Source organism: Dermacentor albipictus, chromosome 2, assembly GCF_038994185.2.
Source record: "Dermacentor albipictus isolate Rhodes 1998 colony chromosome 2, USDA_Dalb.pri_finalv2, whole genome shotgun sequence".
Lineage (NCBI taxonomy): Eukaryota > Metazoa > Arthropoda > Arachnida > Ixodida > Ixodidae > Dermacentor > Dermacentor albipictus.
In genome coordinates, this window is record NC_091822.1 from 105,126,854 (window position 1) to 105,245,250 (window position 118,397).

Sequence of the window (118,397 nt, forward strand, 5' to 3'; positions counted from 1 at the left end):
CACGCTCGTCCGCAGCTTTCACTCTCTCCTCAGCTGCCTTGGCTCTCACCTCATCTTCCTTCGCAGCCTCTTGCGCCTCTGCGCGTTCTTCTCTTAATCGCTTCTGCTCCTCGTGACACAGTGCCATTATGGCCTTGGCCGACGTGCCCGCGGCACTCCCAGCACTCATCAAACGTTCAAGGTCCATTCCGCTGCTCAAGACATCCAGAGACACGTGACGAATTAAAGGGATCCTGGCAGGCTCGCAAATGTTGTCGCGCATACGTTAACGCCTGGTACGCTTGCTTGAGCCGGCAGAATGGACACATGAACGCAAGGTGCAGTACACACACAACATTCATTCAATATGGACTTTCAACAACAGCAGCACAGGGTAACGTTCACCGCTAATTGAACACGGACTGCGTCCTCCCTTGCTATGCTTTACTCTCGCACTACCGCGTTAACCAACGTCTGTGCCGGTTCTGTTCGGGGCGTATATCGGCGTCCCCCGGTTTGTGGTCCGTCGTTGCAATCCGGTCGTCTTCAGTCGTCGCTGGTGTCCGGCGTCACCGATGCCCCGGCCGACGTGACGAAGGCACAGCCGCTGAGGAGCTGTCGCGCTCCGGCAGAGCGGGACACGTGCCGGCTGGCGCTCCTGGTGCACGCCGGCCCAGCTTAGTTCCCTAGACGGGACGGTGACTGGCTGCAGCCAGCCTTCGCGCGTCTACGTTCAGCGGCGTGAATGCTGACGTGTCCTGGTAGGTAGGTCCGCGCAAGCGGTAGTTCCAGAGGTGTCGGTCATCTGCTCGCCGAGCCTGGTACTCGGGCGGGACGTCGCTGCATCGCCTAGGTACTGGGGTAGAACCCAGAGTGGCGATTTCCGGCCGACTTCTCTTGGAACGCTGCGCCCCGGCCACCACGTCCTTCTATGCGCGCGGCCCTTCTCCAAGATAGCCGCTCCACGCGCTCGCTTCACTCCCTCTTCCTTATTTTTCTTTGCAATCTCTTATTGCGTGCCTTCGATCGTAGTATCACTTTCTCGTCTTGTTTCTTGGTTTGCGCTTGTCACTCCTGACACCATCCTTAGCCATACAGGCGGCACAGTGAAGCTGTATCGCCGTGGGAAAAAAGGCGAGGACATTTGCAGCTTCAGCGAAGGGTCAAGTCTGTGGAGAAAACAGTTAGAGAGACTTGCGTGGTTCAATAAGCTTGCGTCCCGGTGTGAACAAGCAAACGAACACCTCTTGATGCTGTCCGGGCTCCTTGCTTGATGAGCTGATGGGTCATCGTCATCAGCAAGGTAGTTACCGACTATCGCGGTAGTAATTTCTAGATAGTAAGAATGCGCCTGGAGCACACTGACCTGAATCTTTGCAGATAGTAAGTAGACCAGCGGGCTATATAAGAGCGATGCCTTCGAAGAGTAATTCGGTAATATCTTAAAGAGGTCAATTCATTACCGACTTGCAAGGAGCCCTTGGTTAACTTGTGTCCATAGGAGTTCGCTCTCCACTCAGACCGTTTTTCATGCATGCCTATCGATAGTTGACATGTAGTAAATCTGCTGAAGGACTACTTTATTTTTTTACCGAGCATTTACTATAGATGAGATTGCTATTGTGATATTTTTTTTCAGTTGTAACTCCCCGCTCTAGTGTACTGTGCGCAGATGCATACTACAGTCCAGTCAATGCAGTGTGCATACGAAAATGGCCACTGACTTGCTGCCCAAGAGAGAACACTAAGTGAACTGCGCTTAATATTATTAATGTTAATATCAATAACTATTAAGTGAACGCTACTTTCGACAGCCCTTTGCGTGCGTACTCTCAGTCCAGCTGCCTTCACCAAACATGCCGCCCATACATGCGGAGACTTCGTCTCCGCGTCGCCAATAAAATTGCACGCGATGCCCATGCGACAAACGTAAGGATGTCGTTCCAGTGGGTTTAAACCCGCGCTCGCCTTTCGCGCTTCAGTTCGCTGGCGTGTGAGCACGTGTGGACCGCCGGCACGCGTAATATTCGAGTGAAGATCGAGTCCACTTCAGCGGTGGACAAGGATTTCGCGTGTCCTAAGGTCGCCTACACGTCACGCGCCTCACACGCGATGCCGTAGTCTCGACGCTGACGTATGGGGCACTGCTCTTAAACAAAAAACAGTTGCGTGCAGCGCAAGCGAAGGTTAAGCGAAAGCCGCGAGCTGCCCAACGGGGTATGCGAGCCACCGAGAATCTCCTGCAGTGGCTCACTCGTCGGGCGTGACAACTTTCACACCTCGACTGATGCGTAGTAGCACGTGCAAGTACTTGGTGCACGGACGCCGAGCTGCACGCGAGCAGAGTGGAAGCAAGTGTGAAGCTTCTCGTCTTGCGGTTTCTACAGAAAAAAGCACACTGCACGGCATTTCGAGGCAACGGTTCAGCGGTAGTATGCTGCCGAAATGAGTGACCGGCACTTTGTCAAAGCTGTTCGTGTCAAGCTTTCGTGACTGCTCTGACGGAACGTGCTTTTCGCGGCTCGTCGAAAGCCTGGTGTGAGGAGTAAACAGAAAGCCAGCTAAGCAATCTGGTCTCCCTGCTTGCTGTGGAAGAGTACCATAAAAAGCCCGTAGCCCAACGCATTAGAGGCGCAGACACGATCACATTTAGCTGGTGCCAACTTCACTTACCGCGCCGCGTCCGTGGTAGTTTCTACGCAGCCCTGTAAAGCAAGAAAGAAATGCGCGCTATGTTGGTATTCGTGGGTCTCTGCGCCCTGGTTCTCGTATGGGGTGTTGCCGAATCTGATGCCCAGAGTGAGCAAGGTGAGTACTGGCGACGATGGCTGGTATCGATAATAGAAAATATTTAACGTTAAGTTTTTTTTTCTTTTTTCCCCCATATTACTTCAGATATGCCGCTGTAGCGGAACCTTTCTTTTTTATTGATGGTCATGTATTTTTTAAAGTTTCTTGTTTTTTGCAATGTTGCACGTTTTGGGTGAAATTTCTTCTATTATTTTTTTCCTGTCCGTTACTGTCGATTTCATTTAGTTCATTTAGTTTTACTGCATTTGTTCATTGCGATTGTATAATTTCCTGCGTTAGATTTATTGTAACTCCCAAATGCACACGTATATACGCTCCATTATACTTAGTTTCTTCAATGTTTCCTTGTATATGATTACAGGGGCAAACACACATACTGCCCTCCAAGCTCCGGAAAATGGAGCTCCATAGATTTGTCTCTTACATCGCCTTCTGTTTTTAATGCTTTTAAATGGGATGTCTTGGACAACCCGTATGGTAGCGATCATTTACCTGTTCTTATCAACCTAACATCATCTCCGCAAATCATTCCTACAAAACCACGACGTTGGAAGCTCCATTTGGCCGACTGGGCGCTGTTTCAACAAATGCCAGCTTATAAAAAATAGATCCACATAATTTAGGTATAGATGAACTTAATGAAATTGTCACAAACTACATTATTTCTGCCGCGCTCCTGGCCATACCTCAATCGTCGGGAGTGGTGAAACAAAACCACAAAACCTGGTATACAAAAGAATGTAGATTAGCAAAAAAAGAAACAAAACAAAGCATGGGGAAGCTTTAGAAGGTACCCCATGCAGAAAAATCTCATAGACTTGAAAAAGGCAAGAGCACAAGCTCGATATATCCGCCGTAGAACCGAAAAGAACTCGTGGCAAAATTACGTGACTTCCATAAATAGCTCAACCACATCAATAGAAATGTGGGAGAAGGTACGAAAGCTAGATGGTAAATACTCCCCTTTCACACTTCTCCTTCTAACAGCCCCTGGTATATAAACAAACATCGAAGAACAGGCAGACATTTTAGGTGAACATTTTTCGGCAGTTCCCAGCTCATCAAACTACACAGAATCATTTCTTACATACAAAAACACAGCCGAGAAACAAAGACTCCCTACAAGTGCATATACAAATGAACCATATAATAAATTATTCACAGTTCAAGAAATAAACACAGTCTTGTCCGCTGGTAAACAGAGTGCACCCGGCGCTGACCGAATACACTATCAAATGCTGTCCCACCTCTCTGAACCTGCCGTAGAGGCACTCTTAAGTTCTTTTAATAAGGTGTGGGTATCGGGTAAACTACCCGAAGCCTGGAAAAAGGCCATCACCGTTCCATTTTTAAAGCCTGAAAAACCACCAACCTCTCCGAGTAGTTACAGGCCCATAGCGCTCACCAGCTGCCTCGCAAAATCCTTTGAAAGTATCGTGAATATGAGATTAACCTTCGTGCTAGAAGCCCGTGAGCTTCTCGATGTCCATCAGTGCGGTTTCAAAAAGGCATGCTCCACAACCGACCACCTGGTTCGCCTTGAAAATAGTGTCCGTGAAGCCTTTATACACAAACAACAATGTCTTGCTGTTTTTTTTTCGATTTAGAGAAAGCTTATGACACAACCTGGAAGTACAGAATTCTTCACGATTTGGCTGAACTTGGTATTCGTGGCAGGATGCTCAACTGCCAAAAGGACTTCCTGTCAAACCGTTCATTCCATGTACGCCTCGGTTCAACCCTGTCGAGAATTTTCATTCAAGAAAATGGAGTGCCCCAAGGGAGTGTTTTAAGCACGACCGTCTTTGTTGTTAAAATGAATTCAATCAGTAAAATAATTCCAAGGTCAATTATGTATTCAATCTATGTTGACGATCTTAAGATAGCTTGCACGTCCTCAAACATAGCAACATTCGAAAGACAAGTGCAGTTAACAATAAATAAACTTTCAACGTGGGCTGACTGAAATGGTTTCCGGTTCTCCCCACAAAAAACAGTGGCCATCCTTTTCTCACTCAAACGTGGCCTACAGACAGATCCTAGACTATGCCTGAACGAAGCGGAATTGCCGGTAAAAAGTGAACACAAATTTCTGGGCATAACTTCTGACAGAAAACTGACCTTCCTGCCACACATAAAGAACCTGAAGAAGAAAACTTCCCAATCATTAAACATATTAAAGGTGCTTTCACATAAACGCTGGGGGGCTGATAGGACCTGCCTTTTACACATATACCGCAGTATAGTTCGCTCTTGCCTCGATTATGGGTGCATAGTATACAACTCAGCTCGACCGTCCTACCTGAAGCAATTAGATCCAGTTCATAAATCAGGTCTGCGGCTTGCAAGTGGGGCATACAGGACATTACCCATAAACAGCCTATATGTCGAATGTAACGAACCAGCCTTCGCAGATAGAAGAGTCATGCTCACATGTGCATACGTCCTAAAAACCCGTTCACTACCAAAACATCTCTGCTACTCCATAGTTACGAAGTGCCCGTCTAAGCAGCTTTTTAACAACAAACCGAATGCGATGAGACCCCTTATTCTCCGATTTGAAGAAATTTGCCAGGAATTAGGTATTCTAGACACACTTCCTGATGTTGCCTAGAGACCCGAACCACTGCCACCTTTTTGCACACCTTTCCCTGTGTAGGTGACTACACACTGACACAATTTCATAAAAAGCAAACTCCACGTGAACATATAATACAAGAATTTTTGGCGCTAGACGAAAAGTACAAAGAACACACAGCATTTTATACTGACGGTTCTAAAACATCACTTTGCGTCGGAAGTATTGTAGTGCAAGATAAATGGGAAAAGGTAGTCAGGTTGCTTCAGTGCGCGTCAATTTTCTCTGCCGAATGTCATGCCATTTCGGTGGCTGTATCAAAAATAGTCGAGATGAACACTCAAAACAGCATTATCTACATGGACTCGCTGAGTGCAATCACAGCACTGAAAGCCAGAAACGTAAGGGAACCTTTAATAGGAAATATAATCCATAACATAATAACTGCTCAAACACAAGGACACGAAATTAAGCTTTGTTGGATGCTAAGCCATCATGGAATTAGAGGCAACGAGAGAACTGACGCGTGCGTCGCTCAAGCCTGTCATAAGGATGTCAGTACTGTAAATACACCCTATGCAGATTGCATGAAGTTAGTAAAAAACAAGCTTAAAAAAATGGCACTGTACATGGAATAGCGAAGAAAATAATAAACTACATTTATTAAAACCTATTCTAGGAGAATGGAGATCATGCAGACATCAGGAACGTTTTATAGAAGTAATTTTGTGCCACCTGCGCATCGGACACACACACCTAACACGTAACTTTCTACTGACAAAACAAGACAAACCCTTATGTGAGAAATATGGAGATGAACTCACTGTAAATCACATTTTATTCTCGTGCACACAAGTCGAACGGCTAAAAAAATATTTTACTGTATTTTACAATGAACGCATTCCCTTCCATTCCAGTCTACTTTTAGGAGATAAACCACTTGTAGGAACTTCATCTGTTTTTAGTTTTTTGAAAGACGCAGCGATCTTAAACGAAATATAATATATCACAGAACTACTAATTCTAAAAATTCTTACCCAGTTTTTTTCACGCATCTTATGATGCACCTCACCCATTTTCTCAGTCCTGAGAAGAAGGTTGAGGTCTTCGTTTGATTTGTTGGGCTCCTCAGAGTCCTTGTCCGGACAAGGACCTTCGCTGAGGATACCCAATTTTTGAAATAAATTATACCATGTGTTTGGCGCATGGTAGCCTGAGTTGCTTATGCGCCATAAAACCCAATACAATACAATACAATACAATTTCAATGTGGTGCTCCTCGTTGCTTTAGAAGAAGCATATTTATAAACTGCAGGGGGTCCCGATACAGTCATCGACTACGGAACCTTCTGTATATATTCTTTATAACCTGTAATCTATTATGAATAAATCCGTTTCAATAACCTAGCGTTGATTACGAGCCGACCTTTCCAGCGTGACGTGAAAATTTTGAGAGCACTGAGCATGTGCCTGCGTTGTGTAAACTATATTCTATAGCGTTAGGATCAGTGGTAGTTAACAAAGTTTGGTCAGAGCACTGGCCGTAGATATTAAAGGAGTACGCATTGGTCTTTAGTTATAGGGGAGTTTTTATGCGAATAAAACCAAATAACGGTTTTTTTTGTAATATTGAGAATAACACTCTACAGAGTGATAGCTATCAATGAAACATTTCAGAGCATAAGCTTGATAAGCGAGACAGTTGGTTGACATTCGTCATAAAACACAGGAACCACAGGACCAGGCATTACAGGGCATAACCTTAATGTTAAACGCAATACACTGTAAAAATGTTTGCACCCTTAATGATGTTTTCTTGTCGCACTGGTAACACCGTTAGCGTGAAGGCCTTACAAAAATGTATTGAGGCCGACAACGGAGCTCTAACTAAACGTGCGATGACAAAAGACGTAGTTGAAAACTATGTTGTCATTCGGCCAGTCTTGGGCACATAGAAATATCCGACAAAACAATTTCATAGGGAGATATGTGAAACTCTCCTGCTTTTTCCAGTACGTATCACCCATATCCAGCCCAATAGTCATATATAGCTTAGGGTCTATAACGTTACTGGTAAACACGTGAGCAATCTTGCACAATTCGCATCTTCTAGTGAGTGGTCTGCGATACGGACACTTGATATCCCCGGCTTGTATACATGGGCTTCACAGGTACTGAGGTGTCTTTCGCAGCATCTGCAGGCTAAACCCCCGGATCTTTTAAAGTACCGTGAACTGCCGACGGAGCCTCCTGTTTGTGCCGGGAAGAAAAAAAAAACATTGATTTGCGCGAGCCCTGCGAACCACCTTACATGAAGCGGCTGTGCGAAATTTGGCCGCCAATCCGGGAATTCAGCGTCTCTCTCAGAGCCGTTGGCTCCTTTCTGCTTCCCTTAGCGCTAACAAACGGAGAAGAATGCGGCGGCTGCGAAAGCAGTTATCGTCATATCAAAGCCACGCCATATTAAAGGACACGTGTGGGTGCAAACGTGCGCGCCGGTTGAGAGTGGAAAACGCTGCGCGCCGCGCTTGTGTCGTCTGCTAGCTACTCCTGGCACAATCCAGGGGGCGTTCTGAAGTTATCTTCCATCTTCATCAGCAGCAGCCTGTTTTATGTCCACAGCAAAACGTGGGCCTCTCCCTGCGATCTCCAATTACCCCTGTCCTGCGCCAACCGATTCCAACTAGCGCCCGCGAATTCCTTAATTTTATTGCTCCACCAAGTCTTCTGTCGTCCTCGATTGCGTTTCCCTTCTCTTGGTGCCCATTCTGTAACCCTAATGGTCCAACGGGTATGTAACCGGCGCATCACATGACCTGCCTAGCGCCATTTTTCTCTCTTGATATCTATTAGAATATCGTTTATGCCCGTTTGCTCTCTCATCCAAACCGCTATCTTTCTGTCTCTTAAAGTTATGCCTAGCATTCTTCGTTCGATCACTCTTTGCGTGGTCCTTAACTTGTTCTCAAGCTTCTTTGTCAGTCTCCAAGTCTCTGTCTCATATGTCAGCAGTGGTAAAATGCACTGATTATGCTTATGATTATAAATTATGATTATGATTATGATTAGCTGGCAATGTCTGCCGTATGCGATTCAACTCATTTTTTATTCTGTGAATTTTCTTCTCATGATCAGGGTTCCCTGTGGTTAGCTGACCTAGGTAAACGTACTCCTTCACAGACTCTAGAGGCTGAGTGGCGATCCTGAACTCTTGTTCATTTGCCCCGCTGTTCATCCTTAGCTTTGTCTTCTGCATATTATTCTTCAACCCCACCCTTACACTCTCTCTGTTAAGGTCCTCAATCATTTGTTGTAACTCGTCTGCATTTTTGCTGAACAGAACAATGTCATCGGCAAACGGAAGGTTGCTGAGATATTCGCCGTCGATCATTACTCCTAAGCCTTCCCAGTTTAATAGCATGAATACTCCTTCCAAGCACGCAGTAAATAGCATTGGAAAGTGTGCCTCCCTGTCTGACCCCTTTCTTTATAGGTACCTTCTTGCTTTTTTTGTGTAGAATTAAGGTAACTGTAGAACATCTGTAGATATTTTTCAAGATATTTATGCGTTGTGTACTCCTTGATTACGTAATGCCGTATGACTGTTGGTATCTCTACTGAACCAAATGCCTTTACGTAATCTATGAAAGCCTTATAGAGAGGCTTATTATACTCTGCGGATTTCTCGATAACCTGATTAATGACATGGATGTGATCCATTCTAGAGTATTCCTTCCTGAAGCATATTCCCTTGGTTGACTAAAGTCCAGTGTTGCCCTCATTATATTGGACATTATTTTGGTAAATATCTTATATAATACTGGGAGTAAGCTAATGGGCCTATAATATTTCAATTCTCTAACGTCTCCCTTTCTGTGGATTAGTATAATATTTGCATTCTTCCAGTTTTCTGGGACCCTTGCAGTCTATAGACACTTCGTATAAAGAGCCGCCAGTTTTCCAAGCATTATGTCTTCTCCATCTTTGATTAAATCGACTGTTATTCCATCTTCTCCTGCCGCTCTTCCTCGTTTCATGTCTTGCAAGGCCCTTCTGATCTCATCGCTAGTTATAGGAGGAGTTTCTGTATCCTGTTCCTTAATATTTCTAATTGAGGTACCGCGACTCCTCTGGGTACTGTGCAGATCAATATAGAATTCTTCCGCTGCTTTTACTATATCTGATGATTTTATCCTGCTTATGTTTCAGTGCATACATCTTGTTTTGTCCTATGCCAAGTTTCTTTCTCACTGATTTCAGGCTGCGTCCATTATTTACGGCTTCTTCAGTCTTTCTCACGTTATAGTTTCGAATGTCACTTATGTTCGTCTTATTGATCAGTTTTGATCTTCCATAAAACCCCTTAAAGCTCGTCAAGTAGCGACACTCTCCTCCTCTGCCTTCGCTCCTCCTCGTTTTTCCTCTCTTTCACGCTCCCTCCTCGACCGTGGCGCCGCCTACACCGCTCGAGCGCAGCAGACGACCTTTCGCAGAGTGAATGCACGCATGGGAACGCGGTGCGCTTTAAGCGTTCGCGTTGGCTTTCTAGCTCCGAGTAACTTCGTGTACAGCACAGAATTTCTAAACGGACAGTTATGCAAATTCAGTGACAATGCTTTCTTTCTGTTTTGATCGCTATTCTTTAAAACAGTAACTGAACGAGCCCTAACGCGGTGCCATGACGACTCCGAATGTACCGCGTGCGCTACAATTAAGTACGCAACATTTGCCATGTGCGTATCGCAAGATCATGTTGCGAATGGTTGTAAATAACACATGTACGATCGGATGCCAACATGACCTCCAGCAAGCCCTCAGTAGCCTAAATAGTCCGCGCCGTCCTTACCATGTGAATTCGCGGCGCGTATTAGCTATGACGTACAAAGGACGACAGAGGGCACGAACGAACGCTGCTCTGAAAGTTGCAAAGAATATTCCAAGCTACAATGCCGCCAACGTGCGTGCTTGCCAATGTTCTAATCACGCGCAAAGGCTCAGAGGTGAGCGCTTGTGCTATTATGTAACTCGTGCCTCAAATTCGACTGAAATACGCGCGGTCGATCATCCAGTCGGGATTCCATATACGTATACAGAAAATGAAATAAGTTTTTTTAGTATTCGGTCACGAAGAGAGAATGCGGGAAGAGCGCTTCATTCGGGCTCAAACAAGTGCATTGTTTCTTCAGGTTAGTTACTCATCACGAATAACCTTTCATCGTGCGTTAGCTCGTCCGTTCACTAAGTGACGTGCTTGTGGCGAACAGAGTTGCACTAAGGTGCATGCATTAAGGACGGTCGCGCTCGCTCCGGAATAACATTTGTCAGATATGACTTTAGTGAAGTCATGACCGGCGCAAATAATTTCCGCGCTCTGACGCAGCCGAAATTTCTGTAAGCGAAATGACGCCGTCGTTCATATTGAGGCACCATTTGCTGTCTCATTACGTCTGTCTCAGAGACATTGTGGTCGGACGAGCTAAGAGTTGAACGAACGCGTAAGCAAACGGCTAAATCAACCAGCGAACGACGACTAAATCAGCCAGCGAGCGACCGCACGTTTTCTTTGCGAGTGCTCCACCACCTACACACACTTTAAAGCTGACAATAATTAGCACGTACGTCTCAAAAACTTATGATGCTGTCGTTCGGCAACGAACGCATTTCGGTAGTGCACGCACACTTTTCATTTATATCGCAAATCCACCGAGCAACCGCCAAGGATGAACACGAACAAAAGAGGCGAATAAAGAAGCTATTCGCTCTAAATAAGGCTAGTGAGTAACCACAAAATGCAGTGAGTTGCTTTCCTACGATAAGTTTTTCCGCTCGAGCCTAAAATTTTATGAAAACGAATGCGCTGAATTCTAAAGGTTTCGGAATCGTGTTTTCACACACAGCCTCGCGTGCCCGAGAATCCAAGCCTGCTGGCGTACAATGCGATTAAGCGCACCAAATGCAACCACGTACTGCTTAAATAAACAAAGAACATGTCGCGTAGGAATCGTGATAAAGCGTGTAGACAAATGGCAACCTCCTCAGTGGACTGGGCAATATTTACAACGTCATGGCTCGCAACAAAATACGCAAGCCTTACACATACTATACTATGAGAGACTCGCAGCTACCTCCATAGTCGTGTGGAGAATGTGGGGCTGAAGTTCTCCCTCCCAATTCGATGAATCCATGTCTTTCATCTTATAAGCCGTAGCGCTTACCGGACGGTATCGAGAACAGCTTCTTCTTTTTGCTGAAACTGTTTTGGCATACGAAGGTGCAGCAGGTTATGGTGATATAAAATGCCGTGAAGCGACGTCTCACTTGCCGCAATACTTTGTTCAAGACGTTCGCAAACCAAACAACACGGAACACGCAACGGCGCCATCATGCGCTCCTCGACCCTCCGTGGATGCTTCTCAAGCGAAAATGGCGCTGAAGCGCTACTGTAAACAAACGAAGCCGGCCCGAGGGCCCACGTGATACCATTAGGCCAATAGCGACGCGGCGTTGGCCAGAGCGCGTGAGGAGGCCGCGGCATTCTTGAAAGCGTGGCGCTACTTTACGAAGTTTAAGGGTTTTTAATCTTCCAATCGCGTATGCCTCGGCGGCGAGGATCAAAGCGTTTCGCTCCTTTTCGAATATCCAGGGGCTTTATTGCGGGGATGTGAAAGAAACCTCGAGTCATCTCTGCACGAAATACTGCTTTCGAGTTAACTTTTCATATTAACTCTGTGGAGTCACTGTGTGCAGCACCATTTGCGCCCGCATGTATCAATTACTGCGTTCGTCGGAGCAAAGTAGGGTTGCTCTCGGAGTCTTCTAAGGCTACTTGCAATCTGGTGCTTAAATTTTCTGCCGAGAGCTTTAAGCCTAAGCAGGAGAACAAAGAAAAACAATGAAAGACTTGTAGATCGCAACTGTCAGTGGGAGAACCTGTGTTACGAGCTGGTTTCTTAGGCGACGGTGACTCTTGCTGAACGTATGCTTCACTTTTCATGTAACTTTATGGTGCGTGTTCGTCTCTCTTCTTGGGCAGACATGAAGAAAGTGCAGAAAATCATGTCGTGTATGCGAGGGACCGATGTCAAAGTGAAAATGGAGCGGATCAAGAAGGTAAGTCTCAGTGATGTCACATCGCCATACTGCATTGCTAACGTCGTGAACGTCTTGTACTACCAATAATACCAATGCCCATCCCTTGACGCCAGTTTCAAAGCGGGGGAGCCCCCCTTTTCACTAGAGAGAGGGAATAACATTTGTATAGAAGAGTACTCGAGCGTATGGGTATAGCTCCACCACTCTGCAATGGGTGTTCCCCTCAGTCCAGCAGTCCAGCGGCCTTAGCTGCTTTTCTCGCTCGGTTGACCACTTCGAGCTTGTCCGTCGAGCAGGAGCTGGACAGCGCTGCCTCCCATTGACGTGTGGTGACCGTGTGGTATGGGTGTGAGCTCTGATGCACATACCATGTGCACATACCATGTGGCATAGCGATGCGCATTCATCCCAGTGTAGGCATTTATACGAATACAGTACAGGGTGCATGACCGGGTTCAGACTGCAGTGTTGATATGTGTTCGTCTGGAGTTTCCGCCATGCTACGACATCCTTTCGCGTGAGAACATTATGCGGTGGTGGTATAGCGTTCACCACAGCATGTCGGCGTTGCCACTGCGCAAGTATTATTTGTTGTTCTGGTTTGCCGTTATGCTGCTAACTTCAGCGCAACTGAAAGAATTAAAAGACATCCTTGTGGGTGTTTACTTTCAGCCAGTGCATTCGCTTCGCTCCCAGTCGGCCACAGGCTGAACCAGTCATTTCACAGCGCAGCTGCGTTGGCGCCTAAGTGCACCAGTTGGTGATAACAGACGGTGTGGTACGGACGATAATACCGGTCCACCGTTTTTACAAGTCTAGGTGCACGGCACTAAGCATTGTCGCTCCACTAGCAGTCAGTCAGTAGGCGCGTTCATCGTCAAGTCGGCATTTTAAGCGCCCAATTCAACCTGAGAAAACGGTCTGTTCAACTGAGCATGCACACACACACACACACACACACACACACACTTAAAAAGCGAGGAGACATGGATGTGGTTTTTTTTTCATTTAGTGCTCACATTGACAATTTTTCGTTTCTACATCCTGCGCGGCATCCCGCTCCTTGTGGTCCCGGTAAGTGGCAAGTATGCCAGATTAATTGACAAGAATTCCGAAGACTGAGCGACTTCCGTAGGTCTCGCCTGTCTATACATCGGTCTTTCGAATCCCCGCACACCAGCACGGTTCTCCGGAATTGGGACGCCTGTATTTTATCGCTCCTACAGTCACCGCATTTCATCACAAAATGTATTCGGCGTCTTTCTTTTTTTTTTGCATTAGGATGCATACTAATTGGGAGCTAAGGGCCGTTTTTTTTCCCCGCTTCCGACACGAGTTGCAAAAATCCACGCACCGGTTCTTCCTACCCCACGCGTACGGCTGACGGCACCAAGTCAACTTTGACGAACTTTCTTACGGCCTGCCCTTTTGCGGTCCAAGTATTACAGCGTGGGAAAGCCGACTTGCGGTGAATGCACGGCGCGCGAAAGTCATAACAAGTAGGCCCTATAAGCGAGCTGGGGTGTCTTTCTTTTGTGTGTTCATCCAATGTGAAACAAGCATTACAAGTTTTCCTTGCCGATTCTCCTCTTCTTTCCTTTTCTTTCTTCTATTTTTCTTCTTTTTATTTAATGAAACAGGGAGCAGTCGCATGCAAGGACAAAACCAAAGACTACGAAGTCATGGTACGTACGGAAAGATGGGGATACCCCTTATTTATTTGTTTGTTTGTTTGTTTGTTTGTTTGTTTGTTTGTTTGTTTGTTTGTTTGTTTGTTTGTTTGTTTGTTACGCGTTAAAGCGATGCACAATCTATAGATGCAACCGTAACTTCCAGTCATTCCGAAACAGTGCTTTGCGATACGTGCAGCGGCTGGAACCGCACGTCAGCCGAAGCTGCGCGTGGATCGACTGTTGTGGTTATGCGGAGAAACGGCGCTATTTTTCTTTAACGTAACCGCATTGTGCATGCTTTTCGGATTCGGCTAAAATCACGAAGAAAAAAGCGAGAAAAAAAAAGGAAAAGAAGAAGAACCGCGCAGATCCAACGCACATGTTGTAGTAATCTGTCTGAAGCGAAGCTTTATTGAAGCATTTATTTTCAAATGATGCGCAACTGAATGCGACGTGCGCGATCGAATTCACGTTAATTCAATGCAACGCGCAACGTCGCGCGTTGCAAAGGCCAGAACCGTAATGTAGCGCTACCTTGACGTCTGCGCACTGCACCGTTTTACAAGCAGGCCGAAGGGCGAACAGCCGCAACTCTGCATTTGAGGCTTCCGTTGGCTACGCATTGTCTTGGATAAACGCGCCGCACTGCACACAACTCTAAAACGAGGCAGAACACACATACACGCACCACACAGAGCCCGAACGCGTGGGCCGTGTGTTCCGGCTAGTTTATTATTATTTTTATATTTAAGTAGTGTGCACAGCAGCCGCGCTTGTCCAAGACAAGTCAGACAGCAGCTCGTCACGCTGTGAGACTTCGAAGCAGCGGCGTGTCGCGGGGACAACGGCGATGATAACGTTTGTCGATTGAAGAATACTATTATGAGACACGCAGGGGCAGAGAAGAGCGACGCATGTGCAAAGAAATTTAAGGATTCTATAACACTTGCGTCACTGAAGCGCATAACCATTGTCAAGCATTGGCCAACAGCGGACGCATACCCGCTGGAACGTAGCCAAGCGCCCCTAGCACGGGACAGCCGGAACGTAATGAATTCGAGGAAATTGAAGAAGCCATTCAGTATCGTGCGATATGGCTATAGGCAAAGAAAGCTTCACTTTCAAAGAAATGAAACCTCGAAATTATTTTGATAGAACCTTCTAGAGGAAGTATGGCAGGAGATAGCTGAAGCATAGAAATGCAAGGCACAGGTGTGCGGATGCAAGCGAATTCGGGCCTTGGGCTGCAGAGCCCGTTGCCACGCCAAGTCGTTGAGGGCGTCGAGCATGACCGCCCAACTTTTGTCGTCTCTGCGGTTCCCTCGCGTACTTTTCGCTTAAACCATGGCTGCTGGCCTACCTTTTGTGGTTGTGGATATTCTCGTATACTATTACCTAAGCATTTATTTAGCATAAACGTTACAAAGCCAAGGCGCTCAAACAGGTTGACAGCAGGACAATGGGGCAAACTGCCGCTGACATCCATATGATTGCGGGACTGTCGCTTAGCGATTACGCGACAACCCTTAGCTGTTCCTGAGATGCTCTTCCGTTCCACTGCGCAGAAATAATTTTACCTAGAAAAGCGAATTTTTGCGCGTTGGTGTTTCGGTTATCTGCTACAAAATGGGAGCGCAAATAGAATATTACAAGAGGATAGTTTATAACGTTGCAGCCGCTAGACACAGGAGGTCGTACAATTGAGTTGGTGGCGGCTAATATAATGAACTCTTTAGCATGGTGTTGCTAGCTTATTGACGGAAGGTAGTGGCCATAATTATGATAAATAAATTTTAAAAATGGGGTGAAATTGCCTGTTAAAGTAATTGAAAATTATTTGCGTCATTTTCGTGCACGTAGTAATTCAAAAACATTCTTGCGCTAAAATGCTACGCTTCTAGTGCCACCAAAACAACAGAACACACATACGTGTGTGAAGCCTCGTGGGGATCCTGCCACTGCGCTTTCACTCATGGGACGTAACCTAACTAAATTTATTAAACACATTGTAGTTGACAGAGAATGGAAAAAGAAGTAAAATGCGTGCTAATGTAGGCGGACAAGAGGTGGGAGTAGAATCACAATAACTATCTGTCTTAACTTCACCGTACAGCAACACAGGCATTTTTATAACCAGTGCAAGCATAGCAGAAAGTTGAGTCGCACAGCAGCAGCGCCAACAAAATAGGATGAACGCAAGCTAAACACGAATGAAAAGCACCGTGGATGTACTGCGTGTTGCTCTCCTTTCACATGTAGTAGGAATTTTCACTGCGTTTTGTGCAAAGTTGCGTCGTTGGAAGGCGATATGTCACCTGTGCACTCCATCAAAGCGTTTCATTAGCAAACAATCGGCCCATATTGCTCACGGCGAAGCGCCGCCGTGTATATTTCATTGCTGGCCGCCGACTGCCCAGCCGAACTATATAACGCCGAGATGGGGCTGCCACCTATAGCCTGATCTCACGGCCAATGGACTCCTGATGAGGGAAGAGGTTGGTAGCGACGTCAGGTGTCACGTGGGGTCGGCCAGGGTAAGCTACGCTGACGGAAGCGGTACGGTTGTTGCGGGAGGAACAAGTAGAGAAAAAAAAGTAAATATACGAATAAGAATGAATCAGAAATAGATAGATAGATAGATAGATAGATAGATAGATAGATAGATAGATAGATAGATAGATAGATAGATAGATAGATAGATAGATAGATAGATAGATAGATAGATAGATAGATAGATAGATAGATAGATAGATAGATAGATAGATAGATAGATAGATAGATAGATAGATAGATAGATAGATAGATAGATAGATAGATAGATAGATAGATAGATAGATAGATAGATAGATAGATAGATAGATAGATAGATAGATAGATAGATAGATAGATAGATAGATAGATAGATAGATAGATGAGAATGTTCACAGAAAGTCATAGAAAGGATGAGAAGTCGCTGACGATTGTTGAATGGATAAAGGGCTGCCAATGCTGATGCATCACAGTGGGTTTAATTACGCTGTAACGAAATAATTAATTGGGGCACGTAAAACATCATAATTAATTAATTAACTACAGTATAGTTCAAATTGCGCCCTTGAAGTCTGCGAGAATTCTTTCCCCTTGTTTTGTACTTGCACCCTCCGTGTAACTAGTAGGTAGCACGCTATCTGAAATCAGAACAGCTCATTAAAGATCGCTCCTTCATGTAGGGCTAAGCGTCGCCAGCTTTCCACCAATTGCAACGCGCGCGGGCACCCGGTCTTCCTGCGTGACGCTACGTTCGACGTAGCGCGCGCGTGTGTGTGTGTGTCTGTGTGTGTGTACGTCACAGCTGCAGCTGCCTTCCACTCCTTGTGATCCAGCTATGTTCTACCTTTCTTTTATCTCCTCCATCCAACAGGCGCAGTGCATGAAGAAGGAAATGGTAAGTTTGAGCAAACTCCTTTTCTTCCTTTCTCTCGCTCTCTCTCCTTTAGGTGCTTCCTGTGTGTCCCTTGAGAGCAATATTGTCACGTGCTTTTTTATTTAATATATAAATGCGCCGCCAATGCTACTCGCTCAATTACACTTCGGCAGCTGCATCGTGCAGAAGTCCTTTAGAACTTCAGCTACGCACCGAAACGTAGAAGCGCTTTTCGCTTTGTCTCCAACATACTTTTTGCGAAGATGAACAACACTACCAACGTAGTTGTTGGCATCCCTTTCAATCGTCGGACTATATAGTTGAGGTCAGTTGGCACTGGAAAAGGGCGCACGCGTATAGAATTGGGTACGAATGCGTGAATCTCATATAGCGCTACAGTTCCCCCTCAACATTTTTGCGAGACCAGCTATAGGTACGCTCAATTCTCCTGCACCACCTGAACCAGATCCCACGAGGTACTGCGCCCTCCCGTTTCGTTTCAGACGTGCGGCAATGGCGCCCTATGAACCACGCCGCTCTTTCGAAAACGTGCCGGAACGGTGCGGAGCTGGTTCACGATTTTGCTGCGCCCTCCCTATTCGGTCGGTGCCGACTTGGTGCCGACGTACAGGTGCGAAGCAGACGCGCAGCAGACGACGCAGCAGACGGTCACAAGCTCCGTTGAAACCCCGTTTACGTGCGTCTCTGTCGTGTCTGCGCAGGCGCGGGTGTACTTGTGGCCTCAGAAGCCGACCAGCGGTTCAGGAGCTCTCAAACTCACGCACTCCGTGCACACTAGTCGGACAAAACATAACGGCTGCACCGCGTCTGAACGTTGGCATTCGTTTCGAGTGTCGCGCTTTGCATGCGCCTCAGAAATCGAACTGCGCAGTTTTTGAACTTCTCGTTGAACGACCGTGAACTGGTTCGCAGTGGTGCCGGCAAATCGAACGGACCTTTAAATAGCTCCAGCATCTACGGTGGGCTTTCGCCACTTGTATGGCTCTGCCTCCGAAGGAAGGCTACTCAAATGAGGAGTTTAATAGCTGCCAAGCTGCGGATGGATCCGGCAGAAAGTTATGCGGGCGTCGGCTGATAGACGGCACTTTCGTGAAGTCATTACTGAAATTTCTGCAGGAGGAAGGCCTCCATGCCTTCGTTTAAGTAAGCAACGTTGCCACAAAGCAAGCTTCAAGAAAGGAAACAGCGGAGTAGTTGACCGCTTATTCTTGTGACAATCAAATTACAAGAAAGTTTCCCGCGAATTCTCATCAAGCGCAGAACAACTTCCATGGTTTGCTTGATTCTGACATCAAATAATTTAAATGTTTGTATCCGTGGCTTGCACCGCCGTAAGGTCTACATACCGCTATCTTTACAGAAACTTTCGGAGACATTGAAAGCAATGGGCAATGAATCCAGCGGAAAAAAATGCTGCTAGCGTCAACGCTAAGCGGGTGCGAAATGTAGTGACGACGAAAATGTGCTTTTGGAAAGAAAAATACTTAGAAAAAAACAGGCTGTCTCTTGCCTTTAATTAGCTTTCTTCATTCTTAGGAGGAAGCTTTAGCTCGAGGTCAATTGTGATTTTTCTATTCAAATGCATGCAAAACACGAAAATTTTTTTATTAGGACGACCACTGAACCGATTTGAATGAAATTTTACGTAAATTAAAGATATTAGGGTAGACATTATGGCCTCAAGAAAGCACAATTCCGATTTAAAACCTCGGTTTTTTTACAGATATTTCCACAATTTCGGAACCTTCAACAGAAATTGCATACGAAATTTCCATATATGTAACTCTGCGCGAAACTCAGATATCGCAGGTCTTTAAACTGCATCTGTTAGAGCATCTCAAGCGAACAAACTTGATGTATAAATTTACAGCTTAGGTGAACTTATTAGAATCATTACGAGGGATTCGCAAAAGACCTACTCACATATTAGTGGTTTATATGTCAAAGCGGTGTATAACACATCAATTCTGTTCGCTTTAGGGGCAGTTTAGATAACTGTGATATTGCTTTGTATAGCTGATTTACAAAGTTGGAAACTGTTACTTCAACGTTCTTGAAATTTTGCAGTTTTAACAAATTTTGTAAAAAAAAATCAATGACATAAATTGAAAATTCGCTCCTTGATTTCCTAGATTTTAACTTTCTCCTTTAAATGCAATAGTGTCATCGAAATTGGTGGAGTAGGTACCGAGGGGAAGAAAAGGTGATTTTTCTGTTACCACGCACTCATATAGGAGCTTGATTCCGAGCTAAAGCTGCGTCTTAGGGCTCGTTCACACCAGCGACTGACAGCGGTCGCACGAGCGACGACTGCGACTGGCGACCAAAATGCGATCCGCGGTGACCGACGTTCACACCGTCGCAGAACCGAAGTGTCTCGCCATTTTGTGCCGTCCGCGTTTTCTCGCACCGCTGTCGCAGCCTAAAATAAGCGAAAATAAGCGCACGCGAGTGCAGACGTAGCATCCGTGCGCCTCTGATTGGTTCAGTAGGTTGTAGGCTCGCGACTGCAAAATAGCGCAGCGAACGATTGACCTAAACCGGTCGCTTTTCGCCCAAACGTGGTAATTCGCGAAACTCTGCGATCGGTCGCTTTGTGACCTTGAGTGGACACTAACATGTGGCGACCTCCGCGAGTAGCCGGTGAATGAGCCCTTACGCCCATTTAGTACCTTTGTTGTCAGAGTTTGCCCATGTTTGAAAAATCGCATGATAAGTGTAACACTGCCAACAAAAATGCTGTGCAATATTCGAGAGGTCTTGCAATGACGTTGATGGTACGGCATTGACAAAAACGAAACAAGGATAAAGAGATAGAAGCGGGGGGGTAGTATGGAGGGGTGGAAGCAACATGTAGAATGGTGCGTGCGAACGTTGAAGTGTTCTCATAAAGATCTAATGCTGCTGCTTAGAATCCGGAATTTCGTCTTATCGTGCCTTCAGATATTCCATTACGACCAAATGTATGGGCTGCTGTGAGCGACCTGTCAGGTGTGAGAAGCATTCAAACGGGCTTCCCCACATCAACGAAATTGCCCTCCTCTCCGAAACGACGTCACCCTTTCCCCCGAGCTGACACAAAAGAACGCGCGAAAGAAAAGACAGGCCTCAAGGTCAAGACGACGCCACCCCGTTCTCCACGAACTGACACAAAAGGATAGAAGAAGAAACCGAATGTGATGACGATGTCACCCTTTTCCCCGAGATGAGACCAAGGATGGACAAAGGGAAAGACAGGCTCCGGAAGAAGACGGTGACGACCACGGGATAGCCAGAAGCACGCCAGCATGGCCGTGTTCTAATTAACACGGCCATGCTGGCGCCCGTGTTAATTAGAACCACTCGAGGCTGAAATGAGAGTCACATCCATGTACCAATGAAGTGAATACAATCTTTTCTACTTTTTTTTTCATCATCACGATGGCCGGATTCGTCGTCGTATACTGATTCTTGCGGTGAAGACCCACCTCACCCGGTCGAGATTGTATCAGGGCTTACTACAATAATTGGAGCCTGCGTGCCAAGAACTAAGGCCCACGCGCAAAGTCCGCGGCGGCTTCAAATTCCTGCTGTACGTGCACTGTTGCGAACTTTCATTCATCGTTCAGTTGCAAGAAGCTCAGTAAAGCGCACTTACCTAATGCGTGTCGCATATCGAAGGTAATAACACTTTTTCATAGGTTACATTTAAGATTTTTGCGTTTTTATGATCATTTTTTGGGAAGTAGAAAAATACTTGGTATTCCATTTCATGTTCAAAGCCCGTATCTTTTTATTGTTCATGCGCCATTTCAAAATAGTGCTATCGCAAGACGCCTATATACTTATTTATATGCTGGCTTCTACGCTATATTGTGAGTTAAACACTATTTGTAATCTAAGCATGGACAACATGGCCATAATTAGCGCATGTCAGGGGTAATTGGAGAAGTATGGGAGAGGCCTTTGTCCTGCAGTGGGCGCAACCATGATGATGATGATGATGATGATGAAGGAGAAGCATGGCAATACTCATTCCTATTTTTTGCTGAAAAACAAAGTTAACTCTCACGCGTTCGGACAGGGTTTACCCCGAAGGGATATTCTTCATCACAAATTCTATCAGCAAACAACCCAAAATTAGAAAGCTTGAGCACAATTCGTGTTCAAGACTACTTCCTTGCGTCCTAACAAATCGCTTTAATGCCATGTATTTCTCTTTCTTTTTCTGATACCAGAATATAACTCCAGAAGAAGAGGTAAGGTATCCGTCTTCATTTTCTTATTTGCACTTGCATACAAGCACGAGCATTGTCAGTGGTGCACAGATGCATGTACGGAGTCCGAATACAGTATTGCATAGAGAAGTAAGTGTGCAGTTATTAAACAAGCACAAAACAATTAACGCAAAACACGTTTAGTGCCACGCACAACTCTCCATACCAGTAGGTAGGTGGTCCCAGATCTTAAACGAATCCGCGTTCTTTCGTGCTGCTTTTAAATGGCACCAGCGTGCTACTGATTGAGAAGCTCCGCGAGTTTGTGGCGTTAGCTTTTCTCAGACGGGCACATTTCTATGTCGCCTTCTAGAAGTTCCCCAATGAATTACGTGCCGCTCCGAACTGGTAGAGGCTCATCGAAGTGTCACCTTATTAAAATACTCGTAAAAATGTTCCTGATCGACATATTCTGCTTTAAGAAGTTTGGCTATATATATTGTAGGGGGCCGCCTACTTCTAGTAAAAACAGCGACTGGTGCGAGGTACCGTGCGTTCGTATCCCGTACAACAAGCTGACCGATAAGCAGCCGCGTCGTATGTCGTACGCGTCCCCTTTCATTTAAGCGTCGCGGCAGAAGGGTTTCCTTCGTAACGACTTCCCGCGCCCGCGGCCTGAGGCAGTCGTAAACGTCGCCATATTGTTCCCGGTGCCCGCTTGCCCCGCCCCCATCTCCTAATCTCAAGCCACGAGCTGACCATTACGTCTCCGCTGTAGGGAGCGGCGGAGCGCCTTGCGCAACAGCCTGCAGCTGTGCGCCTCCCACCCCTTCTCCTCCTCTCCCCTCAACTATTCTCTCTTGAGTTCCCCTCTAGCCCCTGCTGCGCTGTCAACTGCTGTCCTAACGTGGAGAACACTTACTCCTCTGGAGCAGTGCGAGAGGCCGTCAGCTAGGCAAACCTTTGCAGCTTCTCAGTCGATCTCAGCATTTGTCTCTGTCCCCTTTTCTACAACGTCGCTTGTATGCAGCTGTTGGGTCTGTGAAATTACTGAGATGCGAGTGTCCCAATCATAAAACACAATCGGTTCAGCATAACTACGTAGCCAAATTTTTTCCGCGTGGCTAGCATAACGAAAGGTGATATTGCGCACTCATAACGTCCGCCGAATGTGCAGGAAAATGTCCATGTCGAGCAGTTCATTGAAGTATGAGCAACTTTCAATTCGCGAATTGTGATGAGTGTTTCGAGGGACTATCTTGTCTTTCCATAGTTCGCGCTATAGGCACGAACGTTCTAGTTTCACGGCCGACAAAAGTACTCGGTGCTGATACACATTTAGGCTCGGTAAGTTAATCCACGTTTTGGAGGCAAACATTTGTAGTTGTTGGGCCAGCCAGCATATCGTTCTTGCGAAAAAATTATTGCTCGTGAAATTCAAGTTTCCTCTCAGCCCCGGAAACATGGCTCAGTAATACATTTTTTTTTTCCTTTCGCAAGAGGAGGATGGTGGGAGTGAGTTGGTTCATAAGTGAGAAGGAAAACGGAAGCGCGAAAGAAACAAGGACGAAGCACCGGGCATGTGCTCGCCTCGTCCTTCTTTCCTTCGCACTTCTGTTTTCCTTCCCGTGAAACAGTTTTCTTTGTGCAATTCAGGAACAAATTCCTGCGGCGGGGACATTTACGTCGACCTTGTTTTCTTGTCCACTCATGCCCAGTTCGTTAATTTTCTTTTTTCTCAGAAATGCATCTTGGGAGCGATGAGCTAGTGCACCGAAAAACCATGGACCATCACACTTTTCAAGACGTGTGAGAAGTTTACGTTTAGTGAATAAATGACTGGCGTGCGGCTATTTTCTGTCTTGTGCTTTCCCGCGTGATTAAATATGTATTCAAAGTCACGCAAGCTGAGAAAAATAAACTAGCTGTCCTACTTAAGGCCCGATTAGCTAGAGCCCTGCAGTGCACTTTTGAAAGTACAGCACATGTTTTCATTTGCAAATAATTGAAACTCAAACGTGCTGTTTTTCTTAGTATGGCAGTTTGCAAAGAAGGGTTTTGCCAAGAGGCGTGCGTTGTAGTTCTTTTTTTTTTTCCTCAGTGCATAACGTCTGTGATATATCACATCCCCAAACTTGGAGAACTGTCGGACCTGACAAGCACTGTTGGGCGCGCGACTTATTTATTTTTTTTCGTACTTAGTATTTGCTTGGTGAAGCTGCTTTTTGTGCATAAATTTAAGAGTGCCGTAAATAAATAATGCTTGGCATTATATTTACAATTTATTTTACAGCGAAGCTGTCAGCCTCTTGTTGGTAAGGATTTATCGCGGTGCGTCCTCACGAAAAAAAAAGTCCTTTGGTGAATAAAAATAAACCTTCAGCGATTGAAATGAGAAGTGCCTACATTCTTTGGTATCACGCATACAACATACGAAACGGCATTCTTTTCAATTAAGAACTAGCACAAAACAAGCATCCAATCCACATCATTGATGATAAGGCGCAACTGATATCAATACGAAGCACGTACACTCTTAAAAAAAAAGGAAGCAAGAAAGGAGGAACTAGCCGCTTTCCTCCTTCAGGCCGGTGAGTTGCTCCCTCACACGCACTTCACATGTCGCGGCCTCTTGCGGCAATGAAAAGGGCATCAGGAAAGTTTCTCCCTTGTACGCGTACCTTGCGTCGCTGCCGCCGGTGACCCGAACATCGGCTACAATACCTTATCGACGCAAACTAATGCTAAGTAGCATAACCTGAGGTTTAAACCTTTTATGACAAGCGGACACCAGGGTCAAACCTCTAGCTCGAACGGGAGCTGAGATACGAGAATAGTTCAACTCAAAGCAGCGCCCGGCTACTGACGCACAGCGGGACAAGCCCGTACTCAGGCATATCGACCGCAGACATCAGTCAGCCTTTCCCGTTTTGATGCATAAAATTAGGATGGGGCAAGGTTAAGCTATATCTCAAATGTATGCATTTGTGGCCGTTTGGAAGCGCCATCCGCGACGGCTTCGAAGCGAAAGCAAGAATCAATGGGCCCTTTGCTGACCGAAACTACGACAGGCGAAATCCTATCTATGACTGCCTCAGTTGCTGTAGTCTGAACTGTTCTGCGAACCGACGCCGCCGTGGCCGCGAGCATGGGATGCAAGCGCAATGTCACCAGCTGTGACTGACCACCGCTTTCCTGCGTCCACCACGGACAGCGCACGGACACTCATGAGCCACTAAAGGCTTACGCTTTAAGATACGTTGGCTGGTGCCGTCGGCACGTAGCTGGGCGGTGTGAGCGCATCACCGCCGCAAGCGACACCGTCAAATCCACAGCTGGAACGCAAACCCTGCCGCAGAGCAAGCATGCAGGCGCTCGAGCGCACCATGCTACCATGATATACATCTGTATATGCAGCGTCACTAGCGTGCCGTTTCGTCTGCGTCTCGGCCCACCAGCGGCGGCTTCTCCGTGGTGCATCGTGTAGCGCGCACTACACTACAGAGACAGGAAGGACCGACCAACAACAGATGTATTTCCTAAAAGGCGGGGTACAAGCAAACGTACAAAAGAAAAGTGTCCAGAAAATAAATTTCAAAAAAGATTTTGCAAATTGCTGACTTCCACGTTGCAGTTTTGCACATACGGCTGTCGGCGTCGGTGAAGAAAAGGAGGCACTCTCACAGATAACATGTTGAGGGACAATTGAAACTACAAGGTACGAAAAGCCTGGTGAAAGGCACAAGGGTACGGGTCAAACGCATATGGCCAGACGTGAACGGGAGACCAAGCTAATTGCTATTTTTCTTATAGCAAATAATTTCTCTATCTATCGCTGCGATCGCATTGGGCGACAAGGAGGAGGCGTACTGCTCGCTATCACGAAAAATCTCGCTTCACAGTGCATCCACGTCAACACCCCTTCAGAAACTGTCTGGGCATGCGTCGCCCTAAATCATAAAAAGTTATTATTAGGGTCTGTTATCGGCCCCCTACCCATACACAGAACTTCGTAAATTACACGATGTTGTTAACATCGTTTCATCCCGTTACCCAAACTGCCCATTACTTTTGCTTGGTGATTTTAATATACCAAACATAACCTGGTCTAACACTGTCCCCACGATACACCCACCTTCCACGCTAGCTAAAGAATTTTTAGAAATGTGCTCAGTTTTTTCTCTCGAACAGCTTGTAACTGAACCGACTAGAACCACAGACTCTGCTGCTAATACCCTTGACCTCGTTCTCGTTTCGCAGCCCAACCTAATTTCCAACATCACTCACGTTCCAGGAATGAGCGACCACTCTTTACTCTTTTTTCACTTAAATCTCGCACAACCTAAACATGCCAAAAGACCCGTAATCATCCGTAATTACAATAAAGCAGACTTTGACGCGATTAATAGATAATTATGTTCATTCCTTGATGTTTTCCTCCAGGACTTTGACAGTCGTATAGTAGAAACTAACTGGGCAATCTTTGTTGAAAAAGTTACTTACCTAACCAACAAGTACATTCCCATTCGCATCGTAACTAGCAAGCCAGATGCTCCCTGGTATAATGTTCATATAAGACGCTTATCAAATAAAAAGAGTCGATTGTACAGGTCGGCAAAGTTTTCCTCGAGTGAAGCTCATTGAAGTGCCTACCGATTGGCTTCAAGCGAATATGTATCAGCGCTAAGAAACGCCAGAAACAATTTTTTATATCACACGCTGCCGTCCATGTTAACAAATGACACCAAGAAATTCTGGCGCGTTATTAACCAAAACGATGATGACAACATAACTCTTGTAGATAACTCTGGGAATGCCATACCCTGTGATCATATCACGTCCGTCCTCAATGAAACATTTATCCAAAACTTTTCTGTAACCTGCAATGCTTTCCCACCCACTGCACCTTGTTCTGATTACCAGGCTATGTTTCCAATTACAATTGAACCATGTGGCGTCGAAACCCTGATTAAATCGTTGCGTCTCTCCTCTGCTCCTGGCCATGACCTAATTTCCGTGAAATTTTTGCACAGCACTGTTGTTTATTCATCTATTTTACTAGCAAAACTTTTTCAACAATCGCTTGACACAGGATACCTGCCCCTTGATTGGAAAGTCGGTAAGGTGATTCCACTTTATAAATCAGGTGAGAAGCATTCTCCTCTCAATTGTCGGCCTATTTCACTAACCAGTATCCCATGCAAAATGTTAGAACATATCCTATATTCACAGCTTGCTAACTTTCTTGACTCAAACTCAATTTTTTCAAGTTCACAGCATGGCTTTCGATAAACATATTCTTGTGAAACGCAGCTGGCTTCCTTCATACATAAGCTACACCTAATTATTGATACTCGTTCAATGGCAGATTGCATTTTCCTAGACTATTCCAAAGCTTTCGATAAAGTGTGTCACAAACTGCTACTTCACAAACTACAGCTCATGAACATTGACCCCAAACTTCTTGCTTGGAGTGAGTGTTTCCTTAAAAACCGTTCGCAATACGTGTCAGCTAATAATCTTGACTCTCACTCAAACCCTGTCCATTCCGGCTTCCCACAAGGCTCCGTCCTCGGGCCTTTTCTTTTTCTAATCTGCATCAACGATTTGCCTTCTTCTGTTTCCTCTCATATCCATTTATTTGCGGATGACTGCTTAATCTTCAGAGAAATAAGCAATGACGATGTAACCGCTCTTCAGTCCGACCTGAACGCTGTTTCATTGTGGTGTAAAACATGGCTAGTAGAACTTAACATCACAAAATGTAAATATCTTCGCGTATCCAGAACTTGCAACAGTATCCCCACTTATTCCTTAGATCATGTCCTCTTAGAATCGGTAGGCTCATACAAGTACCTTGGTGTACACATCACTTCCACTCTCACTTGGTCTGTACACATCACATACATAATTAACAATGCTAATCGTATGCTTGGTTACATCCGCCGCAACTTTTCTAAAGCGCCCTCATCCCTCAAACAGCTGTTGTACAAAACGTTAATACGTCCGAAACTAGAGTACGCCGCATCCATCTGGGACCCTCATCATGAAAACCTAATACATTCACTAGAAATGGCCCAAAATAACTCGGTTCGCTTCATTCTTCCCAACTATAACAGGACCGCTAGCATATCTTCAATGAAATCAAGCCTTAATCTACCATCCCTAGCCGCACGTCGCAAAGCGTTTCGTATCTCTTGCGTTGCGAGTTAATCTCCTCCCCACGTCAGCTATCATCGCGATTAGATCATGCCTACAAGGTCGGTCTCCCATTTTGTAGAACTAACGCTTTCTTTCAGTCATTTATGCCTCGTACAACAGCAGAGTGGAGTCACCTTCCCGCCCTGACAGCGACCATCAAAGATTACCAGCTTTTCAAGAACGCCTTAGCTAATATTGTATGAGTAGACACACCTGTTAACTTTTTATTGCAATACTCCTATTCCTTGTATCACATTTCCTATTTTTTTTTTTCTATGCCTGTAACCACTCCCCTCTCCAATGCCAATGGCCCTAAGGGGACATGAAATTAGTTAATAAATAAACAAATGGGACACACATGGGTACGGCAGCGTAGTGCACTGTTTCGAATGCCGGGATTCTAAAAAGCTGCAGGGCACTGTCGAGCTCCAACGTCGGTACGAAACGAAACCACACTCTCTCTTGCAGAAAGCACGGCTAGCACGGCGCAGTCACAGCTTTGCAGCGGAGGCGCTCGGATAGAGACCACATACTCCGAAGTCGGGGCTATCCTTCCCGGTCACCTGTCGCGACGGTTACGCTTGAGCCACTGTATTTGCTCTATGGTTATTGTATAGTTGTAGCTATAGTAAACTGTATCGCAACAATCGTTGGAGATGGGTGTAACACAACAGACACCGGCAGTTAGCCTCATATCGTCGATGGTGAGCGGGGCCTCACACCAACCGCGGTGAGTAATCTGTGGTTCTCGTATGTAACAGTATCCTGACATCACGGCGACTAACTTGTGTCATAGCCTCCTTGGATGCAATGCTTGTATTTACGTCCGCTCTCCTCCAATATCCTTACCAATCGCACGCAGCTGCTCAGCGTGTAGCAGCGAACGACGGCCTCGACGTAGCCGAATACTTGTAGTCTGTGGACAGCAAGGCAAAACGTGATTTCTAAGGCTTGCACGAAAGCGGTGGCTTCAGCGTCCCTGCAAGTCCGGCCGCCGGATCGCACGTGCCCGCTTTGCAACGGCGCACGGACGCCGCGGATAGCAAATTGTTTGCCATTTCTGTATGATATTAGGCGAGAAAACGTTGAAGCGATCTCAACAGAATGTATTTTGTAAACGTCAGGGCCTCTTGAAGCGCCATCCGCTACGGCTTCGAAATGAAAGGCTTAGGTCGCCTTCGCCATCGTGTTGATAATTGGAAGTCGCTAGTCAAAAACATTCATTATAGTGCGGTTTTCTATTAACAGCTCTGTGTGGATTTACCGTGCCTATCACGTGACCAAATCCAAACAAGTATTCTATCGAAATTTATTGCTGAATTACCTATAACAGAGAGTCACGCACTGGCACTACAATGGTCGAAACATCATGGCTATATAACACGGTACCAAGGGATATAGATGCAGGCAGCTGGAGCAGTGTTTGTGTATGTGTTGTTGTTGCTCTGTCGTGACGCGAGCAGTCTATGCGTTGTGCATAGCATTTATGCGCTGCTCTGTCGTCATTTTGCCGAACGGAAAACGCAAAATGGAACGTCCGCTTTTTTTTTCGCTAGCTTATAGCGTCATCTATCGGGCCGCGTAGTAACATATATGGGGTTTAGTGATTTGAAGCGTCTTTAGGTGGCGCTAAGCACGTTATTTACATAAGTTTGTGTGTGTGTGTGACAGATTGATGTATGGGTACCCCTATGTCTACGCAAGTTCAAACCCGCGATGTTCTAGTGATGCCATTCCTTTTCGCGTTTTGACAGTGGTTAGAGCGACGTTCCGTCCGCGTTATTAACATGTTCAGCCGGTCGTCAATGGTGGGTGATAAGCGGAGCAGTCGAGCGGAAGGCATCGCTACAAGATCGAGTCGTACTTGCACCTGGTTCCTTGTATGCGCCAAAGAAAGCTTATAGCGAGAGTGTTTTTTTTTTCTTGCAAATATCAGTACCGTACCTTATGCTTATGACGCGTACGTTGTTTTCCAGCTGCGAACTATCACAGTTCGTAGGCCTAGTCGCATCCATTGCTTCACTTACCATGTTAGTTTTGGAGCGGGAGGAACCGTTGCTCCCATGCCTGAGGGAGGAAACTTGCTCCATTTAAAGGCGAACATAGGGGACATCACAGTTTCTCTCTTAATGGAGCAAGGGTCACTCCTTTTTTTCTTAGAGTGTAGGGCTCCCTGCATACGTTTCCCTGTAAAGATTACTGCCGCGCAAGCCGCCGCGGCGACGGCAGCTTGCGGCCTGACAAGTGACGTCATTAGTCTTTCGTATATAATATAATCAGCCTAGTAACTGGTTTCATTATGGTTGCAGCACCGCTATGGGAGGCGACGCATACTTAGGAATACCGAGGAGCAGCGTGAGTACGAGGAGCTGCAAAGGGAAAAGAAACGGCAATGCGACCAGCGGCGGCGAGCTTCCACAATTACCATTATTGCCATTACTACAATTACACTAAATTAGGACGTTACAGTGTCACGTGGGGTCGGCCGGGGCAACCTCTGAAGGCGGAAACAGTACGGGAGTGGCGGATAGGGACAAGCAAGGACGTAAGAAAAGGAATTTGAAATAGATAGATAGATAGATAGATAGATAGATAGATAGATAGATAGATAGATAGATAGATAGATAGATAGATAGATAGATAGATAGATAGATAGATAGATAGATAGATAGATAGATAGATAGATAGATAGATAGATAGATAGATAGATAGATATGGCGAAAAAAGCAGGATGGCTCCGTTGGGTGTAGCATCAAAACAGATAACGACACGTGGAAACACGTTCTTTAGTATAAAAGCAGATTATATATATATATATATATATATATATATGCTTTTATGTGAAAAACTGCTGGCCCACTATGTTGGACCCTATGTTATTACGGAGCGCATCAGCGAATTAACCTACCGCATAGCACGTCTCACATCAAATGGCCGACGGTCAGCAAAGACTGCACTTTCGCATGTCGCCCGTTTAAAGCCCTTTATTTCTCGACAGCCTGTATGACTTGCCCGGCGGGTTTCGTCTGCGCGGAGGGAAATGTTACGCTCTTAGGTGCATAGTGGGTTCACGAATGTGACGCTCTTAGGTGCATAGTGGGTTCACGCCTCAACAAACAGTATGCGGGGGCACCGAAGAGTGGTGAACGAAGAAGACGACGTGTGGCTGGCTGGCTGAATCTCGACAGGCGCTCAGCTGATCAAGGCCATCGCTTCGAACTCTACCCGGGCTTCAAAGTAACGCCTTTTGTGGGCGCAATAATATATATATATATATATATATATATATATATATATATATATATATATATATATATATATATATATATATATATATATATATATATATATATATATATATATATATATATATATATATATATTGTTGCGCCCACAAAAGGCGTTACTTTGAAGCCCGGGTAGAGTTCGAAGCGATGGCCTTGATCAGCTGAGCGCCTGTCGAGATTCAGCCAGCCAGCCACACGTCGTCTTCTTCGTTCACCACTCTTCGGTGCCCCCGCATACTGTTTGTTGAGGCGTGAACCCACTATGCACCTAAGAGCGTCACATTCGTGAACCCACTATGCACCTAAGAGCGTAACATTTCCCTCCGCGCAGACGAAACCCACCGGGCAAGTCATACAGGCTGTCGAGAAATAAAGGGCTTTAAACGGGCGACATGCGAAAGTGCAGTCTTTGCTGACCGTCGGCCATTTGATGTGAGACGTGCTATGCGGTAGGTTAATTCGCTGATGCGCTCCGTAATAACATAGGGTCCAACATAGTGGGCCAGCAGTTTTTCACATAGTCCACGCTTCCTGGTTGGTTTCCAGAGCAACACTAATTCACCAGGGTCATATAACACGTGTCGTCGTCGGCGGTCGCAGCGTGCCTTCGAGCGGTCTTGTGAAACAAGAGTGCGTAAAGAAGCAAGTCGACGGGCTTCTGCAGCAAGACAGACTGTCCCTGATATACAAAAATTATCGTGGCTGGAAAACGGGAAGATAGTGTCTAGTGTATAACGAGGCGGACGAGCGTAAAGAAGAAAGAAGGGACTGTAGCCCGTAACTTCATGCTTTGAGGCATTAAATGCGTACGTAATGAACGGTAGCACGCTGTCCCAGTTCTTACGATCTGACTCGACATACATGGACAGCATGTTAGTAAGAGTTCTGTTCGTGCGTTCCGTAAGGCCATTTGTTTGGGGATGATACGGAGTGGAATGTCGAAACCTTGAAGCACATAGACGAAGCATCTCTTCGACCACGTCTGCAGTGAACTGCCGCCCACGATCGCTGATGATGACTCTGGGAGGTCCAAGTCGGAGAATGACAAAACGCAGCAGAAAAATACACACTTCGGTTGCAGTAGCCGATGGTATTGCAGCTGTCTCACAGTAGCGTGTCAAGTGATCGGCACACACGATAATCCAGCGATTCCCATCGGGTGAACGCGGAAAAGGACCGAGGAGGTCGATGCCAACTTGCTCAAAGGGAGTACTGGGGGGTGGCACTGGATGGAGTTGACCAGGAGGAGGACTCGTCGGACGCTTATAACGTTGACACTCGCTGCAGCTGGCCACATACTGGGCGGTCGTCTGGCGCATTTTAGGCCAGTAGAACCTTTCTTGAAGGCGGTAGAGCGTTCGCGCAGAGCCAGTGGCGTAGCAACAGGGGGGGCCGGGGGGCCGTGGGCCCCGGATGCAAGGGGCCAGTGAGGGGGGGGGTTGTCATATACGTCTGAAGGCACCCCTCTTTCCGCCGGCTACACCCGGAGAGGGGGGTGACAGAAGACCTATGGGCCCCGGGTGCCAGACGACCTAGCTACGCCACTGCGCAGAGCCCAAATGTCCAGATGTTGGATCGTCATGCATAGCGCGCAAGACGGATACACGGAGACTCTCCGGGACCACCAGAAGATATCGTGGGCCTGTAGTAGAATAGTTATTTTTGTAAAGAACCCCATCACAAACACAGAAACGAGTGGATGGTGCTGATTGCCTTGCAGTAATGAGCAGTGGTTCTAAAGTTCTGTCTTTTTGTTGCTCGACCTTGAATGTATTTATATCAGGAAATCCCGGCTCCAGTGATGCGGTATAGCAGTCGAAGTTGTCCGCGTCGCAGTCCGTCGTTGGAAGCGGCATGCGCGAGAGGCAGTCAGCGTCGGCGTGTCGGCGGCCGCTTTTATAAGAAACGGTAAAGTTATATTCCTGTAAACGGAGTGTCCAACGCGCAAGCCGGCCCGATGGATCACGGAGATTAACCAGCCAGCAGAGAGAATGATGGTCTGTCACCACAGTGAAGGGGCGCCCGTACAGGTACGACCGGAAGCGCTGTACTGCGAAAATAACTGCAATACATTCTTGCTCTGTAACGGTGTAGTTACGCTCGGACTTACTTAAAGAACGGCTCGCATAGGCAACGACGTGTTCTTTGGTGTCGACGCGTTGAATAAGGACAGCGCCGATGCCAATACCGCTAGCGTCCGTATGAACTTCTGTGGGAGCCGCATGGTCGAAGTGTCGGAGAATGGGGTGAAACGTCAGACGAGACTTCAGGTCACGAAAACTAGCTTCACATTCAGGAGTCCATTCAAAGGGAACGCCCTTCTGGAGGAGGCATGTCAGCGGATACGCGATGTTGGCAAATCCACGAATAAACCGGCGGAAGTACGAGCAAAGCCCTAGGAAACTGCGTAGCTCTTTTACATGGCGAGGTTGCTTGAAGGCTTCCACCGTAGCAGTCTTCGCTGGATCAGGTAGTATACCGTCCTTATCCACTAGGTGTCCCAGAACGAGTGTTTGGCGCTCTCCAAAATGGCACTTCTTCGAGTTGAGGACCAAACCCGCTTTGTCCAAGCAGTCTAGCACAAGATCGAGACGTGCGTTGTGCTCACTGAACGTGCGCCCGAAAATCACTACATCATCTAGATAGCACATGCATACTTCCCACTTCAAACCACGCAGGATGTTGTCCATGAAGCGCTCGAAAGTTGCAGGCGCATTACAGAGCCCGGACGGCATCACATTAAATTCAAAAAGTCCATCTGGTGTTACAAGTGCCGTTTTCTCCTTGTCTGCCTCGTGCATAGGAATCTGCCAGTACCCCGACCTCAAGTCAACAGACGAAAAGTAAGACGCTGATGAGAGGCAGTCGATAGCATCATCAATACGCGGAAGAGGATATACGTCCTTTTTAGTGATGGTGTTGAGGCGGCGGTAGTCAACACAAAATCGCCATGAACCATCTTTCTTTCTGACCAGGATCACTGGCGCTGCCCACGGACTACAGGATTCTTGGATTACATTCTTGTTTAGCATTCAATGTGATCAATTGGTCATTGATCACCTTGCGTTCCGATGGTGAGACTCTGTATGGTTTCTGTCGCAGCGGTTGGGCAGATCCCGTATCTATGCGATGGTGTATACGAGAAGGAGGAAACAATGGTGGTCCCTCTTGCTGGGAGAAGTCAAACAGTCGGGCATGTTTTAGCACAATATTCGCCACTTCGTGACGCTGCTTAGTGCTGAGCGACTTGTTTACCGTAGTCAGAAATGAGGAGTGCGCCGCAGGGCCGACATTAGCGAAATGGCGCTCATCCGCAGAATCAAGGGCCTCTGTAAGAATGGCGAGCGATAGCACGTGATCTTCATGGTAGGCGGCAAGTTTCAGACCCTGTGGTAGTATTGCAGGTTCACTGGAACAGTTTACGGCCCATAAGTTGGTGCGTCCCTGAACGACTGACAGCGTGCAATACGGTATCAGTACATTCCTCTTGATGCAACTCAGGTGAACGGGCTCCACGGTAGCGTCAAACGTTCCGTTGGTGGAGGGGAAACAGGCGACTGAAACACACGTTGTGGATAACGGAGGCACAACGGTATCCCGGGATACACAAAGCACACTTTCACGATACGGTGGTCCTTCCATAAACGCAGCAGAAAAGCTCGTACCTACACTGATTTCACCCGTTTTGCAGTCGACGGTGGCACCACACAGTTTCAAAAAATCAAGGCCCAGGATTACGTCATGCGTAGAATGAGGTAGAACAGCGAACTCCGCGTTAAATATTTGACCACCCAAGGTTACGTCTACATTACACACGCCCACGGGATACAACAACTCCCCACTCACTCCGCGAAACGTATCGGCACGGTCTCAGCGAAACATCACCTTTCGTCCTAGGAGGCTTTTAAACGCCAGACTCATCACTGAAACGGTTGCTCCCGTGTCCACTAATGCCATGGATGAAACCCCGTCAATTAATACAAACACCTTGTTGTTAAACATACAAATGGTTGGAGGTATCTCTGTCGACAGCGAAGATTGTCCAGCGACCTCACCTCCAACGGCCGCGCTGGCTAGTTTTCCGGAGGTGGCGACGGGTATCGACGCTGCGAAGAGGGCGATCGGCTTACACGAGGAGTGGGTGGTGGTGTCAAGCTGCGATCGGATGCTGGAGAACGGTTCCGCAGCGGCTCCGGGTGCTGGTGAGGCAAGCTTCCTAAGTATGTCTGTGAGGGCGAGTATGTTTCGCCCAGAGGAGCGCGGTACCGCCTAGACATCGTCGATCGTTCGAACCTCGGTGGTTGGCGGCGATTGCAGTACCTGGCAATGTGACCCAAGTCGCCACAGCTATAGCACACAGGTAAACGACGATCGATGAACTGCCCTTCGAAGCGCTCAGCCGTGGGGGGTCGTGTAGCAGAGCGAAGCGGCTGAGCCTGCTGCACAGGAGGAACGGTCGGTCTGCGTGCAAACCTGCTGGGGCGAGGGTGTTCTGCAGGTCGGTGTTCGGGCGTAAATGTGTCCTCACGTGGCCATGGAGCACCTCGGCGGTTGACGTCTGTGACACATACCGCCGGTTGCCAGGAAGCGCAGGGTGCGGCAGGCGCCATGTGTTGCGGGTAATAAGCGTCAGGTTGTCGTATGACGTCGCGCGCAAGTTCCTGGTGCCGCAGCAGTTCTTCACGCACGATCTGCCGTATAGTAGACGAAAGATCGGCAGACGGGCTCTCATCGACGCTGGCAATGGTTGTCACATTCGCCAGGCGTCCAAACTTTGGCACAATGCGACGTGTTTTCAACGTCTCAAACGTACGGCAATGACGCACGACATCTGAGACGGAATCAACCTGTTCCCGACTTATGAGGAAATTGTATACATCTTCTGCAATTCCTTTGAGGAGATGTCCGACTCGGTCTTCCTCGGACATCTGCGGATTTACGATTTTGCACAGCTTGAGGATTTCCTCTATGTATATCGTGCATGTTTCTCCAGGAGCTTGAGCTCTTTGAGCAAGTGTTCTCTCGGCGCGTTTCTGTTTGGCGTGGGCAAACTCGACAAAGTGCTCCCACGTTGTTAGAAAGTCTTCGTGGTTTTCATACCACATCAGCGCTGTCTCACTCAGAAAGAGCGCGACATATTCAAGCTGAGTGACAGAATCCCAACGGTTGTAGCGGCTCACCCTTGCGTAGTGCATCAGCCACTCGTCGACGTCTTCGCCCACTTTTCCCGCGAACGAGCGTGGTTCCATGTAGTGCAGGAAAGGTCCAACTGGCGCTGACCTTTGAGAAGGTGAAACTAGAGCTGGCATTTGTCCACCTTCGTCCTGAGCCATAGGGAAGGTCGTTGGCAAGAGACCGGCAAGACGACGGCTCCGGCGAAGTTCTGGATGTTGCGACTCCGTGGTACGTCCTGTCGTACCCAGCACCTCCACCACTCTGTTGCGCCCACAAAAGGCGTTACATTGAAGCCGGGTAGAGTTCGAAGCGATGGCCTTGGTCAGCTGAGCGCCTGTCGAGATTCAGCCAGCCAGCCACACGTCGTCTTCTTCGTTCACCACTCTTCGGTGCCCCCGCATACTGTTTGTTGAGGCGTGAACCCACTATGCACCTAAGAGCGTCACATTCGTGAATCCACTATGCACCTAAGAGCGTAACAATATATATATATATATATATCGCGACTGAGGTGGCCTGCTCTAGACCACCGTCAATTGCACTTCGAGCCTCGAAGAGTCAGGACATGTGTCGAGCGAGCTCCTGAACAACACTTTACAATTTGGGGAGCGCGGCTTAAATCATGGATCCGGAACCTCAAGGAGGTGCGGCGTGACACCAACGCATATCTCACGCGTTCACCGTTAAAGCGCCACTGACGTTTCTCTGAGACCGGATTTGTTATATCCTGTACGATCTAAAGCATTGCCAGTGTTTTCATTCCCCTATCTTGTTCAGTGAAATTTCGGGCATGAAAGGATTGAAGAGAAACCAAGCCAAACTAGTCCGCTGCATCGAAGACGAAGACGGCGAGTGCGAGCACCGGGCGGCAAGCGTGACCCTTTTTTTTTTCTAACATTCCTATCAACGCAAGGCTTACTATAGTATTGATCAATACTTTATCTCATGTATTCATAGTTTATTTTGCATCTTGGATTATTTGTTTTCCTTTCTTCTTTCGTGTTATTTATTTATTAACCAATTTATTTTATTTTATTTATTGAATCATATTACCACCCGATTCATGGCCTATCCCCCTCAGTGGGTTCGTGCCATTAACTGAGGCTTCATCATCATCATCATCATCGTCATCATCATCATCTCTCTGAATTCGTGCGCAAACAGAAGCTTTCTTGACGGGCCACTGCTCGGCTAATTTAAGGCCACCGTCATGGCGAAAGCAGCGTCCAACTTCGTCTCGGAGACCCTGGACAAGAATTCGGTGGTGATATTCTCCAAGAGCTACTGCCCATTCTGCAAGAAGGCCAAGAACATATTCGACGGGCTGGGCGTCGCCTACCTGTCCGTGGAGCTCGACAGCCGCTCGGACGGCAGCGACATCCAGAAGGTGCTCGGCGACATGACCGGCGCCAGCACGGTGCCCAGGGTGTTCGTCAAGAAGCAGTGCCTCGGAGGAGCCTCCGACGTCGAGGACATGAACCGCAACAACAAGCTGCAGCCGCTGCTCAAGTCCCACGGGCTGCTCAAGTGAATACGTGTGGGCCCACCGTCCTCGAACTCGAGCTGCCGCACGGTCGGGTTCAGAGCGACCGGACACACCCGATTCGTTTTTGACAACGTATGTTGGTACACCTGTAACGTCATCGCGCTGAAAGCGAGTATAAGGACGAAAATTACAATTTCTACGTGATTGATTGATTGATTGATTGATTGATTGATTGATTGATTGATTGATTGATTGATTGATTGATTGATTGATTGATTGATTGATTGATTGATTGATTGATTGATTGATATTTCCAAAGCTTAGGGGGAAATGAAGGGCCGCAGTGACCGGCATAGGGCTAAGGGCTACGGAACATGTTCTAATGCTCGGCAAAATCCCGATGAGCGCATTCAATTTTAACGCGATAGCATTAAAAGGAAGGTGAAAGCTATTCCAGAAAATATGAGTTAAGAGCAGTACGTCATGGTTTTCAACACCGTGAATTCGAATATCGCATCGATATTGAGCGAAAGAAAGCGCAAACGGATTTTATTTCGACGAAAAGTGCAGCAGTTACCCCCTGTGATTGGTCGGGCGCCTCGTCACGTCAACAATGGTGCTCGTCCGGACCGACTGCTGCCGCTACACATAAAGATAGCTTGGTGCTGTTTTGCTGAGACGGTCATGGAAAATTTCGAGAGCTTGCGTGTTTCTCGGAGGAATTCGGCGTTAAGTCCAAACCCCACGAGAGTAATTTTGGGCGCGACGGCGACGGGCGACGGCTTCGAGCGACAAAACAGGCGTCGCTTGAACAGATCGCTCGGTGTTGTCGCTCGGTCGCTCGTTTCTAGAAATCTAGAACTCGTCGCTCGTCGCCCGGAAGTGCTGTGAGCGACTAGCCAATAGTGAGAAGCCGGAATTGCATGTACATAACTCAAATACTACTGTTTGTCGCACGGAACGAGCAAACTATTGAATTTTACACGTGCAAGAATAACAATCAAAATAGTGCAAGACCTTCAGAAATATCTTATGCTCCTTTTTACAGTAAAATACATCAACTTAAGCTGATAAAGCACGGGTCACGCTAGTTTCGCTGCCCTCATACCGGGAAGTCGTTGCTCAAAGCCGTCGCTCGCGTGGAGTTCGGCTTGTAGGCGACGAGTGAACGCGACAGCCATCGCCTCGCTTGTTGCTGTCGCTGTCGCGTGCATGATCACTTGTATGGGGTTTATACTTTACTCCCTACATGTACGAGCCGATTGCGATAAGGCCGGCCTCTCCAAGAAGCAAAAAATGCTGGTGCAAGCAGTGCTTTCCACGCGAACGAAGGCGAAGTGTTAGCATCTCCTTTTGTTGGAAATGTTCTTTGACGAGTATGTTTTTTGCTAAGCTGCACTCAGCAATCCAGTGAGTACGTTTCCTGGCAAACAACTATAGTGTTATGTTCCTGCATGACTCCTCGTAGAACGTAAGCAGTGATGCGATCTTCGGCATTTATGCGCTGCCCCAAAGCTGTCGGCAATCTATACAGACGGTTTAAACGCGGGAAAAGTTTACCGGCTGTTGTAGCACGTGTAGTACAGAACCTTCATCAGCGCGCCATCCGCAAGCTACTCGTAACCGGCGAATTCCGTCGGCTACGTGAGCTGATCGGCTTCTGTGTGCGAGAGAAGGGGGCGCGCAGCGTGCTGGCGTGAGCCGGCTTTCCAACACATGCAAACTTTACACTTGAACTGCGTTATGGTAGCTGCATGCAGGCTGTTTCACAACACACGTGCGAATAGAAAATTTGCGGCGCTTGGCGATGAAAAATGCGTCAAGGGTAGGAGATAAGCATACACCTTCCGTTCAGCGTCCTAGCACGAATGAGAACCCAAAGCACGCATTATTGATAAACTCTGGTAGTAATCGTCGTCACGGAAGTGGTTAGAGCACAGCACTGTTGTTCTTGAGCGCTTGAAGTTCTTTCGCTTCACAGCAGCCTCCCACTTAGCTGAAAGCTTCTTGTCTTGCGAGAACTAATGGAATATCGGAACATCGTCGCGGCCGCTGGTGTTCGTGCAACCGTAGGCTGCGCAGAACGCCGGCATGATCGGCCTACAGGTTCAATTGATGCTGCGCACGTCAACTACCACTCTACATACACACAAACAAAGGAATGTAGGGTCGAGCGAAGCAGATTAGGACGGCACGCACGCAGCAATAAACACGGCCACGCACGGTCGCGGAGACTGCGAAGGAGCGGAACACCAGTGCTGACGTCACTACGCCCCGGTTTCCGGTCTCCGCTCGCACCATCAGCGACAGCAGCAGCGCGTGGGGGCGGAGCTACAGCGCAATTTTAACCGTCGATTACGTCGCTCCTAAGTGAAAAATCCCCCCCAAAATTTTACCTGCATCGTTTATGAGTTTCCCGCATCCGTATATGAGCGTCTTATTGAATTCGACAGACTCTTCAGCTTCCCTTTAAGGGCCGCGTGTCGCACAATATACAGTGTCTGCGTCGGCGTCCTGCTCCGGCGTACCCGTGAGCGAAAATTCCCGTATATATATTTGTGTATATTGCCGCGCCTGTCCTCGGAAAAGAAGAGGAGAATGCGAGTATGCGTGAGCGCTTTTGTCAAGGCCCAGTGAAGAAGAAGTGGATGTCCAGAAATTCCGCTTCAAAATTTAGGATTGCTTTTAAGCAGTAATGTTATGCTCTCCCTTGGAGCAACAGTATTGGGATACAGTCACAGAAACGTTCACCTAGCCATCTATAATTTCCTATGTGTCACAAAAATAATTCCTTGTTCATATTTCGTAGTTTCCACAATCGATTTACTTCTACTTCAATTAGGAAATTGAAAAAGTAAAAGCACAAATTCACAGTTTAAATCCTACTAGTATTATTATTCAAAATTTAACTTGCTCATGTTTCAGTACATCCTTTATTTTATGTATTTCACTAAGAATTTTCTTTTTTAGTATTACTATCAATGCAAGGCTGATTATAGTATTGATCACTACTTTATTTCATGTATTCACAGTTTATTTTTCATCTTGTTTTATACATTTATTTTCCTGTTTTGTGTGTGTTATTTATTTGTTGTTATTTTATTTTTTCAATCGTATTACCACCCGATTCGTGGCCTATCCCCCATAGTGGGTTTGTGCCATTCTATGAGGCTTCATCATCATCATCAAAAAGGCGACCTGCCGCTGTGTCTCCCGAATAGCACTGTACGACCCCTGTTTTCGACGTTGCGACACTGGTGGAGGTGCTGGAGCCTGCAACCCCATGCGGGCAACTCGTATTCGGAGCCGTACACCCAGTGCACGACTTCATTCCACCGATTCAGTCGGCGCCTGCTCCCTCCTTCGCCGACGGCGCCTAGCCTTTCCCAGGTGACTCTTGAACACCCTCGCACCCCCGAAATATTCCACGTCGATGCTTTTGAAGATGTCTAGGACTGGCTTCACCAGTCCGAACTCATCTAAATCGCTGGAACGAACAACAAAAATTACAGAGTCTCATAAGATCTCTCGTAAGAGGTGAACGGCGAAAGCCTACTTTTCCTCCTTTTATCTTTCGCCTCTTTCTCTTTGCCTCTTCTCTTTCTCTTCTTTCTTTTAGCCATTACTGCACATTACTAAACATTGTTAGTCATTTGTAATCAATTGTGGTCATTACAAGCCGTTGTTATACATATTGTCATATCATAGTCATTATTAGTCATTACAAGTCATTTTAGGCATTTCTAATGAATTATAGTCCTTACAATTTGTCGTCAGACATATTAGTCATTTTGTAGTCATTACTAGTCATTACAAGTCATTTCAGTCATTTGTCATTGCTGCTCACTATAGTAAGCCTTTCCAGTCATTTCTAATCAATTGTGGTCATTACAAGCCGTCGTTCGACATATCGGTTATTTCAGAGTCATTAGTAGTCATTACATGCCATTAATATAGTCATTATTAGTCATTATACTAGTCATTATTAACCTATACCAATCTCTATTATAACGTTATCATTCACTAACTCTCATTATCAATCATTTTTCATTCTTTAATCTGTGTCTAATCTGTCTTCATGTGGCGTGATGACGCTTCAGCGGAATTTCCGGCGGTCAGGTCTGCTGACGCAAACTTCGCCATCAGCCTAGAAAGGTTGTCGCCTTAAAAACTCAACCATGCTTATTTCGCGCTAGAGGACAGCGTTCGTACATAGTACGCGAACAGGGAAGCGAGCTTCCATACGTGGGGAAATTTTCGTCGTCAGCGCTCCGATGCGTTCTCGAGCACGGACCGGCGAGATTACGCGCAACAATTTATTGAGGCTCGGGTACAGAAACCCAACGAAACCATCGCCGTGTATGCGGAAGGTATGGCCCGTATGTTTCGCCGAGCTGACCCCGATATGAACGATACAAAGAAAGTGCGTCATCTTACGCGGGGAATTATAAGGAACTGCTGTTTGTCGATCTTGTATGAAACCCGCCAACAACGGTCGACGAATTCATCAAGGAAGCGACTGAAGCGACATCGAGCGGACACTTCAGCAACGCTGCCGCCACCTCGACCGCCATCCCAACAACACATCAACAAACTCGCAGCTCAGATTGTTGACCATACTTCGTTACGAGACATGATTCGAGACATCCTGCGTGAAGAGCTGCGAGCCCTCGGCATTCCTGCGGAGTCGCCGGTCGTTTCTGTTGCCGAAGTCCTGCGCCAGGAGTTGCGGCAAGCCTTCTCCTCACCAGGCCCATGTCCAGAAACACGTCCGCTGACCTTCGCCGACATAGTCCGACGTCCTCCCCCTTCACCGCCGGTAGTGTTATTTCAGCCAAGGCCCGTTCCCGTGCCGTGGTGGCAACGCCAGTCTGTGAGACGACCTCCAGTTCGCCGTACCGACTTGTGGCGCGCGGCCGACCGTCTTCCACTCAGCTTGCATTGCGGTGAACCAGTTCACATTGCCCGTTACTGCCCCCATCTAGATGCTGGAGCCAGCTCCTTTTCGCCTGCCGCTTCTCTGCACTTCGGCGACCGTCGCGCTCCGAACAGTGATCAGCTGTCACCCCCCCCCCCCCCCCCCGCCCACCAACAAGCAGCTTCACCACGTCGTCGCTGGCAGTCCCCGTCACCTGTGCGTTACCCTTCCCCAAACCGCCAGAGTTTCGCCACTGACGTCGGCAGGGGTGGTCTCTCCCTATACTCCGCGCCGGGAAGCTAACGGCAGCGACCTCCGGGGGGAAGGTTGCATGCCCTGTGTCGAGACGCCAAAAATACCCTACATGCTCCGCACGAGGACGATACGACGACGCCAAATACTAACGCCGACGAAGACGATATGACGACGACGAATACTCAAGCCGACGACGTCGTCGGTCCCGATCTCAGCATTCTGGTGGATGGACATTACGTCACCGCACTTGTTGACACTGGCGCAGACTCCTCGATTATGCGGTAAGAGCTGGCAGACCGCACACCCGTGGAGCCCGCAGCTACTGATGACGTGGACGAGGACGCTGCATTTTGGGCGTCGTCGACGCCGTCACCATTTCACAGGAGCAGCGCCACGACCCAGGGCTGCTCCCACTCATTAATTTCTGAGAAGGCCGAAGTAAAGACGTCCGCGACTCTATGCCAGGGGACTCTAAGCCAGGTTTTTTCTCCGCAATATAATATTCTCTATAAGAACTTTTCTGCCAGTGGCAGCACGTACCTGCTTGTAATACCGGCATCACTTCGAAAAGATATACTAAAAACATGCCACGATGAAACCACCGCAGGCCATCTTGGCTACACGAGAACATTGTCCCGACTCCAACGCAAGTATACTGCTGGCCGACGCTACCTGCTGCTGCAGTGTAAAGCATCCCGTGCAAACATGTGCCGGCTGCCAAAGACGCAAAGCACCCCCCGAAAAGTCAGCAGGTCTCTTACATTCGGTCGAGGTACCAGGCCAGCCATTGGCCCAAGTTGGAATGGATTTCTTGGGCCCATTTCCAACTTCTACAGCTGGCAATAGATGGATGATTGTTGCCACTGATTACCTGGCGCACTATGCGGAGACGAAAGCTACACCGCGGGGCACAGAGGCCGAGGCAGCTCACTTTTTCATCAAAAACGTCGTCCTTAGGCACGGCGCCCCAAAAGTAGTCATCACAGACAGGGCAATTACCTTTACTGCCGAATTCCTTGACTCGATTCTCAGATTCATTGGCACAAGCCACCGAAAAACAACCGCATATCATCCCCAGACGAGCGGACTGACCGAGTGTCTTAATAAGAGCCTCGCAGGCATGCTATGCGTGTATGTTGACGTGGAACATAAGAACTGGGATCAGATTTTGCTCTACGTAACCTTCGCCTACAACACCGCTCGACAAGAAACTACTGGAATGAGACCGTTCAGCTTGGTCCACGGTTGCGAAGCCATGACGACGCTGGATGCCACGCTGCCGCAGGAGTTTCACCACATACATACTGTGACATACCTACCGACGTTGCCGAATTTACTCAGGACGCCAAAGAAGCCAGACAGCTTGCCCGAGTACGTATCTGCATTCAGCGAGGCCAAGATGCCAAACGATACGATCTTCTACACAGGGCCGTTTTATACAGTCCCTGTGACAAAGTATTGGCGGCGAGGAGTTACGGAGTCGCCCTCTATCGGAAGCGCCTCGATGCCGTAGTATGAGGGATCACGTGACGCGCTCCTCATAGGTTTTACTGTCAGCGCTCACTGAAAACACCACGCGCGAGCTCTCCCGGACATTTCTGTAAGTACTTTCGAAACGAGAGAAGTTTCTTACTGTCTAAATAATAATCTTGGGCAAGCTGAAAGCACACAATCGTTTACAACCGCTATCTCTTTACCGAATACGTACAGTGAACGCCACTGCGCGCGGTCGACGCGATGGAGTCTCCCGAACCGGCTTCTTGCGTGAAAGGTAGGTAAACGCCGAGAGCAAACTATGTGAAATATGTTCTTATAGTGTTTGTATAACTAAATGGAGCGTAATAGAATGAAGCCTCAATGCAGCGATCGCGCAGATTCGCAGCGACCGACTGCGCGTCTGCATGCTTGTCCGCGCACTGTTTCGCTTTCTCCGCGCGCGCGTTTTCGCACCGTGCCATGAGCTTTAGGCCGCAGAACATGAGCATTTGACAGTATACAGGCAACCATTGTTGCGTGGGCGCTATCAGAGCTGTTCAAAAATAATTTCATTGTAGAGACTTCGACGCCTACGGGGACTGTGATGTGCCGTCGCGACGATGCAATCTTTTTTTTCTTCTAAATTCTTTGACCTTTCAATACTATTTCTCGAGTTGCGTCGCACTGTATGTTTATCGGCGTTCTCAGCGTGCAATTTCCCGCTGCTCCTTTTTTGTAATCCAGTGCATTAATTCATAACACAAACATGACTATATGCCATGCTTTCTTTAAATGTGCTTCTCACCGCTGCCTTTCCACTCCACTGAACTTGGCAGTATCTATAGTATCGACAAGTTCATAGACCAAACCGTCATGATTAGTCGGGCAGCGGACTCAGGCGAGCGTCTCAGTGCGCGTTTTGAGAACATCGCAGACCGGGCGCCGTAGCACAAATCTTCCTCGCGTCTGTGCTTGCTGCATACCCGAGTTGTAGCCGATGACTGCTGGTTTTATGTATCGCGAGCCAAGCTTCACACAGCTTCTTGTCCTGCGGCTACGTGTGAATAAGGCCGACACCGGCCTCCGTCACGTGCGTCCGGCCCTGCGGCACCGAGCAGTAGCCTACCATGTTGCGCGCCTTCAAAGGCAGCCACTACCTATTGTAGTGCTTTCAAGCGTTGTAAAGGAGACACTCGAAGCGGGAAAATTTCGCCACTAAATGAAAACCGCAGCGTACGAGGGAATTTGAACTCGTTTTCAGCTCGCTTCGGCGCTCCCGAAGCAGCCGACGCGGCCGCTATGTCCACGTGATCCCTCCTAGCACGTCACGACGACGGTGGCGCCAGCTTTTCCAGTGGTGGAGCTCGAGGCCAATAGGTTTGGATACCCGCATGCAGTCGTGGGCTTTCAGAAAAACTCCTAAGATGGTACCTTGGGCCGTACATAGTTATCCGCCACCTGAGCGAGGTAAATTACGAGGCCGTTCCTGACAGTGACAATAGCTCCTGTCGTCGCAAGCACGTACCCGAAGTGGTGCATGTGGTACGGATGAAGCCGTACCCGCCGAACTAAATTTCGCTTTTCTTTTTTCTTTTGCCTGTGTTGCTCTGTGCTTTGCACACCGCCCTCATACGCTTAAATTGCGCGTCGGGACGATGCTACCTTCGGGGGGACGCAAATGCCGCGCCTGTACTCCGAAAAGAAGAGAATGCGAGCATGCGTGAGCGTTTTTATCAAGGCGCAGTGAAGGAGAAGTCGCGGTTGCGCGACTTGTAAAAAAACGTAATGTAAAAAACGACCTGGCGCTGTGCCTCCCGAATGGTGCTCTACGACCCCCTGTTTTTGACGTTGCGACAATATGTATATGCCACGCCTTGCTATATGACATGCAGTATATGCTGGATATATTGCCACATCATTCTATCCCTAAAGTTGCTCATACCTTGTCTTATATTAAGGCGAAAGCCTTAGGTTGTTTATATATATATACCCCCAATGGCCTTGAAAAAAAAAAGCATCCTCCACTCCCATGGAGGAAACAAAATAGGAGAGGCTTTGACGTCATGTTTCTGAAGCCCGAAATGCAGCCATGTTGGTGCCATCTCCCTTTGCGCCTCCAATCAGCTAGCTTGATACAGCTTGAGCAGGCTAGGCGCAGCTAGAGCTATGTCAAGCTGTAGTTTAGGTATCTTCAAGATGGCTAGCATTCGATGTTTCCAAGCATGTCGTACCGCATGTCATATAGCAAGGGGTGGCATAAATCTATACCTAAATATAAACGGCATTATTCGCTAATGGGCAACTCTGCCGACGTCGACACCGACGCCTGATTTTCTGCGACACGGGTCCCTTAATGTTATCGCGTTAAAAGGAGAAAAAGAATTCACCTTCGATTACAAGACTACCTAATACGAGTTTTGAGCGCAGCTGTTTAGGTGTTTTGAATTCTCGATATATTGTGACAAATAATTTGATTCTGAACGACGGAGTCCTCTCTCTGAACGGCGGCTCTGAGCGTCTGCTCGGACAGCTCGCTTAGCAGTTTTTGTTTGTTTTTTTTTTAGTTAGTCGGCGAAGCATTTCCACCGGATGCGTCGCTCATTGTTCAGAAAGAAAGCGTGAACATGGGAACGCGTAGCTCGCTCAAAGCGCATTCTCTTGCGACGGCGGCGCAGGCGAAGTAGCGCCTTCGCACCGGGTCCGAAGCCTGAGCCCTGTAACGCAAAACTATTCCGGTATGTTTTTTATTCCAATATCCTGACGTCAAACTTGCGTAACCACCAACGCAAGCCTCGGGCGGTCACCCACAGGGTTGTCTGAACACACCAATCAAACACTCTCCTCGTTCATAGGAGCTCACTTTTTGTTTGCTTGAAAAACGAATAACATTGCCTACAGTGAGCGGCTTGTTTTGTCTAATTGGCTCACAAGTGGCGAGGAGCAGGCTCATGTGGAGGGGCCGAACCACTGCACTGAAAATCAATAACCCGATGAAGAGGGTGGTGCCGGAGTCTGCGATTGGTCCGCTTTCCCTCACTTAGCTTGCGGTGGCTCGTCGACAATAGCGGCGGCATGCAACGGAAGCTTAAGAATGACGCTAAAACGGATCCTCAGCAAAGAAGCGTTGGCACAACGAGGTCGTAAAGATGCCGAAAGTGCTCGAAAATGTTACATGGCCACGCAAACAGTTTTATTACACGCAAACAAACCCATGCTCTCCGGCAGGGTGCGAGAGCCATGGCTTTCGCACCTGTCGATCGCTCAGGCACTGCAGTGCTTGAGTGATCGGTGGCAGCTATCTTTTATTCCTTTCGGAACGAGGCAGCCTGCGGCTATTCAGAAATAGAAAATCAGTTTCGTTCGGCATATTAATGCATCTTTAACGCGTACACCTCACTTTGACGCAGTGAGTTTTCGTTGTTTTGTGACGTCGCGTGACAGGCAGGTGAAGTGGGTGCAGCCCAAAAACTTTTGACCAATAGCCGAGGGCTCATGGCGAAAAGGCGTCGAATCAGAAATAACTATTTTTTTCTTTTGTTCGCTCAAATCATGCATAATCAGTGTGCACACGTCGTATCAGATGGGGAGCTATCGCGGTTTTCGTGATGTCGCCTGACAGACAGGTGAAGTGGAAGTGGTCCAAAAAAGTTTTTGACCAAGCGCAGAGTTTTTGACCAATTGCAGAATTAGAATAGAAAATTTTTGAATAGTTGTACGCTACGCAAGCGCTTTGTTTCCAGATATGGTATCGGTGGACACGCTCGCCTCATGCCTGGTCGCTGCCGTGGAGCACGTCTCGTGCGGCACTCCGCTTTTCTCCTCCGTATACTCTCCTCCTCAGCTTTCCTCATGCTTCCGCTGCACCCTCCTCCTCCACTTTCTTCCTCGCTATCGCCTTCTTTCATCCCCCGCTGCGCTCCCCGTTCGCTCTTTCATCCTTCGCTATGCTCGTTCGCTTGGTTACGATGAGGGACGCCGACGCTCAATGCAGGAACGGGCGCCGAAGAGCTGCGCTCTATATGGTGGGGCTCGTCACGTCTTTCCGAAGCGGCCTCTGTGAAAAGCGCCGACCTCGGCTCCGGTATGGGAGAAAGAGGGAAGGAACGTTGCTTGCGGACACTATAAATATAGTTGAGGGTTGTAGCCCACGTCTCAAGTTGAAGAGGCGGTCTCAAAGAGGACAATTTGGTCAGAGCTTATCAAGCATTCTGCCTGAGTCATGTTATCTACATCACGCCGTACCCTAATTGGGGTAAAGCGGAAAAGGCCAAGCTCGACTCCCTAATCAGAAGCGGCCTCAAGTGCGTGCTCGGCCTTCCGCAGTCCACAAGCACTGTGAAGCAGCTGGAGCTAGGACTCCATAACACCATCGATGAGCTAATAGAAGCTCACACAGCGGTTCAAATAATGAGACTTTCATCCACTAAGCCAGGGATCAAGATTTTAGAAGAAGCGGGAATCCAACCCCGACATGAACCGGCGACCAAAGTTAGCTTGACCCGGGCAACCAGAACTCACATCATGGTTGACCCCGTCCCGCGAAACATCCACCCAGTGCATAACGAGGGTAGAAGATTTGCGAGAGCCATCCTTAAAAAGATCAATCAGCAGAAACTAGATACCCTCTTTGTCGATGCTGCCAGATATGACAGTGGGGATAAGTTCGCTCTCTCGGTGGTAGACGCGGGAAGCAACCTGGTCAATGTAACCTCTGTTTATACGAAGTTTGCCCATGTGGTGGAGGAAGCGGCGATCGCTCTGGCTTTTCACAGCTCAAAAGTTCCCGCTATCGTCTTCTCTATGTAGGCCTCTTTTGCGTGACGTAGCTCAAGGGGAGAGGGTACAGCCAGAAGGCCTGAAGTGCTCTAGAGGATGTTGGTATCAGCCCCTGATGTCCTCCTTTCACCTGCAAGCGGCCGCCATGCAAGATGCTAGAATGTTTCTATGAAAGCAAGGCTTATTGACTGCATATCTGCCGAACAGCGTGCTGCCATGCCAGTACTGAGAAAACTCTGTCTCCCGTGCAGCTGTGGATTTTCTTCAGCCTCGCATCGACATCACAATGTGTGCCGATTGACTCGATTCCCTCTCCATTCTCATCCGTACCCTCATCTGCCTTGAGGGACCCCGCGCACACTTCACGCTTTCCCGGCTTTCTTGCCCTGCTTTTTCCCCTGCAAATACTATAATGCTATATTACAATAACAATGCAGAGCACGTGCCTTCTAGCGAAAACCGATACACACAGGATCTAAATCCTCAAAATGTCGCAAAGTAATTCTCACCAACCAGTTAAAAGCAATCAATGCCGCACAGACTTAAGGTATGACACGTTTTCGCACATGTTCAGCGGCCACGCTCTCACTTTCCTACCAACACACACACACAATATAACAACTAATAGCTATTAATCTTGCAACTTCCAAGCTGCTATTTAAAGTCTGTAAGGACTTAACGTCCCACCACGTTTATGCCACGGTTTCGCAAGTGTTCAACCACGCGGCCACGCGCTCTGACTTTCCTACCAACACATACATAGTAAAACCACTAATAGCTGTTAGTCTTGCCACTTCCAAGCTACTAATTAAAGACTATAAAGAATTAATGTCCCACCCGGTCACCCGTGTTGCAGCACGTGACGCGAAAGGACGCTCTGACTATTCTGCAAAACCAATTGTGCACAAAACACGCCTGCGCACACAAAAAAAAGAGGGGAAAAAAAAGAAAGACAAAGAAGATAGAAAGAAATGAAAACTACCCAATTATTATTTAAAGGCTAAAAAATGGGCAAATCAAAACCAGAAGCAAGCTCAAAGCATGCACAAAATCGTCGACAACACGGAGCCCCAAAAAGCACGTCCATCCGCCACGAAAGCTCAGCACAAGCGGCCAGTGGTGCTCCTGCTTCTTCCAAGAATCCGCAACTTCTCCAGTCGTGGCACACACGGATGCTAATTGCAGTGCTTAGGCAAATATGTGCTCCGTCCTTACCTTTGAGTGACAGCTCATGTTCCCGCGCACGCTCAGTTACGCATCGCCTGCAGTCTGACCGACATATGTTTACCGCAAGACAGTGGAAAATCATACACGGTACTCCGGTAGCACATCTTGTGTACGACGTGGCATGTACTTTACGACAACCACGCTTCTGGCTACCATCAGAAATAATGCGAGGAAAGAGCTGGGTGAGCTTGCGTGGCGCATAGAATACGACTAGCACCCCATGTCTACCTGCAACCTTCTTTAAGTTGTGGGTTACACGATGCATATAAGGCAAGACCGGCGACCTCACCGCTTTCTGCGCTTGCTCAGCCCTTCTCTTGTGTTTGTCGCTCTTGAATTTCTGGAGGAGCGACTCGACAACGGCAGTAATGAGCGCACGGAGAAACCCAGTGGAAGACAGTCGAACCAATTGATTCTTAAAGCTTGCCTGCATCGCGTGAGGGCGAGGTTACGTACTCAGCTATAGAAGAAGAAAAAAAAACCAAACAAGAAATCTACTCAGTAATATCATCCGACTAGCCGCGCAAAATGTATTTTTGGATGACCTGAAAGTACCGGGCGCGCAGTGTTAACGCGAGGAAATGCGGGCAAGATAGATGGCGATTATTGTTGTGGGACAAGATAAGCCCCAAACGGCGCAAACATATTTTTATTTAGAAACTTTGAGTGCCAACTTTTTTTAAACATGGAGGCAGGAAAGCGTAGGAGAGGCCCCGGCCTGCACGGGCGTATTGGAGAAAGTGTGGCGGAAGTGCTGTTTTTAACGAAGAAACACTGGGACTGGAACCCCAAACGTCATCGTTGTCATAGCAACCGCGCTGCTGAAGCTCTCGATGCTGCTCTCGACCTTTGAAAAATGAGATCAGAATTTTCTACCCTGTCTTTCTCGCAGCACATCCTGTTCGCGAGACAAGCTGACTTTGGAGCTTGGTCTGTAAGCTTGAAGGTCGGGTTTAGGGTCTGTTGAGTGTGAGTGTCAGCCAGCAAAACAAACACTCAAGTAATCACGGTGCGTCTCTTCGTCGTCTTCTTCAACGTGCCTCGGGAAAACACAGGAGCTTGTCTGCTCCACTAAAACTCCTACAGAAGTTCCTTAGACTGTGTTCTGGCGCGCGTCGGCAGCACACACTTCTGGCGGCTCGTAGCAATGCAAGTTCAAAGCTCGCGCCTATGCGTTCCGTCGAACTGATTGGAAGCGCAATGGGAGATGGCACGTCAACATGGCTGCGTGGCTGCTTTTCCGGCTTCGAAAACGTGAAGTCAGGATATGTCCTATTTTGTTTCTTTCATACTTATTCTATGAAACTCTATGGTATGCTCTATGGCTTCTTTCCTCCATGTTTTTTAAGCAAGGATTCAGGATTACGTGAGATTACGGAACCGCGGCAGCCGTGCGCACGTACGGCAAGTGCTGAAGAAAACGAAACGAAAGTAAATATTCAACGCATGCTAATATGTTTGTATTTTATAAACATTGGTTTTAACTGGATAGTTTAAATTTTTAGACGCAGTAGGTAGTTTAGCCACTGCGTTGTTGTGTTTCTTAAGTTTTTAAGAAAATTATTATTATCATCGCGACTTCAGAAGAAATGCTGGCAACCACATCTCAGCTGGTAGCGCGAAGTTGGCGTGCGTTTCTAGTAATAAGCGTTGACAGTGTTCTCAAAAAGCGAGTGGGTCCCATGCATGGCTCTGTCATTTCGGGTCAACATTCTTAATCTTTAGTGATGCACACATTCGGTCAGCACAGAGCCTTGTAATAATCCTGGTGCATCATTCTGCTTTGCTTTACGATTCGTCATTTGCAGCCGCTGCCTTCAACACGCGGTGCTCTAAATAGAGCACGGGTGTTCGTTCAGATATGACTATGTCAGCGTATCGCTGAAACATTCATGTTTAACCAGTCTTCAGTGAGTCGCACATTGAGACTAGGGTCGTAATCTAATCGGTGCAGCTAGTATCACCGACAATCTTTCCATTTTTGTGTTTGAAGTGCTAAAGCCTGCCGGAATTTCGCGATTTATTTTTCTTACTTGTCCAGCTCTTGCTTAGCGAAGTGGGCTGCGCACAAAAGCGAACTGAAGAGGCAAACCGGGGCGTCTCAGTGACCACGGCCAAACGGGTCGACGGCTGCAAGAGTGCGGAGCAGCCGTCACGACAACAATGAGTGAAAAGCCTGCGCCGACGAAGGTAAACAAAAAAAAAAAGTCAAATTCTTGTGCTCTAGCTGCGAGCTATTCCCAGCTCGCCATTGATCGGCCGAGGCAGCCACGAAAGTGAAATTGCTGGGACTTCGGAGCAACGAAAGTTTTACGGGGGCTGCAGCGGTACACCCATGACGTCGAACGTGTGTGGCTTTGAGACATTTGACAAAGACTGCACATTAACTTGAAAGTTTGGTCAGCGTGCAAACTTAATCCTTTTAGACCATTAGTCATCTAGCTTCTGACACCACTTGTAATTTTTATTCTCGACTTCCTACACTGTTCATTGCAAGCTTTGACTGTGCTGCTTTGAGTAGTAGTTCAACATTTGCGTCCCTCTGACCGCTTTTTGATCTTGCATTTTAGGGTAGAGCAAAGCCCAAGCAGCAAGGGAGTGTCAAGTGCGATTCTGGTAAGTTGTCTGTTATTGCTGTTACTTTTCTCTAATTTTAAAACCTGTCGCAGCTCCTTTGCCATCCCCCTAACAATTCTTCTTTTTATTATAGCTTCAGAAGGGAAAAAAGCGGGCCTTCATAGAACTACAAAACATTCTAAAGGGAATCAAGTTGCTGGCTGCAGTAAAGGTAATAGTGATATTGTGCACATACCAATGGAGTCGGAGTTATTTGCACGTTTAAGGCTCATTGCTCATTCACACCAGCGACTGAAAGTGGTTTCGCAATGAAGTTGGTCGTAAATGGTCACTTTTCTCAAAGAGCAATCATTTTTGGCCAGTCGCTTGCTGCTCAATTTTTCAGTAGCGCGACTGTAGTTGCAAAACTGCTGAACCACTCAGATGCGCCGGAACAGGACATCTGTATACGCTGACACTTATTTTACGGGGCTATGGGATTGCATGCATAAAATGTATATCGCTAGATATTTCAGTGTGGCAACTGACCAGCCGCACTTGCTAGTGTGAACATTGGTCGCCCTGAGTTGGTTTTGGTCACCAGTGGCAGTAGGTTGCATGACCTTCTCAAGTCGTTGGTGTGAATGAGCCCTTAAACAAGTCTTGCCTGCTTCATGAATGAGTGGAAAGATGCATCAGCAGTACCATCTGTTGATAGCAGGCATAATTTGCACCATTTGCTAGTTTGCGACTGGCACTCGTTCTCATCATTAACACTTAAATTTTGTAAGGCACAGATACCAAGTCATCTGTTGGTGTGGTCCGTGTTGTCAGCTGCCGTCATTTGTGAATGTGAAAAATGCCGTACATCTTTTGGGCTTCCCTGGCGTCACATATATTGTCATGTGCACCAAGTACAAGTCTCTATACAGTGATAAAATTGTAAATATGCAAGGAGTCCTCTGACACCATCGGGAGGAGGTAACGAAAGGACATACGCAATCAAAGGCCATTGCCAAGCATATTGAAAATGCTGGACACGCAACAAACTACAGGCGAGCACCTCTACAACGAAGTGCTTGGGACCTCCCAAATCCTTCATTATACAGGTTACTTCATTCTAAAGGTAGCAAACCGAACTGCTCGCTCTAGAGCAGCCTAAGCACTTTCAGCTAAAGAAAATCTTTGTTTAGCGAAAGTCTATTCGTACATACTTAGTGAATTAAGTTGCTAATTCTTTCTTCTGCGCACTCGGTTTGACGGAATGTGCAACTGTGGCCGACACTATGGCAACAAAGTTTGCTGCATGCTCAGCGGCAAAAATTTGGAAGCAATGCAAGATACAGGCTGCAGAGTGTCAAGTTGTCCTATGCTTGCCAAGTCAAAATTCTTGGTTAGTCTACAGGAGCTTCAACACTGCAGTCTTCCTCAACCTTCGGCTCCATCCCATTCTTGATGGTCTCGACAGTGTCACCATTCGTCAGTTCTGAGAAGATCATCAGCTGGTTGAAAACAGTGGGGGAGGGGCCGTCATAGCCACTGTAGTGTCCGGATCCTTCCACTCTGTGGTGGCACCTGTATGTCTTAGTTGCGCAGTCAGATTCTTTAGAATAGTCTTCACTGTAGGGGTGTTCACAGTGCACATTGCAGATGGTCATTTGGCCAGGACAAACGAGTTCTTTTCGTTGTGCGAGTAATTCCATTCCTGATGCATTCGTCGTAGAGGTGTTCGATTGTAGTAGGAAATTGAGATTGAGTCACATGGTGAAATGCATTATAATGCATCCTGCAATTACCACTGCCATTTTGTGTTGACTCACCACTGTCTTCCAGTGACTACGACGTTGCGCTGCTGAGCTCGACGTCTAGGGATTTTGATGGGACATCTTGGACATCTTGGGATTTTGACGGGGACGAAATACAAAACGCTCGCGTACTTAGGTTTAGGCGCACATTGTAGCATTCCAAATGGACAAAATAAGTCCACACTTGCATGCCTCATAATTAGATTGTGGTTATGGCATGTAAAACCCCACAATTTAATTTTTTAAGTACCATTGTGAACAAAGGTGTTGTAGGAACTTAAAACAGTGTAATGTTCCTTCCGACTTGGTCAGGTACCTAATTTTAATGCTGAACAAAGTTTTTACCTGTGAAGGTGGGTTTCCATTGGGCACTTTACTAGAAGTCCTTTGTGTTGCTATGGCAACACTGTCAGGTGGGCTGCAGCAGCATGGCAGAATTTTTCTTTGCTTGTTTGCTTCAATTACTGTGCCGTCAAACTTTGCATTTTACGGGTTTGACTGGTAGAGGTGCCAGAGCAAATGTAGATCATTCAAGTGCAGGCAGGAAAGAAAGGGCAGAGACCAGACAAAGTAGTGGTGCACAGGCGTAAGCATGAGCCCTATTCCAGCTGACTTCTAGCAATTCGACCCTGACACCACATGCAAAATTGCTTCAGTTATCCGATTGCTTAATTAAAAGCACTGCTTAATATGCATAGGTACCTTTTCGAAGTTTTGGTCGTTGTAAATTTAACAGGCAGAGCTGAATTAACTTTTGCTCTTTCGTCACTCAATCAATGAAGACACAATAGGTTATTACTGTTGCAAATTTTTTATTTCTCTTCCGTCACACACTCATTATGTTTATATAAAACATATATATTCTAGGGTCCCCTTTCTACAACTCCTATGAGAGCTATGAGGTCCCACCTTTATACAATACCAAATGCACCCTTGTGCAAGCAAGAGCTTGTTAAATGGTTCTTTGCTAATTTGGCAATCTTTTGCCGTCCCTTCCTGAATATTTAGTGCAACCTGATGTATTGAGACCTGACGCACACAGTGAAGCCTCCGAAGTGACAGCGGTGTCTTCAAAGGAGCCAGAAGCTGAGGCTGAAGGCAAGGAAAGTCAGTCCTGGATTGGAGGACTGTTTTCTTCCGACAACCTCTGTGAAGCGTCTTCCACAGTTCCTGCTTCTGATGTTATGGCACCAGCAGCTGAGGAGGTGTGTATGCTTAAGGAACTATGGCCCTTTTGGTCATTGCCAGTTATTCCCCTTTGTGGCCATGCAGGGCTTTTCTGCAGTGTGCGAGTGACATCTTTTGCTAGAATCCGGAGGAGAGAAAATTTCTTCTTGCTGCTGGTTTTACGTGTACTGGCACCGTCTGTCTGCACTTTGAGGAAGTTACAAAGGGAACTGTAGACTCACCGGTGGGTCACGATGCACCAGAGGAATGTGGCAAGTGACTCCCCGGTGGGTCATCACAGAGGAATTCAGACTTCAAAAAATGCTGCTGCAGTGAACGTGTTCAATATTTAGATAGCATGTAAGGAACATTACATGCAAGTCCAGTGCAAAGGGGGGAGTGGGGAAGCAGGTGGCTTGTTTGCCATCTCTTCCCACCAGTCTCATACTGCCATACACATAGACAGCTGAAGTTTAATCACCTGCAGTTACTGCCATTTTTGTTTTACATGAAGACAGATAACTACTTTCTACTTGAAATGCAACAATTCATATGAAGTACCTATTGATTCTTGGTGTGTTCACTAGTAGGTAACTGGATGTACTGTACCCGATCTCTATTGCCCTTTAATCTTGGTCTATTTTGCATCAGTGGATCTCATGTTTGTGTCTAAATGCAGCTGAAGGATAAACCTGATGGTCATGGAGAAGGGGGTGATATCGTGTCAGACATTGGAACAGATGCAGGTTCACTGACGTCATTCACGTCGCCAAGCTATGTGGAGAACCTTCCGGACGATGTTCTACTCTTGGTTCTCGGCTGGCTTGACATCAGGACACGCGTCATCATTGAAAGAGGTGTGGTTTCCCTGTTTTGTACCTTCCAATGCAAGCCAGAAGGCCTCGACTGCGGGGTGCTATGGGTCATAACTCTTGGGAAGTCACATTGGAAAACTTTTCTTAAAAGAGATCTGCAAGATAACGCCCATCAGTACCAGACACAGTCCACACCTTTCTTAAAGAGTGTTTCAGAGCCTCTGTAAAGGTCAACTGCAATTAAATTTAATACTGCATCATCATCATCATCATTATCATCAGCACATTGTATGTCCACTGCAGGACAAAAGCCTCTCCGCTCTCTCCAATCACCCCTGTCCTGCTGCAACCGATTCCAACTTCTGTAACCCTAATGGTCCAACGGTTATCTAACCTGCGCATTGCATGACCTGCAGGTCAGGTGCTCCGCAGCTGCTGGGGACTGAGGGCCATGGGTTAATCATGAAGAGCTACATATCAGATAGTGCATATATAAGGTATCCTTCAGGCAAAACTTTGTTTGAAGTATGAGTAGATATGTTGCAAAAAGCTTGCAGAAATATCAAACGTTTTCGGTATTGAAAACTGAAGGAGTGCCGCCACTATTGCTGGCCAGAAATGACACAAAACCAGAACGTCAAGAACCAGTGTTGTTCCTCGGCGTGACCTCTGAGGTAGAGAGGTACTCACGGCTTGCAACATATCTTCGAAGTCATGTTCTGGGGCCTGCATCATCCCTCATACCCACTGACCACTAAGTCCCTGCGTCATCCACTTAGCAGCTACTTAAAGTGTGTTATTAAGAAAATTACACATTTATCAGCCCTACTGCAGCTGTAGGAGAACTTTTTTGACAGTATGTACAGTAGAACCTCATTCATGCGTTCCCGTTGCGTACGTTTTCCTGGTGCCAACGTTCACAATCGAGAAATCAAAAAATGACACAATAAAGTTAGGCTCATTTGTTACCAGTTCATACGTTCCCGGAAAGCAAAATTTTCCGGCCAAACTGCGATCGTATTAAACTTTTTCCGGCCGCTGGATCCCATGTAAACAAGTGAGCGAGGCGCATGCGATCGAGAACTGTATATAGCTGCTCTCCGCAGCAGCTTCACCGCAATACTCGCTCCCCCATCTCTCACGTGAAAACGCCAACGCGCACTTTTTTTCTCATTTCGGTACCAGCAAATCATCTAGAATGGTCACACGCAGCATTCAGAGCTATTACCGCCAATCTTATTGCAATAAGCATCTTCCCCTATCTGTTCCACAGCGCGTGGTGCCGTCGAAAGCATAGCACATGCTTTTGATAGGCGATAACCAAAACGCGCCGCCGTTCCTTGCTGCAGACTATGATCGTATGTGTTTTCCAGCCGCTAGATCCCATGTGAACAAGAAAAGGTGCGAGGCGCGCACGATCGGGAGCAGTATATAGCCACCCATCTCAAGTGAAAACAACAGCGCGCAGTTTCTTGTTCAGTTTTTCGGCAAATCATTGCCTGGGTCATAGCACACCGCATTCACAGCTATCGCCGCCAAACCTTTTGCTATATGCATCTTCACCTGTCTGTTTTACAGTGTGGGGTGCGCAGTGCCATTGGTAGCATACTGCACGCTTTTGGTAGGCGATAATCAAAATGCACCGCCGTTCCCTGCTGCAAGCGGCGCGATGTGGGCATCACATTTCACTTTGGCGGCATCAGACATCACCCACCAGCTCGATTTCATCTCGGTTTCCCGTCACCCTCCTAAAACACCACGCAATATGAAAACAACATAACGCGCCTCGAGGCCGCCAGAGCACCACCAGCTCGACGCTTTTCGGCGTCTCGTGCCGCAACGATCGGCGCGATGCTTCGTATTACACAAGATGTCAACAATAGTTGAGTTTGTCAAATTTTTTTATTACTTCGGGTCGTACGTAATTTTCCCTGTTAGTATGTCTTTTCTCACATCCTTTTTTTTTTTTCAGAACATATGAATGAGGTTCTACTGTACTAGTACTGATTTGTAACCTAACTAGTCAAACTGAAATGTCAGTGTAGTTGGCCTTTGATATCGAGCACAACTTTTTTTAAGGGGTTGCTACGGAGCTCTTCTGTCTTGTGGTTGTCTCAATTTAAATAGAGCGCAAACTTCTTCGGTTTTGACTAAATTTAGTTGGGGCTACTCGGAACAATGTGTTGTTTTCACTGTCGTGCCTGCCTGCTTCATCTTCTAGTGTGCCATCGATGGAAAGCACTTGCCGAGCGCCTCTGGAGGGGCCAATGCAGGCTTTCCTTCACGGGGGTCTTCTCAATCAGCCAAGGAAAGCGTAAGACATCATTCGTTCATTTTCTTCACCTTTTGAACCGCGATATTTTTGTTTCTCCTCTGTAAAGTTTCACACTTTAAAATGTATGAGTAACCGTTAAAGCAATAACAACTGCACTTAACACTCGTAAAACTCTATGCTTTTTTTAAGCTTTGCATAATGTTGTCCTCTTACGTAAAGGAACACGAACAACGGAGGATGGTTGTGATATCAGTGTTTCAATATAACTGATGCCCCACCGTTGCTTACATCTGATCTTCTATAAGTAAGGAAATAGTGCAAATGTGATAAGGGAGATAAAAATCTTCTGAGCAAGATGGTTATATTAATGGTTTTTGTGGAAAGAGCTTGACAATAAATGAAGGGAAAAATTGTCATCCACCCAATTGTAACACAAAGCTACCGCAAAAGCCGGACTATAGGTTGGACCGGAATATAGGTCGATCCCCCAACTAACGAATTCTAAAAATGAAAAAAATCTTTTTCAGTGGCAAAAGTACCGAAAGACATGACACCCTTACCTATAAACAAATGCGACTCAGCGGGTTGCACAATGGTGACAATATTTATTTAAGGGGGGACGCGGGTCTTGAAATCGCGAAAAATGGTCAAAAATGGCAATTTTCAAAAATTGCGTTTTTGAAGTCCTTAATGTCCCAACTATGCCTCTACAAAATATTATGGCGCAATTCCTACTCGAAGTATAAAATAAACGGTAATTTATAAACGTCGGTGAGCCGAAATTGAACGCCAAGCGCGAAGATTTGCCTCATTTTCAAGCTGCCGTAGCTCCGCGCGACGCGTACCGATCGGCGCCATCTTGGTCTCGTTTGAAAGCTGGTTTCCCGCTCTCCATTCTGGCGCCCCTCGGCACGCTGTAGACCCTCGTGCAGCGGAGGGATTGGCACCCGTTCTCAAGCGGGAAATCGTCGCGAGACAGCCGCTGATTGGGTGAACCGGGCGCCTCCTCGAGGCGCAGCCCTCTGATTGGCCGTGACGTATGCTTCGCCTTCCGCGGCCGCGTTGTCCGACTCCTTCACGTCGTCTGCTTTCGCCTGGACGCACGTCATTTTTCGAGCTCCTCTTTGTTTCCTAGTATTTTTCGTTCTGCCTTTTTCTTTATCGTTCTTCTAGATATTTTGGCTATTGGGTCGCTTCTTTTAACCACGAATTTCTTGCTTTTGCGTGCCTGGTGGCTTTGTTCCGCGTGTCACGATGGCGCGAGACGCGCGCTTGAAAGCAAGCACGCGAAAAGCAGTCGGCAAAAAGAGACGCGCATGGAATAAGAACAGCGCTACATCGTCGAGAACTACAGCTTCGGTGATGCCGCAAGCTGCTGTGCCCTTGGTGGATGCGGCAGGACTGAGCTCGCCAACAACAGCTTCGCCGGTGGACGCGGCTGAACAAACCCCGTCGACGCTAGCTTCGCCTGTGGACGCGGCTGGACAGTGCCGATCAGTGTCAACTTCGTTACCGCAAGTCTGTGCAGTGCCGGTGGATGCGCCTGGACTAAGCCCGTCGAAAATGCCAACTTTTGAGACGCTGCAAGTCGCTTCGGATTCCGTGTCGTCGGAAGCGGCCGAGCCGGCTGACCTAAGCCTAACGTTGACTTCGGCGCTTCCGCACGCCGCTTCGGTGCCGACGGACGCGGCTGAACCGAGCTCGCGTGCTCAACGCTTCGACACGGTGTTTTTCACGGAGGCGGAGTGCGCGGGGCGCGAAAATTACGCAGACAACGTTAAAACTTCATTGGCGAAGCAGTCCGCGACTTCCCGCAAGTTCGAGCTAATGAACGTCGGCACAGCAAGTGAAGATGACGATCGCGGCACAGAGTACATCATCGTTGATCTCTCAGTGCTAAAGAAGATGTTTGTGTCCACAAGCTGCAGCAAGTGTGGGATGACCACTCTCCAACTCGCAAAGTGCAGTGAGAGAGAATACGGCCTAGCAGTGAAGTTGGAGCTCACATGCTCAAATTGCGATTTCGCCGAGCGGCACTTCTCGTCGCCACGAGTGCCCGGGAAATCCAACATCACGCCCTTTGAAGTCAATTTGCGGGCAATGAAGGGAATTCAAAGTATAGGCAAGGGAGCGACTGCCCTAGCAGATTTTTGTGCCACCATGAACCTCTCTCACCGAGGACTTCACCACAAGACTTTCAGGGGGCATATGGACACCATGGTGAAAGCTTGCCAGGCAGTAGCTACTGCTACAGAAGCAGCAAGCGTCAAAGTGGTGAAGGACATGTACAAGAACTTCCTGAATCCACCAGGAAATGTAGATGTCATATTTGATGGCACATGGAAAACACGTGGTCACAATTCAAATATTGCAGTAGGCTGCATCATAGAGCTATACACTGGCCTAGTACTGGACCATGTTGTGCTCTCGAGGTACTGTCGTGGGTGCCAAGGGGCACCTGATCCCAGTGATGATGGGTACGGTGACTGGGCTATGAACCACAAGTGCATGAAAAACATCGACTGCAATGCCGGCCGGATGGAGACTGAAGCAGCTATCATTTTGTTCAACAGGTCTCTGGAAAAAAATGGGTTGCGGTACACAACTATACTTTCTGATGGTGATAGCCGCACCTTTCATGCATTGACCTCAGGAGAAGTGTATGGATATATATCCATTGAAAAGAAAGACTGCTTGAACCATGTCCACAAGCGGATGGGGACGGCTCTTCGCAACTTGGTGGAGAAGAAGAAGGCACAAGGAGAATCTCTTGGCGGAAAGGGCAACCTCACCCAAGATAAGATAAAGAAAATTACAAACTACTATGGGTATGCCTTGCGGAGCCACAGCCACGACGTTGCAGGCATGAAAAAGGCAGTGCATGCCACGCTGTTGCACATGACCTCGACAGATGAAGCCCCAGACCACAGTTGCTGTCCTCAAGGGGTTGATTCGTGGTGTGCCTTCAATCGTGCTTTGGCGAACCAAGTGGAGCCGTCACCACACAAAAACCCTCTGCCAGGCCACGTTCGCACTGCTCTTGAGCCAATCTTTGCAAGGCTGGGCGACGAGGCCCTCTTGGAGCGCTGCAAAGATGGCATGACACAGAACGCCATTGAGTGCCTACACTCTGTCATTTGGAGCCAAAGCTCCAAGAACACGCATGACTCTTTGCTGGCTGTTGAAAGAGCTGTTGCAGAAGCAGTTTCTCGCTTCAACCAAGGAATGGCAGCAACCAGCAGAGCTGTTGCAGCACAGCTTGGTTACAGTCCTGGGAGCTGCCTCATTCGTAGGAGCCTTGAGAAAGATAAGCAGAGGCTGTGCAGGTCTGATAAAAGTCACACCAACGCTGAAAAGGTGAAGAAGAGGATGGCCAAGAAACACAAGCCTGACAGAACCCAGGACTACTGCCCAGGACTTTTGTGAATGTGTGGCAGATTCATAGAAAATAGCAGGTGACTTTTTGAGCTTTTTTTTTGTCAAAGGCCAACGCAATACAGAAGTTTTCACAATCTTTACATGAACAGATTTCTGTGAGTTTGGTGTTATTGTGTTCAGTAATGACTGGGCTGCATGCTAAAGCATTAAATTTTTCCATGTGATAGGTAAACAAAAGTGGCAGAGTAAGCAAAACTTTGAATGCAATTTTCTCAGCTTTGCTTTTTCGATCAAATGCCTTTGCCTTACGGAACTTTTCATAATGTTTGCATCAACTGATTTTATTGAATTAGGTATCATTTTTTTCAGTGAAACCTCGGCTGCATCCTAAAGCTTTCCATTTTTCATTAAACCAAATAGACTAGCAATTAGGTCAGGTGTAAGCTAATTACTCCTGCATTGTTTTTTTCTTCCTACTTTGATATTCATTCATGACCTATATGATGACTTTTAAAAAATTTCTTTAGCTTTAGGATGTGCAGTAGGTCCTTGGAAATGACAGCTATTCTTTAAAACTAGTTTTTTTAATTAAGAAATTACCATAATGGCCCGTAACAAAAGACCTATGTGGGATAAGTTATTTTGCGATATCTTCATTTCTAAATGGGATATATCAAATCTGAATATATATTTGGAATCAGCATTGAAAGATATATCTGCATGCGAATTTTCAGGAAGATACGTTAAGAAATAAAAAAAAAGTTTTCAAGACCCTCATCCCCCCTTAAATGCTGCTCGCATGTGCACCTGGCCATGTTTTTAGCGGTATCGCGCGACCATTGACCCGCATGCTTGTCAACACCGTATTAACAGCGTTGAGCAGCGAAACAAACAAGATACGTGCATCTGTACACATGCCCTTACTTTCGCTATTTCGCCGCTCCGTGACGTGATGATAAAAGGTGCTGAAAAACACGCGGGTCGACGGTCGCGCGATACTGTTAAAAATTCGTCGGGTGTACAGTACACAGAAGGGCACGAAGTTCGCAAGCGCTACTCTGAATCAGAGCAACACATTTGAACAGAGTCGGATGACGAGTGCTTCTCGCTGTCCAGTCCATAGGCGCGTGCGATCTCTACCGCTTTCAAACGAATGCATTCAACAACAGGCAGCGATCTTACACGCAGCTCTCGAATGGACTCCGCAACCTTGCCTTCCAGTTCTGCAGTCCGCTGCGATCCGGCCACGAAATGACGTTTTCTTTTGGTTGCTGCGAGTTGCAATACGTTGCTTTTACCTCCGCCACTACTGAATGCTATTTTCGGATACTCCAAGTTCGCGCTGTGCCGCCAGGTTTCCGTGGGCTTCCGCGTACTCAATCGCCTTTTTCTTGAAGGCGATGGTGAATTGACGTCGGCTTCCACTCATTTTGAAACAAAATGAAAATGCAGCCTTTAATTAATTATAACTTTGCGACAGTGGAAACGCAAGATGCCGGTGCCACAATGTCGCCACGCCATAGAATAAAGAACCAACGCCGCGCTGCTGATGATGGCGATGGCGAAGGCGGCTGTTTACTTCATCCGCCCATTGTTGCAAGACTTCCGTAGTTTTTCCGCCACTGTCCGGTATATAAGTTGAGGGTCGACTTTTCGCGATGGTTTTTTGAAAAAAGTTCGACCTATATTCCGGTTTTTATGGTACATAGGAGACCCATACGAGTTTCTTCCCCCACCTTGCGGGATACCGCAGAATTGATTTGCCATATTCAGTCTAATAAGTACTAGAAAGGGCCAGATTTATTCGTGCGTTCACATGCCCGTCAATTCTCTCAAACACACACATGCTTGTACTGGAAATATGTTTGCCATCACTAAACCTTGGACAGGGTCAAACAAATGAGCAGATAGGTGCACTTCCTATTGCTGAGTACTGTCACTCAGTCATCTGAACGCCTATTCTCTATAACCTGAGAAGAAGGAAAAAGAAATGAACAAATTGCCTGCCAAGAGGCATCTTGGCCAATATTAATATGCATGCCAAATTGATCCATATTGCTGCAAGCTGCCAAAGTAAGCTGAGGTGTGATAACTTATAAGTACAGCTGGCATCAAAAGTTTACTTATGCAGGACCTGAGCAAACATTGAATTTCCTAGCAGTTTGTAACTGTTGCCAGTGAAATTGTTCACACTGTATACATGTATAAAGACTGCTCTTCTTTCTTTTACTATCCTGACAAGGTGTGGTCCTTACATGGGGGCATGCCGTTCCAGTTCGATTTTTCTGCTCCCTTATTACCAAAGGAGTGAACAATATTCTTTTCATAATGCATATAATTTGTTAATGCGTGCTCGCCACACACCTGGCGCTCATCTAGTAGTTACCGCTGTCACTATCTCCACTGCTAAGGTTTGGTTAGCGAGGGCACTTGTGGTTGCTGTCGTTCTCCATGCCATCCCTGGCCTTAGGTATGCCTATGACTTAAAGGTTTTTCACGGCAATGTCTGCAGACACTGTAAGCCCTGCGCTCAGAATCCAAAACGGTGACATTCTGTTTCGTCATTTTAAAATGTAGTGCTGTCAGTATGGGGACGTTGCTCTTACATATGTGTGGCCCTTTCTCGAGTGTGCTAGTACAGGCAGGAAGTCCTAATAGTACCAGGCTGCAGAAATACTAACCTTTCTCTCGCATTCCTCGGTGCGTAGACTTTTGACGCCAGTTGCACTTTTCAGACCACCTCGTGATGCAAGTGTTGATAGGTATTGTTAATTCTCTCATGGCAGCCTTGACCATTACCATCCTGCGAGCTCTTCTAAGCCGCTGTGGTGAATCCTTACGCTGGTTGGACTTGGCCACAGCATCGCATATGCTCGACCACAAGGCAGTTAAGGCCATTGGTAAGTATTCAGCATTTGCTCCCTTCCGTTGTCAAATGCACTGTAAAGCAGTCTCGTTGTTGTGCGAACAGGCTGGAGCGAGATGGGAAAGGGGAAAAGCAAAGGACTGCAATGTGCATGCGTGCCTTCAAGCTTGCTGGCATGTGTTAACGTTCACTTTCAGATACTGAATTCTTACAGCCCAAAGTTTAGTGGCTAGCTAAGCACTATGTCATATTTACTTCATTTTAACGAACTCTTATTTTTTTACAGAAAGCTTTGCAAGAAATGACATGTGCATTAAATTTGAGTAAGACAAAACTGCAGTGGTGACAAACTATTCTCTTTGGCATACAAAATTTCAGTAATCCATGCGATCCACATACAAATCTGTCAAAGCTGCTGTAGCTTTTCGGCATGCTCCATAATTTTCTTGGGCTACATAGTACAGCAGAAGCACATTCATATGTTTAAAAAAATATGTAAAAAGACATACTAACATACAATCCGAAGAAACTAAAAAATTTCCCAGGCTCAACTGTTGTTGATGTCTACGTAATTTGAAGCATTGCTTGAATCGTTGCGGCACGAGACGCCGACGCGCGTCGAACTGTTGAGGCACGGGCGGCCCAAGAAGCATATTGTTGTATAGTGTTTTAGGACAGTGACAGGAAACCAAAATGAAATTGAGCTGGTGAGCGAAGCCGGATGCTGCTGGAACAAAATGTGACGCTCACATCACGCTGCCTGCAGCAGGGAACTGTGGCACATTTGTGTTATCGCCCACTAAAAGTGTCCACTACACTTCCCCCAGCAGTACGCCCCACACACTGTAAAGCAGATCGGTGAAGATGCCTATCTCAATAGGATTAGCGGCGATAGCTGTGAATGTGACGTGCGATGACCGGGGAGGAGATTTGCTGGTACCGGAATAAGAAACTGAGTGCACGCCGGCATTTTCACCTGAGACGGGAGGCTCCTGTTCTCAATTGTGCGCACCTTAAACCTTTTCTTGTTTACATGAGATATAGTACCCACAAAAGTATCATACGATCGCAGCCTGCAGCAGGGAATGGTGCCACGTTTGGGTTATCGCCTATTAAAAGCGTGCAGTATGCTTCCAATGGCACCATGCGCTGTGAAACAGATAGGTGAAAATGCTTGTCGCAATATGGTTGGCGGTGATAACTGTGAATGCAGCTTGCAACGAGCCAGGCGGAGATTAGCTGGCACCAGAATAAGAAACTAAAGAGAAATAGCGTCGGGTATTCCGGTAAACGCAAGTAACCTGGACGTTTCACCGGATGAGCGGAGCTGCAAATGTGAATGCCCAGCACGATGCAGCCACCTTGCAGTGCAGAACTCGGGCAAACACAGATCTAATATTGCAGTAACGAAGTATATTCTACTTCGCTGCTGGTGTAAATGATAGGCAGCGGCCTAATCATGTTGCTTCTGGCAATTAACACCAACAGCAAAGGGAAATACATTTGGTTGCTGCAATATAATTTGGGTTTGCTGAGTAGACCATAAGTACGATCACTTGGGCGCAAACAAGCAAGGACGAAAGGGAACAAGGGGAGCACCAAACTTTCGACTGTTTATTCTCTATTTTATAATTCTCTATTGTTTATTCTCTATTGTTTGATAGCCGGCTGTGATTAGGGTGTTGCGCGATTGAAGCAGTTTTGTATGTTGCGCATTCGCCTGCGTGTATATATTGCATGTTATACAATAGAGAATAAACGGGGATCAAGCGCACGCTAGGTGCATGCCGCTCTGCTCGCTTATGTTTGGTCTCAAAACAAAAAGTTGTTCATGAGAGTAAAAAATTTTATTTGAAATAACTGTTGTGCGGTTTTCGTAGTTCGAATTTGCAGCAGTGTGTCTCTATTAAAATGACAGAGAACTTTGCCAAAACCAACAGAGCAGTTCAAATTATCCGTGAATTTGAATTACGAGATTTCAAATTATCGGGATTTTATTGCAGTTGGCCTGCCATGGTACGCCATCTGAAATGCCTCGCACTGCATCGAAAATGAGATGCGCTGGATAGTCTGTTTGTTTGTTGCGTTCCCAGTTGACAGCGATAAAGAGGCCTCCGGAACGGATAATGGGTGATGGCTGCTCTACTGTAGTTTAGATACAATAGCTTTTATGTTTCCGAGATAGAAAAAGTACATTACTATTTACGATTTCTCTTACCATGAAAAATTAATGGGTAAACAATCAAGGGCATTGCATTTCTAATTTCAAGTACAGTATGAAAGCAGGGGTACGTGTTACTATCAAGGACACTGCATTTCTCATTTTTAGTGGTGAAAATCGGGTGCACATTACAATCAAGGAAGCATTGTAATCGAGTAAATACAATAGTGCAACGGCACATTGCACATTCAAGTAATTCTGCATAAGTGGTGTTCCAGTTTGTTTTGCTCCATTCATTCCATGGCCTGGTAAATAAGTTTGCTGCTTCCCTTGTCCGGGAACTTTGAGTGCTTTGGCAGCATAATATATTTATTGCTTCAGAATCTGCTTTTTGCATTATTTCTATCTCTGATTATTTTGTATCAAGTAGTAGGTGTTGCAATTTTTCTGTTTTATGTACATTGTGCAAGTTATGTATCCCTGGCACTCATCGTAGTACTGTAGCGTAATCATAAACAGTGGAACCTCGTTAAACCGTTGTTGGTCGGAGCTTGGAAAAAGTACGTACTAAACAGTAGTACTGTTTAACCGGAATAGCATGAGATCGACCACTTACCTGTCAAAAACAGAACTCGGAGAGAGTGCAATGAAAGGGAAAAAAGCATGCAGTATTTATTCACTTCGGTGACAAAAGTGTTATTTTCGTTTGATGCCGCGGTGGCCTAGCAGCGACGACAGCGGCCTCAAACTTACTGAAGCTGCGAGGCAGCTTTTCAGCCAGCCCCCCCTCTTCTTGGCAAACACTCGCATGGCAGATTCTTCGTTGGCGTTACGTATTCTCCGCGCACGCACGCGGTAGCACTGCAGAAGTTGCGGGGTGCTATTCTCGTCACGACGATTGCATTCACGAGGCTTACGTAATGCGCAGCTTCTGCCACTGTTGAGCCTGAATCGCCCGTGCTGTCGCTTTCCGTGTCGTTGCTAGCCGACACTTCAGCAACAACAGAGGCAACACTGGTGAAAAGTCGAGCCTCGTAGCCGACATCTCTTCACGGTCGCAGCAGTGCTGTTGAGCAACTTTTTCGCATTCCAAATGCCACACACCGTAGTCAACAGCAGATCCCTGTCACGTGCTACCGCTGACTTCGTGTCACGTTCGATAGCAAGGACAATGTCTAATTTTTCTTCTATGCTGAGCATCCGGCATCTTTTTTATCCGAGCTTCGGCATGACATGAGACCTCGCTTACACGACGCCACAATGCTCTCTGGCACGCCGCCGAAATGATGTTGATGTGGCTTCACGTGCGAACGCACAGGGTACTTGGAGGCCGTTGTTCTGAACTCTGAGGCTTGTTGTTCTGCCAGGCCTCCCAATGGAGACGACGCAATGCCATTTTTGCATGACGAAAAGTGTAAACACTACGTTTTAACCGATACGTACGCAATAAGCTGGTACGGTTTATGCGGATACAAAACACATTATGTTCAATGGCCGCTGAGTCGGGGATTTGACTTTACTACCTTTAAAACGAAACTACTGTTTAAGTGGGCACGGTTTAACGAGGTTTTACTGTATGCAGACTGGATCACTTGCGAGTGGAAGATATCAACGCTTCTTTTTTCTTCTGTCTGTCCGTGTCTGCTGCCAGAGGCATGCTTTTCTAACTGGCCCGTTCACTATTGTTAGTATTAAAATCTGTCCTTGTCCGTATGGTTAACCTGTCATCAGGTCTACGCAGTTCAAAGTTGGGTTCTTGGCTTGTGATTCTGAGGGACTGTCGCAACTGCATGCACCCGCTGGGGTGGCAATACTAGCGGCTGCGGCGCTGCACTGCTAAGCCTGAAAACCCGATATCGAATTCTGGCCGCCGCAGCAGCATTTGCATGGGGTTGAGATGCGAAGGCACTCACGTTCTGTCACGTTCTGTGCATTGGGTGCACGTTAAAGAGCTCCAGCTGCTCTAAATTAATCTGGAGTCCCCCACAGTGGTGTGCCTCATAATCATATCTTGGTTTTGGCACGTAAAACCACAAATTTTGTTTTCTTTGTTCCAGTTACGGAGTTTGTAGCATTCCTTGAATTCTTGGAATGGGAAACTGCCAGATTCAATGTCTCAAAAACCATTAAGTTTCGTTTAGTGGTTAAAGGTCTTGCTTTTGGCTAAGCTTAGTGGATTTCATGTGTGTATCTGACCACAAAGTTTGTGCGAGCCAATCTGATCCACCTAGCATCCTTGTACTGGGGAGCAATCTTCTTGTGGGGGAGGGTGGTGGTTTAACCAAAGAAGGCTTAGTGAGAATTTTTAAATTCATGTGCAATAATAACATGTTTCCTTATTGTTTAAGACAATGTTTTGCATTCAAGCTGCCAGACATCATGGTACCTTGAACCTTTAAAATGCTTGTCGAGGCCTTAAAAGTCCCTGCATTTTTTTTTTTTTTCTGTACAGAGTAGTGTACAGAGGCGTGCTCTGTACTTTCCCCAATGCCTTTCCCTTGACGCTTACCCTGATCCCAGCGCATTGCTAGCTTCCTCTGGTCTTTGCAGGAGATGTGGAAGTGCATGTGAGCCCTGTGTAACTGCGGCTCCTCCTTTCATTTTTTGACCTTCATCTCCTTCTGCATGCTTAGCAGATGCTTCTGGTGATGATAGCTCCACCCACCGTTATCCACTGGCACTGTTGCTTGTGATCATCAGCAAAGTGCTGCGACAGCAGATCTCACGGCCATTTCTGAGTGGCAGGCATTTTTTTTGCCTGCATTTAGAGACTTCCTGTAATGGATCATTGCCATAGTACTGCCCAGCAGCATGATCACAACTGTGTGCAGCACTTGTTCACTCATGGATGCACAAGCTTCTTTTTCATCATTGTTTCATCTAAACTAAGCTCGTTTTTCTTGCTAATATTGTGCCACCTCCTCCCCCTTCACAGGAACACGCTGTCCCAACCTGGAATACTTGGATGCTTCCGGAGTGCAGCTTACCAACACATCCGTCATGCAGCTAGCCAACAGATGTCCAAAGCTCAAGGTCAGCCTCCTGTTTTTTCATTTTGTTTGTTTCCGTACACTTCATAACGTAAATTTTTTGAAGCAAAGCATCTCTGCTTACTATTGCAAAGTCATTTTCAACTTTTTTTTTTCTTCGCTGTGGTGGATGTGCATTTACAGCTGAAAGTTGAAGCATAACGGAAGCAAAAGATGGCCAATGGAAAGGTATTAGAACATTCTCAACGATGGTCTCAAAGCCAAAAGCTGAGCTCAGGAAGTGGTGCCTGATAGGGCAATATAAGCAAGGCTGAGAATACCAATTCCCCAAGAAAAAAAAACAGTTAACAAAACATACGTGGTTATCACATATCAAGCACCAAGAGCAGACTGCCCAATTTGCCTTGTATTAAGTTGAAAAGCGGATAAGGTTAGCCTCAGCTTCATGGTATTGGAAGTGGTAGCTACATTGTGGCATACCACAGCTATGCGGAACTGCAGTGCATGCACGCAGTGTTTGCTTTGTGCATGAAAGGGCTTGAGTGCGTGCTCGCCTCATATTGCTGTTGTATTTGTACTGTTACTAGTTTCTGGTGTTTTATGAGTGTATGCCTAAAAAGACAGCATTTGATGTATAATTTGCATGCATTGTGTATAACTTACATTATGTAATTTATTTTCTGTGCTGTACCCCACCCCTGTAATGGCCTCCGGGCCAACAGTATGACTAAACAAATAAAAAAATAACTAATATTGCTACATGCACATTGCGGGCTTCTTTTGGACGATGCGTGCAGGTGCCCTGACAAAGTCGAACTGCTCCCGAGTCTCGAGCTGTTGGCTGAACTGGCCAGCACTGCAGTTATTTCATAAATACAGTCAAACCCACTTATAACGATAGTGGTTTTAACATTATATCAGTTACAACAATGGGGAGCTGCTACACCATCAACTTCTGTATGTTTTCTACGGGGAAGTAACCCGTTTGCTACAATGCCCCCATGCCGAAAGGTAATTGAATGTGAAATCCTTGAAGAAAGAAAAAGTGAAATGCGAGCCCCTGCACGATCACCCGCCACCCCAACTGCTGCTGCACACTCCTCTGTATCGTCAGCCTTGCACGCATCTGTCCCGTCACCCTTCCACCCCTCCAAACACGGTTGGACTGTGCCAACTACGCTGTCAGTGCTGCTCCCAGATTGCTCGCTGGGCCTTCATTCTGCGCACTTGTGAGAGCGGGTCCCTAGTGCTTGTCTTTGTTCATTGCATCGAAGTCGTTTCTGGTCGTGTGGTTTCTCCGCCTCGTTTGACTTGCCGCCAAAACGGAGGATGGCTGATCCACCCACTGATCATCGGCAGTGCATCATGTTGCCAGTGAAAAGAAAGCGCACTGCCACAGATTTGGAAACAAAGTGCTTCTAACCGATGAGGCGATCGTCGCGAACGTGCTTGCATCGAGGAGCGACAGTGACAGCCACGATGGCAGCGCTGGTGCAGTAAACGAAATGCGAAAACACCCGTGTACTTAGATTTAGGTGCACGTTAAAGAACCCCAGGTGGTCAAAATTTCCGGAGACCCCCACTACGGCGTGCCTCATAATCAGAAAGTGGTTTTGGCACGTAAAACCCAATATATTAAAAAAATCAGTAAGGCAGGCTGCCTCAACATTGTTCCCGTGGGAGGCCCTGTACATGATTCAGTCCCTTAGAGGCTTGTTTTCGCAAGGTACCTCCCGCTGCACTACCCTGAGCACTTTGATGCCTTGGAGAAGGATGTTGGCAAGCTTCACATAAAGCAAGCAAGGCTGACTCATACAAGCCATGGGGAAGTATGTGGCGAGATGCTTGTGGCGGTCTCGTCCCAGCGTTTCCTCTGGATTTTTCATGCTGACATGCTGCCGCGGCAACCTTCCCGCAATTTTTAAAAGGTTCCTTTTGGGGTTAACGGAACGATGCCTCGGCGGAGCTTGTATATCACTTTGCTGTTTTTATAGCATTGCCATTCTTGAATGCCGACAGCTGCAGCTTGTTAACAACATGCGATTGGAGTGTGCAGGAAGCAGAGTTAAACAATTGAACGAGTCAATACAATCAGAATCCAGATTGAGGAAGTTGTTGGGAAGAACTGGCCTCACGGCCATTATAGTTTCCTCAGAACAGTTCTTCCATCCTCCATATTGATTTTTTTCTCATGCAACCCAGTTATAACAATGTAATTTTCATGGCACTTGAATATTGTTCTAAGTGGGTTTGACTGTATACATTGTAAATAGTCTTCAGTGTTTCATCCCTTGCTCATGTAAGATTTTGGTAGAGGTTGGCATTCCCCATCCTCGCATAGAAGCTCCGCAGTGGCTACACTGTCCAGCTTTCCACCATGGCTCCCGCGACACCTCGTATGCATCTACACCTGCGACTGCAACAACGTACGTCAATATGCCAGTACCAATCCTTACGGTACTGGCATATTCTCCAGCCAAGATGATGTTGAGTTGAGGACTGGCTCAGCGTGTATGAGCGTGTTAGCCGGAACAACTGCTGAGACCCTGCCATAATGCTAGCAAATGTAATATTCTGCTTGGGCAGAACACTGCATGTCTGGTTCCAGAGACACGAGGACGAGCTGTCTAGCTGGAATGCCTCCAAGGAGAAGCTCCGCGACCTCTTTGGAAACCTGAGCAGTCGCCAACTGGCTGCAAGCAAAGGGTTCGCTATCAGAGTACAGTCTTCCACTGAATTGCATGTGGTACATATAGGATGTGCTCGCTCTTTGTGGGAAAGTAAACAAGAAAATCGCCGAGGTTGACAAAGTAGGCCATGTCCTCAAAGGGATCGTGCACAACATCTTCAACTGGTTGATTTACAACTTTGTCACCATTGACATCATTGATCACTTGGAATCTTTGCCTTCTGATTTGTCCCTTCACTTGTTTGTCCTCCAGGATGGTGTATTATACTGCCACAACGTTCTTCCCAATGGTCTTGCCCTACTCCTCGTCATTCCTAAGCACCTCCAGTCCGTTGTTCTCCATGAACTTCACAACTTACCAACTGCCGATCACCTCGGCGTCTCCTGCGCTTACGACCAGATTCGCCGACACTTCTTTTGGCCAGGCATTGCCCACTCCGTCCGGAAATGTGTTGCGGTGTGTGAGAAATGCCAGCGCCAAAAAACACCATCGACGCTCCCTGCCTGCTTCCTTCAACCACTCGATGTCCCGTCGGAGTCGTGCTTTTGCGTTGGCTTGGACTTGGCATTTTCCCTTTATCCACGTCTGCCCACAAGTGAGTTGCGGCAACAGGTTACGTCACGTGCAACACAATCACCAGAACGCTTCCAACCAGCTGTGCCACAGATGTCGGCAGTTTTATTTTACACAGTGTCATATTAGAATATGGAGCTCCAAACCAACTGCTCACTGACCATGGCCGGACATTGCTTTCAAAAGTAATCGCCAACATCCTGCAGACCTGCTCAACCAGGCACAAGCTGACTGTCTTACCATCTGCAAACTACTGGTCCGGCAGAGCGTCTGAATCAAACCCTGGCAGACATGCTTGCAAAGTGTGTCTTTTCTGACAATACTGATTGGGAGCTTGTTCTACCCTATGTCACGTTTGCTTATAATTCCTTGCGCAATGACAGTGTCGGTTATTCACCATTCTCTTGTTCAGTCGAGAACAAACATTGCCACTGGATGCATCCCTCCATCCGCCGCAGCAGAGGCCAGCGAATGTGCACTTGATGTCATCACTAGGGCAGCCCAAGCACACGAAATTTCCCACGCTTGCCTCCTGCCCTCCAAAGAGAACCATTGGTGTTTGTACGCTCAATGACACAGAAACGTGCAGTTTTCGCCTGGATCCCTGGTACTGCTATGGTTCCCGACCCACCGCGTTTAGCTGTCTGAAAAACACCTGCCTCAGTGCACAGACTGAGTGCACAACTGAGCAACGAGAGCACAGCGCGGTGCGCCTAGATGCATAGACACAATCTCCATCGCAGATCACTTTCAAGATAAGCACAGCGCAGCCACGCCGTACGTGGCAGCCGCCGTAATAGAATGCATCTCCTGTTTGTACCAGTCCCGCAAACAAGTTTCGGGAACTCCGAATGCCCGTAATGCGGCCTGATTTCCGTCCGTCTCCGCACACGTGATCATTTTTTTTTTTTAATTAAGGCATCGTGATGAAGTAGGCATGTCATTGCAGTCGGCACTTCCATGCTGTTAGCGCAAACGCAGAAAACGAGAAGATGGACGGTGCAACACATATTACAGCACACAGAGGAAGCTATGGAAGCTAGGCTCAAAGCCCGTACGAGGTGGCCATTTTGAAATGCCGATGGCGATATGGTCGCAGATTTAGGGTCGTACTCGATTCTAACATGCATACAATTTTCGGACCCGTTTTATCGGAAAAAAGTATGCATTAAGTTTCGATTAAATACAACAATATTTATCTAAATTCGAAAGCAGATGTTTGCCTACTTCAGCCTGTTTATTAAACGACATCAATAAATATGCACAGTAACAGTAGGAAGAAGTGTACTGATCCAAACACGCTTCTTGGTTGATGTCAGCTTTTGACCAGTAGCAGCTGCGTGTGGGTATCTGCTATATTACAAAATACAGCAGCCCGAAAAGAGTGAGTAGCATTCTTCTGTTGCAAAGAGCATTTGAGAAAAATGTGACCTTGTGGCCTGTTTATTAAACGACGTCAATAAACATACACAGTAACAGTAGGAGAAAGTGTACTGATCCAAACACGCTTCTTGATTGATGTCAGCTTTTGACCAATAGCAGCTTTGATGGGTATCTGCTATATCACAGAATAAAGCAGCCAGAAAAGCGTGAGTAGCATTCTTCTGTTGAAAAGAGCATTTGAGAAAAATGTGGCCTTGTGGCCTGTTTATTAAACGACGTCAATAAATATACACAGTAACAGTAGAAAGAAGTGTACTGATCCAAACATGCTTCTTGATTGATGTCAGCTTTTGACCAATAGCAGCTGCGTATGGGTATCTGCTATATTACAAAATAAAGCAGCCCGAAAAGAGTGAGTAGCATTCTTCTGTTGAAAAGAGCATTTGAGAAAAATGTGACCTTGTGCTCCGCTTGCATGCTGTGTACGACTGCATACTTTGGCGGAGATGTTCATAGCAGTTTGTGCCAACCATGGACTGTGTTTTTGCACCAAGCCCAAGGGGCGGTTCAGGCTCCTTTAAAGGGCCCCTCACCAGGTCTAATCATCTTGAGCTGACAAGCACAGTACATACAATGCACGCCAACAATCCTGTCTGCTAAGTATTACATCCCTGTGTGCTGTGGAAAGAGTTAAAACTTCAATATAAACTCTATTTGCCCATCTCCTCGCAGCCGCCGCACTCCCAGCCTGAGAGTCAATGTATGTCGCACAAGTGCGCCTATGTACAATGGGAGTGCTGCGACGTTGCTCGTAGTAGTACGTGACTTTGAGAATTATTCAAGGCAACAGTAGTTATTTGTTTGGCGTGCTGCTTCAACAGACGAATTAAAATTTAGAGAAGTAATAAAACCTACAAACCGAAAGTCTGCGTATCTTCATTTGTTTGCTTTTACTTCGTGCCGTAGCAAGAGAGATGTACATACTTCCGTTTCATTTTCTGCCTGTTCCCATGCCCTGCAGTCACGCGCGCAGAGGGCGAAACTCATTTTTTATCGCGTTCCAGTGTGCGATCGTACTCTGTGATCCACTTGCAACTGTCTGAGTGTTCCGTGTAGCACTACCTTATACCAGTAGTCCGGTGTTGTGCACAGCGCAAAAAATTGTGCGCTGTGCAAAACAAGACAAACGCAACTGCTCATGATAGAGACCGCCAGCGGAGGTGTACTACACAGAAAAAAAAAAGCAAGAAACAAAAAGGTGACGCCAGTGACAAATGCGTCACGCAGTCCTCTGGCTCCTCTATGGGAGAACGCAGGGATGGAATTTCACTTGCGGAGGCTAGATAGGGCAAGTGGAGAGAGTGTTATGTTGGCGATGACGCTCACCTCTTGAAATCATGGGTTCGCAGTTTGCGGCACTGAAATATTTATATCTCTGCTGTAATGAACCAATTTGAAAAATTCTTATGGTAGAACGCTCCCTAGAGGGCACGTAACAACTTCCAGCGTATGACCGCAATTTTTAATGTGGCCTGGTGAGGGGCCCTTTAAGGAAATTGCACTGGCATGTGGATAAGTTTGGTTTGTCTTCTCGGACAAGAATGTGTTGAAGTATGTTGTCCCTTGATATAAGAAAGACAAAGTTTGCGAAGGTTTAAGATCATTCCTCATGTATGCATAACCAACTAAGTGTGCTGTTCTTTCGTTTCAGTCTGTCCTCTTGAAAGATTGCTGTGATGTTAGAGAGAAGAGGTGAGTTGTAGAACACGCTTTACACATATTTCATGTCGGGTCATGCAAAAAGGCTCAGTAGTTCTAGTTCAGCTGTCGGCATGACATTCCACTCCGAGAACGGACTTACTGCATACACTCGCGTAAAAGCCACACTTTCTTTTTCTAGAAGCTTGGCTGGATGCGGCCCTTCTACAAATAAGGCCAATGGTGGCCCACTAAAGATTCATACCGTTTCCGCAACTGTAGCAGAGGGTAAGAGAGGCGCAAATGACAATATTGTAGTAAATTACCCCAAATTACGGCCCATCATCCCTGACCAGCATTGACCTAAACAAGGCTCCCTTTTCTAGAGGCGAAATGAAATCAACCTGACTGCCAACTCAGCCGAGACGAAGCACCACACAAAAATAATGGCGAGGTGTCGCCAGCATGAGTGACGTCGACGGAAAAGCAGCTAGCGTCATGTAGCGGCAACCGAACTTTGCATTCTGGTGGGCCATCGAGATTTTTTTTTTCAAAAATTTTGCCCTCTAATGTGAAGGTGCGGTCCTTACGCGAGGGCTGACCTTACAAGAGTACATACGGTAGTCCTTTCCGGGGAATTTAGTTTTTAATGGGTCCTGCGCTGAACATAAATGATAGCAGCAACAGCAGCCCAGAACTTGTTGGCTAACAGCAAACAAAAAAAGCAATATTTTACTTGTTCTACTTTCTTCAGGTATTGAATTGCGCAGCATAAGGATAACAGAAAGCACTTGGTTCACAAACCTGCAGCCATATTTTCTGACGATCCACTTCAGAGGGTTCATAGGGGTTTTTGAAACCCTTGAACGTGCAAGCGCCATTTTCAAGGTCACAAAAGCCGTTAAGTCTCATAAAGCACAACTCAATACAATTAGCACCTTTTTAATAAGGAGCCATCTTACTCGTGGAGGGTGGTGGTGGTTTACACAAATTAAGTTTAGTGAGACCTCTTTATTACTATTATTATTATTATTATTATTATTATTATTATCATTATTATTATTCAATTTGCAATAAAAACAATGTTTGCTCATTGTGGCAGTCGGGCATTATGGTGCTTTAATCCTTGAAAGGTGCTTTAGCAGGGGCCTCAAAACCTTTGAAATATTTTTTTTTTGGGGGGGGGTGCTGCTGCAAGCCATGATTTCATTTTATTCATTTTTCCCCCCACCTTTTATAAATTGTTGTAATCACTTGGATCAGTCACTCAACGTTGGTACATACTAAGAAAAGGAGAATGGAAAAAATAAATGGGATACTACGAGATACGGACTCCATTTCATCTTTGCCATTTGTACTGAAAAGGTTCACTTTAGCCATCGCACATTGTTTGTGTTTGAGAAGGCACAAATACCATATTTTCTGTATAAGTTTCATCCCCCGCAAAACAGCAGTTTTTCAAAAAAAAAAGGTATATATGCATATATATATATATATATATATATATATATATATATATATATATATATATATATATATATATATTACACACACAAATGCACACACACACATAAGTCACACCAGTGTATAAGATGCACCTGTTCATTTGGTAAGGGCGTTTAAAAATAAGAAATACACTGATGTTTCATTTCGTGAGTGCGGGTTGCGTGCAAGCAATGATATGGACAGTCCAGGTGCATTGTGCACGGCAATTCTATCACGAGAAGAACCCAGTATGTACCTCCATAGCGCGCACACGACTCGTAGCAGCTATCAGCGGAGGTGAACCTAGCGTGCTTCGTGTGGCCGATTTTGACTGCAGTCTCTTTCCGGGAAAAAAAGAAATTATACAAGTCGCATCGTTCCATAAGACGCACCATCGAAAAATGAAAAAACACGACTTATACACTGGAAAATATGGCAGTGTCTTTCTCTTTACCACTGGAAATGGTACATCGGTTCATTGACTTCGGTGCACAAAGCAGCGATGCATATCATGTTTGGGTTATTCCATGTGTGATGCTTCTTTCTCAGCCTCCGGCGACTTCTTCGGCGCTGCAGGCGTCTGGAGCACATTGACCTGACCGAGATGTACGAGTTCACCGGAGAGGTATGAAATCGGATCTTGCGTAGTAAATTTTTTGAGGCAAACTAATTTTACACATGCAGCCAAAATGAAAACAAAATGGATTGGCCAAACAATTCAAATGGAAAAGATGATCAAGAAAAGAAGTGGAGCGGATTTGGTGTTCCAAAGTACAGTCTAGGCTTGTTATAACAGTTACACGTGACACGAAGATACCTTTGTTCCATTCAGTATTCATTATATATATGCAACACACACTGATGTTATTGAAAAAAAATCGTGTTTAGGCAAGGTAAACACATGCCTCCAATAGACAGCAGGAAAATTCCCTGTTGACTTTAGTAGCCTGTTAGTGACCTGACATGCCAATACTGACACGTGAAAATTGCAAATTACAAATGCACTTCAAAGCTGTTGTTGGTAATGCCATACTTGCGTAATTTGAACCTCGACGTAATTTGCGCACCCCTACTTTATACCGTGGTTTATAAAAGATAATTTTAAAGTCTGACCCACTTAGTGCAATGATACCGGTTTTGACAATATATCAGATATAACGATGATAACCTGATGCACCATCAACTTTTTTATGTGTTCTATGTTAAAATAAATAGCTTGCTTCCATGCCATCTTACCGGTCATAGCAATTAAATCTGGCTACTGAGAGTGTGCATCGAAGAAAAAGAAAAACAGACAAGCAAAATCCTCACGAAAAGAAAAAGAATGCCATCTGCCGTTCCACGCCCACTTTCATCGTATTGCGGGCCTCGTGCGTTCCTCTCCTGTCTCCTTTCCACCTTCTCACCTATGTTGGAGGAGTGGAAGGCATCCTTGTGCGGTGTGCGCGGCAACGAAGGCAAGTGTGGCGAGGCGGCTTGCTTTCTTTTTTTTTTTCTTTTTCTGGATTTTGCATTCTTTTTATTTGTGGTACAGACACCCAGTAGCAATATTTAATTGTTATAACCGTTACTATAAGCAAGCAGTTTACCATAGAACACACACATATTTTGAACAGCGGGGCAGCTGCTCATCGTTAAATCCAAGTGTTGTAAAAGCCGGTAATGCCACATGCGAGTTGGACTGCACTTCTGTCCGTTTAAGATCTTTGAATGTTTGTACGTTCAGCGTTTTTCATGCAACCTGGTTATAGCAATTGTCGGTTGTAACAGCAAGTTCTCTTGTTTTGACGCTTGAAAATAATTATAAATGGGCTTGACTGTACTCGCATATGTTGCACTCCATGTGCACAATGCAGGCTTGGCTTATGGATTTTGTCATTGTGAAATATGGTCTCTCCCAGAATTGTAGAATCGAGTTTTAAGAAACTGGAGTCTCATATTGTGCTTGAAGAAATAGGTGACGACGATGGCTCAAGGTTCACTGAATTTTCTGACCGTGGGTGTAAGTGCAACTATGGACAAAGTAGTATCATGAGAAGCCAACATACACTGACACCAAGGACAGCATAGGGGAAATTACTTGTGCTTAATAAATGAAGTAAAGACACGATACATTAATGGAAATTAAAGTGGATGAAAAACAACTTGCCGCCTGCGGCAAGTTGTTTTTTAATTTAATTACTTCAGTTTAATTAAATTTTTAATTTAATAACTTTATTTTCCATTAATGTATGCGGCAAGTTGTTTTTTCATCCACTTTAATTTCCATTAATGTATCGTTTCTTTACTTCATTTATTAAGCACAAGTAATTTCCCCTATGCTGTCCTTGGTGTCAGTGTTTGTTGGCTTCTCATGATATGACTATTAAAAATCGGGTCCCTCGGTTAACCCCCTTTCTTCTCGCTTATGGACAAGGTAGGTGCTTTGTAAAAGAAGAGCCCCTTAGTTGTTTTATCCTTGTTCTTTTTTGTGAATGTGTATTGCATGTGGCAACATTTGTAGACATGTCATCGGGGGACGTGTTTGCAAAATCCCCACGTAATTTGTGCACCCTATAATACCCCAAACTCAAGAAAAATTGTCCTCAAGTTGTGCTCATAAATACGGTATGCAACAGTTTGATCGCTGTGATTGTGTGATGGCTGTCAGCATGCCAGCTGCAGGGCAGGTCAAGCTAAGCGTGCCATTTCAAGTTGCAGTTACTGAGTGTTCGATGTTTTTGATACTAGAACATACATAGTTCGAGCTGCTGTGCGAACAATTGTTCACTTTGCTATACAGTAAAAGCTCATTAATTTGGATTTAACGGGATCGGGAAAAATGTCCAAATTACCTGAATGCCGAGTTAATGAGCGAACAGGAAAAACAACATTAAAATCAAGTTGGAGAAGCATACCTTTATTTACTGAAGTACTATTTTACAATAGTTGTCTGCTTTTTCGCGCAGATTCCAGCTAACATCACAATTTTTCTTCTCTTCCAAGTGGCCAACAGCCCGCAAACTCGTTGAAGTGCTCAGGCAAACGTCCTCCAATATCAAAAGCGCCTCCGTGACTTCTCGTGAGGTGTGATGAGGTCGCGGCTGCAACTCCTCGCATGACTCTTCGTCTGAATCATGGTCTTCCCGGGCGCCCGTGACATCATTAATAATTTCTTCATCGGTCAGGAGACGAGTCGTGGCGACACAATCATCCATCGCGATGTAGTCCTGAAGGGTCACATCTGTGGGAAGGACAGCATCGAAGGTCAGGCAGTCATCATTGGTGGACTTGACTGACACTTCGTTGGCTACTACCGCACGCTCAGGCCTCACAAAACCGGTGTGCTGAAAACAGTTGGCGATGAGTTGCGGAGATGTATTTTTCCACACATGGGCAATGATGTGCACTGTGCCGAGTAAGTCCACTTCATGCAGTTTTCCAACTTCTGAGCATAAGATCATTCGCTGTAGCAGGTACTTTTGGTACTTCGACTTCATGTAGTGAATAATACCCTGGTCCATTGGCTGAAGGGCACATGTAGTGTTGGGCGGCAGAAAAACTACCTTGACGCTCTTCAGTTTGACTGTACAGTTATGCGTACTCCAGTTGTCAACAGCCATAATTATCTTGCGGTCCTTAGACGTGAAGTGCCGGTCTAATTGCTGCAGCCAGCCTCGAAAAATGGCCGAGGTCATCCAAGCCTTTCTGTTCACTCTGTACTCGACAGGAACGCTTTTGATGTTTTTAAAACAATGTGGCTTATGCGCCTTCCCGATGACAAGTGGCAAGCACTCTGTGCCAGTCATATTGGCAGCAGGAAGCACAGTTATCCTTTGCTTGCACTTCTTGCCGCCAATGCATGGCTCTCCTGTGAAAATCATCGTCTTGTTGGGCAAAGCTCTGAAAAATAGAGCAGTTTGGTCTGAATTGAACACGTCACTTGGTTCATATGCGGTGATATGCTCAAGCAGCTTCACATTTTTCCACTGGGTGGTCACGCTTTTGTCAATGCTGGCCTTTTCGCCGCAACCACTTCTGAAGACAAGTTCGTGTCTCTCCCAAAACCTCGCGAACCACCCTTCTGAAGCTCTGAACAATTCAATGTTCATCATTGCAGCGTACTTCTCACCTTGTGCCATAATGAGAGGTCCGCTCAAAGGCATATGCACGTTGCGACAGTCAGTAACTGACTGGCACAAAGCTTTTTCGAGCTGGGGATGAGCTGCGGTTCGCAACTGCTTTCTTGATGCATGAAGCTTCTCCCTTTCGAAGGCTTGAAGAATCTGTTGTTCATTTTTCACTTACGTTCCCAACGTGCTCTGCTTCACATTGTACTTGGTCATAATGTGCTGTTGCGATTCACCGTTCTTCAAACCCTGCAAAATTTTCACCTTAGTCGCCAAGTTCATGGCTTCGTACTTCTGCCGCTTTGCCGGTGTTTCCATCACTGTAGCGCACGATGGTGGTGGCATGCAAAACACGGTCACAATGAAAAAAGAAAACTCTGCAAGAAGAGATGATGCCGACTCGACAACACAAGGGAAAATGGTGTCGAAGGCGCAGTGGAGTGAATAAAGAAGACACCAACGTTCTGTGGCACTGCGATCGCCCCCGCTAATTGATTACGTTGGCGATGCCTCTCAGGTTTCACTTTCACTCCAGTGGTGCCAGCGCTGCTTTACCACACTTATGTGTAGCGGCAGCCGTCAGCATTTGTCCGAATTAAGCAGTGCGGGGCCGAATTCTGACAAATTAACGAAGGTTTGGTCTGATAGACTAACATGCACTTTGACCGGGACCAATAGAGCTGTCCATATTTCCGAATTAACGGGTGTCGAATTAACGAGCTTTTACTGTAGCTAATATTGTTACGGATTTTGCACTTTTGGTTTCATTGTTGCTGTACTATATACTCACTGAAATACAGCATGGACTACGAAATTTTAATCTTACTTCTTTATTTCAGGTAATCCATTACACCCACATTTGTTACATTGAGGTTTGCCTGTATAGAAACAACCAACAAAGCACAGCATGCTTTAGTTAAAAAAATTTACATGCGACGTCTAATGCTTTGCATATGTCAGGTAATCATATTTAAGTTTTTTTGGAACTTGTAAAATTTGCCTCTGACAGATATGATTATTCTTGTCCTTGATCCAAGAGGCAGACATTACTAGCATGGAAAAATTGAAACTCTTGAAATTTGAAAATTGAAATTCATACGCCTTGCAAACTCATTGGCCACAATTAGTAAATTGTAATATGTGTGCCTTAATGTAATCAAGAAGTTAGGATTGTTTTTTGTTAATTAGTTAAATATGTGTTTCGATTTCTCATGCAAGTAATGTCCACCTCTCTGAATAATCCAGCTCAATGGCTAGAATTATGTTATCTGCAACAGGCAATGTTAAACAATTCCAGAAAACTTAAAATTGATCACTCCGTCTGGGCAAGACAGTCCAATCAATATTTGGGCCAAGGAAGCCTCAGTGGCAACGGCATCGTGCTGCCTAGTACAAGGTTACAGGTTCGATTTCCAGCAATGGCGGTCACATTTAGATGGGTCCAAATGGAAAGACGCCTTCAAAATTAATCTGGGACTGTCTACTACAGCGTCTCTCGTAAGCCACTGTGCTGTAACATTTTGATCCCGACTAGTCGGTTAATTTTCACCAGTTTTGAAACATTAAACCAATACTAAATTGAATGGTTGGGTCAGCAGAATTGTGCCAGTTTTTCATGTCGTGTCCCTGTTCCCCTTCTGTCCTCTTTCACACGGCTCCTCAGTGAATGTGTTATTCTCTTGAATGGTTACGCGCGTTTACTGTTAAAATTCTTAAATTGTGCATTATGTGCATGGAAATGTGGATTTTATATCTGTATTGTGCGTTGGTGTTCAGTGCTTCAACATAGATGGACTTCGTCTGCGTCACTTGATTCTCCGCGGCTGCACGGGACTGACATCGAGGGGCATGTCGAGGATTGCCACCAAGTGCACCTCCTTGACGGAGCTCCAGCTTTTGGATTGCTTCAAGATCTCGGACCACGACCTGTCCCTCATCTGCCAGGTGCCGTTGGACCTACCATTGCATTGCTTTACTTCGCAAACTCTGGGCTTGTGGAAATATCCGAAACCTTCGAGTAATGAATCGGATATCGACCTGTTCAATTTAGTCCTCGAATCAAGTAGTCACGATTTGAAAATGCAATCATATTTGAAAAAAAATTTTTTAATACCTTGCAAGGTTTACTCTGCATGATCAAGCAGGAAATTGTAGCATAAAATGCAATAGCTTTCATCCCGTCCATTGTGCACTTAACACACCAGAGCACGCTGCGTCACTCAGGGAGATTTAAGAGGTGCGGTCGCATACAGCAGCATATAATTCAACCATTTGACTATCTGCACCTGCAGAAGTTGGCATTTATTGTGACAATATTCCTTTGCAGCGGCAGTGAAATTTCGTTGTGTTGAAATTGGGTATTAACACACTTTGGTAGGTTGAGGTTCAAGATACATGGTGTTACAAAGTTAAGTACTTTGTTGTGTTTTCATTATAATTGAAGTCGTTATATCAAGGTATAACTGTATTCATAGGATAATTGTCCTTTCATCGAACTAAATCTGAATACGTTTTATTGCAACACACTTGATGCAAAGGCAGCACCATCTGCAGTAACCATTTGAACTAGGGAAAAAGTGCTTTCTTTTGTTCGGCCATTGCTGCAGATGGCAAGCATTTTGGGTTTGATTATTAAAGGCATACACTGATGTTAGTTGGCCCACAAAGTTGCCTTTTATAAACGTTATATGGCGACGCATGACCGTGATACAATTTATAACAGCAACCAAATTTTTGGCCACCATCGCATGAGTATTTCAACTGAAACTTCATGACTATTTCCGTTCGTCTGTGGCACAGATCATATATGGCGAGCAGGAGCACGGCACCTGCTCGCAGCCTCCCTACACAAAATAGTGATTTTTTTTTAAAACTAAAAAGTACTTCTACATAACAAGACACTTTTTTTTATTTCTCAAGGTTTCTGTGTTCTTTGAATTCAACTGCAGTATTTTTCAAATGTTAAACTGGCAAATTTCAAATCAACCTGACTGGGGTGTGCAGATTTGTTAAAGTTGACAGTTGCACAAAAGGTTTGCTTTAAAATTTACCAAGCCACTTCTTCATTGAATTCACTTGACCTTTGATGGCTGTCTCTGTCGGTGCTCTGAAATTGGCGTTGTACAGGAATCTTCCAGGTTCGATGTGCCCCGTATTGCTTTCATCTGGCCAGAGAGAGAACTGATGGACGAATGACACTGCCATTTCCCATTTTCTTCAATTAAACCGTCACTGTCATAACTTCTGGTGTGTCAGCAATGGGGGACGTGTATTTCAGCCATATATTCTGCAGGATGCACCATGCTATAGTCATGACTAAAGTGCATCCTTCGTCATTACTGCAATAAGCATATAAAAATATAGCTAAAATTTGTTTTGTGTAGTTGCTAATTGCAAGTACGTTATGCCATGTGGCAACCCAAGTGAGTAAAGTAAATAAGAATGCTGGTGTAGGAGCCAGAGGCTATATGTAGTGACTGAAAGCTTGGTGAGATAGTGTGGTTGCCCATGCACATGTGTGCCATTTGCTTTGACATTGTACATATCAAGAAATTGCTGTCCATTTACACATGGCCACACACTTGAACCATGCAATAACAAAAATGTCAACGTTCTTTATGCTAGCAGCAACATGATTTACTTTGTATCATTTTGATTGTGTCAAACAGAACCTGAAGTCATTGAAGAACCTGGGACTGTCAAGGTCACTATGTAATGGTGAGCAGAGCTTTTGTTTTGCAAACTCTTCCTACTAATACTTGTTAAAGCCTACAGACATTTGATTCATGAAGACGTTTTGGTGGTGCATTTAGTGAGGCCTCCTTTGATGACTAGAAAAATAGAAAGGAACTCGCGCAGATACACACCCTGAATGTTTGCTTTGTACACTGTAAAACCCTATAATTTTGCAGCCTAATTTCAACTTGGACAACGATGGACATTTGCACTGCGTCAACAATGTCTGAGGCTGTGCTCTGCCGCACGTTGAGAGTCGGAGGGCAGTGCAGAGGGTGCCACACGCTCATGAATAGTAGGCCCCCTGAATGAACTAAAGGTAGCAACATTCCTCCTCTCCTTCCTGCTCTGGCCGCTCGCCCTCTCAGTTTGCTCTTTAGGACTGCAGCAATCGTGGTGCATAGTATGCTAGCCAATACCAACTGTCATGGTGCCGGCACAAGTGAAAACAAGAAAAGAACAAGGAAGCAAAAGGTGCAACTGGCACCGTGCGGATGCATCTGCGCTTGTTTCCACGGCAACAGTGCAAGTTCGACGATGTGACTTCGCTCCACCAACTGAGAAGCGCGACTCTCCTTGCCTTCCCTTGCTCACCGGCTCGGCAGCAGAATAGAACACATGTTGCTACGTTTAATTTTATTCAGGGGGGGCTTAATGAATAGGGCCGGCAGAGCAGCGTGAAAATGTACCACCGGTTATTTTGTCCTATTGGAAAATCTGAATATGCAATAACTGCAGTGAACTGTAATGTTTACGCGTGCTATAATTTTTTTCTTTAATATAAATTCGTTGCCCACGCTTGGCAAGTTCTTACCAGGATGATGCACCTAAGCAGCAGCTGTTTCCATGTTTTGAAAGTGACAATGGCACTCGTTTCTTATGCTTATATTTTCTCCCTTAGAGAAGCTCTGTGCTCAAAGCCAGTAGTGCCAGTAAGCATGTTGCAGCTTGTGGGATGCCGAAACACCGGAGCCGTTGACAACAGCACTGGCGGCTTCTTGTGGCACTTCCTTCAACCTTATCGTGCTAAAAATGTTTTGAGTTGCATCATTGTTGCTGCAGAGGGGGGGAAAAAAGCACTATATGCTAATGTGTGCCTCTGCTTGCTCCTCAGAACTGGATAAATAGAACCATACTTGTTACAGTTGTAGTTCTGCATGCTCTAGTTAGCACCCACAATACAAGATGATGCCGCTTGCATTGTCATGCACATGTGCTTTGGTATTCCTTAAACTGTAGTTAGTTTGTAAACAGGCTATAGGCTCTCTACATTTTTAGAACACTGGCCTGTCCCATTGAGCTTAAATTGGCTTTTACTTTTGATATAATTTTATTAAACTTCTCTACTGCATGCATGCGTAGTTAAGATTGGAAGCTAACTGCTTTAGTCTATGCTGGTGTTCTGCTCAGCACTGTTGCACAGCCTATGAATGTACTTCACAGAGTGCTCCTTTTCAAAGGGCTTCAAATCACCTTTTTCGCTTTCCAGCTACCAGCAGTGGTATTGGCGCAATCGGCAACTTGCGTCTTTTGGTAAATACCATCTTGATATTTCTCCACATTTGCAGCAGCTTTCTTCCATGGCCAGGTTGTTTGCTGATTCACGTGTTCAGTGGTGGTGCTGTACAGCTGTCAGTGCTTTTATGGCAGGTATGATGCAGCAGCTTGGAGTGTATTATGTTGTACAAGGTGTCCCAGCTAACTCCAAGCTGTTCAACGAAAACATTTTTTTTTTTTCATTGATCTAATTGGCAAAAGTTAGCTGGGACACCCTTATATATCTTTAGTATGCTTACTGAGGCCTCGGGAGATGCATTCACATGGATAGAGAGGTGCAAGAAATTATGCTGTATGGAACAGACTGTAGAAAAAGTAATTCGCACATATTTTCAACAGTGCAAACTCACTCTTGTCCACGGTGAAACCTTGTTAATTCAAATTTTTGGGGCCCAGAAGAAAATGTCTGAATTTGCCAAGTGTTGAAATATCGAACATTTCAAGAAAACTACCATATTTGCGTGGGTAAAGCCTGCCTTCATGTAAGGCCCCCATCCCCACACTGGAGTGTAAAACATTGAAAAAAAAGTTTCACTAAGTGTTACATGCATACTCGTGTGCTGGTTAATTCCCCCAGAGCCACTACAAGGTGGCACTAGTTCATGACCAAAATATCTGTTGGCAACTGTAGATGGGTTCATAGTCGGCTGCCAGTGGTAGAAATATTTGCATACGCAGTCTGAGCCTAGTTCGAGGCTTCAGTGAGCAGCCATAAGCCTGCCATAAGTGACCTCTTCAGCTTTGATAACATGTTAGCCCATTTACATTGTTGATTGTTTCGTTATTTACAAAGACAAAAAAAGAATTTTCTGATGTCTGTATGTGCTATACATTCACGACAATGTGGGAACCTCGTAAATATAGTGTTGACAACAGTACGACAGCACTAAATTTTAGCCACCATGTTTTCTAAGCATTGCGCTGCGCCCTCTCGTTGGTCTAGGTGTGCATTGCCTAGGTAGATGCATAGGCAGTCTTATTCGGACATTTGGCAGTATTGACGTCACTTTGAGCTGTGGGACAGACCCACAATGTCTGTTTCTATGAAATACAGAGTAAAGGGAACTGAAAGGTTGGCCAGCTGCAGGCACTGTGGCAGCTTCACTAGACTCCGGGTACTTGAGCCCTCGTTTCCTGTGTGTTTTCAATGTCTGCCCAGTGACATATTAAAGCAGGGGTCACTAAGAGGGCACCATTTTCCCAGTACTAGTTGGTCACAGTTATGGAGCATGGTTAGATCCACAACTTCCTTCTGTTGCATGTCAAAGAATGAGGAGCACTGTCTGGCGAAAGCTGTCTTTAACCAGCAAGGACAAGTATAAAGTGTCTGGGCATTTGGCATTGTCGCAGTAGACCTCTGCCTTGCAAGCTTTGCTGAACAGTTGAGCCGGAATTGTAAAAGCGTAGGAGGGTGCGCCTGAGCTATCCCATAGCCAGAAGGGAAAGTAAAGCCGCTGATTGATAGACATGGTGCAGAAGGAGGAAACAATATTGCAGTGCACGAAGTATGTACTTTGCTCATTCCTTTCTCTCGTGGTGAAATATGCAGGAGCACCTCGACTTGAGCAGCAACCGAACTGTCGACGATGCGTCCATGGGCCCCATTGCTACTGGGTGCAAGAAGCTCAGGTTAGCAAGCAGTATGTGCATATAACATGCGGCACCTGACTCTGCATCATCATCTGCGTCGTAAATTTATGCCGGGCTTTCTGGGGCAAACACTTTTATTCTTAAATGTATTGCTACAGAGGTGCTATTTTGTCGCTGACATGTTATTCAAACTAGTAAACAGTATCAATTGGATTGACATGGATTGACCTGAATTGGCTGGATAGACATGGTCAAGAAAGATGACAGGATGTGCGCACGTCTTGTTGTCTTTCTTGTTTGTGTCAGTCCAGCGCTGCGACTTCAACTGATGCAACGAACCAACTAGCCCAAAAAATCTCCACTCCCAGTAAACAGTAACTGTGTACTCATCACTTATAAACTGTTCGATTAAATTAAATTCGCTAACACACTGGTGGTAGTCTTGGGATACCTACTGCCTGAAGATACCTTGAGCACCAAACAGCATCAGTTTAAGAAGTAGCATTTGCCCAAAAGTAGTCGTACTTAGAGAAACTTAAATAATGAGTCCATCAGTGATCTACTGCACAACTTTAACTTGCCAGCTTGGCTAATTTGTTGCTGCAAAATTGAATAATCTCTTTATCTGTACTTCACTGTTTTAAAGAATTCACCTTTGCTGAAACACTCGGCATATTACATTTAAACATCTCTTAGAGGGTCACTTGCAGAAGCATCAACTTAAAGCTGACTGGCATGTTGTCCTTTTGATTCTCTTTCAGCTTTGTTTGGCAGGGAAATATTACTAGTGCAGAAAATTGTTGTCGTGCAATTGAAAAATTTGTCTCAGCTTTTCTAGTGGGTGAACTTGTCTTAACGCCTCCACTTGCCAGCAGCATTTATACTGTCGCAAACAATAGCAGCAGCAATCTGCATAGAGTGTACGAAGACAGCCATCGACTCTGCCAAGCCATTCCAAGTTTCTCAGCATACCAGTGGATGCTGCCCTTATACATTGGTGGTGTACTGAAATAGTTTTGTGGCCACTTCTACTCAAATTAAAAAAAAAAGAACTTTGAGGGACAGAAAATAAGTTGAGCTGCTGCAGTAAATTAATAACCCCTCTACAATACCAGAAGAAGCCGCTTGCTATGACTGGAGGTTTGATAAGCCGGAAAATGTACTAACCTAAAGGACTGGTGGTGATACCACCTTCAAAATTCTGCACCATTGAGCTTTGATGTCATAAATTCTTAACATATGCTAGATAGTTATTAAACTTTTATCGAAACAGGTGGACTACATTGTACTCTAAGTGAGCCAGAGACAGAACTTAGTCTCCAATTTCAAGGATGTTTACTTTGCCTCAACAGCCCACATAGTACAAGAAAATGCTTAGAAATCCATGACGTTACACTGGCGTATTGGCGTTGATGAATCGACACGAAATTCACGAAATGCAAGTTTTGCCTTCGTTTTCGTTTGTACATAATGATCTACTTGTTGCCTCAAAATTAAAAAAAAAATAAAGTAAAAAAAAGTTCCTTGTCAGCCTAAACTGATCTAGTGTTTCTGTTTAATGTCCCTTGACATGTGGTAACAAACTTGAAATCATGAGAAGTCGCCAAAGCTTTTATTTCATTAAAAGTGATTGCGGAAGCAGAGGTGAAAATTTAATATCTGGAAAAAGAAATGATGGTGTTTGCCAGTCCTTCCTTTTTTAGTGCTGTTTTTAGTGCTGTTTCTGCATTGTGCGCTTCATAACTGCTCACAAACTAGCCTGCTTGTCAATTAACTCATCTTGTATTAACAGTTATGACATTGAAAACATCCCTGTGTAATGAAGGAATACTTCAACAAATTTTCTTCACTCATTTTGGTAAACGTAAGATGTACACTGTATTCACTTATATTCTGCTTTTTTTTTATATCTTGTTATATTATGCACAGCAAATTAGCAAAAATAAAAATAATAAATTTGGCAAGTTTTTTTTTGTTTTTTCTTCCCTTATAGGCGTCATTTGGGAAGTAAAGGTTTTTTTCCGTATCACGCAGGTTCCTGGACCTCACAAACTGTGAAAGGGGCATCACAGATGCAGCAATGAGTCACATAGCAAAGTGCTCTGAATTGAGGGAGCTGAAGATCAGCTACGTAGAAAAGGTAGTTCCTTTTTTTTTTTAATGCATGCATCACACCATATGCAATTCACACTCGTCATGTTACCTTGTATTTGGAAGGCCTTCTTTTGAAACCAGCAGTTCCATCAACCTAGTAGTCAAGCTATAACTGCTATGTGGGGCACTGTCAGCAGCTGTTCAGGCCATTCAGCGCAAATGTGGCAATGACACTGTGTTAATCTCTTTAGCTGTTACGTTTTGCATCTGCACGGAAGCTGGTTTCATTGTGTGCAAGCCTTGTAGAATGCACACTGTCATGTGGTTGTGTAGAGTGTTTTATGACGGGCATACTAAAACTGTTTACCGGACAAACTGCTCCCTCTAAACTAAGGTGCTACAGGGTAGTGTTTTGTTTTATTCCAAGCATGTGAAGAGTGACCGCTAAAAATTTGAATAATTTATTTACATTACGCCTAAGGCGTGTAACATGCCTTGGGATTTCAAGATGCAGCAAAGGACCATCATCTCTGCATGCTGCAATGTGTAGAAATAAGTGCAATTCCAGGTAGAACAAGTTTCGGGATGTTAAAAACCCTACAGTAAATAAACATTAAAAGTTGTAAGGAAGCTCGCTGCATACTATCTGTGCATGCCAGTTCTGAAAATTGTTCTCTCTGCCACCCTATCAGATCACAGATGCTGGAATGTGCAATCTCGCGTGCCATGGTCGCCTGCACTCAGTGGAAGTCCGTGCCTGCGCACTACTGAGTGATGCAGGTTGGTGTCGCTGTGTTCTTGGAGAGTGCTTAATGCCGGAACCTCATTCTGGTGTAATGCAGTGTGAAGCGAGAGCATTTGTTGTGCATGATGTCTATTTTAAATGTAGGTAACTGAGAATGTCGCTACTGACAACTGCACTTGGGGTAAAAGGGGGGCCCGTTGCACTAGCGGTGTAAAGGTGTCGGAGGAATTCAGCAGGCGTCAGCTGAGTTGGAATTGAGCACGAACTGCACAAGAGGAGGCCAAACTATATGGCAGTGCCAGTGGACGGCTGCAGAGGTGTAGACAGTTGTTGGTTGGGCAGTTCTGCCCGACTACCGCTGCCGTTGGCTTAATTATCAGATAAAGTTACAGTCGCTATTATAACTCAATACCTAAATCATATCATTTGAGACGAGCAGTGGCCACTAAACAAGAGCTGCAGTGCAAGTAAACCACAGAGCATGGCAAAGCAGCTCGCCAACGCTTCCATTTCACAAACAGCGGTGCCACTACTTCATCAACTTATCTTCTTATAATAAATTATGTTGAGGATAAGATAAAGAGGCAACAAAAATGAGCACCTTGTGATCATCGGTGGCTATTTCTGATGTTCCATGGCTTCCATCTGAAGCAGGCTAGGCCTTGCAGCACTGTTGGAGCAGCGCGGTGTTGTTGCCAACTGGCAAAGCCCAGTTCAAGACCGATCACCAACTAGCATGACAGCTGCTACAGTCTCTAGCGACTGCCTGCAATGCACGACTTTAGCATAAATTTTACCTCAAATTTTTTTATATGTCAAGCTTTTGCCTCGTTCTTTTTGAGCTTGCTACATCGTTTGACTCAATGTGATGGAATAATCCTCAGAGCACGCCACCGCACTGGCTATCCAGGTGCTGTGATGTTGTGCTGAACATAAGGTTGCAGTTTTGATTTACAGCTGTGGCAACCGCATTTCGATGATGACAGGATGTGCCCATACACACAATACATGTGGGAGAAATAAACTTCTCTCAAAATAACTTACATACAGTCGCCGACCATTTACTTGGACCTCACGGGGACTGTAGAAATGTCTGAATAAACAGGTATCCAATAAAGCAGATTAAGAAAAAAAATCCTTTTCCACGCACTTGTTCAGGCTTGACAGTAGGCTTGAAGAAATAGTGAATGTGCTGTTGCGCGCTGTTCCGTTTACGCACAATCAGATAAGCCTGAATCTTGGAGAGGGTCATACGGTCACTATAGGCGGCTGAAAGCACAGTCACTGCTTGTACACGCTCCGCATGCGACGGCAGCGTAGCACATGGTGCGTCATCTTCCAAGTCAGAGTCGTCGTCCAGCGGTGCAGCAGAAACCTGACGAATGATCTCGCCGTCGTTGAGTTCTGCGCATGTCAGTACAGCAGTGTCAGCACCTGTGAAACGGTCAAATGAGACGGTGTCCGGAATCGCAATGCAACCACTGCGCAGGTCTCGGCGGAACATTTTCGACGTCAGTAGGGAGCTCATCGGAAGGCGACAAATCCTAGGCCTCCCAGCACCCGCTTGCCGGCATTCCCCAGCACAGTCTGCGCGGGCACTGTCGGCGCCATTAGACATTTGACGCAATGTTTGCGTATGCCTCGTTGGATCACCGCAACCTTGACACAGCACACAAAGCAAACACCACCACGCCATCATGCCGACACCAGTCGCACAAACTAAAAATGTGGCCTACTCACAGCATCGTGCATGAAGAAAGAAACAAATCAGCTGCTGGATTGTCTCGATGTGGCTTACTAAGCTGATACCAGAACTACTGTAGCCACTCTATTGAACCAGGCAGAAACGATGGTGATGAGTGGGGATTTGCACTTCATAGGGCAGCAAGGAGGCTCTATTCAAAACAAAAATGGCATTCAGCAAGTCGAATGGCAATCAGTCGGTGCATGGTGCTCTCGATCGAGTTGGCTCAAGGAGTGTTCGAAAAATCAGACAAGAGGTTACAAGGTGTCCGAACTTTCGGCAGTTGTTATATATTATGGTCTATGGGGAGAATGGTGGTGCCGCGAAGCAGACCGAATAATTGAGCATGTCCGAATTTTTGGAGTCCGATAAATCAGTCGGCGACTGTATATCTCTTCCGTTGTAGCCCAAGAGTGGTTGTGAGATATTAAATTTCATCTCAATCAGCTCTAAAATATGCATTTCGTCTAATGACTGCCCTATGCACAGTGCTCCTTATTCCATCTCTGTTTTCATATTTTTTTTTAAATTGCCATAATCTTTTCTTTTTGGTCTGGAAACCTAGTGTTGAGGCTGTTAAGCTCTCAAGGCGGTAGGCCTTGTTCATATTGTTTAAAAATTCATGCCACTCGAAAATGAGACTCTGCAGTGTCCAGTGAATGCAGTTCTTTTCTGTGCAAAACACCGAGTGAAAGCAGGTTGGATTACAGCGTGCGTAACCAAGGGGTGTTTTGCAGGAGTGCTGGCCATAGTCGAGCTGTGCCAGGACCTAAGGCTGCTTGACCTCAGCGGCTGCGAGCACGTGTCGAGTGCAGCCATGGAATCCTGTGCAGCCATCGTTGCTGAGCGCCCACATGTCTTGACCGTGATTGTTGGGGGTTAGTCCAAATGTGCATTGCTGTCAGCCATCTAATGACCTGCTTGCTTATCTGAACGTAATCTCTAGTAATAGCTGTGTGAGGTACATATTCAGAGATTTGCTGAGAGGTGACTCACAGGGCACCATGATCATGAAAAGTAAATTTACAGAAGAATAAAAATGGGTTGGAGTGCATGCGGAAGGGATTATCAAATCCTGACTGGGAGGCTATCGCTGTCGTTGAAGATAAAAGTGTACAATCATTGCATTCTACCAGTGCTAACATATGGGTTGGAAACTTGGAGGTTAACAACGAAGCTCGACAACAAGTTAAGGACTGCGCAATTGGCGATGAAACGGAAAGTGCTATGGGTAGTGTTCAGAGACGGGAAGAGAGCGATGTGGAGCAAAGAGCAAACGAGGATCGCCAATATTCTAATTGATACTAAGAGAACAAAATGGAGCTGGTCAGGCCATGTGATGTGTAGGGTAAATAACAGGTGGACCATTTAGAGTTACAGAATCTGTGCTAAGGGAAGGGAAGCACAGTCAAGAACGGCAGAAAACTAGGTGGGTGATGAAATTACTAAATTTGCAGGTGCAAGTTAGAATCAGCTAGCGCAAGACAAGTAATTCGAGATCGGAGAGAGAGGCATTCCTCCTGCAGTAGACATAAAAATACCATAGGTTTATGGTGATGACGACAGCGATGATGATGAAAAAAATTTTGAAGCTTTAGTTTGGGTGCTCCTATCTATGACACCTCGGAACAGAGAAATTGTTTTTCTCGGCAACCAGTGCACCAATTTTGATGAGGTTTTTGAAATTAGAGCTTACTGTCTAGTAACTGTAGGGAGTGGAATTGAAATTTATGCAAATTTAGTGGGGGTGTGCAATTAGGGATTTTTGTGACCGAATCAAACGTGAATAGAATAGGGATGGAAATGAATCAAATTGAATATTCACTAGTTTTCGAATAATGAACAGTCATGATCACGAAATATAAAGCGATGTTCACATCCTAGAATTCTTAAAGTTGGCAAGTTTCTGTCATTATGAAGTATTTTTTATTAAACGCACAAATGGAGCATTGGGAGCAAACAGGTAGTCTCTTTGCATGCACAGGTTTCTTCAGAGAGTGCGAATCATCGCTGTATAGCCTTTAAAGTATGGCTACCTAAGCGATGTAGCTTGCTCCACTACCCAGTTCTCATGTTTTATGTCTATACGATGCCTGCGGGGATGAGCATTTACCGTGCTATTGCTGAACTTTTATGTTTAATTCGGCCTATTAGAAAGGTATTCGAAAAATATTTGCACTTACAAATAGTGGCTAATCAATTCGGAGGCCAAATCGACTAGTGTCCTATTTGATTCGGTATTCAAAAAGATTTAAATCTTCCCACGCCCCTAATACTTAGCAACTGTAGGAAGTAGATTTTTAATTTATAGCATCAACATTTTTAGAAAAAATTCTAAAAATTGTAAGATTTTAAAAAGTCAAGTACCAAATTTACAACTTGTGTAACTCAGTTATACAATATTGTATCGTACTTCTGTAAACTGAACCTAATAATACGTCTTAAATGGACAGAATGGATGTATTATACACTGCTCTGAAGTGTACCTCGAATTTCTATGTAGGACTTTTACAAAGCCCTCGTAAATATTATACAGTAGACTTCTGTTAATTCAACCCTGAAGGGACCGACGAAATTTATCTAGTTATTCAGCGAGTTGAATTAATCAAGATGTAGAAAACACCCAAACGATTCATTCGGCTGTATTTGCCCGATTCTAACACATCCGTGCATCAAGTGCACGCCAGCTTTCTATGTGTCCAATGTAGGAAACCAATGCTGGAATGACATCAAAGCTCCTAACAAAGTAGAACTCTAATGCACATCTGATTTTTTAACAAGAAAAATAGGCAGGGGTCTAATATTTGTCTGACAACAATGGTCACTTTTTGTAAAGTCAGCTTCACTGCAATACAGATGTTTTGCGGTAAAGCGTACAACTGCTGCAAACACGGTTTTGGTTTCGCATCCAATCCACCTTTCCCACGGCGCGACGGCGCATGCGCCCTGCCCTAGCGGATTAGTCACGAAACGTTTTGGAAGGGACGCACATGGCCGCGCAGCTTGATATTAGACAGTTTTAGTATAGCGTACACTATACCATCGCGTACACTAAAAAATAGCGAGTCGTCACTGCGCATGCGCTGAACTTTAAACGAAATAGCGGGTATAGCAGGCGTACGCAACGCAAACGAGTTGGCGTTAGCGTTTTTGCGTGGTTTGCGGAGTTTGCGGGAAACATGGCAGCAGTCCCGGCTGCCCGCTTCGAATTTAATTTGGCGTTGCTTTTGTAAAATGTACTTCGTTCGTAGCAAATGACTGTGTAAACGGCTTTCGCTTAGTCTCAGGTCGCTTCGACGACAGTATTATGGATAACCTCGTGGTGTTTTCGAGATCGCTGCTCGTTTCGAACGAGTCGAAGCCTAACGAAAGAAACATTCGAGATGTGAGCGCCACCTATCGCTATAGGCGCGAAATAGCCGCAACGACTGCATGTGGCCTCTGAGATTCGAAGATATCGCCGGCCAACTAAAATTATAGAAAACGTGCGCTGCTTAGCGCCCGCTATAGTTGCGTACGCTAAACTAAAACTGTCCCCTGTGGGAAAGTTCCCTGAAAGTACGTCGAGCAGCCATGGCCAGTGGAGTCCTGGAATGAGGACACCACCCACTCGATCTCAAGAGCAACAACCTCGATGGTCTGAATAAATTTTTCTCTCTCTCTCTCTCTCTCTCCCTGAAAGAAGGCACACGGACACGCACTGCAGCGAACGCTCGTGCCGTGTACCGCATTGGAACTCCACTGGTATATAGTAGCTCTAAGTCGGTGTGGTGCCAAAAACGTGTGTAGCATAGGACTGCGACTCCACTTTAAAACAGAAAGCGGCCAGGGCTCCGTCTGGACTTCACCGTGAACCATGTACTAGTTGCCACCTTGCATTGATAGCTGGCATATTTATCAATAAGCCCCTGCGTTACACTTGGGGGACACTTTAAAAACATCCTGTTGCTGACGAAGTCTTCTTGCAGGGTCGGCCCTCCCTTGCTGTTGGTGGCAGCGCGTTTTACTTCACGTACTCGTTTAATGCGCGGTAACACTGGGTAAATACGAGACTGACCAGACACTGATGCCAAATATTCTTGACGTTGCGTCTCTGAGACCATTTTATCATAATAGGCCAACAACGACGCAACCGACGGGCACGAGTTATCGTTGCCCCTACCCCTACCCCCTAAAATTATCGATGTCACTTTTGTTCCTGATGCGTTCCCGCACCTAGCTGTAAATTTCCCTTAGAAGCATCCATCTAAAGGTGAAATGTGGCATCGTATAGTTCTTTCAAAATGGCACCCAGTTGCGATAACCTGTCATGTCAAAACTACAAGTGCAGCTGCCATTTTTTTCTTCAAGAGCTTGTGAGATATTCTACTAGAGTTGTGCTAGCTGTTGCTTTTACTGCTTTATGCTTTGGGACAAATTTTCCTTCTGCGTATTCATAGGTAAATAGGTTGCATATTCTTTGCAAGGGCAAGCAATGTTTTCACAGTGGTCTGGCTTTTATCGCTTTTTCAGGAACATCCGTCGAGCTAGGCCAACTTTCCACCGACAGTAAGGGGAAGTTGAAAATCGATTACAGTGACTACTGTGTGGAGAGCTATTTGCCTGGCGATATGGGTGAGTTGTTCTCCTATCAAGTCTAAAGCTTTATCATTCCTTGTCTCTTATGCGTACAGAGGCAAGCGGAGAGGAGGTGGTGGAATGCTATTGTAGACACTAGGGGTGTGCGAATACTGAATAGTAGATTTCGAATTAAATATTGAATGGGATAAAGAAAAAAAAAAGACAAATACTGAATTGATTATCGAATATCAGAAAATTTAACACAAGCATTTATGCCTCCAAATTTTGTGCAAGAAGCACAGTGCTGCTCCTACTTGGGAAACTAATTGCATTACTTAACAGGAATCTTGCTAGCTACCAATAACTTGCATATAGGTACTTATGGTACCTATGAATCGAGATGCACAGTATGCTCTACACTTATTAAGGGAACACGAAATTAGTATGCCTACACTGCTAACAACTCGGTTTGTATATTACCCGCCTCTGTGGTTCAGCGGCTATGATGTTGCGCTGCTAAGCACAAGTTCACAGGATCGAATCTCCTGGCCATGGCGGCCATATTTCGATCGGGGCGAAATTCAAACGCCCATGTCCCGTGCGTTGGGAGCACGTTAAAGATCCTCTTGTGGTCACAAATAATCCGAAGTCCCCCGCCGCTGCGCGCCTCGTAATCAGATCGTGGTTTTGGCACACAAAACCCCAGAATTCAATCCAGTTCAGTTCGTATACGAAAGCCTAGAAAATATTTTTTACCTATTTTTACCTATGGTATATTTGTCAACTAGAATGAAGTGAGTTTTCCCCTCTGAAGCTGAAGAAACAGCAAAGCTGCCCGAAATACCAATGGGGTTTTCAGGGTAATAGTGGCCATGCAGTGTTTAGTGGCAATCTTATTGCTTAGAAAGTATTGCTTTCCAGTTTCTTCCAGATAGTTTTGCCATAAAGTTTCTTCTCTATGGCAGGTGGTTTCTGTGGGTTATCGTCAGCTCTTTATAAGGCCAATCTAAACGACAGACAAAAGCGGGGAATGCACATCACGTCACTCAGCACCGCTATGCGCAGTCATCATTGTTGACATTAGAAAGTTTTCAAATTGGGGAGCCCACGGCAAGTTCGTTCGACGTTCTCTTCCTTTGGGGGGGGTCTGTGTCCCTCTGCCATCCGTGTAAATGCGTCTGCAGCTGGGGGTCAGCACGCTGTTACATGATATTTTCAAGTCCGCTATGCAAATCCAAAGCCAATCTCGTGACTGGTTGTTCGAAGCTCTGAAAGGAGACTGTTCTACACCTGCCAACGGCATTCAGAACAATATTTTCAGAACAGCCACCATACAATATTTTGCAAGGATGGCAGCTGTGAACATGCAGCGGTCATCCTGTGCACTTGCTTTTGTTGGCGAGGTGTTTTTTCTCAGGGTCGTGTGGCCTTTGTGAATAGATCTGTGTTGATTCAGTAACCATAACTTTCCTTAACACTTTAAATTTTTACAATTATGGTAGCGTCCAGCCATTACTATGGCTGCTCACAGCATCATCCAATATTTGTGGCTTTGAAGAGTAACCGGCATCATTGCAGTTGTGCATTGGCTGACATATTTTGTGTACTCCTTGTTCTGTCTAAACCTGCAGCTGAAAAAGATGCTCTGGAGCACATTTTGTCGCAGTTTTTTCTTGCCTGTGTAGCTTGACAAGACTCGCATTGCTGATTGGCTAGCCAACTACTAATATGTAACTTTATTAACTACCATGATTACTCGGTGGTGTTCTGCTGCTGGGCATAAGGTTGCATGCCGAGTTCTGGGCTGCCGCTACCACACTCCTATGAGTGAAGAATGCAAAACATGCTCATGTACTCAGATTTGGATGCACTTTGTAAAATATCTAGTCATCCAAATTGTAATCTGAAGTTTTGCACTATAGCACCTCTCATAATTCAGGTGTTTCTTTGCTATGTTAAACCTCATCAGTCGATTAATTTACAGTTTATGATTTGCGACTGACAGACTCTGATGAAAAGAACTAAAGACTGTTCATGCTTAAAAGTTAACATTATGGCACTCTCAGACCTCTTTGTGCTTCTCTCACATGTATGTTGTTGCAGTCATTTTACCATTTCACTTCAGTGAGCCTCCGCAAAGTTTTGTGTTCTCGGGCGCAAATGGGTTTGAGAAGATTAAACCGTTTAAGTGATGCTAAGCAGAGTAACTAGTTGGGCTTGTTGGTTGAACATAGTGGAAGGCTATAGCGTAGGAACCGACAGAGACAAAGGAAGCACACAGTGTGAGACATTTAAGTAATCATTTTATAACTATGTTGTTTTTTGTGTGTGTGTGCAGATTTCGACTATGACGACTACTGGGATCAGGACCTGTATGACTATGAAGGTACAGATGCGTGAAGCTCAAAGCTGTTTTTTTGTTTTCTGTTATTGTCCCTGCTCACAAACTGAGTGTGGGAAGGATATTTGGTATATACAGTCGACTCTCATTACAACGGACCCTGATAATCCGACAAAAAAACGTCTGTTTCATCCGAAGTACACAATAGCTGTGACGCCTCTCTTCCGAAACTTTCGCCGCGATGTCTAACAACTTTATTGCAAAGAGTGAGTGACGAACGTCCAAAGTAAAAAAACAAACAAAATGTCGCAGTTTCACCCGAAAAACAAAGCATCGATTGCGATAGCAAATTACGCAAGATAAGCGCGGCGGCGGCAGCGAGCGAATTGACCTTTGTGCTCTCTCTCCTTTCAATATGAACTATACGTCGAAAGCACAGCACATACGAAGCTGCCTGCACTGGGCGCACCTTGTCCACATTGCAGAGGACTTTCAAAATACGGCACCCACGCGGCCGCATCATTAACAGCAGTCGCCAGAGTAGAACCCCCCCCCCTCTTTCCTTCACCTCCCCCTCCTCCCCCCCCCATCCCGTGCCTCATGTGCAAAAGACGGCACGCTTCCATCCTGTTTTCCTGCATCCCTCACGTGCAAGATATTGAGGCGTAATCGTCGGCTGACCCTCGCAAATCAGTTGCCAGCCCGTGTCAACACGCCAAAAGTGTTTCATGTGCCCGATTTTGACAAAAGTTGCCGCTAATATCATCCGCTGTAGCCAGTGGTCCATTGTAGCGCAGTCTGTCAAAAGCGAACTTTGTTGCATAAATAAAATAGGTAGAACAAACTAAGGCTAAAATATGGTCCGTTATATCTGAAAGTCTGTTGTACATGGGTCCGTTGTACAAGGGTCCATTGTAGCGAGTGTAGACTGTACTAGTACTGTGACACATAGCACGTATTGCATGCTTAGCACATTAATTAAACAAACTTCCTATACTGCCCAGTACATTTGAGCCTGCAAGCTTTTATAAAGTGCTCACGACATGAAGCCAGCAGACAATGTAGCCAAGGAAAGCACAGGGCAAATTACCTGTTCTTTTACTAATGAAGCGTAGAAGTTAGGGGTGTGCAAATACAGAGTATAGTTGGGGTGTGTAAAAATTGAACAGTAGATTTCAAATCGAATATCGAATTGAATCAAGAAAAGAAAGCCGAATATCAAATCGAATATTGAATACTGGAAAATATTTTCTATGCTTACAAACACTGGCCATAAAAAAAACATGGTGTTGCATTTGCTTAGAAATCTACTCTCAATTCGTAACAAGAATGTTACTATCAGTAACTTGCCCCCGTATTCATAAATGCATCTTAACTTGAAACTCGCGCTTGGCTCGATTTAAATTACTCCTATTGTGAACGCCCCTAAGGAAATGCAATGAGCATTTTAGGTGCGTTCGCACCAGGGGTCGTTTACATGTAAAGTCAAGCATGGGCTTCCAGTTAAGATGCATTTCTGAATATGAGGGTTAGGTACTTGGAATATAGTATAGTATGTTCAGTTTGATAGTGGGCCATACTATGGCAATCTTCTGTTGCTTAGAAAGTTGCTTTCTGGTTTTGTTCCAGAAAATGGAAGGGCTTTTCTTTTTTTTTCTTTTTTTAAGTCTTTAGGACGGGTGGTTTCTGTGGGCTTATTGTCCGCTTGTTAAAGCCAATCTGTGCGACATACAAAAGCAGAGGATGCACATTATGTTATGGCACCACTCCACACATTCATCGGTATAGCGTGCTAGATTAGGGGTAGTGGGCCATGGGAAAGCTCCACAGTGAAGCAGTTCTCCCAGAAACACACAGGTGATACTGCTATGTCTTTCACCTGCACCTTTCATGCGTGCACACGTGTTGGATGTCTCCTTACCAGGCTGAAAAACCACACTTCAGTATGGTCCACTGTGTTGTCTAACAAATAGACGAGAAACAATTAATGGAAGAAAAGCCAAGCTTCTTCGTTTTCGTTTCTTCTTTTTTCAAACATTTTTGTGAGCACAAGAGTTCGTTCGGAAAAGTTCATACATACAGTGGTGGCACAGCTGGCTTATCAGAACCTGCACTGAAAAGAAAACATTCAGCGCACACACATAAGAACAGCACTGCTGCCCTTTGCAACACTGAGTCTGTTTCCAAATGGTAAATAAACATTTCACAACGCCATCACCAGGTGTATTATTTTGTGCAGTCTAGAATCACAATAGCAAACCAAACCCTCTAGGCATGTTCATAGTTGTTTTTTGCGTAAAAGTACTGGTGGTTTGCCTGCTCCTTTACAAATGTGCAGCAAACCCGCATCATACAGCACCTGTTTTGCCTCTTCCATGGTGTGCGAGAGCGTTTCTGATATTAGCGTATGGGGAATCGTATTATCTGGAATCGAATATTCGAGTAATCGCACACCTTTACCGAATAGTGCATTTTGAATCGAATATTGAATCCCAGAAAAAATTTACGAAATCTATAGCTTACAAATTCTAGGCAAAAAAACATGTTGGGCATGCTCTGGAGTCTTCTGACATTACATGTCAAGAATGTATCACGCTATCAAAAACTTAAGCACACAGAAGTCAAGATATACAGCACAGTCTACTCTTGTTAAAGAGAACTCCAAATTAGTGTGCCAGCACTAATTACAGCTCACTTCTAGTACTTGAAGGTCTGGAAAATAATTTTGTATCAATAGAATGTCTTTTGAATAGAATCAAGTGCTTTTTTTCCTTTAAAGATAAAGAATTAATGATGCTGTGTTGTGTACTGCATACAAAGACGTTCTCAGTTTATTACCAGGCCTGTGTTTCGTGGCAATCTTTTATTTCTTTACAGTTTTTCTCTAAAATGCAGAAGAACTTTCCTATCTTTACGGGAGGTGAGATATTATAAGGTCAATCTGTCCAACAGAGAAAAGCATGGACCACGCATCAAATGACTTGATTACCGCGTCGCACGTAGCCATCATTGCTGCTGTGCAGGTCGATAATAGTTGGCAGTAAAGAGTAAACGCTAAGTAAACAGTAAAGTAAGTAACAGTAAAGAGTAGACGCTGTTTCATTGTCAAGTTTGGCGTGATTTTCTACCTGTCAAAGATTCCAAAATCGGGAGGGTCACAAGTTCGTGGGTCGTTTGCGCAGCATCAAGAACGAGTGGCTCTGCAAAGCATGCAACGTGCAGCACTGCATGGGTCTTCATACCAAATTATTCGAACAGTTCACTATTCGGTGATATTCGAGTAGCATTTGCACACCCCTAGCTGAAATGATCAGAAAAAAAGGAAATGAAAATAGATGCAAAAGCAACTTGCTACAGGTGTGAGCTGGGCCCACATCTTTTGCATTATGTATGTGACGCCCTACCGGATGAGCGGTTTATTGAGGTGACTGTTTGCCCATCTAATTTCTTGGCTATTTGTGTATGCGTACTAGATCTAGCCCTGGGAGTGGAGCCAGCATTACAGTTATAGTGGCAGATGTAAAACATTCAACTGCAGGCATCACACAGCAATGCAGTGTGTGTGTATGAACACGCCATGCATGCAGTATGTGTTTTCTCTTCTTTTTGGGCCTTTTCTTCCCATTTAATGTCGCAAGCACAGAAATTATGCTTATCATTACAGTATGTGCATAATTGAGGGACATTCTGAAAGTAAGTTTCGTCATTTATTTTCATATGGAAACTTCATTGCCAAAAGAAATACACCACGGCATCATAAACTATACACCTAGCACTATTTTTCCACATAGTCACCACTGACGTTGAGACAGTTGTCATAGCTTGCAATCAGTTTGTCGAAACCACTATGGTAAAACTTGGTGCCCTGCGACATAAGGCCCGAGACATGACCTCTTCACCATACACGATGTGTAGGCATTCGTGGATGACGACCGCACTAGTACCCCATGCCCATTCAAACCGGATAACAGCACGCACTTCCATTAGTGACCATGTTGTCAGCACACATATGTCTGTGATCGTTATTTGTACTCGAATAACCTCGGGCACGCCGGTCTGCTGCTACTCTCTCTTCTTCAGCGCTCTGTGCATGTGTCATTCCTCCTCCGCTGACGCTCCTTTCGTCATTGAACCAGCAATGGGCCTGGATTTTATGGTGATTGCTTGTTTCTCCTGGTGTACCATCTTCTCTTTAAAAAAAAGTGACGAAGCTTACTTTCGGAATGTTCCTTGTACATGGAATTAAAAAGGGGTCCAAAATGTGCTTCAAGAAAATTTTTCTATTCCCCTGCCTAAATTTCTGTAGAAGGCTGCAAATTTGTAGCGATGCTTTTCTGGTGCTCTTCCTTATTGCGCTTCATCAGTGGCTAGTGCGACCCCACACTCACGTTATAAATAAATTAAAATGAGATCAGGTGGCATGGAATCGAACAGAAAGCATCACTACAATGCCTTAGCCCAGAAGGCCCACTTAAAGGCCAACTGCAACAAAATTTTCGACTACGTAGAAAGCCTAGTTTCAGATAGTTTAGACAATCAGTAGCCTCTGTGCAAAATCTTGAAATGCAGCTCAACCAGTCGCAAAGAGCTCGCAAAAATGGATCTTCCATACCGAAACTGAAAACAAAAATGATGCCATTATCGCTCGGCGGAAGTGACATAGAGTCAAGAATGTGGCGAACCAGCACCCTCTGCTTTCTTTGCTTGCATTCCGTTCTGGTGTATCAGTGAACAGGTCCTGCACGTCTGTTAGTCACAGAGTTAGTATGCTTTCTTAGCTGCTTCGTGCACTGTGACAAGGCTGTTGCGCATCCACGATGTTCTTTTAATGCTAGGTGTTCTCCGAGCCGAGCATGTTTTCTCTATCTGGCTGTCTACATTCAACAGCAGGGCCTCGATGCGTTCTGCCTCCGCTCAAAGAAGAGCGTATTGGGGTGGCCAAGCTAAAGTATAGTCCGATATAGTCCAGCTTAACACGGACGCGATCCACGTGCAGTGCAGTTACGCTAAATCGACGAAAATTGGACAATCTACAGTCTTATATGGCTGATACGGGAATAGAACATGTCCCATCGCATGCCGGAGCAACTGGAACAGGGCGCATCGCACGCTAGCTTGGCTGAACAGCAGCATGCTGTTCGGGTTCACTGAAGCGATTGTGTTGAGTTTGCGCCTTCGACAAACAAATAAGCGCTCGCTCGCCACGCACTTATCCGCTAGTGATGCGGCAACACCTGATCGCCGGACTGCTGCGGGTCACGTTTAAAGTGCAGGCTAAAATTTCAGCGATCTTAACGTATCCGGCACGACGTATCAGACTTCACTGGGTGTTGCCTGGCACGCTGGAAGTGCCAGACTCGTCGAATGATCAGACCAACCAGACAACTACCCCCATATGTACTGAAGGGTGATAATTAGCTGAGGCTTCGCACAACCGCGCTAGCGGGGCTCAGTGCTAAGTGTGCATAATCTCACGACCAGACAGGCCAGACTGCGGCCGCGATAAATATTGGCCCGTTTCGCTGTGGCGACGTTGCATTCGTGCATAGCTTGCCACCGCATCTACACCATGACCACTGCGTCGTGTTCTCCCTCGTGACAAGTGCAGCACGCGGTTCCTGCTCGTTTCTGGGGCCATGTCAAAAAGGATTTCCTTCGTGTACTTCGATGCATTCGATGTAGAGACGCACAAAACACCTTCAAGATGATGCACTACCAGAATTGATTGATCGAGAATACCGCCCTTGAATACAACTTACCTTTGAATGTTACCTTTGGTTTTCATGTGCCATTGTGGCATATATTATTTATAGTCAACTCGAGAAAGCGTTTGCCAAGCAGATCTTGATGGGTAAGTGACTGTGCTGTTGAAGTGCAGATTCGTCTACTGCAGTTTAATGCTTTGTAGACATTGGCTGGTGCGCGTCGCACTTGCCTGCTACGCCGCGGTGCACGCTTGCACTCAGAAAGCTGTGACAGAAAAGGTGGGTTCGGCCTTCCTTTACTAAGTGTTGCGTAATGCACAGCCATCGCTCGGGCTCGAGTACGTATTCGAGCACCCGACGGCCACGCAACGCATCGGCACTCTTGCGACAGCGCAAATCATGAGTGCAGCAGTTACAACGCACGCCGAGAGAGATGCAAGTTATCTCGCAAATGACGAGCGAGCAATACGCCTGGCTGCCTAGGTGCAACATAGCGCAACTGAGAGGCTAACAGTTGCGTACGGTTCTTCAATGTGCGCCATATCCACATCGCTACTGCTTTGTTGCCAGGTGCACACGTCGTCTGCATAGGCGCTATTTAATAGCTGCTAATAACAAAATCTGCAGTGGTGGCGCAGAGGTAGAACACCCGCCTCGCGTGCAAGAGGTCCGTGGTTTGAATCCCGGTGCCGGCAATTTTCCACCGGATTAAAAAAAAAATCCACGTGTTGATAAAATTGCATAAACAGGCCTGGAGTGTGGCCTGATCCCGGTGACCAGAACCGGTAACGCACTCCCTCACGAGAGCAGGATTGGCCACCCTGGTGCAGTACTTGGCCACAACCTCCTATACGAACAGCACAATCAAACCCCGGCCCTCAATCCCCAGCAGCTGTGATGCAACTGACCACGGCGGCAGTCAGACCTGCGACGCAGCAGAAGGTGCTAAAAATCACTGGCTCCGGACAGGCCGCCATTGGAATATGAACCTGGCAACGTTTAACACTAGAACGTTATCTAGTGAGGCGAGTCTAGCAGTGCTATAGGAGGAATTAGAGGGCAGTAAATGGGATGTAATAGGGCTCAGTGAAGTTAGAAGGCCAAAAGAAGCATATACAGTGCTAAAAAGCGGGCACGTCCTGTGCTACCGGGGCTTAGCGGAGAGAAGAGAACTAGGCGTTGCATTCCTGATTAATAAGAATATAGCTGGTAACATACAGGAATTCTATAGCATTAACGAGAGGGTGGCAGGTCTTGTTGTGAAACTTAATAATAGGTACAAAATGAACATTGTACAGGTCCCTACATCCAGTCATGATGACCAGGAAGTCGAAAGCTTCTATGAAGACGTGGAATCGGCAATGGGTAGAGTGAAAACTAAATACACTATACTAATGGGCGACTTTAATGCCAAGGTAGGCAAGAAGCAGGCTGGAGACAAGGCAGTGGGGGACTATAGCATAGGCACTAGGAATATCAGGGGAGTGTTATTAGTAGAGTTTGCGGAACAGAATGATATGAGGATAATGAATACCTTCTTCCGCAAGCGGGATAGCCGAAAGTGGACGTGGAGGAGCCCGAACGGCGAGACTAGAAATGAAATAGACTTCATACTCTGCGCTAACCCTGGCATCTTACAAGATGTGGACGTGCTCGGCAAGGTGCGCTGCAGTGACCACAGGATGGTAAGAACTCGAATTAGCCTGGACCTGAAAAGGGAACGGAAGAAACTGGTACATAAGAAGCTGATCAATGAGTTAGCGGTAAGAGGGAAAATAGAGGAATTCCAGATCAAGCTACAGAACAGGTATTCGGCTTTAACTCAGGAAGAGGATCTAGTGTTGAAGCAATGAACGACAATCTTGTGGGCTTCATTAAGGAGTGTGCAATGGAAGTCGGTGGTAACTCCGTTAGCCAGGATACGAGTAAACTATCGCAGGAGACGAAAGATCTGATCAAGAAACGCCAATGTATGAAAGCCTCTAACCCTACAGCTAGAATATAACTGGCAGAACTTTCGAAGTTAATCAACAAGCGTAAGACAGCTGACATAAGGAAGTATAATATGGATAGAATTGAACATGCTCTCAGGAATGGAGGAAGCCTAAAAACAGTGAAGAAGAAACTAGGAATTGGCAAGAATAAGATGTATGCGTTAAGAGACAAAGCCGGCAATATCATTACTAATATGGATGAGATAGTTCAAGTGGCCGAGGAGTTCTATAGAGATTTATAGAGTACCAGTGACACACACGACGATAATGGAATAGAAAATAGTCTAGAGGAATCCGAAATCCCACAGGTAGCGCCAGAAGAAGTAAAGAAAGCCTTGGGACATATGCAAAGAGGGAAGGCAGCTGGGGAGGATCAGGTAACAGCAGATTTGTTGAAGGATGGTGGGCAGATTGTTCTAGAGAACCTGGCCACCCTGTATACGCAATGCCTCATAACGTCGAGCGTACCGGAATCTTGGAAAAACGCTAACATAATCCTAATCCATAAGAAAGGGGACGCCAAAGACTTGAAAAATTATAGGCCGATCAGCTTACTGTCCGTTACCTACAAACTATTTACTAAGGTAATCGCAAATAGAATCAGGAACACCTTAGACTTCTGTCAAGCAAAAGACCAGGCAGGATTCCGTAAAGGCTACTCAACAATAGATCATATTCACGCTATCAATCAGGTGATAGAGAAATGTCGGAATATAACCAACCCTTATATATAGCTTTCATTGATTACGAGAAAGCATTTGATTCTGTCGAAACCTCAGCAGTCATGGAGGCATTACGGAATCGGGGTGTAGATGAGCCATATGTAAAAATACTGAAAGATATCTATAGCGGCTCCACAGCCACCATAGTCCTCCATAAAGAAAGCAACAAAATCCCAATACAGAAAGGCGTCAGGCAGGGAGATACGATCTCTCCAATGCTATTCACAGCGTGTTTACAGGAGGTATTCAGAGCTGGATTGGGAAGAAATGGGGATAAAAGTTAATGGAGAATACCTTAGTAACTTGCAATTCGCTGATGATATTGCCTTGCTTAGTAACTCAGGAGACCAACTGCAATGCATGCTCACTGACCTGGAGAGGCAAAGCAGAAGAGTGGGTCTAAAAATTTATGTGCAGAAAACTGAAGTAATGTTTAACAGTCTCGGAAGAGAACAGCAATTTACTATAGGCAGCGAGGCACTGGAAGTCGTAAGGGAATACACCTACTTGGGGCAGGTAGTGACGGCAGATCCAGATCATGAGACGGAAATAATCAGAAGAATAAGAATTGGTTGGGGTGCGTTTGGCAGGCATTCTCAGATCATGAACAGCAGGTTGCCATTATCCCTCAAGAGAAAAGTATATAATAGCTGTGTCTTACCAGTACTCACCTATGGGGCAGAAACCTGGAGGCTTACGATAAGGGTTCTGCTTAAATTAAGGACGACACGACGAGCTATGGAAAGAAGAATGATAGGTGTAACGTTAAGGGATAAGAAAAGGGCAGATTGGGTGAGGGAACAAACACGAGTTAATGACATCTTAGTTCAAACCAAGAAAAAGAAATGGGCATGGCCAGGACATGTAATCAGGAGGGAAGATAACCGATGGTCATTAAGGGTTATGGACTGGACTCCAAGGGAAGGGAAGCGTAGCAGGGGGTGGCAGAAAGTTAGGTGGGCGGATGAGATTAAGAAGTTTGCAGGGACGGCATGGCCACAATTAGTACATAACCGGGGTTGTTGGAGAAATATGGGAGAGGCCTTTGCCCTGCAGTGGGCGTAATCAGGCTGATGATGATGATGATGATCATGAATAACCAAATTCGGCGATTACCAGCCCTGCGGATTTGCCAAGATTACTTTGAGAGTATACGCTAGGCATTTATATTCAATTTAGTTCTAGCAAAATTTTGTTGCAGTTGGCCTTTAAGATGAACTCTGGAATCCTCTAGCAACTGAAACTGTTTGAAAACCTTTGTTTTCTTGTTGTCTAAGCTTCCCTTTACGTAAACTTCTTATAAGAATGGGTTATTTTCGTGGTCTTTTCGTGTTCATATTAAAGGGAGTCTGCTGCATTCACAGGAATTTCTCATCTGCCTTCTGAAGTGAGGGAGACCAGTGCTTTGTTTATACTGTCAGATGTGGTCTTCGGACATGTGCTGCAGTGGTGATGTTGTGCGAGGTGCATAACAGTATTTCTGCTCATGCTCTCATGCACTGGCCCGTTGTTCGTTTCAGCAGCTGGGTACGAGTACTGGGACTCAAGTGACTATGATGGTATGTACTGAGCACTTTTGTAAGTTAAGTCATTTACATTAGTCATGCTGATTTTATAATACAGTTAAACCTTGATATAACAAACTTCAATGAAATTGACTATATAACGAAGTATTTAACTTTTCATGACCTCTTGTCCATAGAACACCATGTTTTTGGAACCTCAATATAACGAAGTGCGTTTGTGTACAATTTGAATGTAACAGAATTTCACTTCTGTCTCAAAGGAATGCCGAGACAATGAATGGAAACTTTCGCAGACACAAATGGCCAAATGATTGAATTACAAGCGGCTGCTTCCAAATCGCCTCTCAAATCGTGTACCAGACAACAAGAGCGACCGCCGAAATGGAGCCGCATCGTGTTCCGTATCATGTTCCGTATCAAGTCTGAGTGCGATAAGACCCTATCGTGGCCCGCGCACTGTGTGCTTTAGGTGCAAGTGAAAGTGTGCGAGGGTGAAGAAAGATGGTGGCTTCGAGTGCCGCCTTCCCACACAAGCAAAGGGATAGAGGGGTAGGGGAGCGAGCTTGCGGTTACGCCATCAAGCACGCGTGAAGGCCGTGGGGCAGGGAGGGATAAATTGGCGCTTTGTTATTTCTGGCACGCTTCTCGGCCGTGGCTGTGCAAGACTGTAAGCACGGCTGAGCGCATACACAGCCGTGCACCCTCCTTTAGAGTTAATCTGCCACTTGTGCAAAGAGTGGGCGTGCCGAGACAGCGTGGCATCATGTAAGCTGTCCTCCCGCACGTTTAGCCCGCGCGTTTAGTATTGAAGGTTGCGTAATCTCTAGTTTCGGCGACTTGTTGGAGCAAGAGGCAGGTGACGCATTCCCTCCCCGCTGCTGGCGCGCGCTCCCAGTGTGGGCGACGCTATCAGCCATGGGGGCGGAGCGCACGCGAAAGTGTGGCTGGCTTTGCTTGATTCGTACTGCCAAAGTGAAGATATCATCGACACGGCATGAAACTGCATCATTCATTGCTGACTCCCAAATTCATCAAAATGAATTGCTTTCTCATTCAAATTTGCTTTTTTCACTTGGACGATAATTCGGAAAATTCTGCGTCCCCTTTCGGTGTAAAAAAAAAGCGATCGGTGGCTGTATTTATTTGCTTAAAAGGTTTAATTTCTATACAACCAAATTTCGGTACAACGAAGCAAGTTGCCAATTTTACCAATTTCATTATATCGAGGTTTGACTGTACTCTTCTGTTTTGATATCAGAGCTGGACTTGTAGCCATTGCGATTCTGCTTTTTGACATTTGTGATACCTAATTTTCCGCATACTTTCTTGTATGCCAGCTGTCCCAACTAAATGCCATCAAAAATTTAATAACAGAGTGATTTACGTGAACAGTGTTCACTGTATATTGATAGGTGCTGACCATGCTGGTTGTAAGCCTTTTTATTTTATTTTTTTCATTGTGTGCAAATGAGTATTTCCATAATTATTACACGCAGCGCTCACTAAAAGGCACGGACAAAGAATAGAGACAAAACACGAGCACTGACTCATGACTCGACAGCAACCCATATTTTGCATGGTCCCTGTTCTTTCTTTCTTTTCTTTCTTTAGCAAAAAAATTCAAAATTGAAAAATATCTCGTGAAAATGAGTCCGTGAGCCGGCAATAGTACAAGTGCCTTGCCCTGTTGTTCATCTGTCTTCTGCCTTTTTGTTGCACTACGAAAATTGTCATGCAGAGTGCTAAGTCACAATATGGTGAAATATAAGCAGCTCCTACAGGCTAGGCGACTATGAGTCGTGAGTCAGCACTCGTGTTTCGTCTCTATTCTTCGTCAGTGCCTTTTAGTGTATGCTGTGTGTAATAATCATGCAGATGTACCGACTCGCCCAGTTAGCTACCATACTCCAATAATTATATAATTTAGTTTATTTGTGTAAAACTTAATTATCCTATTTGTTAACGCTTTTAGTGTCATGTTTTTTCGGAGGTGACGCTCCGCAGCATGAGATATTTTTCTCGGATATTATCAAGAAAAGAAAGAATCTTGTGCAAACATACGACAGATGGCAAGAACACAAGTCTCGTGGCCTTGCGCTATAGCACAAATATTTGAACAAAGAATTGCTGCCGTAGTGGTGTACGAGGCCCAGGAACCAGCCGCTGTATTTGCGAATTCGTGCGCTTTGCACAGCACAACCATGCCCATGTACGGGCGCGTTCCACAGCCGCTAACAAAGACGCAGATTGAGTAAACCCAGAGAGAGGAGACAATATGCTTCCAGATATGTAAAACAGATGGCGGAACCACCTAGGAGCTTGCCAACTTCGTGCTACTGTTGCACATACAAGCCAATAATGTACGGGTATGTTAGTGACATGGCAGGACAGAAATGCAGAAAATTCTGTTACGTCAGTGACACTGAAAGGGTTAAGGTGTCTGTGCAAAAGTTGTGGAGGGTGGCAACGAATGAGTTGGCAGTGTTTATAGCAACCCTTATCTTGCATGGTCCCTTTCCTTTCTTTTACTTTTTTTTGCAAAAAAAAAATGACAAATATCATGTGAAAATGGGTGTGTGAGCCAGTGATAGTACAAGTGCCTTGCCCTGTTGTTCATCTGTCTTTTTGTTGCGCTATGAAAATTCTCATGCAGAGTGCTAGGTCACAATATTGTGACACATAAGCAGCTCCTACAGGCTAGGTGACTATTTTTCACCACCCCATTTCAAGAGGGATGCCATTAGAAGTCATCATATACATCTGCTGCAAGCCCTGCATTATGCAGATTAAGAGCTTAGTAGTGCCTGTTATGTGAAAAATAGCATTTTCTGCTCGGCTGTGCATAATAGTTCATTTCGGTAAGTTTCATCATAATGCTACCTAGCTAAGAATTCAGGAAACCTGAAATGCTTAGATGAATGTAACATCATCACCATTCAGTTCTTGTTGAGGCTGACCATGTGAAGTCTCAAAGTAGTTAACATAAATGGTCTTCTGTTTCAAATAGATGTGCTTTCATATTTATTGAATATAACAGCTAAAAGATACTGTCACGGAGAAGTAATTCGAACTGGTTTACTTGCAGCTGCTCATTAGCAGCAAAAGAACAGTAAAATCTATATGCTCAGATGTGCACATGTACCAAATGGTTCTTAGCAAAGGCAAGGTCCAAAATAAACGTACCCACTATAGACAAGCATAGTTGACAGTATCGTATGTGTGTGAATGTTAATTGAGTTATTGCCATTGTGGTTAGGGAATTCAGCAAAGAAAAAGAGACGTTGACACTAGTGCTCTGACACGACATTCGTGTCAACATGATCCTTTCTTCATCTCCACCTGCTAGCCATGCTGAGAGTATGAGTTCAACATGAACTTATGCTATTTTCGTATGTACCAAATTCCTTAGCATAATCATTTGTGAATGCAGAAAGGTGTTAGTGCTGAATGAAGTGGCTTACGTGGCCGCAAAGCATATCAATGACAGCTGTTTCACAATTTATTGTGGCCATGATGGTTATTATATGTGACCAGGCCTCACCGTGTTCAACATCGCCACACAATAACCTTTGAGATTATGCATGCATTGTAGTTGTAAAAAAAAATCAAACTTAGTCAAATAGAGGAAAAATGGCACATCACCAATACAATTGCTTCTGTGCTAGGCAAGAGCTTAGAGTGTCAAGTCATAACTAAAATGCCTTTGAAACTTCATCGAGGTGCAGAGAGATGGTGCTGTGACACGTCAAATCAAAGCCAACCAGAATTTTTTCTCTCTGTTGATTTCAATCAGTAGTGTCATTTGCACACTGCAGGAAAGCCCTGCACAGCCACACAGGAGGATTAACTGCCGTAACCCACCTGTGACCCACATCGCTGTGAATGTGTAAAGTTAGATTTTGTACAGACATGTCATTTCAGCATGCATTATGTTCAGTAATGTGTTCAAATGCAGGACTTTCCTGTTTTGCATAGAATAAATCATAGGTATGCATCATCTTTGTATAGCCAGGCGAAAAATGTAAAGTGATTTTCTTGGTGAAGGGAACCATGATGCCATTTGTTGTTACATCAGAGTGTGGTGTAAACTTGTATTGCACGAGTGCGGACATGCATGGTTACCGCACAAATGGCATAGGGCTCATTTCTAACTCGAGTGACCATTTGCTCTGACAGATGACGATGAACTGATGGTCGGGGACATGCTGAGGCCTGGTGCCATATTTATCGACATGAATAACATGTGGGATGGTGTTGACGTTGACGATGACTTGTTAGACAATGAAGGCCCACTCGACGACCCACTGGACGAACCACCCGAGGACTTGTTAGACAATAACCTCCCAATCGACGAATCACCCGAGGACATGTTAGACAATGACCTCCCACTCGACGAACCACCCGAGGACTTGTTAGACAATGACCTCCCACTCGAAGAACCACCCGAGGAGTCGTTAGACAATGACCTCCCACTCGAAGAACCACCCGAGGACTCGTTAGACAATGAATTCCCACTCGACGAGTCACCCGAGGACTTGTTAGACGATGGCTTCTCACTTGACGAACCACCTGATGACCCGCTCGATGACTGGTATGGCCCAGCCGAAGAGGAATTTTGGTGTGGTGAATGAAGCAGGGCCACATGCACACAGCAGTTATTGCAAGGAGGATGAAGTTTGTCACTCAGATGGACTAATGCAGCGACTGACCCACCTCCACTGTTCACATTCTGGCGATTTTGCGCACCACCTGTGTCTCGGTACATCCACCCGATTGTTTAGGGAATCTTGTTTTGCCCATACGCAGTCTGCTGAAACCGCAAAGCTGTGCTCGCTCACAGATCTTTACAGACATACTCATTTGTATTGTTGGTTTAATGTACATGAGTCATGCTGCCAGGTGCATGTCATCTTGCATTAATTTTTTCTTTGTTCTTTTGTGTTATTACTAATCAGTTTTCTTTACAAAACTTTGGGCCAAGCTCATGATGCAAGGTGTTTGTTAAAAATTGGGGAAGTATGTCAAGAACAATGAACTGTCCAGTAAAAAAGATTTAAGCATTATGTAAGTTGGGCAATACCTCTACTACAATTTGCTGTTAGTGGATAAACCATGCACAAATTTGTTTTTGTAGGGGAAAGGGTTAGAAAACTGATGTGTTGAACAATTCCTAGGCTTTTAAAGCTATGCTGCCCTTTTGCAATACTCAGATTTTTGTATGCTGTCATCAAAAGATTTTGTTGCAGCAAACTGTATCTCTTAGCTTTCCCCGTCTGAACGAAGTTTTCATCAGTTGCATCAAGCACATACACTGATGATTTGCCTTTTTTGTCTGCAGTACAACTTGCCTAATGCTTCCTTGGCTTAGGGTGTACATGCCTTTATTTTTTTTCTTTTCTTGCGTTCAGTGTTGATGACTAGTCACATCTGTCTTGGAGTTTGACATGATTGTGTATTCCATAGCTGAAGCAATTTACGAGAAACGTATATTTATTTTTATGCTTAGCAGCAGGTACAAAATGAACTTTAGATCTGAGATTGGCCTCGAAAACCACAAATTAACAGCCCTGGTTACTGAAAAATAAGCACGATCCAAGCCATGTTTCGATCTACTAGCAGTAGCATGTGTGACATGGATGTAAAGATGGCATACATAAACAAATGAAATTCTAAAATTTGATTCTTACTGCAGCATTAGCAATGAGTTGCAAGTGGTGGCTCCTTTGTGGACATGTCATTTCACCTTGTGATAGACCGCTCAATTGAGAACCACTCTGCAATAGTATAAAGCCACAGACTTATGTACATGACATCCTAGTTTTCCTTGTTGTTTACTGATGTTTGACAATAAATTATGTGAAGCAAAATAAAAAATCGGCATCTTGTCTTGTCTGTTTGCATGCCTTTGTTGTGCTGTGTTGCATTCTTGCATTTTTGTTGCTCATTGCAGAGCACAATCTGCAGTTCCCAGGTGTGTGCCTAGATATTGTCATTATCAGGCTTTACGTGGTCTGTTTTTAGACGTTATGCACTCTGCAGCAGTGCAATTTCTGAAGAATGTGTACGAAAGTGGGGACTTGTCTGGCATCATCTCGCTTATAAAAGGACCACATCACTTGGTCTTCGAGATGCGATGATTATAACCAAGGCGAGTCCGGGTTTCCTCTTACAAATGTGTTTTTGCACAGGTACCTCGCAACATTTAGTCGCTACAATGAGCTTGCACCATGTTAGATGTGTAGAGACTGCTCTTTTTGCTGACATTCTCTCTAACAATTATGTCGGGTTTATTGCAGCAGAACCTCCTTGATGCATTCCTGTTTGCTACATCTTCCCAGTTCATACGCTCTGAAGCACAGGTCCCATTTAGCTTTCATGAGGTTTATGCGTATATATTAGCTTCCCATTTGTTACGTTTTTCTTGTCGGTTGTTACACCCAAAAGTGCAACAGCACACCACTGATGCTTCATCATTCAATGGCGACACTTTACGTTGACCGTCGCATGGCACGCCTGAAAATGATCACGATATCTGCTGCGCGATGCAAGAGGATCACCGTCACAGTATTCATGTTGTTGCAGTCGTCGATCTCAACATAGCTCATTAAGTCGAAAGCCAACACGAGGTGAACCAAAGTACAAGGGTTACCCACACACCTAGGTTAGTCAAAGCAGTCTCGGGACCTTCAATATCTTGTGCATTGGCTTTGATGTACAAAGCTGTGTGCAGAAACTGCGAAATGGCTACGAGTGCTAAACAATAATTTTATGATCAATGATTTGGGGGAGGGGGGATAGTGTCAAATAAATATTGCAAGCTTTTCAGTCACTGATTTGCACGTACTGCCGCTCCAGAAAGTGTTTTAATGTTCAATCTAACCACTAGGCAGCAATAACAAGCAAGTGGGTTTTGGATAATTTGTTGGCTTCCTGTTCAACTTCAATTTTTTTTTTTCTTTCTTGCAGGAGTAGCTTTTCGTTTTATCAGTAGTGCTGTTGCAACGTTTATCACAGGTTAGGTTATCCCGGATATGTTCTTTTTTTCTGCAATTCTGCAAATCATAGACACAGTTGCCCATGCGTGACCTACAACACACTGCGCTCACTTGTTTGCAATGCCTGCCAAACCTGGGACAGTTGAGGCAGCAAAACGACATTGAAAGCACACACTGAATAAATGTAGGTTGATAGATTGCCTTTCCGTGAACCTCGAATTTGTTTTTTTTTTTTTTCACAAGATGACCTAGTCGCAGAGGTCATCTAGTTGCAACACGCGCAGGAATCAAGACTTCAAAAAAGTGCTGCTGCAGTGAACATGTTAAACTAATGACATTCATTTTGGCATTCCTGCAGAAAAAAGAAACAGTGCAACGTGCGTAGCTGCCGTGAAAATTGTATTTCAAGATGGTAGCTAAGTACTTGCCGATTCTGGTGGAATTTTCAAAACTGAGGATCACGATTTAAATGGCGATGCTAGATGCTCAGCTGTAATAAAGCATGTATACTCGTTTCACATTCTGCAGACAATGTTGCGGGGGCTGCGCAAAAATAAATGAAAATTGAATTGGTTGAAAAATTG

The 118,397-nt window shown here is 45.7% G+C and overlaps 2 protein-coding genes across 5 annotated transcripts; both read left to right on the top strand.

Annotated features, from left to right (window-relative positions):
- Window positions 1–37,556: 37,556 nt before the first annotated feature.
- LOC135919505 (uncharacterized) lies at window positions 37,557–38,118 on the top strand. The gene has a single exon (XM_065453378.1). It carries the CDS (start codon window positions 37,627–37,629, stop codon window positions 37,945–37,947), a length of 321 nt encoding a protein of 106 aa, XP_065309450.1. The 5' UTR covers window positions 37,557–37,626; the 3' UTR covers window positions 37,948–38,118.
- A 2,968-nt stretch (window positions 38,119–41,086) lies between these two features.
- Window positions 41,087–116,718, top strand: LOC135919497 (putative RNA-binding protein EEED8.10). Of its 4 annotated transcripts, none has more exons than XM_065453363.1 (22): window positions 41,087–41,292; window positions 52,596–52,744; window positions 53,125–53,170; window positions 53,265–53,342; window positions 55,924–56,120; window positions 56,762–56,939; window positions 59,119–59,211; window positions 65,337–65,450; window positions 70,513–70,610; window positions 76,925–76,965; window positions 78,946–79,021; window positions 84,282–84,449; window positions 86,174–86,222; window positions 87,730–87,773; window positions 89,347–89,426; window positions 91,422–91,527; window positions 92,174–92,261; window positions 94,708–94,848; window positions 98,483–98,584; window positions 100,869–100,916; window positions 110,813–110,851; window positions 114,995–116,718. In XM_065453363.1, the coding sequence occupies exons 2-22, from the start codon at window positions 52,718–52,720 to the stop codon at window positions 115,447–115,449; spliced, it is 2,268 nt and encodes a 755-aa protein (XP_065309435.1). In that variant the 5' UTR covers window positions 41,087–41,292; window positions 52,596–52,717; the 3' UTR covers window positions 115,450–116,718. The 4 variants fall into 4 exon arrangements, with proteins under 4 accessions (XP_065309435.1, XP_065309436.1, XP_065309434.1 ...); XM_065453364.1 differs by lacking the exon at window positions 41,087–41,292 and adding an exon at window positions 52,135–52,227; XM_065453362.1 differs by lacking the exon at window positions 41,087–41,292 and adding an exon at window positions 52,190–52,464.
- Window positions 116,719–118,397: the final 1,679 nt, after the last annotated feature.

What these genes read in the sequence shown, in the direction of transcription:
- LOC135919497 (XM_065453363.1), top strand. Translation starts at nt 52,718, where the DNA reads ATGAGTGAAAAGCCTGCGCCGACGAAG. An exon ending in CTCAATCAGCCAAGGAAAGC is followed by an intron (nt 59,212 to 65,336) that starts GTAAGACATCAT and finishes CTCTCATGGCAG; the next exon opens with CCTTGACCATTACCATCCTG. An exon ending in TGTACGAGTTCACCGGAGAG is followed by an intron (nt 79,022 to 84,281) that starts GTATGAAATCGG and finishes GTTGGTGTTCAG; the next exon opens with TGCTTCAACATAGATGGACT.
- LOC135919505 (XM_065453378.1), top strand. Translation starts at nt 37,627, where the DNA reads ATGGCGAAAGCAGCGTCCAACTTCGTCTCGGAGACCCTGGACAAGAAT.